Here is a 144,179-nt window from a genome sequence, read left to right on the forward strand (position 1 = left end):
AGTGCAAGACACTGTGATGAGCGGTGAATGTCGCCGTTCCTGTTTCCAGAGAGTTTCCAACCTAAATGGAGAGAGAGACCCTAATACTATGAAGTAGACTGGGTTCACTGTTAAAATCCCCATCTGAACTTGAGCTTTGTAAAGTCACTATCCAGGGCCCACTACGATGTCTGACATATACTGATATGAAATAAACATGTACTGAGTTAATGGAGGTGAGACGAATTCCACCTGGGTGCATTAGGGAAGGCCTCAAAGTCTTGAGTGGCAACTTAGGTAGGTAGGATTTCAACAGGGAAAAACGTTGGGTGAAAGGTAAAATGGCATTTCAGGCAGAGAACAGGAAGCTTCAAAGCATAATGGTAGCAAAACATAACAAATATAAGAGAACGATGATTGGGGGTGCCTGGGTGGCTTAGTCAGTTGGACGTTTCCCTTTGGCTTGGGTCTGATCCCAGGGTCCTTGGATCAAGCCCCGCATCAGACTCCTTGCTCAGCAGGGAGCCTGCTTCTCCCTCTCCCTGCTGCTCCCCCTGCTTGTGTTCTCTCTCTGTCAAATAAATAAATAAAATCTTAAAAAAAAAGAAAAAAAGAATGATGATTGGCCATTTTGTCTAGGTAAAAAAAGTATGTGACCACTTCTAACTTAAGAAGGGGTGATAATTAAATATATATGCCTTCATAAGTTTTTTTTAAAAAATAACTCAAGCAGACATTCTTCAGAAATATGCGTTAGTGAAATCTATTTATTTTACAGATAAGGACAATGTTTCTGTTTACGCTGATGATGGATTCCTTGCAAATGGGAGGTACATAAATGTACAAATCTTTATCTGCAACCAAACATAATTTAAGAAAAGAAAACTGTTTTTTTTTGTTGAGTACAAAGTACTTTGTTGAGTACAACGCTCTTTGAAATTTTTAGAGTCTGTAAAATAAAAATAAAAATATTACCCAGAGTTCAAAAATGTGTTTTGTGATTGCAAAATAGCTCTGAATGGAAACTGAGTTTTCAAAGAAACTCAGAACTGTTTCTGAGTTTTATGAGGATGATAATGGGGGAAGGGATAGAGAGATGAGGTCTCTCCCAGAGCTTCGCCATATTTCCTGGGATGCGCAATCACCTTCATTTGAGGTATGCAGTATCACCTCAACCAATAGTTGTAAGCAACTGAAGATCAAGGTAAGATGGCCTTAGGGCTTTACTTGGTCTTATTGGAAGTCCAATGTTCTGTCCCAAACTTCCATTTCTTGAGGCACACACATTTCAAAGTAATCTTTCACTCATCCTCCACTGAAGTCTTTTACTGTGTTGCATGTCCTGAAATTTTCCCTCATGCCTTCCGTGGTCGATATTCACATGGTAGAGCCTTGGAAATTTGATACTCAATTTAATTCACACACACCTAGACCTAAGACTTTGCACTGGTTCCTACTGCCCTTACCCCACCCAGTCATGGCACTGGTTGGAATGACCTGTACAGTGAGTGCAGAGAATCAATGTTATAAGTTAGGCAGAAGAGAAATCAACCAAGGATACTGAGAAAAGGTAAGAAGCAAGGTAAGAGATAAGCAAGGAAACCGTGGGATCTTGGAAGTCATGGAGGGAAGTGCTCCCAGCAAGGATCTCTGTTGAATCCAACATTCAAGGATGCTGAGTTCTGCTGAGAGTTCAGGGAAGTCGAAAGTAGAAAAGTGACCAGTGAAGGCTGTGACTTGACAACATCTTGGTCAAGGGATGGAAACAGAAGCCCAGCTGGGATGGCTTGAAGTAGAGGAAATGAAGAAAACACGTATGGACAGATGTCTCAGAAAGTTTTGCTAAGAATGGGGGAGATGGAAGGAACATTTTTTGAAAAGTATATTTATATTTGGTTGTGATTCAAAAGTGAGGGAAAATAGACAAAGCAAGAGAGAGAAAGGGAGAAGAGACAAAGCATAATTACAAAGGCTAAACTGTTGAAAAGGAAGAACAATTTTAAAAATTGTTGAAAATTGTTGAAAAGTTGCCTTTTGTAGGAACAAATTTACCTCAAAATAGCAGTAATGAAGGCAAGGGAGCAGATGCTAGCAAGGTGGATGATTTTGAGGGGGGGTGGAGATGGTGAGGAAATTCCCACCTCAGTTCCATCTTAATTCTCCCAAACACAAACTCTGTGACAGACAAGCTCTCTTCTGAGCTATTGCTCAAAATATTTTCCCTTTGAGTACGTTTCTTCCCCTCCTCTTGTCAAAGATAAAAACCAGGGAAGTGAAAAATTACAAAGGGTTATTCAGTGTAGACGCTGTATCTGTACCTTCTAGCTGGCAATTATCTTTGGGGACTGGGAGATGGAAGCCGATCCTTCCTGATGACTACATTTCAAAGGAATGGCTTTCAAGTCCTTGAGAAAGGCACTCCTGAGTTGTAGAAGGTACACATATGTCTACCTCAAAGGTACAGAGAAAGAATTCACAATTGTAAGCCCTTCTTAATAAATGTTCTAAGAAACAGCAGTCCAGGGCTTATGTGAAGTGTTACAAACAGTAAATACTTTTGACAGCCTTGAGCTTTCTCAGACAGGGACCTTACAGGAGGCTAGGCTCATCCCAGGAATGAGGCCTTGAGCTGTTAGAAACTATGTTAGTGTTGGTTTAAGTATTTTAATGTGGGGGGGGGGGTGTGTGGACAAAATCATTTGTGCTGGGAATCTGTAGTTTTTATAGAACACAGTTGAGGCCCAGCTGAGAAGGCTCAAAGAGGCCTGGCTCAAGGTTTGGTCAAGAAGAAATTGTCACTCTCCACCTACCAGAATCACATTACCCTTTATTGTTTAAAGGGAGAAAAGCTTGGGCTGCCTGGGTGGCTCAGTCAATGAAGCATCTGCCTTTGGTTCAGGCCATGATCCCAGGGTCCTGGGATCATGGCCTGTGTCAGGCTCCCTGTTCAACAGGGAACCTACTTCTCCCTTTCCCTCACCCCCTCCACCGTTTATGCTATCCCTCTCAAATAAATAAATAAAATCTTTTAAAATGACAAGAGGAGAAAACCTGCATGCTGTTTTCTTGCCTTATTCCAGCCAAAGTGATAGCCCTCTTCTGAATTCATACTTACTATAGTACTTCTCATATAGAAAGACATCATGTTGTGCCTCTGTGCAACTTTTATTATCCTGTTTCATTGTTTATTTGTTCATGTATTTTTCTGGATTCCCCAATTAGCCACAATTTCCAATCAGTGCACTGGGCTAATATCTCTGACATGTTTTTACAGTTACAGGTTCTGCACAGCACCTGGTCACATGGAAAGGACTCAATCCAACTTACAGGGCATCCATTCACCTTCACTCATGGCAGAATGGTTGTAGTGGGTGCCTACTTTGTGCATCTCATTTTCCCAATGCTGCTGGGATGAAGCTCAGTCAGATCCATCCCTGGCTTTTAGTTATGGTTCTCCCTCTTCTCTTCAGAGTCCTGCCATGTTCATGTATACACATTTACTTGAAGCTTTTAAAAATCAAATTCTGGGGCTGGCTGGGTGGCTCAGTGGGTTAAAGCCCCTGCCTTCAGCTCAGGTCATGATCGGGGGTCCTGGGATCGAGCCCTGCATTGTGCTCTCTGCTCAGCAGGAAGCCTGTCCCCGAGCGGCCCAACCCCCTCCGCCTGCCTCTCTGCCTACTTGTGATCTCTGTCTGTCAAATAAATAAATAAAATCTTTTTTAAAAAGTCGAATTCTGCAGAACCTGATCTGTAAGACAATATTAGATGGGTCAGCATATATACAATTTAGAAGTCTGTTATTCAAGAATCCCTTTACGGGGCGCCTGGGTGGCTCAGTGGGTTAAGCCTCTGCCTTCGGCTCAGGTCATGATTCCAGGGTCCTGGGATCGAGCCCCACATCGGGCTCTCTGCTCAGCGGGGAGCCTGCTTCCTCCTCTCTCTCTGCCTGCCTCTCTGCCTGCTTGTGATCTCTCTCTGTCAACTAAATAAATAAAATCTTTAAAAAAAAAAAAAAAAGAATCCCTTTACAATCACAGGCTTGGACTCAGGATATATGAAAGTCATAACCACAGTGAGATACCACTCATGCCCACTAGGATAGCTATAATGGAGAAATCAAAAAATAACAAGTGTTGGCAACTGGAGAAATTGGGAACCCTTAAACACTGCTGGTGGAAATGTAAAATTGTGCAGTCACTTTGGGAAACAGTTTGGCAGTTTCCCAAACATTTCAATACAGAGTTACCACATGACTCTCCTAGGTATGTAGTCAGTAGACATGAAAACATCTGTCCATGCAAAAACATGTACAATTTTCTTTGCAGCATCATTCATAATAGCCAAATGATGAATGAGTTAACAACATGTGGTATATCCACATACTAGACTACTCTCCAGCAATAAGAATGAAGTACAGATACATGAATGAACCTGAAAAAGTTAAGCTAAATGAAAGAAGCCAGACACAAAAGGCTACATAACGTATGATTGCATTTGCGTGATATGTCAGGAATAGGCAAATTCATAGACACAGAAAAGTTCATCAGTGCTTGCTAGGAGCGTGGAGCTAGGAGGGTGATAACTGAAGGGTATTGGGGGAGCTAATGACTAAAGGCTACAGTGAGGGGTACCTGTGACTATACTAAAAGCCACTGAATGGTACACTGTAATGAGTGAATTGCTTGGCATATGAGTTCTATCTCAATAAAGCTATTAGAAAAAGCGAAAAAAGTCATGCGACCGAGTATTTCAGCTACCAAGAGATCGAGAGCCCAAACAGTTCCTTCGAGTCCCCGCGGCCAACAGAGCAGGGTAGTTCACCGGCAAGCATCTGTCTCCGTGCGTACAACAGTACAAACGCCGCGGTGCCGCGGTGGCGAAACCGGGAACGTTCGCGGTGCAAGGACAGACCGCAGCCTGGCCCCGGTCCTTCCCGGGCCCCCGGGGGCCTGAGTACTTCGGGGTCAGCGAGCGCCCCTCCTCCGGCCTGAGTCACGGCGCCGCCGGAGTCCCCACGCGAACATGCTCCGCTGAGCGCGGCCGGGACGCCGCGGGCCCTGGGGCGCAGCGTCAGGCGGTGGGGCTGTGGGGCGCCCTGCGCCGCCACTGCACGCGAAGCCAGGCCCCGGCCCGCGCTCCCCTCCCGGCCGGGACCTTGCAGGCCGGTTCACCGGACCCGCCTCCCAGCCGCGTCCCTGACTCCTCGCGGACGACAGCGGCGCCCGAGCCGTGCGTCCCCGCGCGCCCGCGCGCTGCCCTCCCTCCATGGCGTTTATCCGGAAGAAGCGGCGGGAGCAGCAGCTGCAGCTCTACTCCAAAGAGCGGTGAGCGCCTGCCAGGGACCCCCAGGCGGAGGCGGGGAGGGCGGGAGCCGGGGTCGGGGCCCGGGACGTGCTCGGGGGCGGGAGCGGGGTTGCCGGCGGGCGTCCGAGAGCCCGGTCCCGGTGTGGGGGCCCCGGCACAAAGGCCGAGGCCCGGGGCGTGCTGGGCGCCCGGGCGGGGGTCGCGGCCGGAGCCCGGGAGCCGGGTCAGGGTCGGGGCCGGGTCCGGGCCGGGTCCGACGGCAAGCGGAGCCCAGGCGGAGCTACGCTGGTCCCGGCTCCTGCGGCCCGGCTTACCCGGAAGAGGCCGCGCGGGTCCCGGCGTGGACTCCCTCGCGGGCGTCCGGCCCCGAGCGCGAGCCCCGGCGTTACTCTAGAGGGGAGCGGCTGGGGGTGCGCGGGCCGGCGGCCTCCCTTGGACCCCGGGTCACCGGCGCTGGGTCCCCGCACTGCGTGGGAGCCACAGCGTTGTTCCGCCCGGGCCGCACTGTGCGGGCACCGGGGAAGACGCGGATGCTTCGCTTCCCTGCGCCTTTTTCTGCCAACTTCTTCGGACGGAAGGGTAAGGCCTGCCCAGCTCCCTGCCCGGCTGGGCCGCGAGGTGGGCCACAAGAAAGGCCTTCCCCTGAGAAAAGCCAAGCGCCACCGCACAAACATGTTCTGCCGAGCAATGAGCCTCATTGTACTTAAGTGTATTTGAAGGCTTTGCATTCGAACGCTCGGTGAGGCACAACAGTCATTATCCCCAGATCCCAGTAAGGGGGACCAGTAAGAATTTGGGGTCCCAGGGCGAGCCCAAGCTCAGATGATCTCAGAGCAGCGCCGTTTTAGTTTCTGATCCTCAGCCTCCAAAGGAAATCGTTTGTAAAAACAAAACAGAACAACACACACAAAAAAACTCACTTCTGCTCTAAGTGTATTTCTGGTGAATGAAATAACTTGCTGATTTTCTGGTCTGTGGTCCCAGGTGCCAAAAGGAACTGGGAATGAATCATTTTACAGTTATTTTGATTGTGAGAGCAAGTTACCCAGGAGTGCTGCTAGCCAGTCACCTTGTTGTGTGATGGATGGTGTAGGGAAGAAAAAAAATCTTTACCCTTGAAGGTCTTCCAGCTGGACTAAATGAAATATACATAAAACAGAATAACAGGAGAAGAAAGCCAAAGTTTTATCACATGTATGCAGAGGCCCAATATTAAAATAGAGGCCTAAAGAAATGACCAAGGCAAGTAGTTTTTATATATTTTAGACAAAGAGACAATACATTTGTGAGGCATTGACAGGGTAGAGAAAACAGATGTTTGGGAGCTTTAATTAGGAATTCTAAGCAGAATTTAGGCTGAGGTAGTAGATTAGAAAAAAAAATAGTAACAAGGTTTGTTTTTGCAGCTTTCTTCGCTTCTAAGTCCCTATCTCTGGTGTAAAGATGTCTTTTTACTTTTTAGTACAGGGAGATTTGTTTCCTGCTTTTAAGGGGACAGAGGAGGGTCTGAGTGACCTTGCACTGGCTATTTCTTAGGTAACTTTTATTTCAAAAAATATGCTAGAGGGGCACGTTTTGGGGCAGCCTGCCCTTGGCCCCTGCAGTGGACACCAACAAAGCAGATTATATGTGGAAATACAGGTGTAGGCTCTAAGGTCTGTGTGATCTTGCAGCATCCACGCTTATTTTATAGGTATTGACTTGACCCGTTTCATCCAAACATTCATATCCTTTTCTAATCCCTAATACTGGCCTGCCCAGGATATCCATAGTTTAAGATTTTATTCTTCACTGTAGAGAAGAAGATAAGATGTATCAAAAAAGCATATCTTGGATATGGCTTCTGAGAACGTTTTGATTTTATGATTTGGTTTTATCCACAGAAAGACTTACTTTTAATGCTAAATAATAACTAGACCCTAAATAAAGTAACTCACACTCGTAGAGGCTCTTCCGACTTCATTTATAATGCCTGTTTCATGTGGAAGGACCTCGAGGAGAGTTTCTTTGTTCTGTACCAACAACATTAAGAATTGGGGGTATTCTGTATTAAGTAGATGGATGTGCAAATTTGCATCGTAAGAACTTAGGAACACTTGAATTGCCATCGTGTTCTGTGATCAAAGAGTCGTTTGTACCCATTCTTGGCCCCTTTGGTATAGAGAGAAACCTGTTTTCTTTAGATCTGCCAGTTAATTCCATAGCTGTCATTTTTGTTTAATTTGGTTGGTTTATACAGCTCAGCAATGTCACACAAATCTTAAAGTCTGCTCTTGGGTTTCAGTGTATAATCTGCTTTGTGTGTATCTATTGGTCAGACAGTGTGACAGGCTAGCAGCGCACGGAGATAACTGTAGCTCTCAAAACCAAAACATTTATTCATCCGTCAGCAGGGAGCCAATATTCCTGAGCATCAGGAATCTGAAGAAGTTGGTGTCGCAGAGCTTTGATATATTTGGATCCTCTTTGCTGACTGCTCCAATTTTTTAACTCTTGGCTCCCTAGCTTTGCAACCTTGGGCTGAGAAGCAGATTTCTACCCAGAAGGTTTCTACAGAATACTAGTTGGATGAAAGGACTCTGTCTCACAATTAGGTGTGGGTTGGAACCATGCTGTCCCTATAAACCTCAGAATGCACTCTGAAAGAGAGAAATATTTTAAACCGACTTTGTTTCCACACAGATTTTTCCTGGGTCATCCCTTTGTGGCAATAAACACCAATTAGCACAAGAATTGATAAAGCTCATTGGCTGAGGCATACCCATGAGAATTGTTACTTTCCTTGGGACTGCTTCAGGGCTGACCCAGCAAAAGGCCTCACGTCTTCAGAGTTGTGAGTTCATTGGTCCCCCTCTCATGCTGCTTGTGAGATTTTAGAGTTCTACCACTACCAGATGACCCCAGGAAATGAGAAACCTGAGGTTAGCTTTTATTTCTTTTAGTATTAAACTGATGCTACTGCATTTAGGGTAAGCAGTATTTCTACAAAGGTAGAAGCAGAGAGACCGGTTGGGAGTTTCCTGGATTGGTGGCTTAGACCAAGATCGGGGCAGAAGAAATGAAGAGAAGTGGATGGGTTTTAGATTTTTGGGGGAGGTAGAGTGGACAGGTCTTGGAGTGATACATTTCATGTAAAAGGTAACAGAGAAAGAATCCCAGCTAGAGCTGTCAGGTAAAATACAGAATGCCCAGTTAAATTTGAATTTCAGATGAATAGTGAAAAATCTTTTCGTGTAAGTATGTACCATGCAATATTTGGTACACTTATATTAAATTTTTTGTAGCTTATCTGAAATTCAGATTTCACTAGGCATCCTGTATTTTCATTTGCTCAACACGGCAGTCCTCTCAGGTTTCTGGCTTAAACAACTGTACAGTGGTGCCACTTACTGGTAATGTTTATAAAGAAATGCTTTGGTAATGTTTGGTATTAGAAAACAAAAGAGATACTTGGTCATTCAGGTCAAGTACACTAGTATCCTGGTTAAGATATAGATGCCAGAAACTATATTAATTTTACTGGTTTTTAAAAATTCCTTGTGTAGGTGTTAATGGAAAAAATTTCAAAAGACAATTCACATATCTTTCTTTTGAATTGTTGGAAATAACAAACATGTAGATAAGGAAATAAATGTTAGCAGGTAAGGATATTTTACAAACGGCTGCTATTTAAGATATTTCTATTTTAAGATTTAGAAGTAGGCTGATTGTTAAATATTTTTTATCTTTACATTTAGAAGTGGTGTGATGGAAGAATAGCTGTTTTTTCTTGGATGACTAGAAATTTAGAGAGTTGAGGCATGCTCCTACTGGGGGAGAGTCAAATTTTTCTCTTTATAATGTTGTACAACAAATTACTTAGGTGTAGCTTGTAAGCTGTCATCCCAGGATAAAACATTAGTAATCATGAATTATATATTGAGCACACATATTTCCTTAATAGTTTTACAGGCACTTGATAGAATTCAACTTTGTTTTCAAACATTCCATGTGTATGTATTCTCTTGGTTATGCTTATATTAAGTTTCTTGGCTGATATTAAATATCTTCAGCTTAATATGTTATTTTTTATTTATTGTACCATAAGTACTGGTTGAGAGGGAAAAGTGTTTGCTATCCTCCTGTTTATTCTCTTATTTCTAAGACTGGCCATCCTGTTCTTGTACTATCTCATTGAGATATGCCAGGTGTTGAAAATGGAAATAAACTGTAGAGCCACAGTTAGTCAGGAATGCTGAAGGGTTGAAGGAAATCTACCAAACTATGACTCAGAAGTAGGGTTTATTTTTCTCACATAAAAAACAAAAAAACAAAAAAAAAATTGTGGGAGGAGATATAAATGTTGCAGATATTTTGATTAACTTAGAATTTACACTGTATTTACCCAAACTGCATTACTAGTCCTTCACCTTATGCCCTTATGGCTGCCTAAAAATAGCTTCTTCCAAAATGGTTACCATTTAAGGAGATACAAGAAGGGGTGCCTGGGTGGCTCAGTGGGTTAAAGCCTCTGCCTTCGGCTCAGGTCATGATCCCAGGGTCCTGGGATCGGGCCCCGCATCAGGCTCTCTGCTCAGCAGGGAGCATGCTTCCCTCTCTCTCTCTGCCTCTCTCTCTGCCTACTTATGATCTCTGTCAAATAAATAAATAAAAAATCTTAAAAAAAAAAAAAGAAGAAGAAGAAGAAGAAGACACAAGAAAACAACCATAAATTTTGAATGGGTTTGCTCTATGATTTTCATTAAAAAAATTTTTAATGTGATATAAAGTTGGGTATGGTCACTTAATGAATTCATTGCTTGTTTTTTTCTTTTTTTTTTAAAGATTTTATTTGTTTATTTGACAGACAGAGATGACAAGCAGGCAGAGAGGCAGGCAGAGAGAGAGGGGGAAGCAGGCTCCCCGCTGAGCAGAGAGCCGGATTCGGGGCTCGATCCTAGGACCCTGGGATCATGACCTGAGCTAAAGGCAGAGGCTTTACCACACTGAGCCACCCAGGCGCCCCATTGCTTGTTTTTTTTCTAAATAGCATTGCAATTTCATCTTTCCCCATCAGACATGTACAGTTGTAACTTAACATTTATAACTCAAAGATTTTGAAAATTATCTCTGCCTTTTTTATTTCATTAAGTAGCTCCACACACAGCATGGGGCTTGAACTCAGGACCCTGAGATCAAGATCTGAGCTGAGATCAAGAGTCAGATGCTTAACTGACTGAGCCACCCAGGTGCCCCGTTTTTTATATTTTAATTTATGTGTAATGAATAAGCTCTGCTTAATACTAATTCTTTGAACGTATTATGATTTAGATTGTAGTCATTTTTCACAATTGATGTGAGATTACAAATAGATGTATATTAATATTGGTATAATATCTATATATCTGTTACATTAAGCTTGTTAGTTGGGTTTAGATCTTTCATTTTTAATGAATTTTTTTCTGATTGACTTCTCAGTTTGGGAGTTTCTTCATGATGCAAACTTTGACTTATATTTCTATCAATTTTTGCTATACATATTTTCAGAGGATGTTATTAAGTCTATGTAAGTTTAAAATTGCTATCTTCTTAAAAAATTGAATCTTTTGTTGATATACAATGACCTCTTCTAGTAATGATTTTTTTTTTTCTGTTTTGTCTGATTTTAATATAACTATATCAGTTTTCTTTGGGGTATTTGCATTATATGGAATTTTCATTTTTCTGCTTTCCAATTTTTCTGTATCCTTAAGTTTTAGGTATATTTCTTATTAATAGATTAATATAATAGTGGGATATTTTAATAATTCATTTCCAATAATTTTTGTCTTGACAGATTAATTTTAGTCCATTTACATTTATTATATTACAGATATATTTGGATTTTTAAATTTTGTTCTTTAAGTTTGTCTTATTTTTTTTTAATTTTAGATTAAGACCCCCTTGCTCCCTTTCATTTTACCTGAAGATTATGGTACCTGTGTGTTTTGTTTCTGTTTTTCTAGAGCTTACCTGGAAATTTTAACATTATATTTAGCTTAAGATCTGAAACTAATCATTCTCATAGCCCTCCTCCATAACAATATAAGGACCTCGGAGTAATTCCTGTTGTCCCATCCTAAATTATAGTCTCTGTTGTCTAGTATTTTCAATGTAGATTTAAAATCTAGATTTTAAACCTACAAATTAAACATAGCAATTATCTAGTTAATATATTTTTACATGCATATTTACCATTATCTTAGTTCAGCATTCCTTCTTGACAATCATATGTTCTCTGTGGAATTATTTTCTCTTTCCTGAAGAATATCCTTTAGAGGTTCCCTTAATGGTAATAAACTATTTTTGTCTGTTTGAACATGTGCTTATGTTCTTGTTTTGGTGATCAGTTTTCCTAGATATATATTTTTGGCCCTTGAACAACATGGGGGTTAGGGGAGCCAATCCCTGTGCAGCCAGAAATCTGTATAAATTTTGACTTCTCCAAAACTTAACTACTCGTAGCCTGCTGTTTACTGGAAGCCTTCCAATAACAAACAACCAATTAACATATATTTTGTATGCTATGTGTATTATATACTGTATTTTTAAAGTAAGCTGGAGGAAAGAAAATGTTATTAAGAAAATCATAAGGAAGACAAAATACATTTACAGTACTGTAGTGTATTTATTGGGAAAAAAATCCACATATAAGTGGATCAGCACAGTTCAAACCCATGTTGTTCAAACCCATGTTGTTCAAAATGCTGTAATTTTCTCAGCATTTTGAAGATTGTGCAAATGAAGACAGTTAGCCAGGGAATATGCACCCAACTTGCTGGAGCAGTTGTTGGTGGGAGAAAACCCAACTCGCAAACTCCGAGAAAAGGTCAATAACAGGTGTGCTCTGCCCCCCGTGGTGCAGCTCTTAGCTACCTGACAGGGTCATGCTTCAGGCTCCAGGAGAATCCTGTATCTCATGGAGTGCTCAGGAGCCAAGATGCCTAGAGCTATGCTGTGATGGAACCTTAGCTCACCATGTCCAGCTCGGCATCTGTGGCTGAGCATTGGCCTTGTCTCTTCTCTGGCCTGAGTGGGACTGTCAAGCCTTGAACTTGAGTCTGTATGATGTGGCAGGATTGGGGCAAAACTTGGTTTATCTGTGTTCATGTTTAGGGAGCCACCAGCATGTTCTCTGGCGTAATTAAGATACTGGGGTCCAAGCCTTGCATTTGACTGGGACTGTTTGCCCTTGACCTGGGAGCATAGCAGATTTCTGTGGAGCTTTGTAGAAAGCCACTTTCCATTCTGGGGGAGACCAGCCTGCATTTAAGTCTTAACAGTTCTTTGTAAAGACTCTGTCTTTTAAAAGCAGGACTCTGGCTGCTTTTAAGATCTCCTCTTTTTGTGCTCGCTTCGGCAGCACATATACTAAGATCTCCTCTTTTTAGTGCTTTGCTGTTTGTCTCTCTAGAAATTTCTTTTTATTCACCTGTCCTGATTGGTATTCCTAAAGCTGAAACAGTTTCAGAAAATCTGGAGCTGAGCCTTCAGCTCTTAGAATATTGCTTTTATGTCTCATAAAGACTCTTTAACATTTATCTGTACTTTTCTATGCTGCATTCTGCATTATTTAAATCCATCTTACAACTTAAAATTTTTTTTCTCTAGTGGCCTAATTTGCTGTCTATATCACTCATTTGCTTTAATTTCAATTATTTTTAAATTTCTAATTCTATTTGGGTCATTTATAACTGCCTGATCCATTTTGATAAGAGTCTCTTTGCTATATTTTCATGTCCTTCTATTTCTTTAAATTTATCTCTTGAAGTGATCAGATACAGAAAATAAATTATCTGTAACTTTTACAGATCCAGCTGAACAGTTTGTTGCTTATATTGACCCTCATTCGGTAATTTTGTTAAATGTTTGTTTTAGGATTTTTGATTTTGGCTTCTTGTTCTTTGGAAGCTTATCCTTGGGGATTCTTGCGGGCCTGGGTTTCAGCTGGATTTTTCCAGAAAGTGTTTGCATTCATTTCTGCCTGGGGTGCTGGGAGAAAACACTCTGGTTTGTCTTGAGTTTTACTGGGCTACGTTAGTAGTGTGAGTTCTAGCCTCTAGCCCCAAATGTGTGTCAAAGCAGGCTGGTGGTTTCATATTCTCAAGGGAGACTGACTTTGCCCCCAGCCCAGAGCCCAGGGCCTACCATCTCCCTCTAGGGAAGGGAGGGTAGGTGGTTTTATTTCCAGACTCCAAGGGTGTTAACTCTAGGGATTCTAGCTTTTTCTGGCTCTGCTTCCTGCACCCCTTTCCTCTCCCCCCCCCCCCGCCCCCGCCATCCTCTCAGGGCACATGACTCTATGAATGCAGGCTCTCTAGTACTCAGAGTTGGGCAAAGCCCCGAGGGGAAAACTGCTCCAGTACCTGCTAACGTCTCTCTTCTGTGACTTTCCCTCACTTTCCCCATGTCCTCAGCCAAGCATTTGAAAAAAAGATTGTAGTAATTTATCTAGCAATTTTAGAGGCTCTGTATCTGCAGTGAGATTGTTGTTCTGGACATGTAATCTGCCATTAACGTCTGAAATGGGATTCCTGCTGATTTGTGGAAGCCTGGATTTATTTAGTGTATCTATAAATCCACTGGTTAATAAGAGACTTTCAAGTTCATCTAATTTGTCTCTCTCGCTTCAATTTTATAGTTGAGGCCTAAATAGATGAAGTGATTGGATTAAAAGTCTAATAGCCAAGTCACAGGTGAACTAAGACCAGAACAGATGTTATCTGATCCATGGCCATCCCCAGTGCCACCAAATGTGTGGCTTCTTTTTTAGATATTAGGACAATGCTTATTTTTATGGTATCTCAGAAATTTAGAATGATTGAGGAATGATGGAAGCCTGGTTTACATGGATATGAGTTAGAACCTTGTTATTCTCACCATGGGCCTGCAGCCTCACCATTGCCTTGGAGCGTGTTAGAAAATGCACAGTGTGGGTGTCTGGGTGGCTCAGTCGGTTAAGCTTCTGCCTTTGGCTCAGGTCATGATCTCAGGGTCCTGGGATCAAGCCCTGCATAGGGCTCCCTGCCCAGCGGGGATCTTGCCACTCCCCCTGCTTGTGCACTTTCTCTCTGACAAATCAATAAAATCTTTTTTAAAAGGAGAGAAAATGCACAATCTCGGGCTGCACCCTAGGTGTGCTGCATCAGAATCTGCATTTTGATGTGATCCTCGCATGTCATACACACATTCACATCTGAGAAGCACTTTCCGGGTAACAGTAATTAAGCATTTCTCTCTCTCTCTCTCTCTCTCTTTTTTTTTTTTTTTTTGGCTCCTTTGAACTACGCTTCCATGTTTTCTCCATTGTTTAGAGAAGGCTCATGGTGCATGCTCCCTCGGGCTATGACCCTTGATGAGTAAATTGAAAGATTTTGAAAGCATACATGATCTTTTTGTCATTTGTTCTCATAGATAGTTGAGACTTAAAAGTAGAGATGACTGGCCTTATGGATGGTGTCAATGAAAGGGATTTCGATATCTGAACCATCTTGTCCAGGAAGTAACTACAGTTTACATAGTCAGAGGAGAATGTAATTTCCTAGAGTCTGGCCAAGTGGTAGAGTTTTAAACTTAGCCCCAAAGGAGAGGATCACAAGGCCAGAGGAAATGGTGACATTGGTTACACTGGAGGACAACAGGTAGAAGATGAGATACGACTCCTGCGGAAAGAGGAGGCAGTAATTTACATGAGAAAACAATCAGTTCCGGACCTAGAAATAACATTCAGTCACTCAGATGTCTCTATGTGAGTATGTATAACATGAATAATAAAATGAGTTAAATTTTATTACAGAAGAGAATTAGTGTGTGTCTTAGATGTTACTGAAGCTTATTAGGATGGGGACTCAAGATTGGAATCTAGGGACGCCTGGGTGGCTCAGAAGGTTAAGCGTCTGCCTTTGGCTGAGGTCATGATCCCAGGATCTGTACACTGAGTCCTGTATCCCACTCCCTGCTCAATGGGGAGTCTGCTTCTCCCTCGGCCTCTCTCCCATGCTCATGCACACATGCCCTCACTCTCTTTGTCTCTCAAAAATAAATAAATAAAATCTTAAGAAAAAAGGGGGGGGATTGGAATCTAATGCTGAAAAGATACAAACCTGCTCAAAAGGAATGACATGACAGGAGGTGAGGCCCTGAATGTCAAGGAGTACAATTGCCAGGGAATCTGTGAATAGAGGGGGGAAACCTAGGGAACTTTCTAGAAAGAGGATCGGAGATAATTGCATTCCTTTGTTACAGGCCACCTAAGTGAGTAGAAAAAATGGCAGGTATGTACCTGATGTAGATTGAAAACAGGAAATAGCAGCACAGAAAGTGACGAGAGACCTTACTTAGTCAATGCCTAGTGAGATATAATTACAGTTTCTTGAGTTCCCTTGTTGAAATTTTGATCTATTTTAAGGCAGAGAACTTGAGAACTTTGCAAAATTCTGAATATTAAAAAGAAACTAATTAAGTAGTAGTGCTGGTAACCTTCAGGAAAAGTTGTCCAAACTAAAGTTGTTTGTCACTGAAGCCCCGGGAGGGGGATCAAGCTGGATTCTGTCTTAACACAGAAGTGGATTTTTTAGAAGGCAGATAATGGAAGTTACAAGGGAAAAAAAGAGATAGCTATTACTACGGGGCAGTTCTGGAATGGATATTGATCCCGTAAGTTTTGAAACTCTGAAAATTCAGAACGTCCAAGCCAAATGGTCTTTGGCAAAGAGTCATAGAAAATGAGACAAGCAGTTAAACCTAGGATTTTCATATAGGTAGTGTTCCTCTGAGCTTATAATTTTTTTTTAAAGTGTAAAGCTGGAAGGACAACAGCCACGGACAGCTGAAGAGGATGCACAGACCTGCACAATTAGCATCAAGAAAGTTGAAGCCCCAATGAGTGGTGGCTTTAAAAACTGCTAGAGATTAAAAAAAAAGTTTTGTGTGTTTTTTTTTTTTTTTAAGTTTCCTAAAGTTGAATTTAAAAGCAGCTTTTGCTGCCTCGGGCCCAGGTCGGTGGTGGAAAGTTGATGTATAACAGAGGAAGTGTGTTTTGTATGCTGTTAATGATACTGACCTTCAGACTGGAAATGACAGGATCAGCGGTCCCAAGATGTGTGCTACCTCCAAGCTGCTGGGAGAATTTGAGTTTGGGACCACAGAATCGTTCAGTGATCCAAGAGCTTGGAAAGGTGCAGAAAGAATATATGTGCCTAAGTCAGTTCAGTGCTAACTCTAGCTCAGACAGATTATTTATAAACCACTAGAAGAGGAAGTTGTTGCCACAAGGCTCCAGCGTGAATCCACTATAAAGTCATGTCATACTAATCTCTTGACAGAATTCTGGCTGGTAAGTCAGGAAAACACAGCAGCTTAATTCATCGCAACTTTGTCAGAGAATAAGGGTGGGTTGTTATTGTTGTTGTTTATGTCTTAATAGTGGAATTGAGAAAGGAGAAATTAATGTTAACGTAGATAGACGGGATGCTATGTGTCTGAATGACTGTATTCAGAGGTTCTTGTCAAATGTATTATGAGGGGAACATTTTCATGTTGAGTCACAGCACTGTGTTCTCGTCCTTGTCCGTTCAGCATTTCCTTAATGTCTTTATTTCAGAGCCATTTTAAGAAGCTCACAAAAAATGCCCAATTTGGTTACACCAATTCTCTAAGTGGTGGGGGCCCTAGAGTTTAGTATGACCTGAGGATAGTGGTAGGGGATCCAGAGTAGAGATGGCAAATGCTGGGCTCTCAGGCTTTTCCCGTGCCCGTCCCTGTGCACATTACCATGGCATCGGGCCACTTTCTCCCACTGAGCACGTAACAGTTCTCCTCAACACAGCGCCACCTCTCCAATCCAGAGAAATGATGGACTAGCCGAGTCTTCTGGATCCATTATACTTTTCATCAGTAGAGTGTTGGGTGGTGAGTGAGTGTGGGCACAGACGCAGGGTTACTCTGAGGGCCACCTTGAGTGAACTTGTTTCTGTATTTTGGTGGAGTGCTGAATAATACACTTCAAACTTTAGGTGACATGAGGATGTGGCAGCATCTTTTCAGGAAAGTTAAGCTGCTGAGTGAATAAATTTATCAAAGAGGAATCCGAAGAGCCCACCACAGCTCTGTAAAGACAAGACAGATTAAGCTAAGGAGTTCCCAGGGACAGGGCCAAGAGTCTCCTAAGGAAAACATTTAAAAAGTGATTTCTCAGGTGCCTGGGTGGCTCAGTGGGTTAAGCCTCTGCCTTCGGCTCAGGTCATGGTTCTGGGGTCCTGGGATAGAGCCCTGCATCTGGCTCTCTGCTCAGCGGGGAGTCTGCTTCCTCTTCTATTCTCTACCTGTCTCTCTGCCTACTTGTGATCTCTGTCAAACAAATAAATAAAATCTTAAAAAAAAAAAAAGTGATTTCTCAGAACCTTTTCCTCCTGAGGATATGGTTTGAAAATCATCGTGCAAAATGCCATGAAACTTTATTGTAAGAATTTGTGTATATAAAAATCTTAAAGCAGGTGTAACACTTCAGTAGAAAGAAAATGCACACTCTGAAAAATTCCTTAATCCTTTAACTTCAAATAATATGATTTGGTTCTGTCTGTTTACCTTGTATTTTACATTTCTTACAAAATATGTGTCTTGGTAAATTAAGGAGGACATAAGTTACTTGCCAAGTTCATTATCCAGTTCTACAGTAGTTGATACTAATTTTTTTAATTGTGGTAAAAATAAAAAATAACGAAGGCTTACCATTGTAGCCTCTTTTAAGTGTGTAGTACAGTAATGTTATGGATGTTCACTCACACTGTCGTGCAACAGATCTCTAGAGCTTTCTCACCTTGCAAAACGAGCTCTCCCCCCACTGAAAGCAACTCCCTGAAAAGCAGCTCTGCTCTCCCCGTACGACCAGCTCCTAGCAGCCACCATTCTGTTTTCTCTTGGTAAGAGTTTGATGACTTTAGATACTTTATGGGAGTAGAATTATGTAGTATTTGTTTCAGTGAGACCAGTGTAGTAGCATGAGATAGGACTTCCTTCTTTTTTAAAGCTGAATAATATTCCACCATATGACTATATGACTATAGTCATATATGACTATTCCACATAAGACTATACCACATTTTCTTTAGCCATTCATTGGTGATGGATGTTTAGGTTGCTTCCCCCTCCTGGCTATCGTAAATAATGCTCCCCTGAGCATGGTGATGCAAATATCTCTTTTGAGATCCTGTTTTCACTTCTTTTGGATGAATACCCAGAAGTGGGCCTGTGGCTTGTGTGTTAGTTGTATTTTTAATTTTTGAAAGAACCTCTGTACTGTTTTGCATAGCAGTTGCACCATTTTACAGTCCTACCAACAGTGGGCAAGGGTCCCAGTTTCTCCACATCCTCACCAACATTTGTTATTTTCAGGTTTGTTTTGTTTTGTTTAATAAGGTCTGAGGCAATCGCCCGCTTGTAGTTTTGGTTTGAGTTTTCCTGGTGATAAGTGATATTGAGTATCTTTTCATATACTTTTTGGCCACTTATATATCTTCTTTGGAGAAGTATCAATTCAAGTCTTAGGTCCATTTTTTAATTGGGTTACATTTTGTTTCTGTTGAGCTGTAGGAGTTTTTTTAAATATATATTCTGGGTAGTAACTCCTCATCAGATATGTGGTCTGCTCATATTCTTTCCCATTATTTAGGGTGTCTTCTCATTCTGTTGATTGTTTTCTTTGCCACACAGAAGTTTTTAAGTTTGATGTGGTCACATTTATTTTTGCTTTTGTTGCCTGTGTTTTAGTGTCCTGTCCAAGAAATCATTGCCAAACACAGTGTCGTGAAGCTTTCCATCAAGTCTTCTTCTGGAGTTTCATACTTTCAAGTCTTGCATTTAAGTCTTTAATCCATTTTGAGTTAATTTTTGTATGTGGTGTTAAAGTAAGGGCCCAACTTCATTCTTTTGCATGTGGAAATCCAGTTTTCCCAGCACCATTTTTTGAAGAGATTGTCCTTTCTTATTGTGTGGCCTTGGAGCTCCTATTTGAGCATATGTGAGGTTATTTCTGACCTCTCTTCTGTTCCATTGGTGTATATGTTTGTCTTTTTGCTGATTTTGATTTTGTGTCGATTACTGTAGCTTTGAAATATGTTTTGAAATCAGGAACTGTGAGGCTGCCAGCTTTGTTTTTCTTTCTTGATTGTTTTGGCTATTCAATTCCATATGAATTTTAGGATTTTTTTTTCTATTTCTATATTAAATGCCATTGAGATTTTGAGAGGGATTCCATTGAATCTGCAGATCACTTTGGGTAGTATGGACACTTAATATATTGTAATGTTATATATGTAATATATAATGTATAATAATAGGAATATATTTTTATTTTTTAAATATATAATTGATATGTATAAATAAAATTATTAATATACTATTCTATATAATAGGGTTGCATATTTTTATTTTTATTTTTAAAAAACTTATTTTTAATTCAAGTATCATTAACATCGAGCATTATATTAGTTTCAGTGTATAAAATAATGATTCAACAATCCTGTACATTACTCAATGCTCATCCCAAGTGTACTCTTAAACCCTTCACCTGTTTCAGCCATCTCCCCACCCACCTGTCTTCTGGCAACCACCAGTTTTCTGTAGATGAATCTTTTTTTTTTTTTTTTTGGTCTCTTTTTTTCTTTATTCATTTGTTTCTTAAATTCCACATATGAATTAAATCATATGGTATTTGTCTTTCTCTGATTTATTTAACTTAGCTTAATGCCCTCTAGATCCACTCATGCTATTGCAAGGAATAGGACTATATTTTATTAATTATGTGGAAGAGCTGGTTGTCTATGAAGGCTACCTGTGCTTTACAGAAATAAAATTATGCCATTGTCTTATTAAAGATACTTATTTTATTTTACCTTCTCTCTAAGAGGAGGAGTGGGAAGATGAATCGTGGGAAGATAGGGTTAAATAGTTCCAGCTCAAGCAGAGGGTTTCAGGTCATTAAGGCATGACCTAAAAATAAGGGGCAAGGTAACTGAAAAGGATCTCTCTGAGTTAAACCTTCATGGAAATTATCCGATGCATCAAAGGATTGTTCTAGCAATCCTAACTCGTGTGATTGTATTGAAATTCAGAATAAGTATTAATAGTGAGTGTTTACCTTTGAGCTCTGGCATTTTAGCCAGTGATTAATTCTTGTTCATGGACTTAAAGACATAAATAGGCTAATAAAAAGTTACCTATTAGGATGGTAAAGCTGGTTCCTGCTGTCATTAGTCTTTATGAGTTATTTTTCTTTTGGCTCAGTTTTCTTGGTAATGAGCAATGTCTTCTTATTCCATGAATATAGATTCTTCTTTGTAAGGATATTTATTATAGGCTTTTGACCTCATGTTCTCTAGAGAGAAATTCTCGAGAACTTCAAGTTGTGTCCTGCTTGTTTTGGTCTAGTTCTTTCATATTAGAGGCTGGTGATCTTGGGTTATCCATTCTTCTTTAAGTGTGAAATATGTAATTCTGCGTTACTGTGGGCAGGCCTTTTCTGTTGGGCTTCAGTATGGGGTAATGCTGTAAAGACCCGACTCTTTCAAATATTCCTATCCATGGGTCTTTACAGCTATTTTGTGTTTTCTAAAAATAATCTATCAAACTGTTACTTGGAATGGTTATGTCTTCCTACTTTTTACTCCTAGCCCTGCTCTCCATGGGGCTTCTTTGTACCTAATATCTGCGATCTGGGGACTTTTTGGAAGTCCTGTGATTTAAGTTGGTTTTCTCCTGATAGGTACCTTCCACTGGAGGTGTGTGCCGTTCTGATTTCTGATTGCTGCTGATTCCTCCCATCTGTTTTCCATTTCTTACAAATTTGTTGCTCTCATCTTCCTCTGTGACTCTTCAATTTTCTTTAGTCTGTGGTTTTTTAAAAAATATTTTCATTTACTCAAATTTTAGTGGTTCTTCTGGAGGTAACAGAAATAGACACACGCGCTCAATCTGCTATGTTTATTGGAGACCCTGTCCCTAACACAGCAGAATTCCAGTCCCACACTCCCACTGAGAGCTTTTCCTGGAACTCTGGATGCCACTGATTTCCTGAATGAAAACACTTGTTTCCAGTTATTTGCCACATACTTGTTTCTGTGGCCATAAAACTGAATTAATACCTTTTCTTATTACCTTATTTTGGTTGTGTGTGTGGTTTTTTTTTTTTTAAGATTTTATTTATTTATTTGACAGACGGAGATCACAAGTAGGCAGAGAGGTAGGCAGAGAGAGAAAAGGAAGCAGGCTCCCTGCTGAGCAGAGATTCCGATGCGATGTGGGGCTGATCCCAGAACCCTGGGATCATGACCTGAGCCGAAGGCAGAGGCTTTAACCCACTGAGCCACCCAGGCACCCCTACCTTATTTTGTTTTTAAAAGTTTAAGACACTTGGGTGGCTCAGTCTGTTGAGCGTCTACCTTCAGCTCATGTCATGATCCCAGGGTCCTATGATAGAGCCCCTTATTAGTGGTTGGGCTCCCAGCTCAGCAGGGAGCCTGCTTCTCCCTCTCCCTCTGCGTGCTGCTTCCTCTGCTTGTGCTCTCTCTCTGTCAAATAAATAACATCTTTAAATAGAAAAGAAAGTTTAAAACACATTAAATTTTAAAAGGAACTGTATTTTAATCCTATTCTGTTCAATTTACTTATTTGTCCAATACCAAAGCATTAGACTTGTTAATACAGGGAAATATCCAGAGATCTACCTCTCAGAGGCATATGATCTTGTGGAGGTAGCAGGATAAGTGCAACTAACCATGAGGCAGAACACTAGACCAGGAGGGGTGTACAACCTGGAAGGGGAGGTAGGGAAGTCTAGTGGTCAGCCAGCAGAAACAAAGGATGAAAACTCCAAAGGTGGGAAAGCCCCAAGGTTGGATCAGACAAGAATAAGTTTTATTTCATAAAATCTGGGGTTTCTCTTAAGGGAATTTAAAAAATCCATCTGTAAGTAATTTTATTTATTGTATCTTTTGCTCAGCTAGGCAAATCTGTCTGTTGCTTTCTCCCACTGAATCGAGGACAGCATCTAATATATAATACACACCTATAGGTATTTGATGATTAAATGAACAATCACTTCGGGAACAGATGCTTTAAATATTCTGCTTTCTTATGCTTAAAAAATAAACATGAGGTTTTATTTTGTTCTGGTTTTTCCAAATTTAGATTTTCCTTGCTTCTACTTAACTTGGAGGAATACTACTTTGAACAACACACAGCTAATCATATTCAGAACAAAGGCGGTCAGTATGAAAGGTAAGGAAGATTTTTGGATCTCTGTGAACTAACAGACCTTTCCCTTGTCTGATATTTTTAAAATGAAATGTATGGTCATATAGATTTGTCCCCCTTTTATACTGGGAGAGTAACGAGAAAGGAGGAAGGACTTCGAAGTTGTTGCTTAACTTCAGATATTTTCTAAAGCTGAGAAGCAGTGTGTACAAATTCCTCTAATGTGAGTGTCTAACTCAGCTGGACAGGACTGATTCATTCCAGCTCTTTTTTCTTGTATCACTTTTATACTTACACTCTCAATTATTTGGGTTATGGTGTTATAAAGTCATAATCATAAAACACCAGAGTGGCATAAAAATCAGTACTTTCAAAATGAATAATTTGATTTGACCTGGAAGCAAAGTCAATTTTCTCTATATCATATTCATTACTGTGTATTGCTATAGAAACACATTTGGTTTCTTTCGCCGTACTTTTTGAAAGCTGTGTACAATAACGTGTAATGAAGTATTTTGTTTAAAATGCCAACCTGGAATTAACTAAGATCAGAATTGTTCCCACAAGATTGTATCTGCCGATGATTTCCTTTGGGGATGTCCCTTAACTGTAGGTCATAACTTGATCACACTTTGATATTAGATAAACTCTATAATTTTTAGTGTTCCTCAGCTTTTATCTTGAAAGGACCACCACAGCCATGTGGTATTTGTTTAAATACAACCTAAAGTGAGAATTACTTAGCTTTTTGTTAGGGAGCTTATGGCATGTCTGTTTCCTTAGCAGTCAGAGTAGACAATTCTTGTTCCTTGAGATCAGCGCCTTGCTTTCTTCTGGAATTTTGCTCATATTCTTCTCCCTAATTCCATACCTCTGTTTTTCCTCCCAGTACTCCTCTGCTGTATACCGTAAAACATCTTGCTTAAAATTAAGTGCATTTGTTTATTATTAAAACACAAATATAAGCTAGCCACCCGAAACCTGTTTTTATAATTTTTAAGTTATTAATGGAGTTCAGTGGTATGACCCATGGAAGTGAATTCGGTGATATCTAGCAACATTGCATGTGCATTTACGTATTGATTTAGCAAGTCTACTTGTAGGGAACTATCTCACTATCTTACCATGGGAAATATAGAAATAGAAATATGTACAGGGTTATTTATTATAACACTACTTATAATTGCAAAATACTGAAAACAATCAAATAGGGGGCTGATTGAATAAACAATGGAATGTCCTCGTAATGGAGTACTATGCAGCTGTAACAAAGGAATGAAGCAGGTCTGTGTAGTGCTGTGGAGTGATCTCCAGCATATATTCAGTGTGAAAAATAAGGGGCAGAGTACTGTGAATTGCATGCTATCTTTCACATAATTATGAAGGGAGAAGAATAATTTTTTGGTTATATTTTTAAAAATTAAAAACATTTTAAATTACATATTTAAAAAAACATAAACTAAAAGCTAATGAAAGTGATTATCTACACAGAAGGATCGATGGGGAAATAATATAAAATGACAACTAGACATCTCTGACTGTTCCTTATTTTATAATTTTGCCTTTGGAACTGTAGAAATATTTTACATATATTTTAATATAGACTTAACATTTCAGAAGAAATAATAAATCTTAAAAATCAAAGAGAAAATGAAACAAGTGAACTTAACTATATGTATGTTGGAAGGTTAACCACAGACAATTTTTGTAATCAGCTTCACAACATAGTAATTTGTGTCTCTGGTGAGATATGGCCTAAGTTGAAAAAGAATTGCAAAAAGAGGTTGTAAATGTTTTAGTTGTAATATCATTGTTAGTAATTTGGGTATTATTATTTTGAAAATGGTTTATTCACATGTGCACATAGATTTATATAGTTAAATGAAGCAAATAAGTAATATGTCTATGCAAAGACAAGACTTTCAGGATGAAAGACCTACAAATCTAATAGTAAAGGAGTTAAATTAAAAACCTAATGTTTGGGACACCTGGGTGGCTCAGTTGGTTGGACGACTGCCTTCGGCTCAGGTCATGATCCTGGAGTCTCGGGATCGAGTCCCGCATCGGGCTCCCAGCTCCACGGGGAGTCTGCTTCTCTCTCTGACCTTCTCCTAGCTCATGCTCTCTCTCACTGTCTCTCTCTCAAATAAATAATAAATAAAATCTTTAAAAAAAAAAAAAACAAACCTAATGTTACATTTGAATTGGAAATGTTTATATGGGTTCATATATTTTTCTTTTAAAAGAAAGTATTTTCGGGGCACCTGGGTGGCTCAGTGGGTTAAAGCCTTTGCCTTCAGCTCGGGTCATGATCCCAGGGTCCTGGGATCGAGCCCCAACATTAAGCTCTCTGCTCAGCAGGGAGCCTCCTTCCCCTTCTCGCTCTGCCTGCCTCTCTGCCTACTTGTGATCTCTGTCTGTCAAATAAATAAATAAACTCTTTTAAAAAAATAAAAATTAAAAAAATTTAAAAAAGATAGACAAACCATAAGTGACTCTTAATCTCACAAAACAAACTGAGGGTTGATGGGGGGAGGGGGTTGGGAGAGGGGATGGGGTTATGGATATTGGGGAGGGTATGTGCTATGGTGAGTGTTGTGAAGTGTGTAAACCTGGCGATTCGCAGACCTGTACCCCTGGGGATAAAAATATATGTTTATAAAGCTGTAAAAAAAAAAAAAAAGAGAAAGAAAGGATGAATACCCAAGTTTTGTAGCAACATGGACGGGACTGGAAGAGATGATGCTGAGTGAAATAAGTCAAGCAGAGAGAGTCAATTATCATATGGTTTCACTTATTTGTGGAGCATAACAAATAGCATGGAGGACAAGGGGAGATGGAGAGGAGAAGGGAGTTGAGGGAAATTGGAAGGGGAGGTGAACCATGAGAGACTATGGACTCTGAAAAACGATCTGAGAATTTTGAAGGGGTGGGGGGTGGGAGGTTGGGGGCACCAGGTGGTGGGTATTGTAGAGGGCACAGATTGCATGGAGCACTGGGTGTGGTGCAAAAATAATGAATACTGTTATGCTGAAAAAATAAAAAAATTAAAAAAAAAAAATTTAAAAAAGAAAGTATTTTCTAGCTCTCCCCTCTGGAAAGGCCTAGAAACAACCCGGTAGCCATGAGCACTGAGACTGTGCTGTCAATACCACTTCCCACAGGGGCACCTGGGTGGCTCAGTGGGTTAAAGCCTCTGCCTTCAGCTCAGGTCATGATCCCAGGGTCCTGGGATCGAGCCCCCCATCTGGCTCTCTGCTCAGCAGGGAGCCTGCTTCCCTCCCCCCGCCCCCACCACCTGCCTCTCTGCCTACTTGTGATCTCTGTCTGTCAAATAAATAGATAAAAAAATCTTAAAAAAAAAAAATTTAAAAAAATACCACTTCCCACAAAGAAAGAATGAGGGCTCTTTGAGAAGTTGCTGAGTCTAAGTCTGGGGCAGGAAAGGTGCAAGGGGAGCCTGGCACGTCTTGTCCTACTGGCAAGTAAGGGAGGTGTCAGAAACTACTGCACATTGAATGAAAAGGGCACAAGGGCCCACTGGAAGAATTAGGCAATAAGTGGGACAAACTGAACACCAAAAAAGAGCAATGCCTGCAGTGGTGGAAATGTATCAGAATCATTAGAATCCACAAGTTCATGAGATGTTTATATCACCTGGCAGGGATCCTAGGACACCAACTCATTATTCTAAAAACTTGATGAATAGGAGATAAAGAATCAAGCTATTTTTTCTGCTTTCTTTGTACAAATTGTACTTTAAATCATAGATAAATACTGTACTCCAGATCATATATATATGTATATATATGTATATACTGTAAAGTTCTTTGTTGATGAATTCTGGATAATAAACAGAAGGAGTGATAAAAATTTCAGTTCCTAATGAATAATAGGATTGGGTTGGCAAACTATTGGCCTGGGGTCAATGTAATTAAAATAATTATATTGTTGTTCTTTCAGTTAATGCTTTAGTTATCTACTTTCTAGTTAAAATATATTATGATTCTTTTTTGACTTTCATTGTGTTCACTAATAATAATCCTTTGTACTTTGATCCCTAGGAAAATCAGAGGCTCCTTAAAAATATGTTCAAAATCAGTTATTTTTGAACCAGATGTAATATCCCAGCCCATCATTAAGGTAAATGCATTTTAAATTTGAATAGAGACATTCCTACTTTTTGTGTATATTTTATCCTTGCTTATTTTTGTAATATTTCTCTCAATTTTATCCAGATTCCTTTGAGAGATTGCATAAAAATAGGAAAACATGGAGAAAATGGATCCAATAGACACTTTGCAAAGTATGTCATTGTCACTAACTGTTTAATTTTACTTCTACCAAAATAAGTTTATATATTTAATGACTTTTATCTGCATTGTAGGGCAAAATCCGGGGAGATTTCACTCATTTTCAGTCAGGTAAGAAACACATAGTAAATATTTTTTCCTAACCTGAGTGAATGCAAGCACACAGACACAGACACACACATACTTTTTTTTTTTTTCTTTAGCACTGACATTATTTGTAGAAATCTCAGATGAAGACTGTTGGCATAGATGTTTACATGTTTTTAAGATTGAACCACTGAGAACTATATTTTTTTAAAAAGCTGTGATCCATCATGAGACCCTTAATGTTTGGGTTTGGGGTTTTTTTTTTAAGATTTTATTTATTTGAGAGAGTTAGAGTAGCACAAGCAGAGGGAGCAGCAGACAGAGGTAGAAGCAGGCTTCCCACTGAGCAGGGAGCCCAATGTAGGACTTGGTCCCAGGATCCTGGGATCATGACCTGAGCTGAAGGCAGACACTTAACTGACTGAGCCACCAGGTGCCCCAAGATCTTTAATGTTCATAAAGTTGTGTGATGCCTACAGGTTTATGGCTTTATCCTCAGGAGTCCTGGCAGAGTGTGGGGGTTGAGTTGGAAGCACTGCGGTCTCTCCTGCAACCTCTGAGCCATTCAGAGGGAAGCCAGCAGCACAGCCCTGAGGGGGATCTCAGGGTGACTTCTGGTGACAACTACGACCCCAACTCAGGATGTGCCATCTCGTACAAGTTAGGAGGCTTGGGGTCCTGACCTTTTCTCATCCCAAATTTATTCGGCATACATATATATTCCCAGTATCATGCTTAATACCAGCAACACGGAGAAAAAACACGGTTTTTCTCCTGTCATACACATAGTTCATCTATTTTAGTTTAGTTTTGTATTTTTCTTAACTTATAAATAAGACGGGAGTGGAGGGACTCTCTCTCGTGCTTTTTGCTCTGGATTTTTACCTTGTTCATCTCTAAGATGAGAGGGTTAGAAATCATGTTGCCCCAACTATGTCCAGAGCCCTAGTTCCATGAAGTGTTCAAAGGAACATCCTTCCGCACTCAGGTTAGTGTAGGAGAAGCTGTGGGAAGCAAAGATATGGCTTTCTCTACTTCGGGACCTGACTCAGTGCCTCAGCAAATAGAGAGAGGGTCTCAGGGAGGCAGAGGGCTGGGAGCAGAGGTGCTTCCAGTAGTTTTTGGACCACTTACCTCTTCTTTTCATGGAGCACTTTTTAACGTATATTGAAAAATATTTTTAGAAAGTTGGGAGATACCACATTAGGTAGTTTTCTAGGTCTGCCTTCCACAGGTCAATGAATCTTAAGGAAGAAAGCATTTCACAGCCTATCTTTAACTTCACTTGAAGTTAATCCAGATTAACTTCATGTTGTTTTAACCGGCATAGAGGCAAATGGTTGTAGCCATCTACTACTCTGGGTCATGGGGGGAGAGCAGAACACCATTATTAATAATTCAGGCCTGTACCTGTGCTCTTGTTGTTTCTGAAGTATCCTTCTGCTTCATGGCCTTTTGTTAGAAAGTCCATATGTGGAAAGGAAGAAGTAGTTTTTCAGTCAGAAGTATGGTTTCCATTATAAAAATTATCCATTGTACTTTATTTACAAACTTACTGGAAGAGGTCTCATGTCAGGCAAACTCAAAACCAGCTTCACATCCAGGGGTGACCAGTCATTAGTTGCTCTTTCTAGAATTATTTCAAGCTTCCTGGATTGAGTATACAATAATAATAAAAAAAAAAAACCCAAAACTCAACTTTTGTGGGTTTTGATTACCTTAAGTGGTCACACTGTTTCAGAAATAATGTTATGGTCCTTTAGCCTTTTAGAGAGTTTTGCTTCTTTTGCTTTCAAATTTTCTTTCCAAATTTTAGAAAGTTTTAGAAAGTTTTCCAAATATTAGAGAGTTTTGCTTCCAGATTTGCTTTCCAAATTTTAGAATAAAGAAGGGTGTATGTGGGGCGCCTGGGTGGCTCAGTGGGTTAAGCCGCTGCCTTCGGCTCAGGTCATGATCCCAGGTCCTGGGTTCGAGCCCCACATCGGGCTTTCTGCTCAGCGGGGAGCCTGCTTCCTCCTCTCTCTCTGCCTGCCTCTCTGCCTACTTGTGATTTCTCTCTGTCAAATAAATAAAATCTTTAAAAAAAAAAAAAAAAGAAGGGTGTGTGTGTGTAAATAATAGTTTTTGTCATGCATTTTTATATCCAGGAAATATATTTAAGGTTATGAAGCTATGGGAAAAAACAAAATACCAAAATCCCCTCTCCCCAAGGACTTTTCCTTGAGATGGGGGAAGAGACAGTAAGCAGACATCTTCTATAATGAAGACAATGCCAACAGGACAGAAGGCTAGAGAAGGATGAGGAGCACGTGTGCTGCTGTGGATAGAACCGCTGGGGCTGCGTGTGAAGGCACACCGCTTGGGAGGCCTGAGCGAATGAGCCAGGCAGTGCCCTGAGCTGCGGAGGCCCTGAGAGGGAGCATCCTGGTGGGCGGCAGGCGCGGTGAGGAGGAGGGTGCCGGGGGCAAGGCACAAAGGGCAGCTGGGCGAAGGGTCTGAGCGGTGGCAGGGTCCATGTCATAGAGAGCCTGCGGGCCACAGTTAAGAGTCCGAATACAGCACAAAAGCAAAACCCTCCTGGAAAGCTGAGAGGAGGAAGGGCCTCCCCTGCTTTGTATGTATTTGCACAAATCTTGGAGGCCAGGTAGAGAATATGCTAGGGGCAGGGGGCATGAGCAGAAGCAGGAGGGCCTTTTGGGGTGCTGAAAACTCAGGGGTTTTAGACCAGGATGGTAGTGATAGCAGGGTGAGAGGTGGTCAGCGTCTAGATGTATTCTGAAGGAAAACCCCACAGATGCGCGGATGGCTTAGTTGCAAGGTACAAGGGGAAACCATCAGGAATGATCCCAGCAGGGTGGATAGCCATGCCTTTATTGCTGTGAAGAAGCCTGGAGAAGAGCAGGCTTTGTTTAGAATGTGGCCTCTGAGAGGAAAAGCCCAATGGGCATTTGGAAGCATTGGTGTGGTTCTCATGGAGGAGACGGAGATGAGAAAGAGAATGGGTTACCGTGGGTAAGACCCTGGGGGCTGGATGAGGCCTCCCAGGGGCTGAGTGTGCACATAGGGTCTAAGACAAAGGCCCAGCAGCTCTGCCAGCGGTGGTTGGGAAGACAGAGGGTCACAGGGGAGACAGTAGGAGCAGCGGGTGAGGTCGTGGAGGGCCAGGAGCCAGTGGCTGGAAACCAACTGGGAAACTGCTTCAGAAGAAACGTGAGCTCTCTCGCATGCTCTGAGAAACAGAATTGAGGAAGTCCTTAGAACAAACTCTTGGGTTTGGTGACATGGAGATCCTCTGCACCTTTTATGACCTTCTCAGGACAGGATTTCCATAACGTGGTGCAGCTGAAAACCTGTCCTAAGCCCAGGAGAGACTACAGTCAGCTCTTGTAAAGGGTTTTGCCACGAAGAGGAACAGAAATGGCAAAAGGAGGATATAAGACCAAGGGAGTGTTTGCATCAATGGTTTGTTTCAAACGGGAGAAAGTGCAGCGAGCATATTACACAGAACCAAAGTTTTTGAACAGCTGACAGGTAGAGGGAGTTCTGCATTCTGTGGCCTAGTCGAGTGACTGGCTTCGAGGGCCCAGGCACACCCTTCACCAAAACAGGAGGGAAGGCAGGGCTAACGGCACCAGCTCCATGTTGATGGCTCTGGGGGTGACATTGCTTGTTGGACATGGCTACTGACCTACAGTGGAAGTAGCTGGCTGTGTGTATGAGGCATTGTGTGCCCAGATCACCTCTAGAGAAATTTCTTGATTTTAATAAGTGTATTTCATACCATAGTGACTCTGTTTCACCCATTTCTTAGAAAATAGGCACTTAGATTAGTTTCTTTCACCCATCTACTTGGTTACTTGGGACAAGTACAGAATTCATAAAACATCTTAAATATTTTATTTATTCAATAATCGTTGCTACCTTGTTGCCTTAATGAATCTCTTTAATATTTGTTATTCTTACATCAGACTAAGATCAATGCAAGTTCTTTTGGAAACTGAGATTATGTGACAATGATTTAAATTCCCTTCATAATACCCTAATTTATGGTAACTCATTATTATGAAAATTTTTAGTTATTTTACAAGTATTGATTTTTCTTTCTCAGGTGTATTTCATTAAAGAACACAACATTGTTGCCCCATATAAAATAGAAAGGGTAAGTAAAGCTTTTCATTTATTCCTAGCAATTTGCATAGTGATTTTAAGCAATAAGATTTTGTGACTTTATTAACATCTTTAATCAAATATAATAATTATGTGTATTTAGAAGCTTCTTACCAGCAGTTATAACAAAATTACCCAAGGGAGCCACAGACTTTAGTCCAAGAGCTTTCAATTAACTCTTTAACTTAAAAACAAATGTGTCTAATAAGGGAGAAAAGAAAGCTTAAATTATTAGATTAGAAATTGAAATCAGAATATGTATCATTTATAAGATTATTTACTGGATATTACTGAGAATGTATTTTTTTTTAATGCTTGAGAAATACTGATAAGTTATAAAATACCCTTATTTGGGAGCTCAGTCATAATTTATAAATTCTCTTAATTGGGAGAAACTATGAGTAGACTTGAATTCAATGTCTGGTTTTCCAGGACTTGTCAAGGAAGCATAGATGTTACATTTAACCATTTTGTGCTTTATTTAATTCTTTTGCTTCAGCTTAATATATAGTAAAGGGTAACTTTGACCGAGAGAGAGTCTTTATAGGACTGACATCAGGCTAGTGCTCTGCATAGCTCCACCTCTGTGAAGAGGAAAAGCCACCCTCTCTGAGCAAAGAGCCCCGCAGGCTGAATGTCTGTCTCTGCAGTGCTTAGTCAGTGCCCATGGGACATGTGGACCACACACTGCGGCCTTGGGGCTTTATGCACAAGAAACACTTGCATGTGCCAGTTAGTCAGAAACCACAAATACGAGATTAACTTACTCTCTGGTGGGGCTGTTGGCATTGGGGAAGGTTAGTTCTTAATTGAAGGGGAGGGCATCCCTTTCATTGCAGCCTGCTCCCAGGCTAAACCAGACACCCCTACTATACCTTCACCCCTGCTGATTGACACAAGCCTCATGGAGGTGGGGATGCCTCTCCCCCAAGCTGAGAACCACTGCCTGGAGGGCTCTCCCTCCTAAGGCTCTCCTTAGGGCAAAGCTGTTCTTGGCCCACTGAAAAGTTATATAAAGAGAGAGGAGGGAGGTTGTCTGAAGCAAAGAAAAGCACTTTTGTTCCAGTGTGAATTAGAACACCCGAGGATTTCCAGATTTTAAAAAGAGGGGAATAGTGACACTGATGGTGACCATGAGAGATGACAGAATAGAAAGTGCTTGTTCCTCTCATGGTGACCCTCATTCAGTCAACAATACATGGACTGGTCCCTTTTGTGACAAACCTGGAAACCAGTTAAGAGGCTCTGCACCCCAGGTTAGCATGAAATGAGCCTCATTGAGGCTGATGGGGATGTTGGTAACATCCTTTCAGTGTGGGCCCTCTGGGCAAAATACCACGTGATGGGAGGGAACTCCCAGCCCCCAACTTCTGTTGGGGAGGGAGAGACAAGACTGGACTGTGTGCCTAGTGTTCTGACTGTTGGGGTGGCTGCCCAAGGGACTGGCTTCTATCTTGCCTGTCTTGGAGCAGCGACAGGAGCTGGCATATGCCCTAGATGCATGGGGCCATTGAAAACAAGGGGGAGCTAGACATCTGGCTGCTGCTCCAGGGGACCCATAGATCAGCAGACAGAGGACAGAGCAGCCCAGCAGGCTCTCCCTCGGGGCAAGAAGAAGAAGACAACGTGTGACACATCACATTAATCTTCACAGTATATAGCCCCCCGCCATCCTCCAAGCACCTAAGTATTTGAAGCAAACGTTGACAGAATTGAAGCGAGAAATTGTCAGTAACCCGGTAATAGTAGAAGACCTCAGTGCCCCACTTAGTAACGGGTAGAACATCCAGACAGAAGGTCATTTAGGAAACAGCAGGTCTGAACAACACTGTAGACCAGATGGACCTAAGGGACACAAAGAACACTCGACCCAACGGCAGCAGAGTCCACATTCTTCTCAAAGGCACACAGAACATTCTCTTGGCTACATCACATTAGGTCACGAAATGAATAAAAATAAATTCAAGATTAAAATCATATCAAGTATTCCTTTTGCCCACCGTGGAATAAAACTAGAAATACATAGAAGGAACATTCACAAGTGTGTGGAAGTTGAACAACACCCTTGAACCACCAGTGGGTCAAAGAAGAAATGAAAAGGGAAATTAAAAAATATCTTGGGACAAACAAAATTGAAACCAGAACATGCCTAAACTTAGAGGATGCAGCTAAAGCAGCACTAAGGGGAAAGTTTGTAGTGATACCTGCCTACATTAAGGAAAATAAACATCTCAGATTTAAAAACCCAACTGTGCACCTTGAGAAACTAGCACAAGAACCACAAACTAAGCCTGAAGTTAGCAGAAGGGATGAAATAATCCATGTAGCAGGAAGTCCGACAGAATCTACTCTCCCCTTCCAGGGTGGGGTGCGGGCAGATATGCACACAGGTTAGCAGGGGTTGCAGATGTTCTTAAAGGAATATGGTTTGACTTGCTTCTTCCCCGTCCTTTGATTTGATTTGATTTCCTTTTTTTTGTTAGGGTAAGATGGAGTATGTCTTCGAACTGGATGTTTCAGGGAAAGTGGAAGACGTGGTGGAGACCTTGCTTCAAGTAAGCCAGCGCCTCAGTCAGGCATTCATGGGGCAGAGAATTCAAAGCAAACTTAGGCAGAAACTCAAAAAAAAAAAAAGAAAAGAAATCATATTCATACATCTCACTAAAAACAATTTCTTTTATAAATATGAAGCAGATTTACTTGAATATGTGGAATTTGAAAACTGTGTATTAGGAAGAAGTCATAGATATAGCAGAAGTGATCTTAACCGTTACTAAGTAACAGAATGATTGCTGTTTTTCATTGCTTCTAAGGAAATACCTTTCTACAGTTTTAGCAAAAAAAACAAATTCTTGTTTATTTTTCATATTGTAGCTTCACAGAGCATCCTGCCTTGACAAACTAGGGGACCAAACTGCCATGGTAAGAGTTTCTAAAGTAAGTTGTCTTTACTGTGAATTAAATTGTATTGATATTTTACTCATAAATGCTTATTTTTAAATGGTTTTGTTTTCATAGATAACAGCTATTTTGCAGTCACGTTTGGCTAGGACGTCATTTGACAAGAACAGGTAAGTTAATGATTTCATTCCCTGATTCTTTTCCTTTTTCTTTCTTTCGTCTTTTTTTTTTTTTTTTTTTTTTAAGATTTATTCATGTGAGAGAGAGTGCATGTGCGTGTGAGTGAGGGGGGCAGAGAGAATTTCAGGCAGACTCCCTGCTGATCACGGAGCCTGATGGAGGGCTCGATCCAGCACCTTGAGATCACGACCTGAGCCAAAATCAAGAGTTGGGTGCTTAACCGACTGAGCCAGCCAGGTGCCCCTCTCTCCCTGATTCTAAAAGACGTCTTACACCTGTATGCCTGCTTCAGCTTGTCCCAAACCGCCCATGTGACCACCTGCAGCATCCAGACCCACTCGTGGTCAGGAATGGCGCTGGCCTTCGCTTCTCCATCCTGACGTTGGCCAGTCAACCAGGCTGACTGACTGATGCTCCCTAAGATCTTTCTAGTCTGTCACCATCTTTTCCCACTGTTGTTGCCTGAGTTCTGGCCACCATCACCTTCAGTCAGAACATCATAACAGCTGTTCGCTTATCCGCCTGACCCGGGTCTTCCCTTCTCCTGTCCTCTCTTCCCTCCTGCACCGAGTGTACTTTGAAAATGTGGTTTTTCTAAAGAACTTAATTATATCACTTGTCTGTTTAAAACTCCTCAGGATTTTCCATTGCCTTCAGGGTGAAATCTTCACCTTCCATGGCTTAAGATCTAGTCCTTGCACACTACTCTAGTCGCTGGTGGCTTGTCTCGAATTCTATGTGCTAGCTCTTTGCGTCTGTGCAGACCCCAAGCATGCCCATGGCCTCTTCCCTCGGAGCCTTTGGAAGTGTTGCCTGTGCTTACCCAGCTCGGGCTCCTTCCTCTTTTGCACCTGGCTGACTCTTACTTACTCATCTGATTTCAGCTTAGCTGTTGGTAGTTCTGCAAAGTCTTTCCTGACCCTTCAGGCTGTGATCAGTATCTTACTAAGGCATCCTGCAGGGACCAGGAGACTACATTCCTACTGTTTTTTTTTTCATTAATTTTCTTGGTTTTTCTAAATATACAATATATTTCCTGCAAATAATTATTTTTTTAATAATTACGTTTTTATATGAACCTGTTCTCTTATTTCTCTCTTGCTTTATACTAAGTAGCTTTGCATCATCTATAGTACCACTGTATCAATCATGTAGCTTTGTTACAACTCTTGGCATCTGCAGGTTCTGGGCCTCACCCCTTGTTTTCCTTTTTTTTTTTTTTTTTTAAGATTTTTTTTATTTATTTATTTGACAGACAGAGATCACAAGCAGGCAGAGAGGCAGGCAGAGAGAGAGGAGGAAGCAGGCTCCTTGCCGAGCAGAGAGCCCGATGCGGGGCTCGATCCCAGGACCCTGAGATCATGACCTGAGCCGAAGGCAGCGGCTTAACCCACTGAGCCACCCAGGCGCCCCCCTTGTTTTCCTTTTTAATCTGTGTCTTCACTATTCTCAGCCTTATGCTGCACTTCTGTATATTTAGAAACAGCTTGTCGAGTTCCATTAAAGAGAGCTCTCTGAGATTTTGACTGTGATCGCAATGAATCTCTCATTTCTTTAGGCCTTCTTTCATGTCTTCCTTGTGGTTTTTTCCATAAAGGTCTTTCCTCTGTTGTGCTGGATTTGGTACACATTCCTGATGGTATTGTAAATGATGTCCTAAAATGCTCATTTTCCGCTTATTGTTGATTTATAGAATGCAGGGGATGTTTGTGTACTCATATTGTTTTCAGCAACCCTGATAAACTTTGTGATCAGTTCCATTAACTTTATATGTAAACTCTTTAATATGTACAAAATCTTAAGTACAAATTGTTGCAGGCCCTGTTCACTAAATATTATTTTAGATTCTCATCTTCGAGTTCTGCTAAACCTATAGGTCACTACAGCTTAGGACAATGTAGACTGTATTGGTTGAATTGATTCATTTATGGATTATGATACTTGGCTTTGGTTAGACGCTTATGTTTTATAAATAAGGTCAGTTTGTGATATTCTGTTTTATTGCTATCTTTGTGAGACTTGTGACCCTCCCCTACATTTTAAAGTGTTGAAGAACTTGCCAGTAAAGCCATCTGGCCAATAATGTATTTGTGTTTATATTTGTTCCTTTTTCTGTTTCACCTACATAGCATTAATTTTCTTTCTATTTTAATACTGGCAGGATATATTAGGTAAGTGGATTGCCAGGGGGAAGAAAAGCTTCCATTTTAGGAAGGAAAAGGAGTAAGAGGAATTAACTTCTTTTGACCTACTTAGAATGCATAATTCTTCTGAGTTGAGATTTTTTCAATCCTGGGCTTCAGCATGACATTAATTTAGAAAATGGCTCACTCTGGAAGTTGTAATTAAATCCAGTCCCTAAAATGTTAGGCTGAAGAATTTGGAGAAGAAACTTTTGCCGTATAAAATAAGATGTTCCAGTGCTATATACTTCCTCTCAAAGAAAAAAATAAACTTTTGCCAAAATAAGATTTCATCATAGTTCTGAGGAAATAACTTTCTTATTGAAGAAATGAAGGGTAACTATATTTATTTTTCCCTACTGTTCATTCTGAAAATTTTCAAATCCCCACAATTTGAAAGAGAAACCTAATGAACACAGATACCCTACGGGTCACCCGGTGTTGGTTTGTTAACATTTTGTCAGATTTGCTTTAGTTCGTGCATGGTCTGTGAGAGGGTGCGTGTGCCTGTCTATGCGTTATATGCGCGTATATGTGTAGGTAATGTGTGCATGTATGTGTGTGTTTGTATTGTGTGTAAAATACGCTCCTTCAGAATCACTCGAGTTACAAGACGTCATGATACTTCACCCATAACTATTTCAACATGCGTCTCGTCGAAGGGTGTTCTCTGGCGCTCCTCTGTACTCTTACAATACTCGGGTACCGATGATTCTCTAACACCGTGTGATTTCTAGTTTCAGAGTCAAGTTTCTCCCTTTTGTACCCCAAAACATCCCCTTTAAATTACTTTATTTGGGGCGAATTTTTCATCTGGACAGAAGGTGTAAGGATAGCCCACTTTCCCCCACTCTTACATGTTTAGTCTGTCAACGTGGCCGCATTTGGTTGAACGGATTCCTAGACCGGTGATTTTTTGGATATTTTTAAATTTGATTTTCCCAGTTATTTGTTACTGGCATATAGAATTACAGTGTTTGTTGTTGTTGTAGTTGTTTTTAAACGTTCACCTTGTATTCTGTGACATTTCCAGATTTACTCATTGGTCCTGTTGCATAGAGTTTTCTATAGACCTGCTTGTTTAATCGGTGGATAATGACCTTTCCACAGAAATCCTTATGGCTTTTACTTCTGTCTTGCTTCATTTTACTGTTTAATTAATAGATGTGGTGGGAGTACATCCTTGTTCTGTTCTTGATCTTACAGGAGGAGGGTTTATTTCACAACTAAAGAATGAGGCTGCCGAGGTTTTTCATGAATCAGAATGAAGAAGCTCCCTTTTATTCCTGCTTTGCTGAGAGTATTTTCAATAATAGTTTTAGAGGGGCGCCCGGGTGGCTCAGTGGGTTAAAGCCGCTGCCTTCGGCTCAGGTCATGATCCCAGGGTTCTGGGATCGAGCCCCACACCGGGCTCTCTGCTGAGCGGGGAGCCTGCTTCCCCCCCCCCCCTCTCTTTGCCTGCCTCTCTGCCTACTTGTGATCTCTGTCTGTCAAATAAATAAATAAAATCTTTAAAAAATAAATAAATAAATAATAGTTTTAAAGTTTTGTTAAATATTTTTTTTCTGCACTTACTGAAATGACCATTTTTTTTCTACTTTATGCTGTTAATGTTGTGAATTACACTGATTGATTTTTTCAGTATTAACCAACCTCGTTCATGGGCTAAATGCAATTTGATCATGATATATTCTTTTTACATGATTTGATATTACTGGACTTGCTTTGCTAGTGTTTTGTAAAGGGTTTTTGCATCTGTGCTCATGAGGTACATTGCTGTGTAAATCTTTAATGTATTTGTCAGGATTTGCTATCAGGATTAGGTCAGCCTCATCAGATGAGTGTAGCAATGTTCTTTCATCCATGTTTTCTGAAAGCGTGTTGGATTGTATCTCTTCCTAAAAATTTTAACATAATTTATTGGCGAAGTATACAGCCAGAGTGTTCTTACTTATTTAATTTATTTACTAGCATGAGACTGTGTAGGTTGTTTATGTCTTCTTGTGCCTGTTCGGTAAGTTGTGGTTTTCAAAAAATGTTTCCTCTTCCTACCAGGTTTATTGGTATGAAGCTGTTAAGGTCCTTTTGATGTAAGTAGGATCTGTAGCGCTGGTCCCTCTTTCATTCCTTATACCAAGGCTTTGTCTTTTCTCTTTCTTTATCAGTTTTGCCAGGTGGTTGCCAATTTTATTAACCTCTCAAAGACCCCACTTTTGACTTTCCTGAATTTTCTCTACTTCCCCATTTTATGTAAAATTGATTTCCACTCTTACGATTTCCTTCCTTTGGTTTACTTTGGGGGTTAACTTTTCTTTTTCTAGTGTCTTACAAAGATGAGACCGCCCGTTTTAGACCTTCTTGTAATATAACTAGTACTTCTCTGTAACTTGACCTCTAAACTGCTTCAGAGACATCCCACACGTTTTGATATGCTGTGTCAGTGCCGTTACTGTAAAAACATTTTGTAATTTCTTGTATCATTTCTTCCTTGATCCGTGGGTTAATTAAGAAGTATGTCGTTTACCTTCCGCATATTTGGGAATTTTGTTATTATTTTATAGTTACTGACTTTCAGTTGACTACCATCTCAGTTCAGAGAGTATATGCTCTGTGATTTCAGTCTGCTGCTGCTGAGAGTTGTTCTGGAGGCCCTGTGCATGGTCTTTCATGCTGAAAGCTTCCCAAGTCCCAGAGGGGAATGTGTACCCTGCAGTTGTTGAATATCGTGTTCAGATCATCTCTACTTTGTTGATGTTTTGTGGATTCGTTCCATCAGTAACTGGGAGAAAAGTGTTAGAATTGCTAATAATGATAGTGGAATTATTCCCCCCATTTCTGTTAAATTTATGCCTTATATATTGTGAAGCTATATTGTTAGGTTCGTGTACATTTAAATGTAATGTCTTCTCAATGCATTGAGTCCTTCATCATAGGAAGTATCCCTCCTTAGCCATTTGTCTTGAAGTCTGCTTTGCCTTCTTTTAATCTAGTCATACCAGTATTTTCATGTGGTATGTTTGCACATTAATATCTTTTTCTGTCCCTTTATTTTGTACCTGTGTCCTTATTCTTTTTTTTTTTTTTAAGATTTTATTTATTTATTTGACAGAGATTGCAAGTAGGCAGAGAGGCAGGCAGAGAGAGAGGAGGAAGCAGGCTCCCCGCTCAGCAGAGAGCCCGATGTGGGGCTCGATCTCAGGACCCTGGGATCATGACCCGAGCCAAAGGCAGAGGCTTTAACCCACTGAGCCACCCAGGTGCCCCCTGTGTCCTTATTCTGTTTCTGAAAACCACATGCTTTATATAGTTGAGTCTTGCTTTTTATAGTCTGACAAGCTCTCCTTTTAAATGGGGATGTTTAATTCATTTTTTTTTTTTATTTATTTTTTAGAGAGAGAGAGACCAAGTACAGCAGGGGATAGGGCAGAGGGAGAGAGAGAATCTGAAACAGACTCCATGCTCAGTGCAGAACCTGATGCAGAGCTCGATCTCACAACCCTGAGATCGTGATCTGAGCGGAAACCCTAGGAGCTGGATGCTTAACAGTTGAGCCCCCTAGGTGTCCTTAATTCATTTATGATGATGTAGCTATGGTTGATTTTAAACCCAATGTCATAACACTATGTTAGCATTCCATTTGTTCTTTGTTTTTCTGACCCTCTTTTCTTGCCATCTTTTGGGTCAGTCTGATATTTTTAAGTATTCCATTTTATCAGCTCTCTTGACTTTTTAAGCTGTGCCACTCTGGGTCATTTTAGTGGTTCCTCCAGAGATCACAGTACACACCTTGTACCATCGTGTGTGTCCAGTGACATGACACAACTGTACAGCAGTGTGAGAACCTTACACCAGTGGACTTCCTTAGAGCTCTCCCACCCACTCTCATCTTGTGGTCTTATATTAAATTTCTCCATGTTGCATAAAACCCACAACACAGTGTTCTTTTTCTTCAAACAGTCATTAGCTTTTTCAAGAATTTAGACACATACATATGTGTCTATGTCAATTAAAAATACTGAAAGATTAATTTTCTTCTGTTTACTGAGATATTTAACCATGTGCTGTTTCTGGTACTCTTCTTCCCTTTCTGCAGCCCCCGTGTGTTTAATCTGGCATCCTTTCTCCTCAGCTTGAAGAGCTTTCTGTAACATTTCCTATAATGCAGATCTGTTCAAGATGATTTCCTCAGCTTCCTGGGGGAATAGAGCTGTTTCCCCTTCGTCTTTGCTGCCTTTGGGATTCTAGGTTGGCTGGTGCTCCTTTCTCTACTGTGGAGATTCTCCTTCCATTATCTGTTGGTGTCCGTGTTGGTTCTGAGGCCACAGCATGTGTCTCACTGTTGCCTCCATGTCGCTGCCGATTTCTCTGTGCTTATCCTGCTTGGGGACCTCTGGGTTTCGGGCTAACAGGCATCTAGGAATTGGCGTCCCCTCCCTCCCCATTTCCTCTGTCCTGTTTTCTGTCTCTTCCCCCACAACTGGAGTCATGCCTATGTTAGTGTGTTTTATATATTCCCTCAGGTCTCACATACCCTGTTCTGTATTTTTTGCTTTTATTCTTTTATCTTTGGTTTAGTTTCAGTTAGGCCACTTCGTTGTGACCTGTTTTCAGCCTGACTGGACGTCTCTGCTATGTCCAGTCTGTTGTTCCGCTTGCTTAAGTAATTCTTCATTTCTCTTCTCTGGACATGGAGACGCAACTAAATGCTGTTTACCTCCAGAAGTGGTCGCGCGCTCACCCCTTCTTGTGCCCCCTTTCTTGTGCTGGGCGCTCTGAGCGGCCGAAGCCTTCCTGGCATCCATAGTTACAGTCCCCGTCTCTGCTGCCTGCAGTTCTTTTGGGGAGCGATGGAGATTTTCTTCCAGAGGGGCTCAGGACCTAAGCGCTTGAAGGACCTTGGAGACACCTTCGTGCCTTGCAGCTGAGCCACAAGCCTTCTGAACCCTGGGCCATTCCCCCCTGCTCTCCACCTAGTGGCGGCATTTTTGTGCCTCTACCCTACTTCCCTCTAGACCTCTCTCCATCCTCAGCCCTTCCCCTTCTGTCTGCCACAGGCGGTGCCTCTTGCCATCACCCAGCAGCTGCTCTCTTCATTCTGGTTTCTTTGCATCTTAAGCTTCCTGACGGCTTTTAAAAAGGTTTGTGAAGCTCTTCTAGCCAGTGTGTGTCGTTAGGGTGACAGCTGGGAGGTCCCCTTCACTCCCTAAGGAGGTAGAAGTCTGTCCTGTGGGCTGTCATCCCATTGTTACTGCTAACAATGCGGGGATTTATTTTTTAACCAGTTGATGACTTTTTTTTTAACTAATTAGTAAAGCAAAAAGACAATGGACTTTTTTGACTAGTTAAATAATTTAGGAGGGGTAGTGGAAAAATCACATTTGACTGGTTTTACCACAGTAAAGCCACAAAAGAACATACCTTGGAACTGACATTCAAGTAATTGTAATTATGGACTCAAGGCCTTACTAATGCTGTGCGAAGTAAATGGCACCTGTGACTCAAAAATTAGGACTTAGAGACACAACAGTAGAAAAATATGTTAATATAAGAATAGTTTCAAGGTCAGTTTATTTTGGGAGGAAAAATAGTTAAGCTGTAAGGGGTTGTTTGGTATTACTTATTTGTGTCTTCTCTTCTGTGATAAACTCTTCTGTTGTTGTTTGAGTTCTTACTCTGCCACTTAAACGAATGTCGGGTTTTTTGTTTTGTTGTTTTTGTTTGAAGAATGTCAGTTTTATTTAAGCAACCAGTTTATAACGCCATTTTTCTTGTATTAAGTGTAGTGTTCAGACAGATCCCGTGCATAGTCATACTGTAGCTCCCTTCGAGAAAGTGAGACCTAGGAAGTATTGATTTATGATTCTTCTTCCTTTTGCTGAAAACCGTATGGTCAGATTCCAGAGTGTTTCTGAGAAGCTGCACATGGAATGCAAAGCAGAAATGGTGACACCGCTGGTGACGAATCCTGGACACGTGTGCATCACCGACACAAACTTGTATTTTCAGCCTCTCAATGGGTACCCGGTAAGGAGGGCCACAGGGTCAGATGGGGAGCTGCTCCAGCACTGGAGTACTCCTTTTTCCTGGGAACTTGACCTCACAGTTACAGTGTTCTCATAGTTTGGCAAGGATCGAAACCCCACCCCTTCTCCTCCAGCAGCTGTGTGTTCAGCAGGCCTCCCTATGTCATCCTACTGCCCCCTTATCCAGACTCGAGCTCTTCTGATCTCTTTCCAGTAATTCTGGGGTTACTTGCTCTCACTGTAAAAAGAAACCCTTCCCCTGCCCCCAGTTTTAGTAAAGGGTTGTTAGAGGTTTATACCTTTCTCCTTGGAAGCCATTCTGGAAGAGACCAATGAAATGTACTAAAATTAAAGAGAAATGGGTATTTTCTGTATAGCTGAGTTTGCATCCATATATGTGGTATTTCTTGTTTCTCTTTATTGAGGAGCAAAATCAGTAGATCCAAGTCTGTCACAAGCAGTGTGACAGTGTCCCCTGCCAGCCAGCACCAACACACCTCTGGAAAAGGTGTGGTGCTTCTACCATGATGGTGGAAACAGTCTTCTCTTCCACAGTGACTTTAGATTTACTCGCCCAGATAGTTTAAGATAAACTCGGATTGCCACACTAAAATTTGTAAAGATTTGTTGCTGTATCTAGAGCTGAACACTTTTTGGAATGGTTCATTAGAAGAACAGAAATGCTAATACACTCTGACAGTGCATTGGACCATTTGGCAGGGCAGCCCGAAGAACATGTTTTCTGTCATAGGAGGCTATGTCCCTGAAATTCTCCGCCTGGTGGGGTCATTCTGTCACTAAAACACCTGATTCTTTTGTGTGTGAAAAATGGTGCTATGACAATTTTGTCCACCAGGTGGCGGAACACCCTCACCCAGCCCTCCCACAGACACTACACCTGTACTGGTGTAATAGTTGGCTTGACCACTACTGTTACTATGGCTTGGGTCAAAACCTTTGGGATGATACTGGAGTATGTGCTAGAGCTTCAGGATCCATAGTGTGAGCATGTATCCTCTCCCAAATCTCTGGGCTCGGATCCTTGACCAGCCGTTGGGCAATTTCCACAGTTCCACATGTGGGCTTTTCCTCTCTCTCACGTGGGGCAAGGTGGATGTGTCACCATGTAGCCAGTCTCAGTGGCTTTTCTAACCTCATTCTCCTCTTACTAGTGCTTTAAGCCTCTTGAGAAGCGAGAACATTTTTCTCCTCATGAAGAAAAATTTAGAGGCCCTGCTTAATATCTTAGTTGTTTATGAGTCTTAGTACAATGTAGTCATTACAGAGATAAGGGACAGAATTCTAAAAAAATATATCCTGTGTCAGTTCTAAGAAAACCTTTGATCGGTAAAAAGATAGCAAAATTCCTGAGAGGTTATCTGTACCAGCACTTTAATATCCCCTTTCTCTCTGCAACCTTGCAGGAGTCTGAATGATAGATCAGTGCATTAGCATTGTTGGGGTCCTGAGTGACGATAGGGAGACTCGTCCAAAGTCATAAAGTTAGTGGAAAAGGGTAGGCAAGGACATAAAACCAGAAATGTCTTGTTCTAAGAGCTGCCTTTCCAATTGTTCACATGTAACATGTCGGGAAGTCAAGACTTGGCCACTTTTTCACCTTTCTCATAGGGCAGGTTCTAATTGTGTCCAAATGTTGATGTTTGAGATTGTCTATCTACTTTTAAAGAAACCTGTGGTCCAGATAACACTCCAGGATGTCCGCCGCATTTACAAAAGGAGGCATGGCCTCATGCCTTTGGTGAGTTCTTGTGGGATGTCACTTCTCGGTGGATGATTCTCATATCCTCAGTTTAGCCAGTGGTGCTGACTTGTAAACACTCATGGCATGTCTGAAAAGTACAAGTTTGTTGTACTGTAAGCACGTCGTCTGCAAGTCTTTCTTTTGGGTGAACTGTGTACACGCATATACACACTGCACATAGTCAAACACACACATATATGTGCATTGCTGAATCAAATCTGTATGTGGAGAATGTGAATAAGTAAGACCTGCATATAAAAAGTAGACATCTTTAATTGAAAAGCTTTTGTACTTACATAGCTTGTTTTGAGATTGCAAGGTAAATACAGTGCTATTTATTTTACTGTTTTCTTACTGAATTTCTAGGGCTTGGAAGTGTTTTGCACAGAAGACGACCTCTGTTCTGACATCTACCTAAAGTTCTATGAACCTCAAGATAGAGATGACCTCTATTTTTATATTGCCACGTATCTAGGTATGGTGCTCACCCTTCATTGTATCTATTCATATGACGGTAGTTCAGCTCCTGAGTACCTGGGGTAGGAAATAGAAGAGAAATGCTATCTAGAATCACCTTCCTGGGTCTCCTTATTTCTTCACATCAGGAACTAAGGTGGGCAAATGGCATTCTAAAAATAAAACCATGAGTTCATATAAGTGAAATTTGGCAGTAGTCCGTTCCAAGTGTGTGTTTGAAAAACTCTTGATAAATATATTTGAATATTTTTTATATTGTAACACCCCCAAGTTGAATGGATTATAAAGAATCCACCTAATTATTTTTCTGTTCTGTCATGTCTAGATTCATTTATGGAAACCAAGAATTGGTTTCTTAATGTGATGCAGCGAGTTGTCCAGTCATGTGTTTGTGATCATTAACTGTCATCTTAATCATAAAGCTGGAAAACAGCACAAAAGGAACACATGAGCCTTCTGTACTCAGAGGACTCCATGGGACTTGATTTGCTTTAAATTAATAGTTCCTCAGCCTTCCATAAAAATGTGAATTTTCCCACCTTTATCAGAAAGAACACCTGATTTTTCTTTTTAGACATGAACATATGAAATTATATGCTTGAATTATTCTTGTTTACAGAGTTGCTAGATAACTAAAATGGGTTGATTTTCAAAAGCAGATGTTGGGATTTTATTAATGCCATCTTAACTTTGTTTGCTGTTCTTACTCCCTTAGAAATGGAATTTTTCTCTCAGAAGAATAGTCTATTTTCAATGAGGAATATGTTTTATTTTACAATAGGCTTAGAATTCAATTTTTTTCTTCTCACAATAAACTGTTACATTTAATTTAATGCCTAAGTATAGCTCTGATACACATAGATTGTTATTTCCTGCCGCCTGATTAAATTTTTTTTCATTTTATTCCTCTAACTATATAACAAGATTACAACAAAAAATTCACCTTTCATGGTGAGTCCTAAAATTTCAAGTCAAAACACTTGCCATGACCTAAAAACTTGTTTCTTAAAGCTTCCTTATTCCCGCTGATCTTATTCCTCAGGTATTGTGAGTGTAGGAAATGAGAACAAGCATTTTGAGTATTTAAGCTCTTTCCTTATAACTGGTGAGAGAAGAAACTTGGTAAAAATAAGTAAGGATAAATACTGAATCAACAGATGAGTTAGATAAATTGCCTGGCGGAGCCAACCAAATGTTGAAAGCAGAATCTTCTGAACAAAATAAAATAGTTGAGTCACTTTATGCCCTCCAGGAGGAAAGCTGTCCTTGGTGCCACATACTCTACGGTTGCATGTTTCCTGAGGGTATTCTCGGGGGCGGGGGGGAGACTTCCTGGTTCTCCTTTGAGATACTGTGTTTTCCTGCCAGAGACCTTCTTCTCCTTCAGCGGGTTCTTTTCTTTGTCTTGCTCCTCATGTGCCTGCCTAATACATAGGCATTGGCAAATCTGTGTGGTAGACCTTTTCCTGATCTAAAAGAAAACTGTTTTTGTCTTGATTTCATAAAAAGTGGAGGAAATAAGCTTTTGCCAATGGTCATGGCTTCTGAAAGGCGTTAAAATTCAAGCATTTTGTGTACTTGCAGGCTATATAGAATATAGTAAATATTTTGTGTTACCATGTAATGTGTACATATTGCCCCATACCTTCATATATGTTTTATGAGACTGACGTGCTACCTACTGCCCTAATGAGGCACCTCATATATGTTTTATATCGTGTATTTAATTATGTAATGTTTCCTCCTGGTGAATGTCCTTGGAGATATTCATACTTAATGCAACAGCTACTTGGTGAAAACCAACCACAGCCTACTTTTCATTTTCTTAAAACGTATTTTTCAAAAATGCACTGACGGTCTACATTTATCTAGTTTGGGGGGCACCTGGGTGGCTCAGTCGTTAAGCATCTGCCTGCCCCTCAGGTCATGATCCCAGGGTCCTGGGAAAGTCCCACAACAGGCTCCCTGCTCCCTCTCCCTCTGCTGCTCCCCCTGCTTGTGCTCGCTGTCTCTCTCTGTCAGATCAGTAAATAAAATCTTTTCAAAATTGTTCAAAAAAACCCCAAAACATGTAGTTTTTACACACTCAGTACAACTTAGCCCATGTTTGCCAAGTTCAGTGGTGACCCGTGGGCCTTGTCCTCCTCAGAGCACCACGTCGCAGAGCGCACGGCCGAGAGCTACACGCTGCAGTGGCAGCGCGGGCACCTCTCCAACTACCAGTACCTCCTGCACCTCAACAACCTGGCAGACCGCAGCTGCAATGACCTCTCGCAGTACCCTGTGTTCCCGTGGATAATCAACGATTACTGCAGCACCGAACTGGGTAAGTGCCCCGAGGCCCAGTGTGAGAGGAAAGCAGGTGCTGCGATCGTGAGGTGTCAACAGATTCCAGCCCATCTGGATCTCTGTACTAAGGGTTGCTAGTTTCCATCTCGCAGTACCAAGTCAGTGTTCTCCACGTTGTGTGGGGTTTGTAGGTGTTTTCTCCACTAGCTCTTAACTTCTTTTAATCCCAAAAGAAGGACTCACAGACTTCTTGAAAGGCATGTGCAGAAAGTATGCATATGTTTTTAAGCCATATCATTACTTGTAATGACCGCATTTCAAATATTTAATTTTTTCACTTTGAAAAGTGGTTTTGGGTTGTCATATTATTTTAAAGTTCACAATCAAAAATGTGATGACCGAAAGTAATAATCATTCATTCTAGAACATTTAAAAAGTACTGAAATATTTAAAGAAGGAAAGAAAAATCATCAATGATTACATTAATGAGAATCATTTTAACCTTGTGGTAATGTATTTCTCTCATTATTTCAACAAAAATGTGACTATATTGTAATCTGATTTTGTAATATTCTAAATTACATATTGTGAACAATAAATTCCTCTTGACAGTTCACTAATTGAACCCTTACACTTGAGAGAAATAACAGACTTTCTGGGAGTTTGAGAATTTATTTCTCTGTTAACATTCAGTCTCCAATTCTCAGATTATGTTATTATCACACAATAATAATATTCACTATAATTCAAACTTCAGAAAATCTTGGTAGAAGAATACTGACTTTTCAAATGTGCTTAATTTTTGTTGTTGTTTTCCTTGAAATACAGTTTTTTTTAAACCAATCATCTTTTTTTTTTATAATTTTTTTTGATTTTGCTATTTTGTCACCATACAGGACATCATTAGTTTTTGACGTAGTGTTCTGTGATTTATCATTTGCATATAACACCCAGTTCTCCATGCAGTACGTGCACTCTTTGATACAATAATCAGGGTATTTTCAAATTAGAGATGCTACTCTTTAGTGACTTACTGACTTAAAACTCAAGCCCTAACATTTACAGTTATGTAAGTGACTATCAGAAATACTATAATTCTAATGGGTCTGTCTCCATTTATTAAAATTATTTGTGGAAATAAATCTGTGCATGTGTATCCATGGGGGGTAATGTTATTATGTTTGTTGGCTTTATTTTAATTCATTTCTTAAAAATGTATTTATTTCTACAGATTTGTCAAATCCAGGAACTTTCCGGGATCTTAGCAGGCCGGTAGGGGCCCTAAACAAGGAACGGCTGGAGAGACTCCTGGTACGTGGATCTGGGGATGCCTGGTTTCTAAGTAGCTCCCTGAGCCATGGTGGCCTGTTTTTATAGTAAGGGAAACTCATTTCTCCCAAAAATTAGGGGAGTTCTATGCCAAGTGACTAGAGGACCTATTTTTTTCCTTACTCCCCTCTCTGCCCTCTGCCCTCTCCCTTGAGGTCAGCTCCTCACCCACCCACTTCTGAATTTTCTGCCTGAAATTCAGGAAGCAGGAGGCTGACCGGATCACAAGTTGACTGATTTAGTTGCACAGAGGGAGTCCCTGGTAAATTTTAGAAGAGATGTATAACATAACATCCATTCTGTTCAATCCAGCCCAACGCTGTTCCCACAGAACCCAGAAAAGCAAAATACTTGTCACAGGAATACTGTGTGTTCACAGTTTTCCCCCCGCCCCCCTTCTCCTTTTTCTACTTAAAGAGAGAAACTAAGGGATGTAATGTACCCGTGCCACGATTTGGGGTTTGGCTACTTGCGGCGGTTACTGTTTTCCCGGCCGACACCGAGCACGGTCTTTCCCCATCTGTTGCAGACCCGCTACGAGGAGATGCCAGAGCCAAAGTTCGTGTACGGCAGTCACTACTCTTCCCCCGGCTATGTGCTCTTTTATCTTGTGAGGATTGGTAAGATTCTGAATTGGTGCTCCCAGTTCAGTGGGGCTTCTCGTTGATTCGCCAGGGATTCTGTTATCTCACCCAACTCTGATTTCCCCTCTAGCGCCCGAGTACATGCTGTGTCTGCAGAATGGCAGATTTGATAACGCGGACAGAATGTTCAACAGGTTTGACCCCATGCTTCATCTACCAGTTCTTAAGCTCTCTAATTATAAACGTACCCTATGTGTGCTTCGAAAAACAAAGCGGATTCAAAAATGTCAAGAAATGTAAAGAATCACTGACTGGTACATCTGTTCCTTTCAGGCTCTTTCTCGTCGTGTGTGTGTGTGTGTGTGTGTGTGTGTAAGAACATGTTTCAATTACAGCTTTTGTCCTGCCTAGTGTAGCCCCGTCATATTAGATGTTGAAGTTTTCCCCATATATCAGATGTTCAAAACAGTGACTTTTAAATTATTGTATCACATCCTAATGTATGCCATAACTTAAGTATTTTAACTATTTTTCTGTTGTTGGACATTTAGACTGTTTCCAACACCTCCTTATTCTAAATAATTCTGCTGCGAATTGAATACAATTTCCTGTGATTGTTTAAATGACTTTTTTTTAATTATAAAGGTAGTATTCCTTGCAAAAAAAAAAAAAGTCAGAAAATAGGAAGAAAATTAACTTGGCCTCCCACCACGCTGAGATAATATTCATTGTTAATCTTTTGGTCTGTGTCTCTTCAGTCTTTTTCTAAGCTGTGTGCAACTTAATCACTTTCTAAAGTGACCTGTTAAAACAGCCATGCTAGGTTTGCCATGTTTAAGCAGTAGCCTGTGTTGTCCCTTCGATGAGGCAGTGTGTGGCTGGAGGTTCACAGTGTGGGCATGGAGACAGGGTCTTTGTCCTCACCCCATGTCACTCCCTGCATGAGCTCAGAGAAGGCTTCTCTTCTGTCAAAGGGGGGATCCTCATACAGATGTTGAGAATTATGAGTTAATGAGAGAAATGAGTTAACACAGGTGAAGTGTAGGACAACACCTAGGTGCATAGAGAGCACTTTGGTTGCTATTTCCAGACCCAAGACTTCACATCAGTTGATTTTTTTTTCTTTGTATCTAGTATTGCAGAAACTTGGAAAAACTGTTTGGATGGTGCAACAGATTTTAAAGAGGTAGGCAGTTAATAAAGCTAATAGTTCACTGGGCTTGTGGTTTCTAACTGCTTTAAAAAATGTTCGTTGTTATTCTTTCCCACCCACCACCCCAAAAAAACTTTCAGTTGATTCCAGAATTCTATGGGGATGATGTCAGCTTTTTAGTCAATAGTCTGAAGTTGGATCTGGGAAAGAGACAAGGAGGGCAAATGGTCGATGATGTGGAACTCCCACCCTGGGCACGGAGTGAGTACCACCTTGGAAGTACCAAGTTTCAGCACTTCTTCACCTGGGGGAGGGGGGGCCTTCAGTATTGTGATTTAGTAGCCTCGATTTTTTTAAATAGCAGTAGAATTCTCTATGTAAATGAGGCGCTATCAGTTCTGTTCCAAATCAGAACTAGTCTGTGAGTCTATACGTAAAAACATCGATACGCATTTGAAAGATCTAAATGTTGTGAGAGTGATCTTCACCACTCCTCTTCCCCCGCCAGAATATATATTTTATCTGATGGGGCCCAAAAAGCCTCATTAAGAAATATGTGCCTCTTGCCTCTCCTAGAAGAAGCTTTTTCTGCATGTGGATAGACAAAAGAGATGGGAGAGAGTAAAGGAAGACAGTGACGTTCTGACGGAGTCTCATCTAACAGGTCCCGAGGACTTCCTTCAGAAGAGCAAGGATGCGCTGGAGAGCAATTACGTGTCAGAGCACCTCCACGAGTGGATCGATCTAATATTCGGCTACAAGCAGAAAGGAAGTGATGCCGTTGAGGCCCATAATGGTAAGTGAGGGCCTCAGAAATGTCATATAGCGTTTGATGAAAACACAAGCAAAAAGAGAAAAAAAAACACGGCCAGAGCAGCCCAAGCTCGTGCTTGGCAGAAGCATCTTCTGTCAGCAGAGGGCGGCCCCCAGCTCTATGGCCCCGGGTCAGGTACTGAGTAACAGAGGAGGAAGGACTTCTGCTAAAGAACCCCAACTTCGCCCCGATCCCCAGAGGTGTTTTTCTAAAGTCTTCCAATGTTAACATGTACTCTCCTCCCCACTCATCTATTTCAATTCAAACTCAATCAGAATATGGTAGAAGAGTGCCCCCCACCCCTCCTTCTTCTAAAGGGCCCCAGGGCTTCCTATTAATGGAGCAGAAAGAAACCAGCAGCAGCATGCCCTCCTCGGGCTCCTACTTACCTGCCGCCGGGCTGCCAGTGGTGTCAGCTGCTGAAGAGGAGCCAGCAGGTCAGGGCGGACAGGTGCAGGGCAATGGGGGTTGACTGGCGCTTCCCCTGGGGTTAGAGGTGCTCACCAGCAAACACCTGGAGATAAGAGGCTGTCTCACCTGCCAATTGGATTTCTGCTCAGCGAAAGATAACTTGGGTTGATATTTATTGCCGTTGGTTTTTATTAGTCTTTTCTTGCAAAGTGACCATGAGTTTCTTTGAAACCATGAGTTCAAAGTTGTTGAGCTTTATATAAGAGTCTGTGTGAAATGTCTATTATAACCAAACAGTACTACCCCTTTCAAGAGAGTTTTTCATCTTTTTTTCAGTATTTCATCCCCTGACCTATGAAGGAGGCGTAGACTTGAACAGGTACCTATACGTCTAGAAGGAGTTTCTACTTGAGTTACGAAAAACCTCTTTGTCTAAATGATGAATGCAGCTCTTTGATCATATGAAGGTGTGGAAGTTTTACAGTGAATTATATCTTGCTTTCCCCGTTAGGTAAGTCACCGAGCCTCAGAAAACTCTCTAAAGATCTGTGATGAGGCTTGGACTGTCCTGGCACAGAGTCGCTGTTCCTGTATGAGGATTAAATCTCTCTTCCGTTGAGCCGCATTGTTTGACATTTGTGCTCTTGGGGGACTCGAACCTCATGGTTCACTGCATTACTTGTGTTCTGTCCCAAAGCATCGAGGACCCTGACGAGAAAGTGGCCATGCTCACCCAAATCCTGGAGTTTGGCCAGACACCAAAACAGCTCTTTGTGACCCCACATCCTCGACGGATCACCCCAAAGTTGAAAACTGTCACCCAGACCTGCAGTCCTGATGATCCCACAGCAGATTCTCCAGGTGAGTGTGGAAGGAGAATAAACGGGAGCACCCGTGGCTTCTTTTTTCTGAGTCAGTTGTTCCTGAAGGTTCTGAAGAACAGGAGAGCCACGAACAGCTGCGTGGCCCAGGGGTGGTTGTGGTGGGACACCAGACGGCCGTCCTCCCATTCTCCTGAAAAACAGCTCCGACAAGCCTGTTTTTGTTATTGTTTCGTCTGTGTTTTAACTGCTGATTCTAAAGAAAATCAGGTTACTTTTCTTTCCCGGTGGTATTACTCTCATTCCATGAGACGTGGCAGTATTTTGTTGTTGCTGTTGTTTTTCTCCTTCACCTTTTCTGTGGTCTTCCAAGCCAGTGTTTGATGCTTAGCCCTTCACTTTCACACTGGCCGTCCCCGCCGTGCCGCTCCCAAGTCACCCTGGCTTCGCTCTCCCCTGCTCTCTCCCAGAAACAACTTCGCCATCCCTCACTCTCCTCCTCCTCCCTCACATACAGATCTTGAATTCAGGGTGCTTGGTTTCCTTCATTTGATTCATTTTCTTAGTCATTTGATGAACACACACAGAGTCTGTTGTGTGCCTGGCATGTGCTGGGTGCTAAAATGAACTTGACCCCATTGTGACATCTAGTATTTGGGGAAGGAGGAAAGAGTACTCCCCTTCAGCCAGTTACCTGTGTTTCACATTTCATATAGGATGGCCTCAGGCCCACAGGCTCCCAGGAGGAATCTGACACTATGTGGAACCCTGGGAGCAAAGTCCCTTGATTTCTTATCATCTACCCTCCTGTCTGTTCCAGGCACCCGGGGACCTCATAGGTGCCGAGAGTGGAGTGTACTCTCGGGCCGGAGGAACAGCTCGCAGGGGCCCGGGACCCCGTTTAGCTGGCCTTTCTTCTCTAAGAGATAATGGCCCACGGGGTTCAGTCATAAAGACCATGAGATTATCTTGTGATGCCTCTTAAACCCGTGCCCCGCTTAGTCACCAGGCTCATACCACTGTCTTGTGATCATACTAGGGAGCAATTGCCCGGCCCTTCAGATGACAGGAGGGATCGCTTCCCTCATCCTGGCCAGGACACTTGTAGCTTGGAATGCAAGTCTGCTTTCTCCCCCTTGTAACCAAAAAGAAACCGCAGCATTTCTAGGGAACAGTCAGGCTCTTGCAATGATTACTGACAAGGAAATAGTTACTCGGTCTTGTGTTTCCTGAAGTTCCTAAGGCCGGGGCTGAGTGAAAACTTCAAGAACGCTGGTAAGAGTATAAAAAGACTTCAGTCTTCAAAGATACTTTTCAGTCTTTCTCCCAAGGATTTTTATGTTATTTAGATTATACATTTTGTCATATTCCCTTGACAAACGTGGAGCTCCCTAGCACATTTCAGGGTAGTTATGTTTCAGTGGGGCACTGTGTTTCCTTGGTCATTTGGTTCTAATAGAAAATGTTGTGGCCCTCATGCTTGTTCTCTCCGGTGCTTGTTAACAATTCGGCTGACTCACCGGGCAGCAACTCAATGTAGTCTCTCCAGGTGAAGAGTCTTTTGAAGACCTGACCGAAGAAAGTAAAAGCCTGGCCTGGAATAACATCACCAAACTGCAGTTACAGGAGCAATATAAAATCCACAAAGAGTAAGAGCGCTCCTCTGCCGTCCTTGCCAAACCCGGGGTCTTGACCTGGAGTGACACTGTTTTAAGTGGAGTTAAGGGGGTGGGAACTCTCTTTCCGTGTTGTCTTGATGGGTTTTTCTCCCCGCACAATGTCTGTGGTGATCAGCCAGGTGAAGTCAACATGGCAAGGGGAAATTCGGCACAGAATGGATTTATGTCAGCCTTCCATGCTGTCATGTCTCCTGCTGGTCCTTCTGGAGCCCAGGAGGGGGTCTGCGGCCAGCAGGTAGTTCTGTGCCTCTCAAACTGGGGTACACAGCCCCTCAAGTCTTTGATGGGAGAAACATGGTAGATCTTCTCCAAGTGTTGAACTCACAGATATTGTAGGGGAAGATGTGTCCTTTTAAAAATTTACAACAAGTATGTGGAGAGGGAGAGAGATCAAAGGGCAAAGTTCACAGGAGTTTTAAAAATAATACCCATATTTTCAAAGAAAGGGCTTGCTGTCAGGCCCAGAGGGATTATGAGTGTTTAGACTTCCGCCGTTAAGGATATTCACACATTTTGGTAGGAAGGCTTGAGAAGCACAGAGCTCCCCTGAGCCTTCCTGTTATGGATGAGAAAACCCAGGCTCAGAGATGGGCCTTGGGGTCTGCTCGATGGCACAGATACCCTGACATATTGATACCACAGACACCATGGGTCACTGGTGGATCTGAATGTCCCAGTCCACTTCAGAGCCAAGGCTAGGGACCAGAGCACACCCTCCTTCCACGAAATACATAGTTCCACCTCATTCATTCTAACAGTGGCTTTCCTTTTCTCAGCGTCTCTAAGTGACCCACAGAAAGAGGCCCTATCCTCCCAGGCAGTGTAGACAGGAAGGAACCCGTAAAAGGAAATGGTAGCACCAGACAGAGTATCCTCACTGAACTGAGGCTCGGTAAATTCGATTCAGCAGCAAAGCAAGTGAAGTGCTTGTAAATAAAGGAGAGTTTCAGCAATTTGGGGGACAGTCAGATAAGGTAGAATTGAGGAGATGCCAATTCACGGCATCGGGAAGATGTTCGACTTTGCGGCAGCTAGGGAAGCCGAGAGGGGGAATGGTTTCCGGACACAGGTCTCACCGGAAACAAAATTTGAAGCTCCCAACTGATGATTTGGTTGTGGCAGGTGTAATGTGTGCAGGACAGATCCAGCAGACAGGCTGTGACAGAAATAAATACAGACACTTGGTAAAATGAAATCCAGGACTTGAAAGAGACGAGTGTCCCAGCTCATGGATGTTGGTAACTTATAAACCTCTGTCTTTAAACAGGGCAGTTACCGGAATAGCTGTCTCTTGTAACGGGTCTTCCGTGTTTACAACCTCACAAGGTGAGTTTTCCTGCCTGAACAGTGGTTTACGTGGAACCGCGAAGAAACCAGGTTTCTTGGCACTGAGTCAAGGATTGCACTTGGGTGTGCTGTCTCCACAGAAAGTGACTTTTGAGCAGTTTGTGGCATTTAGCAGAAAACATCACCGTAGTTTGCCAGAAACAATCATGAGATTCCATTGCCGACGAGGTTTTCAGAAATTTCAGGGACAGGGCGGGCACAAAGAGCTCACTCCCGGCTCCTTGCTAGGAGGGAGGCCTCAGAACAGCCGGGCAGCTGCAGGGTGTAGCCAGGGCGTCCCAGGGCACCATGCATGGGAGCATGGACAAGTGCACCTTTGCTGTTGGTGTTTCATTTGTGTCACGGGCTATGCATTTCAGGGCATTTGTTGTGGAATTTCACTGGAAATCCAAGGCACACATTGTTAATGTTCTACCTTATCAGATTTCTTAGTCATCCTGCTTAGGTTTTAAGACAATTTGCTCTGACAGTTAGTAGCTGGCTGTTTTGGAGGGGAATTTCCTTTAGCCTTATCGGAGGAAATTATGTGTTTCATTGATTAAGTCTGGAAATGGTGCCGTCCAACCAAACCCTCCCGGAGAAGTCAGGCTTACGGCTCTCAGGGTTGCTCACGGTGGTTCATTATCTGTAGCACGTCTTTCCTCACTCTCTCAGGGACGACCTCAGGATGCAAACAACAGAATTTTGCATAAAGCACAGATAATGGTTTTGCTGTCGGCCAAAGGAAGTGACATGCAGGACACACGCGGGGCCCCACTGGGGTCTCAGGTGCCCTGACAGAGGGAAGCACTCCGCCTTCTCCCAGGATCCTGTCCCCCAAGTGTGCCAGCACCGTCACACGAGACCGAATGCTGTATCATGAAAGCATTTTCTCACTAAAGCTTTATCGGCAAGCAGAGCCTGTGTTCGTAGCTGGATTTGTCCACCAGGGTTTAAGTCCCTCAGCCTCCTGTACTTGTATGACCTTGTAAACCATGAGTGGGGACGTTGGGGAGCATCGAGGCTTGAAACCCTGGATGCTCATTAAGCATGATATCCCTTCTTTGTAAATTTACCAAGTGAAGGGGAAAGAGGGTGTTTTTTTTTTTTTTTTTTTAAGTGAGAAGCCTTTGTTTTTTTCTCTTTGTTTCTTCTGTTAATAACATGTAGTACCTATGCATATCCTGATTATCACCCCCAAGGGACCTTCCTTGCTCATATACACGCGGTCTACGTTTGGCTGCGTGGGCACTCGGAGGGCTCATCAGCTGCGAGCCAGGCTCCAGCAGGCTCCCCTCTAGCATAGGCACAGAGTCATCTGTTTTGAGAACAGCATCCTCACATCCTAGGCTGACTTATGGCTTCCCGTAGGATCCCCCAAATTCATAAGCTGCAGTAAACTTTGTGGTGATGACTCAGAAATGCCTGCTAGAAAAGGCATTCTTCAGAGTCAGCAGCACGGTCAGGAAGAGACTCAGAGTTGAGTGTCACCCAGAGGGTAAAGTTCAGGTAATGCTGTGTTCACTCGCTGGATTTTGTTTCCAAGCTGAATGCTAGAGAGTGTTTCGGCTTGATGAAGTCTCAGGACCTGTGTATGTTGGTGTTGCAAAAATGAGGTCAAAATGTTAAATTTTACTATACCGAAGAAATTATTTCAAGCTCATTTTGACCATTCCATCATCATGTTGTGAGTTTACAAATTAGGAAATGTGTTACTTGTTTCAAATATGGGATGTTCAGAGTTCATTATCATTTTTGCAAGTCTTGGTTCCTAAGAGATTGCTTTTGTACACTTTTTCAAGCTTCTGTTAGGCAAGGACATTTTAATCCCTGCTTTATTATTCTTTAGGAAGTCAGTGGTTGCTTCATAAATGCTAATTCAGTTCAGGGGTAGCATACCATAACTGGGCAATTGGTTAAAAAAAATTTAAAAAATATATATATATATCTCCATGATTTTTGTTGTCTTTAAAATTGCTATTTTACTCCCCTTTAACTTTTTTTTTTTTTAAGATTTTCTTTATTTATTTGCAAGAGAGAGCATGAGCTGGGGGAGGGAGAGGGGGAGACAGAGAAGCAGGCTCCCCACTGAGCAGGGAGCCTAATGCGGGACTCAATCCCAGGACCCTGAGATCATGACCCGAGCCAAAGGTAGACGCTTAATTGACTGAGCCACCCAGGCGCTCCTTCTCTTTAACTTTGAGCTTCTATCAGTGACTAGGCCTGTTCTGGGTTCAGTCATGCTGAAATGTGAGCAGTGTGCTGGGCCTGGACTGGGTATGCGTTGGTTTCCTTGTCATGAGGTGACAGGTCACCAGATGGGGCCCCAGATCCTCTGGCCTCACCTCCTGCCCTGCTCCTGCTGCTTCTACTGTTGTTTATCCTCTGTAAGGGTCAGGAAATCTTTCTCATATGTCTGCCTTCTCATCATTAAACCAGATTCCACCTTGAAGATGTTCTCCAAGGAATCCAAAATGCTACAAAGAAGTATATCGTTTTCAAATATGGTGAGTTCGTTTTAATTTTAAACCAGTGATATGATGGAAATTCATGTAGCACTTTGTTTTATACACACATAATGGAATTTCGTTTCTCCCCAAGCAGTTGGGTTTTTCCTGTGTGATGTCTACAAGGTACCTCAGTGACATTACTTCTAAATTCAATTTAAACATTTTTCAGGGTGCTTCTTTTTCAGAATACAGTGATTTTGCTTATAGCCTAGAAAACTAGAAGTGCCAACCAGTAGAATTCCCCTTAGTAATTCTTTCCTTTTCTGGAACTGTCAAACTAAACATGTCTGTGTTTTTTAAATAATGTGTGCATTTCTGAGTGGATAGGACCCTGAATTCTAGAAAGCCAATTCTTCTGAAAAAACACATTTTATTGTTAATGTAAACCATCCGAATGGTTTTGAAAGTCCCTAAAGAATTTTGGAAGTTCTCCCTACCTGTGGAAGCCTGTAATCCAGAGAGGCTCCTTGAGAATAACATGCAGCCCACCCTCCCCTCACGATTTACCTGCATGAGGAGTTCGTCCATCCCAGGGCTGTGGGGGCCCTCCAAAACCCCCTGAACACCCACGGGCTAGATCCATGTGCCCTGGACACACTTACTTGTTTACATTTGGGAAGGAACCTAGCATCTGGAATTAGCCAGTTGAAAAAAAACACTTCCCAAATAACGAGGAAGGCCAGAATAAACAGAATTTAAGCATTAATTTTGGGGGGGAGCTTATGAGATAGTTTTAACATGTTAGGGATTTACTAATTATTGTATATAATTATGTCAAACCATTTGTATTTCAGGCTTTATCATCTTGTTTACTTTTGCCAGGAGATGCCACTGTCATAAGTTCTTCGTGGGATAATAACGTGTATGTATCTGAGTGTGCTCCTTGTGTAATTCCACACACGGCATGGCTGTCTTTGTGGACAGAAGGCAGGAAAAGACAGGTCTTCCATTGATGGGACACTGCATTGTTTTCGAAAAGGAACAGATATTAGATAAGGCTAGTACTGGCGGCTTTGACTGTGATTGTTTGAATCTAGTAATTTCTCCCACTGGACTCTGTTTTTCTGTTTTAACCTGAGGTGAAAACACAAATGAGCCAGACCTGGAGATTTCTAGTTTCAAAGTCAGATATTGAGTATTTTGGTGTAATAGCATTAGAATAGTATTTTGTAATTCTAGTGAGTCTTAGTGTAGAATTAAACAACATAATATTCCTTGAATATGTGTTTAGGAGTCTCCAAATTGAGCTGGAATGCTTTTTAATAGTTCTCCTTCTCGTTTCTGTTAGCTATTTTTACTCTATAGCATTTGCAAGACGCCAGGACACGTTAATGGGACATGACGATGCCGTTAGTAAGATCTGTTGGCATGACAACCGACTGTATTCAGCATCGTGGGACTCCACCGTGAAGGTCTGTATAGATTTTATAACTTAAAATGTTTGGATACTGCAAGTGTTTTAAACCGTTGTACACCTGTTTTTAGTGTGCTCCCTCACTTCACTCCTTTTCACAGAGCGTCAGTGATCTGTAAAGATACTGAATGTTATCGCCTCTGTTTTCCCAACATGTGTACTTCTCAATAGGAAGTTTTCCCGATTTCTGTACTGTGCGCTCAACTGGGGGTTGGAATGATGCAGAATTCACAAAACAGAGTTACAGAGAAATAAAGGTGACTTGTGAACAACACAGGTTTGAACTGCACAGTCTGCTTAGACATGGAGTTTTGCTGATAAACACATACAATACTGTAAATTTATGATTTTCTTAACTTTTTTTTCTCTAACTTACTTTACTATAAGACTACAGTATACAGTGCATGTAACACAAAATACATTGGTCAACTGTTTATGTTATTGTAAGACTCCCGGTCAACAGTGACATTTGCGGGGAGTCGAAGTTACATGTAGATTTTCAACTGCATCGAGTAGCGGGTAGGAGATCTTCCCCCCCACATATTGTTCAAGGGCCATCTGTATACAGTAACAGCCCCTCTTAAATCACACAGCCGGAACTAGCAGTTAATCTGTCAATCAGAAAATGTCAAGTTTAAGTGAGGACTCATGAAAAGGGAATGCATTTTATTTCAAGTCAAAACATATAAATGCGTCCATTCATCATTCTGATGATATGGGGCCATCCTTGCCCTCTTCTTTGGGACCTTACACAACTATCTTGCAAAGACCACACCAGTACTCATCATCCTCAGCTTCCAGTTTGCATTTATGTAAAACGAAATCAAGAACCTAAAACTTGTTAGAATTCCTTCAAGAGTTTTTCAGGATTTCCCCCATTCTTATCAGTTTTCTTGCCTACACCAAATTTTATTAAGTTTTTTTTTATTTTTAAATTTTTTTTTTTAATTTTAGTAAGTTTTTTGGTGACTTGCCTTTTTGGGTCTTCTCAAACCCTCAGTAGACACAACACTTTTACACTCATGTTTCCTCAGTTTGCACAAAAACCACAGAATACAACAGCAAGTACAGAGAGTAGAAACACACACAGGTGCAGCGGACACTCAGTGAGTGCTGTAATGGGAATAAAAACACGAGCGCTGCAGGAAAGGAACTGGAAGCATTTCACAGCTTTATTTTGTTGACGAGTACGTTAACTGGCAATTGGTTGGTCAAGAGTGCTTTTCTTGAATGTGTTAGACATGCTTTCGTTCTAAATGTTTGCAAATACCTTCTGCAATATATTCCACCTTAGGTGTGGTCTGGTGTTCCTGCAGAAATGACATGCACCAGGAGACAGCAGTTTGACATGCTGGCCGAGCTGGAGCACGACGTCAGCGTGAGTACCAGCCACAGCACTGCTCAAAAGCTGAGCCTGAGTCCCGGGGAGGGTGGCGGCAGTTGGTTTTACCTGTGTTTTTTTGGTTTTGTTTTTGTTTTTTCTTTTTCATTTTATTTTGCTTACTGGAGGAGAGCATGGGCTCTCCGTTCTTTTGACTTGACTCTTTGGGTTCCCAAGTCTGCTTTCTTTTTCCCCTCCAATTTGCCGTTTCCCTGAGAATTAACTACCGTCCCATCCGATTTCCAAAATCCCAATTTCTGAGCATGACACTGAATATTTGGATACCCTCAAACTATCTGGGGCATAGATTTTCGTGTTTTCTGATACAGACAGTAGACAGGGCCGTCTGTCCAGCATGATGGCCTCTGAGAGTCTTGGGGGGCACACACAGGCACACATGAGCCGGGAGAGCAACGCTCGTGCCGGCTGCACTGGGTCGGGTCCCCCTGCTGCATCTCCCACTAGAGCTGACAGTACTGCCCTTTCTCCGAGGTGCAAACTGATGCCTGACTTGCATGGTCGGCAGATGAGCTGAGGTTGAGAGATATTTATGTAGTCTGTAACTCCAGGTGGACATGCAAATACAACCTTGAAATCCACCCCCCCTTTTCCCAAATCCCTCACATAAGCATGGGTCCGCTGTGCTTCAGACCGCCTGGCATCATGGTACAGTTTATAACTCATGGAGGCATCATCCCGAAACGTGTCAATTTTAGACTACGTTCAAACAGCAAATGGGGCGCCTGGGTGGCTGCGTCAGTGAAGCATCTGACTCCTGATTCAGGTCCTGGCTCAGGTCATGATCTCATGGTTTGTGGGCTCAAGCCCCGTGCCCAGCTCCACAGTCAGTGGGGAGTTTACCTGAAAATTCTCTCCCTCTGCCGCTCCCCCCATGCACTCTTGCACCTGCTCTAAAATTAAAAAAATCTTAAAATCCAGCATTGCAGTTACCCTACCAATATTTCCTCTTATTCACTAGCATATGAAGAATTTCATTTTTAAATAATTCAATGGGCAATGTTGAAACACATCTGCAGTAGTCACATCAGTAACACCGTACAGTGGAGTTGAACCTTTATCGTGTCCCGATAGTGGAGTCAGCCTAGGGAAACCACTAATGACTGTGATTCTAAATGGAATACTTTGTGTTTTCTTCCTTAGGTAGATACAATTAGTCTAAATGCTGCAAGTACACTGTTGGTTTCAGGCACCAAAGAAGGCACAGTGAATATTTGGGACCTCACTACAGCCACCATATTGCATCAGATCCCGTGCCATTCAGGGACTGTATGTGATACTGCTTTTAGCCCAGGTAGTATGATCCTTTTTACTACGGATGATAACTGGGGGAATCAGAATTATTACTTTAAAATAGAGAAGAATGTAAAAAGAAAAACAGTCTGCCGATAAGTGTCGCCTGTATCTGAGGCTGTTTAAGGCACAGTAACATCTACTCGTGCCATGTGCACCCACAGAAAACCTGTAGTGGACATTGTTCTTAATTCGTCAGCTCCCCAGAGAAATTAAATTTATGCAAATGAACTCACACCAAAGGGTCATCAGCCCAGTGTCTTAGAAGCATTTCAAGGAGAGGAGAGTCATTGGTTAAGTACAGTTCGCTCAAGGAGCCCAAAAGTGAACGTTATGTCAGAGATAAAATGTCAGAATAATCTTCAACACACTTCTGAAGCCATTTTACCTTGTGTTACAGACAGTCGCCATGTCCTCAGCACAGGGGAAGATGGCTGTCTAAATGTCATAGATGTGCAGACAGGAATGCTCATCTCTTCTCTGACTTCGGACGAGACCCAGAGGTACATTTCCTGAGTTACTAGTGGAGGAAGACATGTACAAACAAGTTCATGATCCTGTCATGTGGGCTTGCTTTGGCAGGGTAATAGAGCCCCTCCTTCATTAGGACTGATCAGATAATCATTTTTAAATCATGCTTGCAGATGCTTTATCTGGGATGGAAATTCTGTTTTATCTGGAAGTCAGTCTGGTGAACTGCTTGTTTGGGACCTGCTCGGAGGAAAAATCAGTGAGAGAATACAGGGCCATGCAGGTAAGCAGTTAAGGAGCTGATTTCACCTTTCTTCCTAAAATGCTGAACTCAAACTGCTTTTCCCATCAGGAAGCATACTCTTCCCAGGCAGAAAACACACCATTTCCCTCCACACTGTCAGTGTTCCCCTCCAGCACCTTGGTTGGCCAGGTGGAGTCCTTTGGGACTGAGATTTATGTTGACGAGACATTAGATTCCAAAAGGGAAGTTTTTATGTTAACTTCCACATGGAGAATTAAAAACCACAGTAAAAGCTGGAATCATTGTTTTAAAAATACAGGCACAAAGTTTTAATGAAACCCCAAACAACACAAAAATTACAATGAGAACGATTTTCCTCCCACTACTGACCCCACCCCAACCCCACTGTTCTCCTCCCTGAATGATACGTGTCCTGGAGTTGTGCCCTCTTATTATTGAGAGGGTAGGTTATAGGCATATTAACTATTCTGCCCGTTTTTTTTTCCCACGTAGTATCTTGTAGAGATTCACTGCATTTGCTTACATTTGCATAGTTGCCTCCTGATCATCTGGAAGATTTTGTGGTTTTTAATTCTTTTAATAACTACAGTTCTATGTATCTATTTACTTTCTACTGTGACCAGTAACTGCCCCCCACCATTCAGTCCTTTGCCTCTGTCACTAAGTTATGTGGTTATTTCCTAACATTATAAAGTGATCTGTTTAGGTCATCCTCAACTTACTGGCTTTAAGCAACATTTATTTGACTCCTTCCTACAGAAATGGAATTAGCCAACTTCCACCAGCTCCTGCCTTCTCCTCTCATCCATGTCCTAACCACTGCAGTAGGAGTATGTTTGCATCCGTTATTTTAGCTTTATGTTTAAGTGGTTTTATTGCTCACAAGTTCCCTATACCAAGCAGTTATTTTTAATTTACATACCAATTACAGGATGAGAGATGACATAGTACTGGAGAGAACATTCTGGGGGGCGCCTGGGTCAACTTACCACCTAACCACAAGGTCTCTTTCTCTTAGGTGCTGTGACATGTATATGGATGAATGAACAGTGTAGCAGTGTCATCACGGGAGGGGAAGACAGACAAATTATGTTCTGGAAATTGCAGTATTAAGTGCCTTTCCTCTCTTGAATGTTAAGTTGAACTCTATTTAATGTATTTTTAAACCAGACTTTTAAATGAACTGGTGAATGTGCAATGATAGTAATTAGAAGTTTTACCACATGAGACATTTGTGGTTTTAAACTTCCTAAATCATGGCAACTTCATTGAAAGCCATTAGTTGCCATCCTCTAAGGCAGACAAAGATATGACAGTGTTCGGGAGAAAACATTACATTTAAAAGGTGGATGGTCATCCTAGTATGCTGATGGTCAGAAGGCAGGTTTGGATGGCAAAGAGAAGTAGCTAAGAGATACTAAACTAAAATGGGAAAACTTTCAGGAAACACTGAACAATTCTGAATTTTCCAAGAAAACGTGCAGTATTCTCTACTACTTCTGAATCACTCTATTTTGTCTTCCTAATCTAAGAATTGCTGCCCACTGGGTTTTTGGGTATGTGTTTTCTTGGAGTGGTTACTTTGTATAACCTACTGTCCTCAGATTCTAAGAACCTGGGGAATGATTAGCAATTAAGTTTACTGTGTATAGGAATGGTTTATTTCATTATAGCTATTAAATGCTCATCTTTTCTACATTAAAATATTTTTCTGTAATGAAAGCAGTTTTCATTTTCTTATTTAAATGATTACCAAGACTAGTAGTACCTTTTAAGAACTTCAAGTATTGTCCCTTCTAGAAAACCATAAAATGACATGAATGTCATTCATTCTTACATTTTTGGAACCATCCTCAGACTCAAATCTAGGTAATTAGGTAGGTAAACCGGGAACCCCTGTTTGGGATGCTTTTCGAAATTTCAACAAGGTAAGCTCTAAAGCCACACTACTGACCTCCTTTTATATTAGGACAATGTTTTTATTTTTTATTTATTTATTTATTTTTAAAGATTTTATTTATTTGATAGAGAGAGATCACAAGCAGGCAGAGAGGCAGGCAGAGAGAGAGGAGGAAGCAGGCTCCCTGCCGAGCAGAGAGCCCGATGCGGGGCTCGATCCCAGGACCCTGAGATCATGACCTGAGCCGAAGGCAGCGGCTTAACCCACTGAGCCACCCAGGCGCCCCTAGGACAATGTTTTTAAAGGCTGTAGGAGAGTTTTATCTAGTAGGCTGTATGATATGGGGGGAAATGACCCAGGGTAACAGTCTGCAAAGTCAGTTTTAAGTGTCATGGGATTCCTGACACACCTACTCTCTCGGCACAGACGGCTTTTCTCAGGGCCTCTGGATGCTCACTACTGCAGGAGACGATTCCCACAGGCCCAAGTTGTGAACTTCATGCGCCCGTTCTCTAAGTCATGCAAAAGTTTGGTGAAGGGCACTGACAGCTTTCAAATGATGCAACAGACTCAAAGCCCACTTTATTTATACATATTTAATTAAGATGAAATAGGCATAAACCATAAAGAAAAAAATCAGGATAAAGTGTCACTTCCATTTTGTAGGGAGGGGTCAGGAAATGGAACAGATTACCTGGGAAACATCCTAAGACCACCCCAAAGCAGTGAGGTTACAGAATGTTAAAGACAAAATTAGGTATTATTCCACTTAATCTACAAATGAATAAAGGGAGTCAAAACTTTATCCTATTTGGTATAAGAATTTTTACATTTAATATACAGTGAATCATTTCTCAGAAAGTAATATCAGTAAGTTTTAGAAGAAAGAAATTTCCATTACACAATTGACTAGAAAATCTCAAATGCAACTAAGCAGCTATGCTATAGCTCAGTATGTACCAATACATTGTTCTGGGCTAGTGTACATTTCAGTTTAACACAGAACTGCATTTTGGGTTTTAGAAAGGCAGCAATAGTTATATTTTGGCTTTTATTCTAGATGCTTAACACGGTTAAGGCGACAGTTGAAGCATATTAAGTAAAGGTAGTTACAATTAAATGATGATCAACACAATCTCTAGCAACCTACATACACTGTATAATGCTTACATGGAATGAAACCAGTGTACTTAATTGGTATTTTACACACACACACAGAACTAAAAAAACATCAAAAGCAGTCATTCTACATGTACTATGGTTACACATTAAAAATGCAATTATACCATAGAACTAAAGTAATATGAACAGCACTACTTGATATGTAAGATAAAGGTGATTGGTTCTAACACAGAGCTAAGCCTGTATCAGTCATTCTAATGATAATGGCTTGTAAAAGCATCGGGTTTCCAGAAGAGAAACTACTCAATGAAAATCAGTTAAAATCTGTCCAAAGTTTCACATCAGTAAAACCAGGATAAGGCTACAACAATCTTGAAGTGTGAATAAGATATCCAATCAAGACAGTAAGATTCCCAGCCATAATGTAAGATAGAAAGGTCTTCATGCAGCATATGCTCTCTGGCTCCTAGAAAGCTTCATGTGCATAATATAAAGTTAAGTTGCCCAAGAAGTAAACTGGAGTTCAGTGAAGTTTCCATTGTGCCATGACTTTTAAACCTCAGGAATGGTATGATCCATCAGGCTTTTCATAATGCTTGGTGCCATCCTATGAGAGAGTCACTTTATTAAACAGTGTGGTTTGGGTTTCTTTTTTCAAAAAGGCTATGCTAATCCAAAAAAATGCCCATTCAAATTCAGCACTTGCTAGCATCAAGTGGGACTGTGGGGAAAGGGAAGGGTTTTTGTTTTTGTTTTACATGAGTTCAGACCTAGGAGTGTCAGGGGAAATCTAGTCTCAGGGGAAATCCATCTGTTTGCAAATATAGCCAGTGTGAAACACCATCTGCACCTTCGCTAGAAAAGTAAGATAAGATACAAGTAAGACCTCCTATATTAAAGCTGATGACTAAAAACAAGGAAAATGACAACAATGTTATGAACTGGGAGGGACATGGTAAGGGGGAACCTGTCACTGTTTTAAGAGAACTTGAGAACAAGTAGTCTTGACTGTAACACTTCCCTTTTCTTTCTACCCAGAAACTGAAAAATTTTATTAAGGTATTATGTTTTTAATCTTTTAAATCTTATTTCCACAGGCAATATAGATTCTGAAAGAAGGATCTAAGTTGGCTTGGCAAAAACAGCTATGATAGAAGCCAGGATTTTAAAAGTTCTAGGGAAGGTAACAATACTTGCTGCCCCTCTCCTATTCCCCCACTCAGAGGTGTCCAAACCTCCTTTCCTGAGGCCCATCATAGCACCACACCCACATCCCTGCATGCCTCTACTTACCTCCTCAGATGCTTTCGGAATAAAAGCATTACTCCTAACATCCCACAGACAAGAATTCTCCAACATGAATCACCAGAATAGATTTCTACTGAGCAAAGAAGCTGTAGGCAGAGTGCAACTGCAGTCCCATTTTGCTGAACGCTAAAATGAAAGCCTGCCCACTTTTACTCATATACCTCTTTTCAACTAGAAAATGTCAACATTTCGGAAGTGTACGGTGAATTTTATTCAGTACTTGCAAAGTTGTGAGAGATCGTCCTTACCTACCAATTCCTCTGATTTAAATAAGTAACTTCAGATTTCTAGGTAAATACCATGTCATCCCTTAAGTAAAAGAACCCAAAGATTTGAGACTTAATATAAGCACTGTACCTTAACTCGGAAAACCGTAAGAATCTAACTGAAGTACTGTCTACTTACCGTTTAATAATATGTTCAAAGATAAAAGCAGGCATGATTGTAATAGTAACTACAGTCTCAGATGTTGACAGTATGTCTGCAATTTGAGAATCCTGTTGGAAACATGTAATAAAAATTATTAAGGCTTTATTTCAAAATATGAAAGAGTATGTTATTCTTGGTAAATATGTATGTCCTCTTACATCTTGCTAAGATCTCTAAAATCTGACCCTTGATATTTGTCATTTTTTCCAGTTTCTTTTACCAAGTTTAATTCTAGAGAATAACAATTTTATAGATGGAAACAAAATTGCTATGTGAACTGAGTAAATATTTTAGCTTAAAGAATCATCTTTTCATTACTTAAGATGAAATAATTTTCTGTACAATACTACCCCTCAATTAAATGGTGCAGTGTTAATCAAGTTTATGAAATGAACACATCTTAATGAAAACCTTTATACCTTAAAATAGGAATCTATAGAGGGAAAAAAAAAGGTACTAATACAAACAGAAACTACTACTCATTTTCTACCATTCCTGGGTTGAAAAAGCTGAGCAATCATTCATTCAGAATGTCACCAAAATCTTCAATGCCTACGTCTCTACAGAATTCTAGTTCAAGGGACTGCTAAGATCAGAGTCAAGCCCTTTGCTACAGGAATGTTAATTCCAAAGAGCCTTAAGTAATTCCTTTGGCCTGAGAGCACAGCCAGAGCCCCAGGTTCCCATCACCCATCTCCCCACTGAGTTTCTATTTTGGGGGTCAAGATGAAAATACCATTGAAACAGACAAATGGAAAAGACAGTTGCTAAAATAAAACTTCAGCACAAGACACCAGTTCTATTCCTTACCTTCAGCCCAATGACATTCTGCCCATTGACTTCACAGATGTTATGTTCTGTGAGAAGACCATTTCTGGCTGCAGAACTATCTTTCACTATGGATGTTATCTTTCCATTTTTAAAGATAAAGCCAACATGTCCAATACTATCCTTATGCATGGTAACTGTCCGTTCAAAGGGCCTGTAAACATAATGGATTAAATTAAAAATGTCCTTCTTCCTATTGGTCCAAGTTACTCTTTTAAAGTTTCCTTAGATATAAGGTAAATTCGGTGTTCATCTACAAAATGTTTACTAAAAATACCTACCATGTGTGAGGAACTGGAAACAAGGTTATATAAAACCAAATTTAACTGAGAAGAATAAAAATCCAAAAGCTAACTGTAACTTAACACTTATTACGGTGCAAGAAAATAAAGGCCCTTATTTCATGCACCTAAATGTTTAGGTTATAAACTAACTGCTAAATAAAATATTCTATCTTCCCACTTTGACAACTGGAGAGTCTATAGCCACCCAAAAAAGCCAGATTTGGTTTTTAGAACTCCTACACCACTTGGGAGTTGTGCAGGAACCCTGGCACTGTCTGTGTCCATCCTATGCCAGATGTTTAAGCAACAAACTGGGAAACAAGGCCAGAGATACCATCCTGTTAACTTTTCCAAGATTGGTTTTTTATGATCTAGAGAGACAGAAAGTAATGTCTTAGAGGATGAATTTCGTAAGCTCTGAAATAAGATCTATACAAAACCAGAATGCTATCCAAAAAAAAAAAAAAAAACAAAACAAACAAACAAAAAAAAACACCCACAAAAACTATGGGGTGCCTGGGTGGCTCAGTGGCTTAAAGCCTCTGCCTTCAGCTCAGGTCATGATCCTGGGGTCCTTGGATCAAGCCCCACATCGGGCTTTCTGCTCCACAGGGAGCCTGCTTCCTCCTCCTCCTCCTCTCTCTCTCCCTGCCTCTCTGCCTACTTGTGATCTCTGTCAAATAAATAAATAAAATCTTTAAAAAGAAAACTATGTAAGAAGAATCTGCAACACACAAATTGACATAAGACTGATCAGTAAGGTGATAATCTTCTGCATCAAAGTATTATATCCACAGAATCTTAAAAGCCCAAGAAAATGGAAAACTAGTCTTGAATCTCCATTTGAACTGTCTCGTCAACTTACCTGTCACGAACAGTCATAGTAATCTTCTCTCCAAAAGCCTGTTTGAGTACCTTGTGTGCTTTATCAGAGCTCCAGCCTGCACAGTTTTCCCCATTGATCTGGAGTACTTGGTCCCCAAATCTCAGACCAACCAATGAGGCTGGAGAATTTGCCTGGACCAGCTGAACAAATATGCCCTAGAGAATAATAAAATAACTTTGGTCACTTACCACTGTTATGATATGGTTTAAAAATGCTGGAAAGTTAGGAATCTACTCTAGTAAAGAGAGAGAGAAACTACATGAATATATGTTGTTACTCCCAAAAAGGAAACTGAAAATTTATCAAGACAGTGACCCCAAGAAATAAGGCAAAAATGTAGTATCTCACTAGTAATTCCAACCTCAAATCATGACCCACCACCCACCTGACCAACCTTAATCATCTCCTTCGTCTTGGAATAAAATGTCTAAGGAAAATAAAGTAGGACTGCCATAATAAATGTAAGCTTCTATGAGTCTGGTAGAATACAAAAGAGGTACTGGCACGTGGTTTTTGTTTAGGGGGAAAGTGAGTCTACGGTTAGAAATTTCATGAATTCTTTTAGTTTAAAAAATGATAATTTAGTGTAAGGTCATAACTCTCCTTACAACTGAAGGACTCCTTAACCCATTTGCTAATTAGATAAATAAGATTAGAGTTTATTTAACAGCCTAAAAAGGTGGGTACATTCAATACCACTTTTTCTTAGAAGGAATCCACTATGAAATATAGAAAACTCAAGTTTAGTCAATGAAGAACTATATCCACGTGGATATTTATCCTTCTATAAACTCCCAATCTCAGATGTTGAAGAAAATGTAAAAGTATAAAAGAAGAGTAAAGTTGGTAAAAAAAGAAAGCATCTACAAAGTTGGACCCTTTCTATCCTCCTAGGGTCAGACGTCCTATGTCTTATAGTTTACTTCAGAGTAGTACTGAAAACCAGAAGGCACCATGTAAAATGGTCAGAGCAATTGAGTTTTGGCCAAATGGAGAAATCCACTGCAGGGGTAACTGCATTGGAGCTAGGGGCCCATGAAGAGTGTCTTGTCTTTTAAGACAAAGGAAGGAACAGAGGAGAAATCCTGGCAGATGGGCAGCATATATTATTCACTGAAAAGGAAGGGAGAGCAGTAAAGTCAGGGCCATTGATGCCCTCAGCTCTCTGGGTAGGCAGTCTGGGTTGGGGCTTCCTGCTAAGATCAGCCTCAGCCATTTACCAGTGTGGGATACTCACTGTCATTTTCTGTGTGAAAAAGCTGGACGCACTGAGCTAACAAGACTTAAGATTAATAAGGAATCCATGAAGTAATACCTAAAACCACAAATCAGGATAAAGACTCAGCACATCCCTAACAATCCTAAATGCCTCCTAGGAGAATAACCCTATTTAATTTCTTCAGTATGGTGAGGTTAAGAGGGAGAGTAATTACAAAGGTAAAGGAACAGCTGCCCTAATTAGAAAATCACTTTTACTCAAAAAAAATGACCTATTAAATCAAAATGAAGGATGGAAATAATAAACCTGCAAACCCACTTCACAAGTTAAATGATCATTATTTAATTTAAAAATACACACCATTAATGGACACCAATTCTCACTGGTCAGTCTCTTAACATCATATACGATGCCCTATTTGGATACCATAATTGTAGAAACTGTGTTATAATACATGAAGACCAGTGAACTTCATTCCGGAAGACTCAAAAAAAATTCATTAAAGGTAATGAAGTACCAACCTGCCTCTTCACAATAAGGCATCTCCAAGTAGAAAATTTTAAGTTAGCAGATTTAAAATGATCTTGATTATAAGTTCAGTATTATAATTCATGAAAACATTCTCACTGTAAATTATTCTAACAGTGATCACTTAATATCTCAAGCTATTTGGACAAACTAAAATAGAATGAAAAATACTTACATTATCTATTGATTTAAGCCTGAGCCCAATTTTTCCATCTTGATCCTTACACAAAATGACTTCACGAATCCCTTGCTTAATTTCTGCTCTACGAATTCCAACATCATTACCAGTTACAGGAGCCACCATATAGTTCATACTGGAAGGTCTTGCTACCAACTGCTAATAAAAACACACACAATGTGTCAATACTTAGAAACATTTTAATTAACTCATACTCAGTTGTGGTTTCCCAAAAAGTAATCTGCATACTGTTACCCTCAGATAAAGTCTGATTTACCCAAAAAGGACCCTAGTTTTTATTTATTTTTTTTTAAAGATTTTATTTATTCATTTGAGAGAAAGAGAGCATGAGCAGGGGAGAGAGGCAGCAGCAGGGGAAAGCAGACTCCCTGCTGAGCAGAGAGCAGGTTGCAGGTGCTCAACCGTCTAAGCTACCCAGATAGATGCCCCTTATTTACTAATTCTTTTTTTTTTTTTTTAAAGATTTTATTTAGTTATTTGACAGATCACAAGTAGGCAGAGAGGCAGGCTGGAAGAGAGAAGAGGAAGCAGGCTCTCCGCGTAGCAGAGAGCCAGATGCGGGGCTCGATCCCAGGACCCTGGGATCATGACCTGAGCCGAAGGCAGAGGCTTTAACCCACTGAGCCACCCAGGTGCCCCCCTTATTTACTAATTCTTAAGGAAATTTATCACCTCCAATAGATTCAATGACTTACCTTTTGAATTCACTAGTATTTGCTTCATGTATACTTTGGCTTATCTCCACTCAAATGTATTATCCTCGAGCTTAAAGGCCTTATCATACTTCTGAAACTCACACATTTTCCAGAGGGTTCTTTTATATGTGGTCTGATCTTTATTAGCCATCTACTGACTTTCAGCATTTCTTTAAGAGGAGGAACCTTCTTACCTCACAGTGCCACTGTGAGAATTAAAACTGCATGTTTACAGGAGTGCTGACACACACAAGACAGGATAATACATTTCTCGTTCTCTGTAATGAACATTTATGGATTAACCAATTATATGCACAAACCAGAATGACCAAGAACAGCTATACAAGGGAAGCATGGCAGGTACCATACTGCCAATTTTTCAATTTTCTCAACTTTCTTGACCAAAACTGCTTTTTTAAGTGAACCCCTTTTCTCAACCAAAAAGATAGTGAGGGAAGAGCTAATCAAAGACTTCTTCACTGGAATCTGTCAAAAAAACCTCTGACCTACCTAAGAGCTGTGATGCTCAGAGCAGCAATAATAGGGAAAGAGGAACCTCAACTATATAATCACTACAGATGGCAAATTTTTGTTCAGAACTCATGGTAATTATGATAGCATATTCTAAAGCTGATAGTCTAACAGGAATAATGTACACACACAATTACTAGAAATCAGAACGCAATGACAGAAAGTATTACTTGTGAGATTACAAAGTTCAAAATAGAAATGACTACAGCTATCAGAAACAGAGGAAAAACAGGTAATGGGATAGAAACAGAAAAACTTTATTTAGCAAATGAATTATTTAGTTTAGGTGGAATACAGAACAAAGGGTTGAGGGGGCTTTGGAGTGGGTTTTACTTTTGGAAAATATTTTTTCCAGCAGTATTTTTTTTTTTAAGATTTTATTTATTTATTCGACAGACAGAGATCACAAGTAGGCAGAGAGGCAGGTGGAGAGAGAGGAGGAAGCAGGCTCCTTGCTGAGCAGAGAGCCCGATGCGGGGCTCGATCCCAGGACCCTGAGATCATGACCTGAGCCGAAGGCAGAGGCTTTAACCCACTGAGCCACCCAGGCGCCCCTCCAGCAGTATTTTTAAGTACCTGGCTTACTAGGTGTTCTTCCTTATTATGACCAACACCACATTACCACTGTCCCCTTTCCCCATGCAACTATTTCTGGTAAAGGCTACTAAAATAACCTAGATCATCTTCCTGATTCTCCACAGAGCAAGCACAGAAATCTTTAAAAAAGAAAAGAAAAAAGAAAAATCATTATGATCAGACCACTCTATCCCAATTCCTTACACCATGGTTTACAAGGCCAGAGAGCACCTGGTCCCCACTACCACTCCAATGCCATCTACTGCCATGTCCTGCCTTGTTTACTCTGCTAGTCACACACATCTAGTCTCCAGTCCACTAAGTTCATTTCTGCCTGAAAACCTTCAGGTTCTGTCTATACTGTACAGAATGTTTTCCCACCGGACATTCACATGCCTCATTCCCTCATTTCACTCAGTTCTCTATTCATATGTCAACCCCTCAGGGAGAACATATATGCTCCCTATATCGAAATATAACTCTAGCATTTTATTCACTTACTCTTCTTCCACTTGGTTCATGTCATAAGCACTGGTTTATTATTTGTCTACAATATGACTTTCACTAGTGTGTGTCCTGGGGAAGGGGGCACTGCTGTGGTTCACTACAGTATCTACCGCAACTGGCACAGTGCCGGGAATGTGTCGGTTCTTAAGCTACTGATTGTCATCTCTACTCATTTACAGTGCCGTGGGAGACAACACACTGAAAGGGGTTTTACCTTAAAGGATAAAAATAAATGCTTTGAATGAGCAACCAAATACATGATGCAGTTTCTTCCAAGGCCCAAATAAAAGGTATCAACCAAGGTGTGGCCATGGGAATGGTTCCTCTCACTGTTATATCTAAACACACACAAAACTTTTGCATCCTGTCCCGACAGGAGTGTGAAGGTCTTATTTAAGAGGGAGGAAGGCCTCCACTGGGGAACACGCTTCCCCTGAATTAGAAGAACATCACCTGAATGTTTTGGATTTTATATGCCACTGAAAAGGCAAGAGGAGCTTACTGAACGGGCTAGTGTGATTAATTCTAGTAACCAAGAAGAAACTGGGTCGCTACTAGATAATGGATTCTAGACTATATTTGGAATCCTGGAGGTTCTCTGAGGTGCCTTTTAGGTCTTCCATGTTCAACAGTAAAATTAATTAAAAACAGTAACAGACTTCTGCTTATAGTCGTAATGGAGCCAGGCTTACCCTCCTGCTATAAATAAAAATCTGGAAAAATAAAAGGCAAAAATTTTTGACCACTGGGTATTAGGCAAGGTAGGGCAGTAATCCCTGACAGAAAAGAAACGTGAGGTGAGCCCTTTCATCGCCTAGCCTTCTACCCAGACCACTATCTGGACTGGAACACAGAAGTACAAATCTCAAGCAGAGCATTATGCTCTTCTAAGCTGAAGAGACAAAAATCAAGAAGGATGAAGCAGCTAGTAAAACAGCAAGAATTTTCAGGGATGAGTCCCATAAAGGAGAGCGCTAAGCTATACAGAGAAAAAGCTCCAGAAATCTGTATACAGGTCTCCTGGAACCCTCTGCTAAATACTAATCTCTGTATCTATGAGGTAAAGCTCCAGAGGCCAGGCAAAGTACATGCAGGAAGCCATAAGCTGAACCTTCCTTGCAGATCACACAGGGTTGGGAGACATCCAAGGTCCTATCAGCAAAAGCGGTGTGCTCACTGAACACCCAGGGCCTTCAGCAGAGAACCCAAGGGGACACCCATCTTGAGTAATGGGGGTACGATAACCCTACAATAAAGGCAGCTTCAGACCTACCCTAACAACGTGTAAAATCAAGCCTCAGAAGGACCAAGATGATGTACATGTAACTTAACTGCTTGCCAGAACAAGTGCTGACACTCTTTAAAGACATAATCCAGCACCTAAAAATGTAAAATTCAGTGTCCTATTCTGATTTAAAAAGAATTGGTGGCATGTGAACAAACAGGAAAATGTAATCTACAATAAAGAGAAAAATCAGTTAACAAAATTCCGAAATAACAAATCAGAAAATTAGCAAACTGGGATTTTAAAACAGTTACTATAAATTTGCGCAGTATGCTCAAGGACTTAAAGCCAGATGAAACATCTAGGGAAGAAAAATACAGTAGGTGAAACGAAAAATTCACTATATAGAAACAGTTAATAGAACCAGCAACAAAATAAAAACTAAAGAAAAAGCAAGATGCTTAAGAAGGAGATTCTGACACTTTAAAATGGTTTAGGTCACCCCACGAGGTATTAAGAAAAGACCAGCTCGGGGCGGGGGGAGGAGTCAAGATGGCGGAGAAGTAGCAGGCTGAGACTACTTCAGGTAGCAGGAGATCAGCTAGATAGCTTATCTAAAGATTGCAAACCCCTACAAATCCAACGGGAGATCGAAGAGAAGAAGAACAGCAACTCTAGAAACAGAAAATCAACCACTTTCTGCAAGGTAGGACTGGCGGAGAAGTGAATCCAAAGCGACGGGAAGATAGACCGCGGGGGGAGGGGCCGGCTCCCGGCGAGCGGCGGAGCAACGGAGCAAAATCAGGACTTTTAAAAGTCTGTTCCGCGGAGGGACATCGCTCCAGAGGCTTAGCTGGGGTGAAGCCTACGTGGGGTCAGCGTAGCCTCAGGTCCCGCAGGGTCACAGAAGGATCGGGGGTGTCTGAGTGTCACAGAGCTTGCAGGTATTAGAACGGGGAAGGCGGCTACAGAGACAGAGCCGAGGAGTGAGCTCTAAGCTCGGGGTTACCTTGAACCGGTCGCAGGCTCGGTCAGCTCGGAGCACGGCCGGAGGCCAGGGTGACGGGAGTAATTGGGCGCTGTTCTCTGAGGACGCACTGAGGAGTGGGGCCCCGGGCTCTCGGCTCTACCAGGCCAGAGACTGGGAGGCCGCCATCTTCATCCCCACCCTCTGGAACTCTACGGAAAGCGCTCAGGGAACAAAAGCTCCCGAAAGGAAACCCGAGCGGATTACTCAGCCCGGCCCCGGGTAAGGGCAGTGCAACTCCGCCTGGGGCAAAGACACTTGAGAATCACTACAACGGGCCCCTCCCCCAGAAGATCAACAAGAAACCCAGCCAGGACCAAGTTCACCTACGAAGGAGTACAGTTTCAATACCAAGGAGAGCGGCGGAATTCCAGAGGAAGAGAAAGCAAAGCACGGAACTCATGGCTTTCTCCCCATGATTCTTTAGCCTTGCAGTTAATTTTTTTTTCTTTTTCAATTTTTTTCTCTTCTTCTGCTAAATTTTTTTACTTTTACCCTTTGCTTTTTTAACGTTTTTTAACTAGTTTATCTTATATATATATTTTTTCCTTTTTATATTTTTTCTTTATTGGTTTTCTTTATTTCTTCTTTTTTTTTTTCTTTCTGAACCTTTTTATCCCCTTTCTCCCCCCCCCACCACGATTTGGGATCTCTTCTGATTTGGCTAAAACATATTTTGCTGGGGCTGTTGCCACCCTTTTAGTATTTTACTTGCTCCTTCATATACTCTTATCTGGACAAAATGACAAGGCGGAAAAATTCACCGCAAAAAAAAGAACAAGAGGCAGTACCAAAGGCTAGGGACCTAATCAATACAGACATTGGTAATATGTCAGATCCAGAGTTCCGAATGACGATTCTCAAGGTTCTAGCCAGGCTCGAAAAAAGCATGGAAGATATTAGAGAAACCCTCTCGGGAGAGATAAAAGCCCTTTCTGGAGAAATAAAAGAACTAAAATTTAACCAAGTTGAAATCAAAAAAGCTATTAATGAGGTGCAATAAAAAATGGAAGCTCTGACTGCTAGGATAAATGAGGCAGAAGAAAGAATTAGCGATATAGAAGACCCAATGACACAGAATAAAGAAGCTGAGCAAAAGAGGGACAAACAGCTACTGGACCATGAGGGGAGAATTCGAGAGATAAGTGACACATAAGACGAAACAACATTATAATAATTGGGATGCCAGAAGAAGAGGAAACAGAGAGGGGAGCAGAAAGTATATTGGAGAGAATTATTGGAGAGAATTGCCCCAATATGGCAAAGGGAACAAGCATCAAAATCCAGGAGGTTCAGAGAACCCCCCTCAAAATCAATAAGAATAGGTCCACACCCCATCACCTAATAGTAAAATTTACAAGTCTTAGTGACAAAGAGAAAATCCTGAAAGCAGCCCAGGAAAAGAAGTCTGTAACATACAATGGTAAAAATATTAGATTGGCAGCAGACTTATCCACAGAGACCTGGCAGGCCAGAAAGAGCTGGCATGATATATTCAGAGCACTAAACGAGAAAAACATGCAGCCAAGAATACTATATCCAGCTAGGCTATCACTGAAAATAAAAGGAAGATTAAAAGCTTCCAGGACAAACAAAAACTGAAAGAATTTGCAAACACCATACCAGCTCTACAGGAAATATTGAAAGGGGTCCTCTAAGCAAAGAGAGACCCTAAAAGTAGTAGATCAGAAAGGAACAGAGACAATATACAATAACAGTCACCTGACAGGCAATACAATGGCACTAAATTCATATCTCTCAATAGTTACCCTGAATGTTAATGGGCTGAATGCCCCAATCAAAAGACACAAGGTATCAGAATGGATAAAAAAACGAAACCCATCTATATGTTGCCTACAAGAAACTCATTTTTTTTTTTTTTTAAGATTTTTATTTATTTGACAGAACACAAGCAGGCAGAGAGGCAGGCAGAGAGAGAGAGGGGAGGAAGCAGGCTGCTGCTGAGCAGAGAGCCCGATGCGGGGCTCAATCCCAGGACCTGGGATCATGACCTGAGCTGAAGGCAGAGGCTTTAACCCACTGAGCCACCCAGGCGCCCCAAGAAACTCATTTTAAACCCGAAGACACCTCCAGATTTAAAGTGAGGGGATGGAAAACAATTTACCATGCTAACAGACATCAAAAGAGAGCTGGGGTGGCAATCCTTATATCAGATCAATTAGATTTTAAGCCAAAGACTATAATAAGAGATGAGGAAGGACACTATACCATACTCAAAGGATCTGTCCAACAAGAAGATCTAACAATTTTAAATATCTATACCCCTAACATGGGAGCAGCCAACTATATAAATCAACTAAACAAAATCAAAGAAACACATCCACAATAATAATAGTAGGGGACTTTTACACTCCCCTCTCTGAAATGGACAGATCATCCAAGCAAAAGATCAACAAGGAAATAAAGGCCTTAAATGACACACTGGACCAGATGGACATCACAGATATATTCAGAACATGCCATCCCAAAGCAACAGAATACACATTCTTCTCTAGTGCACATGGAACATTCTCCAGAATAGATCACATCCTCGGTCCTAAATCAGGTCTCAACCGGTATCAAAAGATTGGGATCATTCCCTGCATATTTTCAGACCACAATGCTCTGAAGCTAGAACTCAATCACAAGAGGAAATTTGGAAAGAACCCAAATACATGGAGACTAAACAGCATCCTTCTAAAGAATGAATGGGTCAACCAGGAAATTAAAGAAGAATTGAAAAAATTCATGGAAACAAATGATAGTGAAAACACAACGGTTCAAAATCTGTGGGACACAACAAAGGCAGTCCTAAGAGGAAAATATATAGCAGTACAAGCCTTTCTCAAGAAACAAGAAAGGTCTCAGGTACACAACCTAACCCTACACCTAAAGGAGCTGGAGAAAGAACAAGAAAGAAACCCTAAATCCAGCAGGAGAAGAGAAATCATAAAGATCAGAACAGAAATCAATGAAATAGAAACCAAAAAAAACAATAGAACAAATCAACGAAACTAGGAGCTGGTTCTTTGAAAGAATTAATAAGATTGATGAACCCCTGGCCAGACTTATCAAAAAGAAAAGAAAAAGGACCCAAATAAATAAAATCATGAATTAAAGAGGAGAGATCACAACGAACACCAAAGAAATACAGACAATTATAAGAACATACTATGAGCAACTCTACGCCAACAAATTGGACAATCGGGAAGAAATGGATGCATTCCTAGAGACATATAAACTACCACCACTGAACCAGGAAGAAATAGAAAGCCTGAACAGACCCATAACCAGTAAGGAGATTCAAACAGTCATCAAAAATCTCCAAACAAACAAAAGCCCAGGGCCAGATGGCTTCCCGGGGGAATTCTACCAAACATTTAAAGAAGAACTAATTCCTATTCTCCTGAAACTCTTCCAAAAAATAGAAATGGAAGGAAAACTTCCAAACTCATTTTATGAGGCCAGCATCACCCTGATCCCAAAACCAGACAAGGATCCCATCAAGAAAGAAAACTACAGACCAATATCCTTGATGAACACGGATGCAAAAATTCTCACCAAAATACTAGCCAATAGGATTCAACAGTACATTAAAAGGATTATTCACCACGACCAAGTGGGATTTATTCCAAGGCTGCAAGTTTGGTTCAACATCCGCAAATCAATCAATGTGATACAACACATTAATAAAAGAAAGAACATGAACCATATGATACTCTCAATAGATGCTGAAAAAGCATTTGACAAAGTACAGCATCCCTTCCTGATCAAAACTCTTCAAAGTGTAGGGATAGAGGGCACATACCTCAATATTATCAAAGCCATCTATGAAAAACCCACCGCAAATATCATTCTCAATGGAGAAAAACTGAAAGCTTTTCCGCTAAGGTCAGGAACACGGCAGGGATGTCCGTTATCACCACTGCTATTCAACATAGTACTAGAAGTCCTAGCCTCAGCAGTCAGACAACAAAAGGAAATTAAAGGCATCCAAATCAGCAAAGAAGTAGTCAAACTATCACTCTTTGCAGATGATATGATACTCTATGTGGAAAACCCAAAAGACTCCACTCCAAAACTGCTAGAACTTGTACAGGAATTTAGTCAAGTGTCAGTATATAAAATCAATGCACAGAAATCAGCTGCATTTCTCTACACCAACAAGAAGACAGAACAAAGAGAAATTAAGGAGTCAATCCCATTTACAATTGCATCCAAAACTATAAGATACCTAGGAATAAACCTAACCAAAGAGACTAAAAATCTATACTCAGAAAACTATAAAGTACTCATGAAAGAAATTGAGGAAGACACAAAGAAATGGAAAAATGTTCCATGCTCCTGGACTGGAAGAATAAATATTCTGAAAATGTCTATGCTACCTAAAGCAATCTACACATTTAATGCAATTCCTATCAAAGTACCATCCATTTTTTCAAAGAAATGGAACAAATAATCCTAAAATTTATATTTATATAAATAGACTCAAAATGGATAAAGGACCTCAATGTGAGAAAGGAATCCATCAAAATCCTTGAGGAGAACACAGGCAGCAACCTCTTCGACCTCAGCCGTAGCAACATCTTCCTAGGAACATTGCCAAAGGCAAGGGAAGCAAGGGCAAAAATGAACTATTGGCATTTTATCAAGATCAAAAGCTTTTGCACAGCAAAGGAAACAGTTAACAAAACCAAAAGACAACTGACAGAATGGGAGAAGATATTTGCAAATGACATATCAGATAAAGGGCTAGTGTCCAAAATCTATAAAGAACTTAGCAAACTCAACACCCAAAGAACAAATAATCCAATCAAGAAATGGGCAGAAGACATGAACAGACATTTCTGCAAAGAAGACATCCAGATGGCCAACAGACACATGAAAAAGTGCTCCATATCACTCGGCATCAGGGAAATACAAATCAAAACCACCATGAGATATCACCTCACACCAGTCAGAATGGGTAAAATTAACAAGTCAGGAAATGACAGATGCTGGCGAGGATGAGGAGAAAGGGGAACCCTCCTACACTGTTGGTGGGAATGCAAGCTGGTGCAACCACTCTGGAAAACAGCATGGAGGTTCCTCAAAATGTTGAAAATAGAACTACCCTATGACCCAGCAATTGCACTGCTGGGTATTTACCCTAAAGATACAAACGTAGTGATCCGAAGGGGCATGTGCACCCGAATGTTTATAGCAGCAATGTCTACAATAGCCAAACTATGGAAAGAACCTAGATGTCCATCAACAGACGAATGGATAAAGAAGATGTGGTATATATACACAATGGAATACTATGCAGCCATCAAAAGAAATGAAATCTTGCCATTTGCGACGACGTGGATGGAACCAGAGGGTATCATGCTTAGCGAAATCAGTCAATCGGAGAAAGACAACTATCATATGATCTCCCTGATATGAGGGAAAGGAGATGCAACATGGGGGGTTAAGGGGGTAGGAGAAGAGTAAATGAAACAAGATGGGATCGGGAGGGAGACAAACCATAAGTGACTCTTAATCTCACAAAACAAACTGAGGGTTGATGGGGGGAGGGGGGTTGGGAGAGGGGAGGTGGGGTTATGGACATTGGGGAGGGTATGTGCTATGGTGAGTGCTGTGAAGTGTGTAAATCTGGTGATTCACAGACCTGTACCCCTGGGGATAAAAATACATTATATGTTTAGGAAAAAAAAAAAAAAAAAAAGAATGTATAATAGACAAAGGGAGTCATAATACTAACTACAGCCTCATGAACAGTTACCAAAATAAGAATCCCGGTAGCCATGACTACTTCTTTGATTGTACCTGTATATTTTCTGTAAGTAACAATATTTTTGTTCCTCCATACCTCCTTTGCTGTAAATACATGAATTTTTTATAGCAGTGAACTTTATACTTTGTCTTTACATCAAAAATATTCAGCTGAGGGGTGCCTGGGTGGCTCAGTGGTTAAAGCCTCTGCCTTCGGCTCAGGTCATGGTCCCGGGGTCCTGGGATCGAGCCTCACGTCGGGCTCTCTGCTCAGCAGGGAGCCTGCCTCCTCCTCTCTCTCTCTCTGCCTGCCTCTCTGCCTGCTTGTGTTCTGTCAAATAAATAAAAATCTTTAAAAAAAAAAAAATTCAGTTGAGAATGTGAATACTAAGGGGTAATTAATATTGCACAGTTACTGATACTACAGGCCACTGCCCAGAGATGGCTATGATAACTGGCACTGCCCCATCTTGGCATAAGGGTAGGAGTACTTCATTATAGCAGAGGTAATTGGCTTGGTTTTGTATACCCCTAGGTTAAAAATTACTTTTGTATTTCTAAGACATTATAAGCAAACAAAAGAAACAAAAACAAGAATACGCAACAGAAACCATGTGTGACCAACAAAGCTTAAAATGGTTACCATAAGGTCCCCCTTAACAGACAGTGGGCTGAAACCTCAATTTTACGAAGAACTGCATCTTTTAAAGGGAAACTATGCAGTTATTGCTGTCATTTGAACTTAAAAACTGTGTGGATACAGAGAGTAGTCAAAAGAATAGGCAGTGCTGTGTATTAAGCTACTTTTTGTCAGCTCCAAACCCACCTAGACTGTTGGGTGATGATGGGGCTTGTGCAAAAGATATGTGCAAATTACGTAATCCTTTGTCAGCAGATTTCTGGTTAGCATCCAGCACAGGAGGCTGGAAGGCTGGAGGAGGACAACTACCTTGTTCTTTCCTCTTTGTTTCCAGCCTATCAGCTCTGCCTGGGCCTCACCCTTAACCCTGATGGAAGCAGTTGATTCCATTCTCCAGCTTTTACTGGCACACTTCCAGAACCAACCTTGCTTGCAACCTCTCAGAGGTACCAGTACTGACAGCAGTGTCTACTCCTCCAAGGTGTGATGAGGCCCAGCTCCTAGGCCCTCCCCCCTTCCCCCAAGCTTTTAGGTTCTAAAAACTCCCAATTCTTCCCTGTGTCACTCCAGTCCTAGAAGGAGCAGCAACTTTTCTGCAATTACATCTGTCTTCCATGCCCGTGTTTTTTAATTCTTCAACCTTTTTGCCTAATTTCTTAAATTATTTCTGTTGACATACCTACTATCTACCAAATGGGCCCTGACTAATAAAGCAAGTTTTCAATAATATTTGGTAAGTAATACTAGGTACTGTATTAAGCACTGGGGTTATGGCAATGAGATAGCTATTGACCCTGACCTTCATGTTTTCATTATATTTATAATAAGTACTATAAAATGTCATGGCCTTCCAACAAGGAGGTTGTTAAAGAGATACATTATATTTTAAAGCCTAGAATTTGGGGGTCTTTTATAGGGAGCTTTAGACTTTGAAATGTTAAAAGATTATGAGCAAAAAAAAAAAGATATGACAGACCTATACTTCAGAAAGATTAACCTAGCAGCAGCTTAGTACTGTTTGCTGTAAGAAGTTACTAGAGAAAATTTAAGAGATGACTGTGATAATCTAGGTTAGAAGTATAGAAACCCAGAAGAGGGTTACAGTAGGACTGGAATGGATAAAGTGAATACAAGAAACATGGGGAGGACAGAATCACTAGGTCTTAGTAACTGACTAAATGCAGAAGACTAAGGAGAATGGACTAGTCCTAATAAATCTTTAACTCCTAATAAATTAGAAGAGTAGTAAAAGGTTAAAAGAAAGTAAATCATTAACAAGTGATATCCAGAAGGCAGTCTAAAATTAGAAAAGAGAGAGCAATGCTAAAGTTATAAATTTGTGAGTTAGTCATGAAGAGGAAAGCTTTTGTCTATGTCTAAAATATGATTTTATACAATTCAAAATTAAGTACAGTATACATACCCCCTGAGCTGGTGCTCCAGGGACCACGGCCATATTTGCACGGATTTCTTCTTCATTTAAACTCAGGCCCATGTACTGGGAGAGCTCCGGATACAATTTAGGATAGAGATCTAATATGAATGAATTAAAAATTAGAATATTTAAAATGAACACTGTTGTTATTATGGGCTTCTATTTGTGTTAAAAAATTACATTTATTTTATAAAAGCTAGAATGAATCTAAATAAGCAATTTGGAAAATCGTCTCCTTATCTCAGTAATGGTAATTAGAAATATGAAATACAGAAAGTTTAGTCAAGATGGAAGTAATTCTTCCAAATAAATTATCTTGCCTTTCTTTTTTCCTAAAATAAACCTATTTTGATTAGGAATTTCATAAGCATACCACTGATTCTCCACCTCAGATCTGACTAAAATGTTTATTGTCAAGTCAGCAACTTTACAACTCATTTAATAAATGCTGCTATGAAAGGATTCCTCTGAACTACAATAAAAAAAAAAATCAAGGCTTGTAAAAGTGTTTATATTTAGTATCTTACCATTTAAAAAAAAGTTAACCACATTCCAATGAAATCTTAGAAACAGTATATTTAAATATTAACAGTACTTAACTTAGTAGCACAGTTATGTACTATTTCCAAATGTTCTTTTTTACATGATTTGTGACTTAAAATGAATTTTCTAAAAGAATGTTATCAATAGTTATATCTGGCTACAAAATCCTATTTAATACTCTTTTTATATTAAGTCATATTATTTAGGGGCTCTGTCCTAAATCCCTATAAACTTAGAAGGAAAAGGAACCAACGAGAAGTATATGGAGACCTAATAAAGATTCCAGAATTTGGGAAGCTCCCCCAGAGGAGGTGATTGCAAACTTCAAAACCCACCCTCACCCCACAATGCTGGAGGACAGTTCAGAAGTTCAAGAGCAGTAGCATGGGGCACAGTTCACATTCACGGTTTCTTCATAAATCAATCAGTCTAAGTTAGGGACTTATGAGGGTTGGTATTTAACTGAATTCACTTAATTCTGATTAAGTTATAAAAACCTATCTTCATATTCATAGTTCACTTTCTTGATTAAAGGGTTTTTTTTTAAGTAAACATTTTTTTCTATTACTAGAACTTTTAACCACATATTTTATGCTGCAGGTTAAAAAAACCTTGGATTCCCTATTTCAGTAAAAGAAGACTTAAATATTTTCAGTTCAAGAATGAACCCAAAATATAAACCTACTTCCATCTTGAGAGATGGGAGCAGAAGCTTCAGACAAAATTGCTGGGTTGCCAGGATTTGCGGAAAAGGCAGTTTGAGCCTGAAAAAGAAAAGAAGAAAATTCTAACAATGCTATATATATATATATATATATATATACTTACTTAAAAGTCTTATATAATTTGTAAGTTAAGTTTAGTACTTTTTTTTTTAAAGATTTTATTTATTTATCTGACAGCCAGAGATCACAAGTGGACAGAGAGGCAAGCAGGGAGAGAGAGAAAGGGAAGCAGGCTCCCCGCTGAGCAGAGAGCCCAATGTAGGGCTACATCCTAGGACCCTGAGATCATGACCCGAGCTGAAGGCAGAGACCCAATCCACTGAGCCACCCAGGCGCCCCAAGTTTAGTACTTCTAAAAAGAAACTTAAACACTGAAGTCTTATTCAATTACGCTTAATTCCGGGGCGTTAGGGTGGCTCAGTCAGTTGAGCAACTGACTCCTGATTTCAGCTGAGGTCCTATCTCAGGGTCTAAGATCCAGTCCTGTATCTGTTCCCGCTCAGGGCAGAGTCTGCCTGAAGTCTTCTTTCTCCCTCTCCCTCTGCTCCTTCCCCCCAACTGCTTGAACTTGCTCTTTCTCTAAAATAAAGAAGTAAATTTTTTTTAAAAATTTAAACTATAGTTTAATTTTAAACACTTCAATATGTTTTTCAAAGAAAATCTGCAAATCTAAAGTACATTTCATATTCTAAATATTTTTAACACTATGGACATAAAATGTGACTAAGTCCCATATAGCCAATATTTCATAGTGCTGTTACAAATTAATAAATTAGTATTTTCAAAATGCACTGTGAAATATATAACTGTACATTTTATATTTTTCATTATTTTTTATTAACTAGTCTAATAATATTTTATTTGCATAAGGAAAAAGCTCTACCATATTCATACAAGTCACCTAAAATACATAAAAACACTAAAATTTAAGTACCTGCTAAGCTGCTAATATTTTGCCATTCTAGCATATCCTACTGAAATAATATTCATCTTCATTTTAGCAAAGAAGGGAATACACTATACTAAGTAAAAAAAAGTACGAAGTAGGGAAAATACCTTATTACTGACATAAAAGAATGATTAAAATAATGTAATTTGTAACTTTTAAACAAATTTCTCAAAATCGTCTTGCAATGTATATATTTATCAAAATGCTACTCATGAGGCGCCTGGGTGGCTCAGTGGGTAAAGCCTCTGCCTTCAGCCCGGGTCGTGGTCTCAGGGTCCTGGGATCGAGACCCTCATAAGGCTCTCAGCTCAGCAGGGAGCCTGCTTTTCCCTCTCTCTGCCTGCCTCTCTGGCTACTTGTGATCTCTCTCTGTCAAATAAATAAATAAAATCTTTAAAAATTTTTATTTATTTATTTGACAGAGAGATCACAAGTAGAGAGGCAGGCAGAGAGAAGGAAGAAGCAGGCCCCCTGCTGAGCAGAAAGCCCGATGTGGGGCTCGAGTCCAGGACCCTAAGATCATGACCCGAGCTGAAGGCAGAGGCTTAACCCACTGAGCCACCCAGGCACCCCAAATAAAATCTTTAAAAAAAAAAAAAAATGCTACTCATGCTCAAGTATGCCAGGAACTCCCCTCAGGCTGCCTTCATAGCCTATGTCACAGTAAGTATTCCAGGACAAAATCCTTTTTCCTATATGGATAGGTCTGACTTTCTAAAACAGCCATGTATCATTTAGAGACAAGATTGGTTGTATGGCCAATCTCCATTATCACTTTTTACTTAATAGGAAATATGTGGATCACATAATGAAGTTTATACTTACACCTTAGCCTAGCCCTGAAATTAATGACAAGAGTAGTCCCAAAGATGCCTGGAGTGATGTATGCTTAATTTAAGTAAGTACAGCCTATAAAAGCATTGGATTCTACTTCCCTCATTGGATTTTAAATGTTCTGATATGCTTGGTATTACATCATACTTAAGTATTTATTGTTTTACAATTTGTCACATTCTAAATTGAAATAAAATGCAATGAAAATCTCTGTAATTTTAAATAATAGTTTACAAACTCAAAGTACACTTTCACCAAATATCAACTAAAAGGAGCTAGGAGCCAGTAGATTACTTCTTGGATAATCTCTAAGGGAAAAAAAAAATAAAACAAAAAAACAAAAAAAACACTGTTCACTCAAAGGAAATAACTATCAAGCCATGAAAAAGACATGGAGGAAACTTCAATGCATATTATTAAGTGAAAGAAACCAATCTGAAAAGCCTGAATATAGTGTGATTCCAAATGTATGACATTTTGGAAAAGGCAAACTACAGAGAGAGTAAAAAGATCAGCAGTTGCCAGAGAGGAGTAAAGAGGGAGGGAAAAATAGACAAGAAATTTTAGGGCAGTATTCTCTCATAGACTTCTATATGAAACTACATTCTATACAGTACTACAAGTGTCTATATGTCATTACACATTTGTCAAAACACCACCAAGTATATAACACCAAGAGTGAACCCTAATGTCAACTATCGACTTTGAGTGGTAATAACATGTTAATGTATGTTAATCAACAGTAACAAATGCACCACTCAGGTGAGACTACTAAGAGTGGAGGAGGATGTACTGTGTGTGTATGTTGGGGGAGGGGCAATTAAGATGTAAAGTCTTTGTGCCTTCCATTCAATTGTGCTATGAACCTAAAACTGCTTTAAAAAATAGAATGTAGGGTGCCTGGTGGCTCAGTCATTAAGCATCTGCCTTTGGCTCAGGTCATGATCCTAGGGTCCTGTGATCGAGCCCCACCAGGCTCCCTGCTCAGCGGGAAGCCTGCTTCTCTCCCTCCCACTCCCCTTGCTTGTGTTCCCTCCCTTGCTGTGTGTCTCTGTCAAATAAATACATAAAATCTTTAAAAAAAAAAAATAAACAAATAAATAAATAACAATGTAGTGAGGCACCTGGATAATGCAGTGGGTTAAGTGCCTGACTCACTTTCATCTCAGGTTATACATGACCTCAGGGTTGTGAAATCGAGCCCTGAGTCCGGCTCTGCACTCAGTGTATAGTCTGCTTAAGATTCTCTCTCCCTCTACTTCTGCCTCTCCCCTGCTCACTCTCCTCTCTAGAATAAAAAAAACAATAAAATGTATTAATTTTTTGCGTGTCATCCTTGCGCAGGGGCCATGCTAATCTTCTCTGTATCGTTCCAATTTTAGTATATGTGCTGCCGAAGCGAGCACAAATGTATTAATTTTTTAAATTGTTCCTTTTTACATTGGTTATTTTCTATTCTTTCACTCGTTGCTTTTATTCTTGTACAACAATACTGAAATAAGAATACTATATACAGAAAGCTCTGTAATAGTCATATATTTATTATGTAATCTGTAGTAAAACAGAAAAGAAGATGGTACATCAAGGAATTAAAGACTATATGTCATTAAATGTAGCATATTATTTCAGACCTACATGGAATCTCAAAGTACTTAAAAAAAAAAAAAAAGGTAATGAGGTCCCCCAAGAAGCACACAGTTACTGCCAGAGCATGTGTGTGGAGCCATGCTCATGGTCTTAGGAGACTAGTAAAGACTGGGTCTCTGTTACATCACTGTTTCTTTTTAAGATTTTATTATTTAGTTGACAGAGAGAGAGAGACAGAGAGCAAGAGCGAGCACAAGCAGGGAGAGTGGCGGACAAAGGAAGAGGAAGAAGGAGGCTCCTCAGGGAGCCAGGAGCCCAATGCAGGGCTCAATCCCAGGAATCATAACCTGAGCTTAAGTCAGACGCTTAACAGACTGAGCCACCCAGGTGACACTACATCACTGTTTCTTAAAAGCTTATTTTATGGGCGCCTGGGTGGCTCAGTGGGTTAAGCCACTGCCTTTGGCTCAGGTCATGATCTCAAGATCCTGGGATCGAGTCCCGCATCAGGCTCTCTGCTCAGCAGGGAGCCTGCTTCCCCCTCTCTCTCTGCCTGACTCTGCCTACTTGTGATCTCTCTGTCAAATAAATAAATAAAATCTTTAAAAAAAAAAAAAAAAAAGCTTATTTTATACAGGTGTAACTACCACAGACTTCTGTTAAGGATTCATAACGGATAGAGATTCAGGGATTTTATGATGCTAAAAGCAACAGCCTAATGCCTTTGTAAAATAATTTACAAAATAGGCGAACTGCCAGTTCACTGCTGCAACTTTGCTGTGGTGTAACTGGGGCTCAATCCCAGGACCCTGAGATCACAACCTGAGCTGAAGGCAGATGCTTAATAGTTCAATTCTATAAAAACTAACAAAAAAGAATGAAAACAGATTAGTCATTTAGTCATTCATTCACATCTGTCTGCAAATCCTTATTTATTGCTCTGATGTCATACTGATAGCTTGTTATTCATGAAGGCAACATATTTTAGATAAAAGCTTTTTAAAAACAAAGTATGTGTGTTCAGATGAACTTTGTAGAAATAAAAACCCCATGAGAAAAATACTGACAAAATACTGAAGAAAGAATAGAGCATTTAAGGTAACTGAACAAACCCCTTAACACTGAAGCATCAAAGCCTTTACCAGAGGAACAGATTTCAGAGATTTTACAAACCACATTTTAATATCATCAGTGGATTTATGATGTAGAATATGTGTCCACCATGATCTCCCCCCATATTTACCCAATCACTGCTATATGTAACAATTCCACTATTATTGCTGGGGGTTTTCACCCTAGAAAGGCCAACATTTTGCCTGAAAGACACTTTTATACTTGACATTGCTTAAGACTTATCACAAGTTTGTAATAAATTTTTTATGCCCATTAAATAATTATTAAGAAGTAAATCTTTACTTAGAGTACACTAGGGCCAAGGCCCCAAGTAAAAGGATTCTCAGTGTAAACAGCTTTGAAGTATTACAAATTATCCCCAGCTAAACAGAATAAAAACTTACAAAACAGCCAGACTTGACCCCTATTCCTAAACTTTCTTAAGCAGAAGCACCTATTTTCAAAGCTAATACTTACTCTAAGGACTACAAAAAAATTTTTGACTTCATTAAATTAGAAATACTGTAATACTTAACATTTAGACATTAAGAGGATAAATACATGAACTGTCTGTTACTTACACCTAAAAAAATAAATTACTTCGTTTTCATTGTGCATTTATACTTCAAAGAGCATTTCTGTAATTTTTAACTTCAAAATAAAGGCAAAGAATTATTTTTAAAGATAGGTCCTATCTGAAAGAACAATGTACTAATTTTAAACAAAACTATCACCATCTAGAGAGTTGAAGTGTATTTTACCAACTCAAATATATGGTATTTAATTTAAATTTTAGTCTTAAAATCAATCTTTGTTGAAAGAGGTTAAGTACAGTTTTAAAGAAATAATATCCCAAGTCCATTAATTCAGTGACAAAAAAATATTAGTAACTTTTCTGTAATTTTAGTCTGCAATCAATGAACTGAAAAATGTATAAATGTAAAAATGGATACATCTGCTATTTAAGTTCTTTGCTTCACTTCATCTATAAGCACAATGTAGGACCCTGTATATTGAAGAAAAGTACATAAACAACTTGAACATACCTGAATAACTTTGTCTACCTTCAGGTCTTCAAGAGATGGGTACAGAGACATTTTTGCAGGATTTTTCTAAAGAAAAAAAAAAAAAAATCCTGTAATTCTAATTTCATTGAAAAAAAAGATTTTGTTTTTAAGATTTTATTTGTCAGAGAGCGCATGCACACAAACAGGGAGAGCTGCAGGCAGAGGGAGAAGCAGGCTCCCTGCTGAACAAGGAGCAAGATGTGGAAATGAATCCCAGGACCTTGGGTTCATGACCTGAACCCAAGACAGACGCTTAACCAACTGAGCCACCAAGGCATCCCTGAAATTTAAGGAATATGTGTAAAACAGCAAAACATATAAACATCTATAAATTTTTAACACAATAAGAAACACTTAATTGCAAAACACGGAAAAATATGAACATCTAGCCTATACTAAAAACTGATTACTGGTTACCAAACTACATCCCCCTTCCTTACTACTACTATCAAACTATATTCACTGAAGATCTTAAATTTCCTTCAAGGAAAAGTCCCTTAATTTCAAAAGTTTAAAAAATCAAATAGAACAGTTATGTGACTTGCCTAGCTTACACAAGTGCTTGGTAAATGAGAAAGCATTATATCCAAACAAAAACCTATAAGGGCTCCTAGACCATATCTATGAAATAAATACACACACACACACACACACACAGATATATTCTTATATATGTATTTAGAAAAAACAATATACACTAATCACTAACAGTAATTTTATCTTTAGGACACATTAATGATACAGATAATAAAGGACTGAGGAATAAGATGGAAATTATTACATTTTAAACATTTCTATACTGTTCAGTGTTTTCTAATGACCACTGGCTTTTGTAATAATGTAAGAATTTAAAACAAAGTTCTCTAAAAGTATCACAAGGATATGTATTTGAAAATTTTGAGATGAGTATCTGGTACTTTCTTTAAACCCAACAAAACAATATATACCAAAACTGGCATAGCATAGGTGTATCAGAGGTTCTTGAGCTGGCTATCAATTTATTACCTATCATCTCCAAATCCACGCATTACTGGGGCCTCTGCAAATGGAACAGGGCGTTTTAAATAATGCTCTGTCGCCAGCTAGCGGAGGCTGAACTTCGTCAGGGTAGGGAGCTGGAGATACACTGGAGGAGAAAAGGTTTTTCATTACAGTTTCCAGTATACCACTCCAGCCAGCCTCTTGAAGAACCTGCTTCTCTAGCACCTTGCTCCTGGCAGGAAGCAGCTTCTTAAGAACCCAACTCCTTCAGTCCACAAAACCAACACCAACCCCAGCACTGTTCAGCAGCTTCTCAGCATGCAAGGCATCTCCCCATGTGTAGCTTTCCCTAACACTCCCCTCATGTGCAGCAAGTTCCAAGGTGCAGCACCTTCCTGTAACTTCCACAAGCACTCCACAGGGAGATTTCCAGTAAATTTGGTTTTGAGAAACCAACTTCACTATCCACTGAGCAACAGCTGCACTCACCAACAAGGCCTGTGCTGTCAGGCATGGGAAGAGGGCAGCCTCTTCTTGGGGCACTCTAACTCACCCCTGAGGTTAGTAGATACTTATTAAATCTGCTCTTTCTGTATTCATTAAAGTTCTTTTTACCTACTTTACTTTCTACAATTCTTATTCCTTTAATCTTATTATAGTTAATAATACCATAAATTTTTTCACTGTTTAAATTACTATATGGCTTCTGTCTCTTGGCTGAATGCTGAGTAACAATACTTTTTAAAAAGTTTATGTACTTTGGGGCACCTGGGTGGCACAGTCAGTTAAGCATCCAACTCTTGGTTTTGGCTCAGGTCATGATCTCAGGGGTCTAGACATCAAGCCCCACATCAGCTCAGAGCTCAGTGCAGGATGCTTGAGATTCTCTCTGCCTCTCCCTCTGCCCCACCCCACCCCACACCCATGAGCCTGCTCACTCTCTTTAATAAATAAATCTTTAAGAACTCTTAAGAAATCTTAAGAAAAAAATCTTAAGGAAAAATGTATATACTTTGCACACCAAAAATTCACTTTTTTAAAGTATACAATTCTACAGTTTTAATAGATCTGCAGTTGTACAGCCATCCCTACCATCTAATATTAGAACATTTCTATTACCCTTCCCCCCAAAACTCCATGCCTATCCATTCTCCCCTCCCTCCAGCTCCAGACAACTAAAAATCTATTTTCTGCTTCTTGATTGCCTATTCTGGATATTTAATCAAGAATCACAGAATACGGGGCGCCTGGGTGGCTCAGTGGGTTAAAGCCTCTGCCTTCGGCTCAGGTCGTGATCCCAGGGTCCTGGGATCGAGCCCCACGTCGGGCTCCCTGCTCTGCAGGAAGCCTGCTTCCTCCCACCTCTCTCTCTGCCTGCCTCTCTGCCTACTTGTGATGTCTCTCTCTCTCTGTGTGTCAAATGAATAAAATCTTAAAAAGAAAAAAAAAGAATCACAGAATATGAGGACTTTCCTGTTTCTTTTTCACTTAACGTTAACACCTTCAAAGTTCATCCATGCTATAGCATGTACCAGTACTCCATTCCTTTTTATGACTGACAAACATTCCACACTATGGACATGCTACATTTTGGGTATCCATTTATCAGTCACTAACATTTTGGGTTTTCACACTTTTTGACTATTAAGGATAATGCTACTAATGATGCTAATGAGCATTTACATCCAAGTGTTTATGTAAACACATATATGTTTAATTCTCTTGGTATTCAGCTAAGAGTAGAGTTGCTGGGTCACATGGTAACTCTGTTTCACTTTTTGAGGAACTGCCAAACTGGGTTCCAAAGTAACTGTTCCACTTTACATTCCCACCAGCAGCATGTAAGGGAGAGTTCCAATTTCTCCGTATCTTTGCCAATACTTGCTATTATCTTTTTTATTACAGCCACCTTCCTGTGAAGCAGCATCCCACTGCAGTTTTGATTTGTATTTCTCTAATAGCCAATGATGTTCAGCACCTTTTCATCTGCTTATTGGCCATCTGTAGATCTTTGGAAAAATGTCAATTCAAATTAATTGTCTGAGTTACTAATTTTTCTTTTCTTTCTCTTCTTTTTCTTTCTTTCTTTCTTTTTTTTTTTTTTTTAATTTTCCTGGGCTAGACACTTGAATAAAAATGGCCCGATAAAGGGGTGCTTGGGTGTCTCAGTCAGTTAAGTGTCTGCTTTCCACTCAGGTCATGATCTCAGGGTCCTGGGTTAATTTCTCCCTCTCCCTGCCCACCCTACTCATGTTCTCACCCTGCCTTTCTCTCTCAAAGAAATAAAATAAACCTTTAAAAAAAAATGGCCTGATACAGTTTTTAAGGAGAACATAGGGCTTGTATCTGTGAATAAAATGCAAATTCATGAGAAAGCACAATAAGAAATTGTTTAATTCTATTAATCCAGGGAAACAAAATAAACTACCTTTTCTGTGTCTCAAAAAAATCATTAAGCTTCCTTCTTAAACATGTTTTATTTACATTTCCAATCATTTTATCGACATCATAAAATCATTTTAAATTCACTGGAATAAATGTTGACTTTTAATCTAGTACTATCACTATTTTTGGTTTCTACTTCTAGTTCTGCCACTGGCCACCTATAAGATCCCCTTTTCCTTATGAAAAAGGAACTGGATGAGTGGTAAATTTCAAAACTCAGAGAGCAGTTTTCTCAAACATTTTCCTCATAGAAGCTTTCCCTTAAACAAATATTAACCAAAATTGTCTGAACAACTCTTAGCTCACTCATTTCCCAGAAGTTACTTCATACTCACAAATACTCAAACTTAATCCCAGGAAAGAAATAGGCTTTTCAGACATTCTTTAAATAACAAATATAACCCCACCTTATGATAAGGATTCAGTTTCAGGTTTGCTCTAAGTATGTGACCTTAATTAACTCATCATTCTTCTAAAATATAAAGGATTTCTCAATGATTTTACTTCACAAACTATTTTTATGGCTTCATTTCACATCATTTCTTTCTAAGCATTACAATATTCTAGCCACAAACTACTTGCTATTTCCCACACTGGTTGAGTTCTTCTTTGCCCTGCATCTGCAAAAACTTGCTTTCTCTTCCTGGAATGTACTTCGAAGACTTCTCTCAAAATCTCAGTCAAGAGCCACTTCTGTAAGGATACCTCTAATGACCTCAGTCTAACATTGTTTCTCTCACTTCAGAAGTTTTACTCTGCCTTTTATTATATAGTGAGTTTCTCTGCTCTTGAGATCAAGGCCTTAATTTCTTATTTATCTAGCATGATTCCTTATTGTAAAAGAAGTCAAACGTTTGTTAAATTTTGACCAATATTATCAAAATAGCCGTAAACAAGATATATTCAAACATTCATTGAAAAGTTCAAATTTTTAAAATCTTTCATGTCTATATCTTTGAACACAAACTGTTCAAAGCTTTCAGGGAAAATAATAAATTTCTTGTATTATTTTTCTGAAGGGGTCCATTAACTTATATGAGTTAATCTTTAATCTAATGTCAAAAATAATTAGCCCTTTTTGAAGAACTACCAAACTACCTTTGAAAAATCCTTTCAAGTATGACTGGAATTTCAGAATGACCATTAATGAGACTTAAGGGGATTGTGAAAATAATTCTGTTACATCAGTATGTGAATTTCTCATTTTACTTTCACTTGAAACTCCTTTCCCATGCTATTGTTGTGCTGACTATAGAATTTTGTTTCTAGGCCTCTCCTTCAGCTAAGAACCAATAACAAGGTATAGATCCTACTGACCCTGAGATTAGTAGGCAAAATGTCTTGCCATCTACTCTACCAGCGTTTAGCACAACATTCCTAATAGCTTTGTTTCACTTGTTTAATTCCTGGAAAGAACTGGTATCTCTACTTACTCCTAGCCCAGGTTTGGCCCACTCTAAACTCTTTGCAACCTCACAGACTCTCAACTCTCTCCATGCATAATGAAAGGTCTCTGCACCCAATGCATCCCTAGGCCTTAGAAAATAGCCCCCAAGTTAGTTTCTACTAAGAGGTTTCTCAGGGCTTGGAATATTTACAGGGTTTCTTTAGAACATCTAAAAATAAAAAATACCTGACTATTTTCTGCCTCAGTATCAACTTTCCCATTTGAATCTCCATCTCCTCAAGGTAATGTCAGGGCAGCTTCTTTGGAGTCTTTATGTACATACAGACTAAAGGTTTCTGTAACTCAAATACCATATGTAATATTTTGGAACATCTAGTTAATTTGCTTTCCAGCTGCAACACTCTGGTTAATGAAGTAGGAAACATTAGGAAACATACTAGTAAAGTTTTCCAGATAATATCACCTAGAACGGCAATACATATAATTTTCTGAGTTGTTGATCTCACTCCCTCAATCAAACCAACTGCTACAACTAGTCTCCATTTTTTTTTTAATGACGAGTGATTAAGTTAAAATGGTATTTGTTTATTTATCCCAGCTGTTAAAAAAAAATCATAGGACGATGAAAACTCGGGACTGTAGAATCCGTGATCTTAAACTGTAGTTACAACACTCCTGGTACTCTAGCTTTTGTAGCTGCTGCCCAGAAGACAATCCTTGTTTGCCTGATTCTGGTGGCCAGCTTGGCTTAAATTCATCAATCCCATAACACTCTAACAAACAGAACAGCTGTTAATAGGCTATCTTCCCCACGGCACAAAGCAGACACAGCAGAATGAAATAAATTCCACCCCCCCCCCCAAGTCTTTCTATGAAAGAAGTTGATTAGCTTATCTTCCTTCAGAGCTGTAGCCTGAATATAGCCTTCTAATTAAACACACATCCAAGGGCTGACTACAATTGTCTCCAGAAACGGGGAGGCCAGTGGATGCCATCTAGGCATTCTCCTTTTGCCCCATATCAGGTCACTGGTGTCTCCAAGAAAGAAGCTGAAGTACAAGCTGCCCATAAGGCACATCCCCAGATAAACAGGCTTTAGTAGCCAGGAAGCCTGTATTCACAGGTTCAACACTTGACTATAAAACAACAACAACAACAAAAGTGAACTGGCTATCACCCTAGGGCACAAAACAGAATGAGCAGACAGAAATCTTCCCCTGAAAGAGGTATTCTGCATACTTTAAAAGTTGCTGCCTGGGCGCCTGGGTGGCTCGGTGGGTTAAGCCGCTGCCTTCGGCTCAGGTCATGATCTCGGGGTCCTGGGATCGAGTCCCGCATCGGGCTCTCTGCTCAGCGGAGAGCCTGCTTCCTCCTCTCTCTCTCTCTCTTTCTCTCTCTCTCTGCCTGCCTCTCTGCCTACTTGTGATCTCTCTCTGTGAAATAAATAAATAAATAAATAAAAAATAATAAAAAAAAAAAAATAAAAGTTGCTGCCTGAAGGTCTAGCTTCCAATCAGTCTGAATCTAGGACCTGAGATTCTCCCTTTTGGAACTTGGTTGGATCTCAGCATACCATCAACTACCAGGAGCAACTAAGAATAAAATAGGCTGCTTGGACAATTAAAAAAGTTTTGAGATACAACCAAGAACTGAGTTAAATGATGAGATCCATCTCTTCTATGGTCTGTGTCACTCAAGAGTAAGAAAGATGGTTTTTTAATCTAATCATTGAAATCAACAGAAAGTCAAGGAAAATGGAGAAACAAAGGAATATTCCAAGAGAACAAGATATAACTTCAGTAAAAGACCTTAATGAAATGAAGATAAACAATACACCTGACAACTCAAAATAACAGATATAGAGATGCTCACCTAGCTCAGGAGAACAATGGGTGAAAAAAGTGAAAATTTCAAGAGTACATATGAAAGTACCAAGTAGAAGTCAAAGAGCTAAAAAATACAATAACATAACTGAAAATACAACAGAAGGATTCAACAACAGGTTAAATTAAGTAGAACACAGAATTCATGAACTCAAAAACTGAGTAGTACAACTAATCCAATCAGAGCAGCAGCAACAACAATAACAACAACAACAAAGGATGGGTGAGGGAGTAAAGATAGCTTAAGAGACTAACAGGACATCAACAAAACCAACATTCCCATTATAAGGGTCCCAGAAGAAGGCAGAAAGGGGCAGAAGAACACTTACTTGAAAAAATAAATGGCTAAAACTTCCCTATCCTGAGAAAGGAAACAGATACAGAGATCCAGGAAGTCCAAAAAGTTCCAAATAAGATGAACCCAAAGAAACCCACATCAAAACACATTATAATGTCAAGTGTTTAAAAAGAGAGAGAGAATCTTAAAAGCAGAAGGAGAAAAAAAACAGGTTATGTACAAAGGAACCGCCATAAGACACTAAGCACACTTTTCAGCTGAAACTCTGCAGGCCAGAAGACGTGCCATGATATAAAGAAAAAAACTGCCACCAAGAATACTCTACTCGGTAAAACTCTCCTTAAGAACTGAAGGACTGGATACCTGGGTGGCTAAGTTGGTTAAGCAACTGCCTTCAGCTCAGGTCAAGATCCTGGAGTCCCATGATCGAGTCCGCCCGCAGTGGGGAGTCTGCTTCTCTCTCTGACCCTCTCCCCTTTCATGCACTCTCTCTCTCATTATCTCTTAAATAAATAAATAAAATCTTTAAAAAAAAAAAAATTTTTGAAGGAGAGATAAGTTTTCCAGACAAGCAAAAGCTAATGGGATTCATCACCACTAAATGTGTCTTACAAGGAACCGAAGGGTGCCAATTACAGGAAAATATAAGAAAGTATGAATCTCACTAGCAAAAATAAATATATTGTAAAATTCAGAATTATCTAGTACCATAAAGACGCAATCACTTACAAAGCTAGTTATGAATGCTAAAAAAAAAAAAGTAAAAATAACTAAGTATAATAATTTGCTAAGGAATATACAAAAGAAAAATAAGTGTGACATCAAAAATAAAATGTAGAGATGAGGATGCTCACTCTTGCCACTTTTACTCAATACAGTATTGGAAGTCCTAGCCAGAGCAATTAGGTAAGGAAAAAAAGGCATCAAAACTGGAAAGGAAGAAGTTGAAACTGTCTGTATTGTGGGGGATATATTACGTTTGGAAAGCCTAAAGACTCTATCAAAAAACTGAGCTAATATACAAGTTCAGTAGAATTATAGGATTAAAAAAAAACAATATATAAAAATCACCTTTTTCTACACACTAATAAGCTAAAAGAGAAATTAAGAAAAAAAATTCCATTTATAAATGCATCCAAAAAATAAGATATTTAGAATAAATAATCAAAGAGATGAAAGACCTGTAAACTAAAACCATAAAACAAGGATGAAAAAAACTGAAGACAATACAAATAAAAAGATATTCTATGCTCATGGATTGGAAGACTTAATATTGTTAAAAAGTACATGCTTCCCCAAGCAATCTATAGATTTAATACAATCTCTTTGTACAAAAATTCCAATAGCATTTTCAAAGGACTAAAATTTAAAAAATCCTAAAATTTTATCTTGAAAGAACAGGCTAGAAGCAGCACACTTCCAGATTTCAAATTACCTTATAAAGCTATAGTAATCAAAAGGGTGAGCTATTGGCATAAAAACAGACATACAGATCAATGGAACAAAAAAGCCAGAAATAAACCCACACATGTGTGGTCAATTAACTTATGACAAAGAAGCCAGGAATAATACAATGAAGAAAGTTGCTGGAAAAGCTGGGACAAACACATGCAAAACAATTAAACCGGACCAGTATCTTATACCATACACAAAAATCAACTCAAAATGGATTAAGGATTAGAACTTAGGCCTAAAAACCCCTAGGAAAAAAATACAGATGACAAGCTCCTTGACATTGGTCTTGGTGACGATTTTTTTTGGATGTAACACCAAAAGTAAATGCAGCAAAAGAAAAATAAACAAGTGGGGACTATGTCAAACTAAAAAAACCCTGCAGAGCAAAGAAAACAGTCAATAAACTAAAAGGCAACTTACAAAACAAGAAAAAATATTTCCAAATCATATATTTGATAAGGAGTTAATATCCAAAATAACTCAAGACAAAAAAAAAAACAAAAAATAAATGATTCAAAATTGGACAGAGGAGCCAAATAGACATTTTTCCAAACACCTACAGATGGCAAACGTGTATATGAAAAGATGCTCAACTCAACATCATTAATCATTAGGGAAATGTAAATCAAAATGAGAATGAGGGGGGCACCTGAGTGGCTCAGTGGGTTAAAGCCTCTGCCTTCGGCTCAGGTCATGATCCCAGGGTTCTGGGATCGAGCCCCGCATCAGGCTCTCTGCTCGGCGGGGAGCCTGCTTCCTCCTCTCTCTCTGCCTGCCTCTCTGCCCACTTGTGATCTCTGTCAAATAAATAAATAATTTTTTTTTAAATTAAAAAAAAAAAAAGATGGTCTTTAAAAAAAAAAAGAGAGAGAGAATGAGGTACACCAGCTATTAGAATGGCTATTATCAAAATGACAAGAAATAAGTGTTAGTGAAGATACGGAGAAAAAGGAACCCTTTTACACCACTGGTGGGAATGTAAATTGGTACAGCCACTGTGGAAAACAGCACAGAGGTTCCTCAAAAATTAAACAGAACCACGATATGATCCAGCAATTCCACTCTGAGGTATTTATCTGAAGGAAAAAAACACCAACTTAAAGATACCTGCATCTCCATGGTCCAGGCAGCACCATTTAAAATAGCCAAGCTGGAAGCAAGCTGTGTCCACAAATGGATGAATAGGTTAAAAAAAAAAAAAATAGTAGTATATATACACAACAGAATATTTTTCAGCCATAACAAAAGAAGAAATCTTACCATTCATCTATGGATGAATGGATAAAGAAAACCTGAGACTACACAAACACACACAATGGAATTTTAAGCCATTAAAAAAAAGGGGGGGTATCTTGCTATTTGTGACAATATGGGCAGACCTTAAAGGCATTATGCTATGTGAAATAAGTCAAAACAGTAACCATAAGACCTCATTTACATGTGAAATCTAAACAACAAAAAAACTCAATGACACTGGAGAATAGATTAGTGATTCCCAGAGATGGGAAGGAGGTGGGAAAGGAAAAAGATGGGCAAAACGGAGGAAGGGAGTCAAAAGGCACAAAACTTCCACTTATAAAATAAGTCAGTCTCGGAGATGTAATGTACAGGATGATGACTGGAGTTAATAGTGCTGTCCTATATATTTGAAAGTTGTTAAGAGAGTAAATCTTAGAAGTTTTCACCACAAGGAAAAAAACCGTGTGGTGACAGATGTTAACTAGACTTACTGTGATCATTTCACATTATGTACAAATATAGAATCACTATGTTGTATGCCTAAAACTAATATAATGGTTATAGCTCTATTACACCCGAATTTTAAAAATTTAAAAATATACTGGGGGGAGAAAAAAAAAAAAGCCAAGTCTTAGTCTCAGCTCTGCCACAACTACGTTTCTTTCTATCAACTTCACGGATGCTACAGTAAATCAACAAAGTACCTATTCTCTAAGTCAAAAAATTTAGAACACATTCTTCTTTAAATATCTGCCACTAGTGCTATGTTCCTGGAACTCTTCAATAGCAAAGGGTTTGAACGTTCTAGTCCCGTAAGTTACTTTCATAGGAAAGCAGCATATCAAATTATTCCCTTATTTAAACATAGCAGCAGCCTAATTAGCTTCAATACAGTACAAACATTTTTAATTATCACAAGAAACAACAAATGAACATCAGGAAAGTAACCTAAAGTACCTCCTTAATCCAAAAGGGACACATTCCAAGACTTAGCGGATATCTGAATTAGGGATAGTCCCGAAACTATATATACCAGGCTTTTTCCTACACATATACAACTATGATAAAGTTTAAATTACAACTAGGCACAGTAAGAAATTAGTAACAATAAAACATGCTACAAAAGTTCTATGAATGTGCTCCAATGTGTTCTCTCTCTCTCTCTAAAGATATTACTGTACTGTACCTGCCCTTCCTGTGATGATGTTAGATGATAAAATGGTGAGATGAAGTAAGGTGAATGACATAGGCATTGTGACCTAGTGTAGGCTACTACTGACCTTCTGATGATAGATCAGAAGGGAGGATCATCTGCATTCAGACAACTGGTGACTATGCAGATAAGGGGTGATACTATATTACTATATGATAGCAAATTAAAAATCATCTTAAGGCCCTAAAACAGCATTTCTTCAAATTTCAAGTCCATAAGGATAAACCAGAAATGCTAATAAAGATTATACAGTCCTAGCCCAAAAACTGAAACAGTTAAATCTAGACTAGGGTTCAGAAATCTGCCCTCAACCCTTTATATTTCATCAGGGTCCCCTGGATTCAATTTTAATTTCTAAGTTCCTTTTCTCAGAAGTTCTATTTAGTGACTTTTAGTCTTTTTTTTTAAAGATTTTATTTATTTATTTGACATAGAGAGAGAGATCACAAGTAGGCAGAGGCAGGCAGAGAGAGAGGGGGAAGCAGGCTCCCCGCCTAGCAGAGAGCATGATGTGGGGCTCGATCCCAGGACACTGGGATCACGACCCGAGCCAAAGGCAGAGGCTTTAACCCACTGAGCCACCCAGGCACCCCAGGTGACTTTTAGTCTTTCTTGGAGATCTTACAAAGAAAGAAAAGAAAGAAAAATCTTTAAATGTAGTAAAATCATTCCCTTTTAAATATCTTAAGGGTTCAACTGAACTTTTTTATAAATCTAAAATGTACTATGGGATTTTAGTGAAGTTGTATTCCTCTATGTTGAAACACCCTTCTATTTCAACAATCCATAAGTTATTATATCAGAATTCATCAGTTATTGCCAACTCGTCTAAAAAACTAAAAATAACAAAAAAAATAAGATCAGAGAATGATGCAATACAGAAATAATCACATTCTTTCATCCTTCAGTTTGTATTGCCCAAAGTACTGCATCCTCTTTCAAGAACATATAAACTCTGAAGACACTACATCCATGCTTGTTCTCTACAGAAGTGTTCCTTGAACACTTGGAATTTTTCACTTTCACCCATGATGGCAGAGAAAAGGAAACTGGAGGAAAACATTTATTGGACAAATCAGAAGACATGTAGCTATACCCTAGACTCTTATGATAATGACAGAATCAATTATATAAGCAATTCACAGGCCATGAATTTTCAGATCATGATGATATCCTAACTGAAATTTTTCCAAATTAAAAAATAAGTAAACAATACACTTGCAATTAATAAAAGACATAAAACTTTTCACTCAGTCATTCAAAAGGAAGAATTTTATGATACAGTATTTTGAAACAAGTCCCTTGATCCTGTTTTACTAATATATTACCTTCTTTTATTCTTTTATATTTGTAGACCAAAATTTACTTGATATGGCTTTTTTTTTTTTTAAGATTTTATTTATTTATTTGACAGAGAGAGAGATCACAAGTAGGCAGAGAGGCAGGCAGAGAGAGGGAAACAGGCTCCCTTGATATGGCTTTTAAGTGACCAAATGAAAGTTGGCCTTTAAGTAAGTATGACTGGAAAGAAACAGTAATATAGTGAAGTTTTTAAAACTCATCACATTGATTATTCTAATTGGTATTTACAATATAAAGTATAAATGAAAATACTCTGCAAATACAGAACAAAGAAGATGGTCATCCTCTCAATAAAATCATTAGCCATTAAAATTTGTAAAAGTGCTGCATTTTGACAATACAAGTACAAAAATCACCAGATGGTAACAGTAGAACTAGAGATGTATTTGAAATCTAGAATCAATATTGTATTTTGACAACCAAGTTCATGAAGGAGAACCATAAATAATGATTAGCTATAACAGAGACATATTTGAAACCTGGGAACAGTATCAGATGGACATGTGCTAATTTCCTGCATGACAACTGATGAACAATTAGTTGTACTCAAAAAGATGCTGCCCATTTCAGCCATATATACTTTCAAATCCAAGAAAATTTAGAATAAAAACATGGGTTTCTTGGCACACCAGAGTGGCTCAGTCTGTTAAACATCCAACTCTTGGGGCGCCTCAGTGGCTCAGTGGGTTAAAGCCTCTGCCTTCAGCCCAGGTCATGATCCCAGGGTCCTGGGATCAAGCCCCACATCGGGCTGTCTGCTCCTCAGGGAGCCTGCTTCATCTTCTCTCTCTCTCTCTGCCTGCCTCTCTGCCTACTTGTGATCTCTGTCTGTCAAATAAATAAATAAAAATCTTTAAAAAGAAAAAAAAAAAACATCCAACTCTTAATTTCAGCTCAGGTCATGACCTCAGGGTCATAATATCCACCCCTCATCAGGTTCCATGCTCAGCTCAGCATCTGCTTGAGATATTCGTTCTCCCTCTCCCTCTGCCCCCACCACCTGCTCATGCTCTCTAATAAAAACAAAAAAACAACAAAAACTCATGGGATTCTTGTGTTCCACAGTTATTAAAACTGTATTTCTTATAAAACTGTGCTTCAACTATCCCTTTACCCTCACTTCTGCAAATTTTTCTGAAGATAAAACTAAAATATAAAAAAGGAAGTGTCCACTGGGCTCAGATGGTAAATGGTGATGACCAAGTCTGAAAGTACACAGAGGATTAATTAAGCATCCTAAACGGTTCATAAATGATGTCAATAAACTCACTTTGATAAAGTCCTAACAGCCATCTACAATGACGATTCTCAAACTTGGCTAATCATCAGATCAGAATTACCTGGGCACTACTTAAAAATAGCTTCCCAGGCTGACACAGATTTCATCAAAGGACTTAAGAAATCTTTTAATAATTATCCAGGGAGATTCTCAAAAGCCATCGTGAAATGTGGCCATAGAAATCTACTGTTAAGTCGAATACTTTCTTCTTACCCATAAGGTTCCATTTCTGACCTACTGGACTGGCAAAAATCCAAAGTTTGACAAGACTCTCTACCAGTAAGGTTTTGAGAAACACTCATACATTACCCATGGAAGTGTACAATTTCCATATAGAGTAAGTTTGCAGTATCTATCAAAATTATAAGTACAGATACCCTCCAACCCTGCAATCCAGGTCTTCAGTCCATAAATATATATGCACATAAAAAGTGACGTATAGGGGCACCTGGGTGGCTCAGTGGGTTAAAGCCTCTGCCTTTGGCCCAGAGCATGATCCCAGGGTCCTGGGATCGAGCCCCACGTCTGGCTCTCTGTTCAGCGGGGAGCCTGCTTCTCTTCCTCTCTCTCTGCCTGCCTCTCTGCCTACTTGTGATTTCTGTCTGTCAAATAAATGAATAAAATCTTAAAAAAAAAAAAAAGTGACATATATAAAAGCTTATTCACTGAAGCATCAACTACAATAGCAAAAGACTTCAAACAAAGGAGGAAGTTCTACATACAATATTGAAAGGGATTTAACATATCATTACATGAAAAAACATAGCATGCTTTAGAGCAATATATAAACATGCTAACATTTGTGTTACAAGGAAGAGGGAGCTTAAAGATCTAGAAAAGAAAGTACAAACTAAACCTAAAGCTAGCAGAAGGAAATCATAAAGATCAGAATAGAGAAATGAACTAGAAAATGGGGGGGAGGGGATCAATGAATCCAAAAGTTGTTTCTTTGAAAAAAAAATCAACAAAATTGAGCTAGACCAAGACATAAAAAAGAAAACTCAAAATACTAAAGTTAGAAAATGGAAATATTCACAGATTCTACAAAAATAAACTAAAAGTACTCTGAATAATTTTACACCAAAATACTGGATAACTTAGATGAAATGGACAAATTCCAAGAAACATAAAACCTACCAAAACTAAATCACAAATAAATTAAGAATCTGAACATAGTGAGAAGACTGAATCAGTAATCAAAAATCTCCCAAATAAAAACCCTAAACCTTAAGCTTCATTGGTGAATTCTATTAAACATTAAAAAAAAAAAAATACCAATCCTTCTCAAAATTTGAGATAAAGTTGAAGGGAACACTTCCTAACTTATTCTATGAAGACAGCATTAACCTGGTATCAAAGACAGTCACTCCAAGAAAGAAAACTACAAACCAACATCCCTTATGAACACTGCAAAAATCCTCAAAATACTAGAAATCGAATTTGACAGCACACTGAAGTATTACACACATTTTAACAAGTGGGATTTGATCCTGGAATACAAGGATGGTTCAACATACAAAAAATTAATCAATGTGGGACACCTGGGTGGCTCAGTGGGCTAAGCTGCTGCCTTCGGCTCAGGTCATGATCCCAGGGTCCTGGGATCAAGTCCCACATCGGGATCCTTGCTCGGCAGGGACCCTGCTTCTCTCTCCGCCTCTGCCTGCCTCTCTGCCTGCTTGTGAGCTTGCTCGCGCGCGCGCTCTCTCTCTCTCTCTCTCTCTCTCTGACAAATAAATAAATAAATAAATAAAATCTTTAAAAAAAAAATTAATCAATGTAACAGACCACATCAACAAAACGAAGGGTAATAGAAAAACATATGATCATCTCAACTGATACAGAAAAAATATTTCATAAAATTCAGTAGTCTTTTACAATTAAAAAAAAAAAAGAAATTCAACAAAATAGGAATAGAAGAAAATTACATCTACATAATTTAGAGCCACATATGAAAAACTCACACCAAACATCATACTCAGTGGTAAGTGACTGTTTTTCCTCTAAGATCAGGAACAAGGCAAGGAAACCCACTTTCACCATTTCTATTCAACATAGTACTAGAAGTTCTAGCCAGAACTACTAGGCAAAAATAAGAAATAACAAGCATCCACACTGAAAATTAAGTAAAATGATCTGTGCAGATCATTTAATTTATATATCTAAGGTTTAGAAAGCTGTAAAGACTCCACAAAAAAAGCTGTTAGAACTAATAAATCCAGCAACGCTGCAGGGTACAGTCAATGAACAAAATCAGTTGATTTCTATATATGAAAAATAATCTGAAAATTGTTATTGTCTTACAACAGCATAAAAATAATACTTAAGAATTAACGCATTTGTTAATTTAATCAAGGAGGTAAAAGGCTTGTATAATGCAAACTGCAGAGGTACCTGTGTGGCTCAGTCAGTTAAGCATCCAATCTTGATTTTGGCTCAGGTCAGGATCTCAGGATCACAAGACTGAGCCCCAAGTCAGGCTCTGCACTCAGCAGGGAGTCTGCATGAGATTCTCTCCCTCTCCTTCTAACCCTTATCCTATTTGTGCTCACACTTGCTCTCTAAATAAATCTTAAAAAAAAAAAAAAAAAAGAAAGCTACAAAACACCGTTGAAAGAAATCAAAGAGGATATAAATAAAATGAAGCACACCCCACATTCATGGACTGGTAGACTTAATACTGTTAAAATGTCGGTATTATCCAAAGTGATCTCAAGATTCAATGGAATCCTTATGAAAATAACAATGACTTTTTTTCAGGAACAGAAAAACTCATCCTAAAATCCATATGAAATCTCTAAGAACTCAAATATCCAAAACAATCTTGAAAAAAACAAAAGTGGAAGGCTCATACTTTCTCATTTCAAAACTTACTATAAAACTACACTAATCAAAACAGTAGGATATTAGCATACTGCCATACAGATCAATGGAGAAGAATAGTAAGCCTAGAAATAAACCCTCACACACATGGTTAAATGATTTTTAACAAGAGTGACAAGACCATTCAATAAGTAAAAGCCTTTTCAACAAATGGCGCTGAGCAAACTGGACATCCATGTGCAAAAGCGTGAAAGTGGACCTTTACCTAACACTACAAAAATTAACTCAAAATGGTAAACGACCTAAACTTAAGACCCAAAACAATAAAAACTCTTAGAAGAAAACATAGGACAGAAGATTCATGACTTTGGATTTACCAGTGATTTCTCTGGACAGGATACCAAAGGTAAAGGTAACAAAAGAAAATCTAGACACAACGGACTTCATGAAAATTTTAAATTTTTGTACATGAAAAGACAGCATCAACAAAGCAAAAAAAGCAACCCACAGAATGGGAGAAAATATTTGCAAATCATATATCCAATAAGAGATTAATCCCTTAATATCTAGAGTAGTTAGAGAACTACTAAAACTCAACAAGAAAAAAATAATACTGGCAAAAAAAAACTGAATAGAAATTTCTCCAAAAAAGATACAAGAATGGCCATGAACACATGAAAATAGGCTCAAAATCATGAATCATTACAAAAATGCAAATCAAAACTAGGAGATACCACCTCACACCCCTCAGAATGGCTACTATCAAAAAAACAAAAACCAAGTATTGAAGGAAAATTAGTCAGATATATGCAAAAGAATGAAACTGGACCACTCTCTCACACCATACACAAAAAATAAATTCAAAATGAATTAAAGACCAAAATGTGAAACCTGAAACCATAAAAATCCTAGAAGAGAGCACAGGCAGTAATGACTCTTAACATGGGCTATAGCAACATTTTTCTAGGTAAGTCTCCTGAGACAAGAAAACCAAAAGCAAAATTAACTATTGGGACTCCATCAAAATAAAGTTTCTGCAAAGCAAAAGAAACTATTATCAAAACTAAAAGGCAACCTACTGAATGGGAAAAGAGATTTGCAAATGACATACCTGATAATGGGTTAGTATACAAAATACATAAAGAACTTAACTCAAAGCCCAAAGAACAAATAATCCAACTTTAAAATGGGCAAAAACAGACATTTCCACAAAAAACACATCCAGATGGTCAACAGACACATAAAAAAATGTTCAGCATCACTCTTCATCATGAAAATGCAAATCAAAACCACAATGAGATATCACTTCACAACTATCAGAATGGCTAAAATAAAAAACAGAAAAAAAAAAAAAAACAAGTGTTGGTCATGATGTGAGAAAAAGGAACCCTCTGCACTGCTGGCAGGAATGCGAACTGCTACAGCCACTTTGGAAAACAAAATGGAAGTTCCTAAAAAAATTAAAAATAGAACTACCCTATAATCCGGTAATTGCACTACTGGGTATTTACCCCCAAAGTACAAAACAATGAATTCAAAGAGATACATGCACCCCTGTGTTTATTGCAGCATTATTTACAATGGCCAAACTATGGAAGCAATCCATGTCTATCAATAGATTAATGAAGATACGGGATATACACACACAGAGGAATATCCAGCCATAAAAAGGAATGACCTCTTGCCATTTGCAACAACATGGATAAAGCTAGAGAGCAGGCTAAGCAAAATAAGTTAGAGAAAGACAAATACCACGATTTCACTCATATGTGGAATGTGGGATTTAAGAAACAAATGAGCAAAGGTGAGAAAAAGAGGTAAACCAAAAAACAGACTCTTTACTATAGAGAACAAACTGATGGTAACCAGAAGGGAAGTGGCTGGGCAATCAGTGAAACTGGTGATGGGGATTAAGGAATATATTTGTCCTAATGAGCAATGGGTGATATTCAGTATTGTTTATTCACTATAATGTACACCTGAAACTAATATGACACTATATGTTGACTATATTGGAATTTTTTTAAAAAGTATCAATTAGCAGGAATGTGAATAAATTGAAACCCTTGTGCACTGTTTATGGGAATATAAAATGGTACAGCCACTATAGAAAAGAGAATGGTGGATCCACCAAAAAAACCCAAAAACAAAAAAAAAAATTAATTATATGATCCATCATTCCACTTCTGGGTATACATCCAAAAGAATTAAGATCTATGTCTAAAGAGATATTTGGACACCCATGTTCATAGCAGCAATATACACAAAAGCTCCAACATGGAAGTAATGCAAGTGTCAATCTATAAATGAATGGACAAGCAAAATGTGGTATATACATACAATGGAACATTATTCAGCTTTAAAATGGAAGGAATTTCTGCAACATGCTGGGTGAATCTTGAAGACATTATGTTAAGTGAAATACACCAATCACAAAAAGACAAATACTGTATGATCCCACTTATATGAGGTACTTAGTCAAAATCATAAACATATAATGGTGATTACCAAGGGCTGGGGGAAGGAGAGAACAGGGAGTTCTTGTTTAATGGGTATAGAGCTTCCACTTTACAAAATGAAGAGGTTTTTAAGGACGGATGGTGGTAATGGTTGTACAACACCGTCAATGTATTTAAACTTCTGAACTGCATACTTAAAAATGGTTGAGATGATAAATTTTGCTATGTGTATTTTACCACAGTAAAAAAGAAAAGAGGAAGGGGGAGAATATATGTTTGCATAGGTATCAAATATCCCTGGATGGATACCTAAAAAACATAAAAGGGTTGACTCCTATAAGAAGGAACTGTGGTTGGCTGGAGGACCTTTAAAAGGAAGGAGACTACACGGCACACCTTTTTTATTGCTTACATTCCAAGCCGTGTTACTGTTTACTGCCTCAAAAATCAAATAAATGTACAAATTATGTTGGCAGCACTTGGAAAAAAAAAACTAATAAATGCTAATATAACTATTACTAGATGCAGGACATATTTTAAAGTTGTTCAGAGGAATTTTTTTTTTTTTTTTTTTTTTTTTTTTTTAAGAAAATCTTGCCATGGGGCGCCTGGGTGGCTCAGTGGGTTAGGCCGCTGCCTTCGGCTCAGTTCATGATCTCAGGGTCCTGGGATCGAACCCCGCGTCGGGCTCTCTGCTCAGCAGGGAGCCTGCTTCCTCCTCTCTCTCTCTGCCTGCCTCTCTGCCTACTTGTGATTTCTCTCTGTCAGATAAGTAAATAAAATCTTTAAAAAAAAAAAAAAAGAAAAGAAAATCTTGCCATTTACTACCTTAAAAAATACCTAAATCTGGCAAAGACAGGAAAAAAAAATAGCTGACTCATGTTTAATTTAAGGAATGGTTTTATTGAAGAGTACATTCAACTGCCAACTATTTGTAAATTCATCCTCTTCTGGTAAAGATTTTTGTATCCTTATAATGCTCAAAATAACTAAAACTTAATGCTGTCGAAATTAAATCTGGATTATAATGGACTATTTCCTGAACATTTTAAAGGACATTCCACTTAATTATTTTCATTCTATAGCACAAACCACTTGATCCGTAATATTTCTGTACCATTTAAAGGACAAAAATTTACAGAACTGAAGTGGAACAAAAAACTTTTTTCCTTTTCTTTCCTTCTTTATTATTATTATTATTTTTTTTACCATTTCCCTCAACCTCAAATAGAAAAAGTAAAGAATGGAAAATCTGTATTTTAATCACATACACTGAAGGTAAAGCTAACAGCCTGCAGCTGTTTTCAATGTAATTTTCCTTTTTAATCAATTGGTTTTTTTCTTTCAAACACGTAGATATTAAGAGTTTGGTAAACCAAGTACTTCTCAAGAAATGTAGTACATAAAGAAAAAAAAAATCACAATGTATGTGCTGCCGAAGCAAGCACAAGAAAAAAAAAATCACAATAAATACGTATGCAGATAATATATACAGACCAGATAACCTAGAAATTCCTTTCAAAACCTGGCACACTGGAAGGCTCCATAATTAAATAATTCCACTTCGGTGAAAAGGACAACTTTCCACATCCATATGCCTTCACTTTCCCATTATTACAAGGAAATCCTGAAATGAAAACTCTGAGTCATTACATCTCAAGGGATACTTCCTTCTGCACACACCCTGCTGGAACGTTTCTCCCGCTTCTCCAACTTCTCCAAGAATAGGCGCGCAGCGAACGACCTCTCCCAACCCCCTTCCAGAAAGTCAAGGCTTGGCCCACTCAACAGACACCTCCTTCCCCCCTCCAAATCCAGGGCGGTCCGACTAAGCCACCCAGGAAGGTGACTGGGTACAGTCCAAGGAACGCAGAGCACCGTGACGAGCCACAGCCAGCCGCTCTTCCTCCACCGGTCCCCAGCGATCCCAGCCGAGAGGAACAAAAACGCTCGAGACCGACCAGAACGAGGAGCCCGAGCTGAGGCGGCAGCTGACGGCGTCGCCGCGGGCCGGGCCGCAGCGCTGTCCCTTACCCCGCCAACCCCCCGCCGTCCCTCTCACCGCCCCCTCACCCTTCGCCCCAGTCCCGGGCGGGACCACGAAACGCAAGGGTCGCAAGCGGAGCTAGCGGCTCGCGCAAACTTTCGCCCCGGGCTCCGGAGGGCGCAAGGACGGGCGCGGAGACCACTGAGGAGCCGACGTCGCCGCCGCTTCCCGAAAACCGCTGAGACCCAGACGCTCTCCGCTAGGTGATCCGGGGATCCCTCGCCTCCGTCCCTAGTCCCCGCACCCGGGACATGGCCGGAACACCCCTCTCTCCCCACACCGTTGCTCACCTAGGCCACAAGGACCCGCTCACCGCCGTCGCCGCCCCGCCGCCTCCGGTAACTGGCACAGACTTCCGAGACCCGAAGAGAGAAGAGCAGCGCGCGCCCGAGGACCGCCCGCGAGGCGCGTCACGGTGCCGCCCCCGCCTTCCGCCCGCGCAGGCGCGCGGCTCCAGGTCAGGTGACCCAGTCCCTATGGTAACAGGCCGGAGGTACTGGGGGACGGGGGAAGGGCGTGGGCTGCTCCTGCTAGTGCTAGGGTTGGGGAAGGTAAAGTCGCCCACACGCTGCCCGAGGTTATGCTCCCCACCTTCTCCACCCTCCCCAGGGGTGGTATGGGAGGGCCGGTGCTACCTGCCCTCTGCTGTGTTCCCTGTGTGCTCAGGGTCGTTTGGTTCACATCACCTACAATACAAAGAAGAGTCCAGAGAACCTATCCTTTGGAGATTTCCTTCACACAGCCTTGGACTTCCACCACTTTACTCCTACTTATCTGGACCCTCTCACTTTACTTCTCCGCTCACAGGCTCAGAAACATTGCTTCCCCTAAACCTTCTCAACTCCTCCCCTCTTTGTTACAACTTTATTCTTCGGCTTTTATTACTCTTTGTCCAACTGAGCTAAAGTTCATTGGCTGTTCAAGGTTATGTATGGTGCTGCGCAAAAGCAGTAACCCATATCCTAAAGCAAACACTAAAAAGACAGATACAACATCCCTGTTAGCAACAGAGAAACTGAGGCACTAAATTACCCAAGCATTAACTTAGAAGCATTTTATTTCTATTTAGTGCCGTAACAATTTAATGTGGCAAAACTAATAAAAATCTGAGAATAAAAGAGATGACAAGTATGCAAGATGAAAACTCGCCCTCAGCGAGTTTATGGTCTAGCTGATAAAGTAGACATTTAAAAATAGACAGTAGATTGGTAAGGAAGAAATATGCCTGTTTTTTAAAAACAAACATGTGACATGATTATTTAGAAAATCCCAAAAGATTAACCAAAAAAACCCCTAAAACTAATAAACAATTATAGCAAAGTTGTAAGATAAGCTACTTGCTTATATTTTTCAGCAATGTACAATTGGAATTTGAAATTAAAGACACAATAATACTTATATTAGCACAAAAAAATGAAATACTTATGTATAAATCTAACACATGTACAAAATCTATATGGGAGAACTATAAAGTTTGGATGAAAGGAATCAGATACAAGTAAGTGGAAAGATATTCCATGTTTAAGAGTAGGAAGATTGAATATTGTCAGGCTGTCAGTTCTGGGTGCCTGGGTGGCTCAGTTGGTTAAGCGACTGCCTTCTGCTCAGGTCATGATTCTGGAGCCCAGAGATCAATTCCTGCATTGGGCTCCCTGCTCTGAGGGAATCTGTGTCTTTCTCTGACCCTCCCTGTATTGTGCTCTCTCTTTCAAATAATTAAATAAAAATCTTTAAAAAAAAAAAGAAAGAAAGAAAGAAAAAGGATGTCACTTCTTTCCAACTTGATAGATTTGACATAATCTCAATTAAAATCCCAGAAAGTTATTTTTTGGACATCAACAAGCTAATCCTACAGTCTTTATGGAAAGACAAAAGTCCCAGGAGAGCCAACCAATACTGAAGAAGGTAAACAAAGTCACAGGCCTGACAGTGCCCAATGTTAAAACTTACTGTAAAACTACAGTATTTGAAACAGTGTGGTATTATCAAAAGACTAGAAAAATAGATCATTGAAACAGAATACAGAGCCTAGAAATAGACTCACACAAATGTATTCAATGTTTGACAAACATGCTAGCAAAAAAAAAAAAGGTCTAAACATGGACTCTACACCTTTTGCAAAACTTAATTTGAAATGGGTCACTTAGGTGCCTGGGTGGTTCACTCAGCCAAGTGTTTGCCTTCAGCTCAGGTCATGAACCCAGAGTCCTTGGATTGAGCCCCACATTGGGCTCTCTGCTCTGTAGGGAGTCTCATTCTTCCTCATCCTCTGCCCCTCCTTCCGGCTTGTGTTCTCTCTCTCTGAAATAAATAAATACTGTCTTAAAAAAAAATGAAATGGCTCATTGACCTAAATTTAAAATGCAAAACTAAACTTCTGAAAGATAACATTGGAGAAAATCTAGGTGGCCTTGGGTTTAGTCATAGTTTTTAGATACAACAAAAACACAATCCATGAAAGAAAAAATTTGTAAGTTAGACTTCACTAAAATTTACAACCTCTGCTCTGTGAAAGACACTGTTTAGAAAAGGAAAAGACAAGCCACAAACTAGGAGAAAATATTTGCAAAATTCATATTTGATAAAGGGCTTGTATTCAAAATATTCAAAGAACACCAAAACCTCAACAATAGGAAAACTACCCAATTTAAAACTAGGCAAAAGAGGGTGCCTGGATGGCTCAGTGGGTTAAGCCTCTGCCTTCAGCTCAGGTCATGATCTTAGGGTCCTGGAATGGAGTCCCGCATCGGGCTCTCTGCTCAGTGGGGAGACTGCTTCCCCCTCTCTCTCTGCCTGCCTCTCTGCCTACTTGTGATTTCTCTCTCTGTGTGTCAAATAAATAAACAAAATCTTAAAAAACAAAACTGGGCAAAAGATCTGAAAAGACACCTCACTAAATAAGATACACAAATGACAAGTAAGTATATGAAAGGAGACTGAACAGCATAGGACATTAGAGAAATACAAATTAAAACAACAATGAAATACCACTACACACCTGGGAACAAGGCTAAAATCCAAAATACTGACAACACCAAATGCCATTGAGGATATGGAGCAACCAGAAAGCTTATTCATTGCCGGTAGGAATGTAAATGGTACAGCCATCTTAGAAGGTAATTTGGAAGTTCTTACACAGATCAACATAGTCTTGCCATATGAACCAGTTATCACGCTCATGGATATTTACTCAAATGAGTGGAAAACTTATGTCCATGCAAAACTCTGCACATAGCAGGGGTCCCTAGGTGACACAGTTGTTTAAGCTTCCGAATTGGTTTCTGCTCAGGTGGTAATCTCTGGATTGTGAAATCATGCCCCGAGGCGGGCCCCACACTGCGTGGAGTCTGCTTGGTATTCTCTCTCCCCCTCCCTCTGCCTCTCCTGCTCATGCTCTTTCTCAAGTAAATAGATAAATCTTTAAAAATAAACAAAAATCTGTACATGAATATTTATAGCTGCTTTATTCATAATTGCCCCAAACTGGAAGCAAACATATCATTCAATACGTGAATGGATAAGCAGTGGTACATCCATACTATGGAATAATATTCAGCAATAAAAAGAAACGAGCTATCAAGTCATGGAAGGACATGGAGGAAACTTAAATGCACATTGCTATGTGAAAGCAGTCTAAAAAAGCTACATATTATATGATTCTAACTATATGACATTATGGAAAAAGTAAAACTATAGAGGCAGTAAAAGATAGTTGCCAGACGTTCGGGGAATAAAGAGAAGGATAAGCAGGTGAAACACAGGGTGGTGAAGATATTTTGCATGATATCATAATGGTAGTCAATGATGTTAGCATTTGTCAAAAGCCATAACAGTATGTGGTGTGTGTACAGATAGTCTTTGTCCCCAGTTCCTGGATCAGAACTTCAGAAACCCTTTGATGCGGAGAGTATGTGTTGTGGTGGGCACTGTGTATTGTGTGAGACTGATGAATCACGACCTGTACCCCTGAAATAAATAATACATTATGTGTTAATAATTAAAAAAAAAGAGAGAAAGAGAGAAAGAAAGAAAGAAACCCTTTGAGTTTCAGGAGTGATAGGTGTTTCCTTGTTATGCTAATAAGGTGACTAATAGCTGGAGGGGAAAGAAGCCCTAGATAGCTTCATGATGGAGGCTGGTTGTCAGGAAGACCAAGCATTTGATCAGAGATGGGGTGCCTCGGTGGCTCAGTTGGTTAGGTGTCTGCTTTAGGCTCAGGTCATGATCCCGGGGTCCTAAGATCGAGTCCCATCCTGGGCTTCCTGCTCAACCAGGAGCTTACTGCTCCCCTTTCTTGTGTACTCTGTCTCTTTCTGTCAAATAAAAATCCTTAAAAAAAATTGATTAGAGAGTTGGTACTTTCAGCCTCGGTTCTTCCCCACTTTTAAGCAGGAGAGGGCACTGGAGACGGAGTTCATGCACAGGGTCCCAGGTAAAAGAAACAGGTCCTGTGCTCATGACTGAGAATCAGAATGGATTGGACTTCTCAACAGAAATGCCTGAAGCTGATGAACAGTGAAGCAATGCCTTCAAAGTTATAAGAGAAAGTGATTTCTAACGTGGAGGTCTACATCTGAGGTAGATGAGATCATTCAAATTGGACACAGGAAGACATTTTTATAAATACTGCAAAGAACCATAAAGGTTCTCTCTCATGCTCTTCCAGAAAATAAATGACAACCTAAATGTGCATTTGCTGCACAAAAATAAGAATACAACAAGGAAAAGAAAAAAATTTCCACAACACAGAGGCTTCAGCCTCAGAAAGGTGAAGATTGTTGAAGAACGTTGTTGAAGGGAATGTTGTTGTTGTTAAATGACAGCTAGGCAAGAGGCCCAGAAAGGAGCAATCCCACTTACAACTGGATAATAGAGGGCTCTAGGGGGACTGTCTCCAAGAAAAGTAGCATATTTGAACATAGGAAGAGATTCCTATTTCTCGGAGAGGGGAGGTGAATTTAATAAGGAATTAGAGTACAAAGCCGTGGGAAAAAATGAGGCAAATTGACCAAGAAAAGAAATGTAATCATATCACTTTACTTGACTCATCTTTGAATAATATTTATGTAGGCAGAGTAAGATCAACATATTATTTATTAGTTTAGACCCAAACCATGATCACAGGTTAGCCACAGATGCTAGCTAATGTTATTTTCCAGAACATGTCACTTTCTTTGGACTTTGAGTAGTCTGACACAAAAACAGACCCACAAATATGAATACACTCTAACAATTACCAAGGGAGAATATGCCTAACCAAAGATATTACTACATATTAAAATCTCTTTATATTCCATGCTATGCCTAAAGTACAGTATTCTTATTTTTTTTTAAATGCCTCTTAGGTCTCTTCCTGGTTTATAATGTTGTTTATAGTGAGGAGTAAAGATAAGAATGATTAAGATACATTTTTATTCAATTTTTAGAACGGACAACTTTGTTTTTTTAAGGCCCTTGAAATACTAATAATGCATAGTACTACCATAATTAACATTGTTGCTATTTCTAAAGATTTAATTTTACCATAAAGACCAAAAATAGCCAATCACTTGCCCGTCACTTGCTCTACCGAATTATGCAATTTCCTCTTCCTTTTTGAAATCCCAGCCACATGACAAACCACACTGCCCTAAACTCTTTGTAATGCTTGCTTCCATTCCGGAACACATTTCCTTCCTCAGGGTTTTACATCAACAAAATTACAAACAATGTTTTATTGAACAGTAAAACCACCACTTAAAACACACCTCAGCTGACTTTCCTGGAACAAATTTGTTTATGTACATTCTAGAAAATCTCACTTAAAAGAGAATATTTTCCTGAAAAACAAATATGTAAATTATATTTTGTTGATTCAGTCACTGTTTAAATGCACAAGGGATTCTCCCTATTTCAAAAGAACATTGAAAGTAAAGACACTTGTGGAAAAGTGAGTAATTATTTCTTAGTAAACTGTACTTTAAAAGTTTGGATTTAGTGTAACTGGTTGTTTTATAATAGAACATTCATGTGTAAATCTGAAGTCTCTGTTGTTAAATTACCATTTTCCCAAGTATTCACAATTTTACAAAGTTACTTTTCTTTAGGTTTTTAATTTTAATTCCAGTTAGTTAACATACAGTGTTATATCAGTTTCTGGTGAACAATACAGTGATTCAACACTTCTGTATATCACCCTGTGTTCATCTCAACAAGTACACTTCTTCATCCCCTTCGCCTAATTTACCCATCTCCGCAACTATTAGTTTGTTCTGTATAATAAACGTCTGTTTCTTGATTTGTCTCTCTCTCTTATTTTTTCCCTTTGCTCATTTGCTTTCTTTTGTTTCTTAAATTCCACATATGTGTGAAAACCTGTTATTTCTCTTTCTCTGACCGACTTACTTCACTAAGCATTATACTCTAGTTCCATCCATGTCTTTGCAAATGGCAAGATTTCATTCTTTTTTATGGCTGAATAATATTCCGTTGTATATATGCACCATATCTTCTTTATCCATTCATCAATCAACGGACACTTGGACTGCTTCCATATCTTAACTATTGTATATAATGCTGCTATAAACGTAGGGGTGCATGTATCCCTTTGAATTAGTGCTCTTGTGTTCTTTTACAAAGCTGTTTTTAAAGTTCCTTCATCATAGATTATTTTGCCATAGTGAAGTGATCATCAGTACTAAAAATTCTATCACAGTCATGATACACACCTTTCACAGGTAAAAAAAATATGGTTGGATGACATACCAATAAGTTAAACGTAACTTATAAATATACTGAAGTTAACTTAAAATTAACTTAAAGTATGGTATTTGACTTCCCTTTCAAAAATGTCTGTTGCATTCTGCTTCACTAAAAAATTTAAATTTTACCACATTAAGAGAGTCCTCCCCCCCACAAAATAAAATATTTTAGGGGGTTGCTGAAAATTTTCAAGCAAAACAAAAGTGAAATGTGACTTATAAAAGAAAGAGTTTCGGTTGTCATTTGGGTCCCTTGCATGTTTCAAGATTCTATTTTCTATATTCTTTCACTGACCATGATGAATAAGTCTTACAAGGAGTGAAATTTAAATATATTTTAATGCACTTGATACATAATTCTTATATAGAAAATATAAAGAACAGATCAATACTATACAATAATTTATGAGAGCACATTTGAAATAGCCATGTTGGTAAAAGGACAAAGCTCTTTTTCTACATCAGTGTCCGAAACAATCATTAAGGAACACTATAGTATTTTGAGTCCACTTCTATTTGAGTTAATTTTTAATAATATCTGGAATATTTAAGAGCATCTGGGTTCTATTAAGAACGCAAAATCATTGAAGTCACTAAGTGCATCCACATTCCACAGGAGATGGGCCACATTGACATTTGGGTTAGCCTGAGTTCCATCATTTATTAGTTGAGTGTTCTTCTATCACTCAGGACAGTACTCGTTCAGCATATTAAAAATTGTATTTGCTTTTAATGTAGAATAATGTGGAATTCTATCAGGGATTCCTCCCTACATTGTGAAAGCGCACACCCTTTAAAGGATGCCAGATGCTTTGTTCCAAGTTTGACGTGACCAAAATGTTCCAGATGTTCAGAATCAACCATATTAGTTGCATTTACATGGCCAGGAAAATGCATAATTTCTGAACTGTATTCATAAGGAAAATTACTATAGTTTCATTTAGTCTCTTGTGTGTGGATAATGAGGCAATTGTATTAATTTGACTTTTGGATGGCACCCTTATCCCTCAGCTCTTGTCATAGTCCTTACCATGTAATTTTACATGTAATCAGAAGTGATCTTGTCTTTGCTTTTCTTCCCAGTTGTTTCTTCTGTGTAATCATTACTTCATCTTATAGAAACTTCCTGAGGGCTGGGGCAATGCTTGAAATGGTCTTCGATGCTTGGGGAACAGAAGTTTTCCTATAATTCTAGAATTACTGTAGTTTTCTCTTCCTAGGATCCATATTGGTTTTCAGATTTTAACAACTCAGAGCTTAAGATTTCTGTAATAATTGGTGTCAATAGAATTTCAGCTGCCAGGCCAAAGAGTAAATTGAGACATTTTCTTGGCCTCCTTATGTAGGCATGTCCAGAAGTACCCCTGAACAATTTGTCACCTGGTTGCATTATTTACATTCTTACCACTCCAGCTGTTAAATTTTTAACATAAGTCTGGATTCCTTGTCACCAAAAATGCCTTCAACAAGGTTACACAGTGAAGTAACTAAAATCTACAAGATAAGGAGCAGATTGCCTGGACAATTAAAGGCAACTTGGGGCACATGGGTGGCTCAGTCAGTTCAAGGTCTGACTCAATTTCCACTTAGGTCGTGATCTCAGGATCATGGGATGGAGCCCCAAGACCAGTTCCACACTGAGCATGGAGTCTGCTTTAGATTCTCTCTCTCCTTACCCCTCTATGCCTCCACATCTCCATCCTTGCTTGTGCTTGTGTGCATGCATTCTCCCTCTCTCTCTCTAAAAAATTAAATAAATAAATAAATAAATAAAAGCAACAAAACAAGGCCAGAAACAGTATTTCATTATCTCACCTACATGTATATTTTTAATTATTTTATTTTGTTCATTCATGATAAGTGTACCCTTTAATCCCCATCATCTATTTCACCCATCTTCCCACCCCCCTCCCCTCTGGTAACCATTAGTCTGTTCTCTGTAGTTGAGAGTCTGTTTCTTGGTTTCTCTTTCTCTTTTTTTTGTCCCCTTTGTTTTTTTTTTGTTTTCTTTCTTAAATTCCACATGAGCGAAATCATATCGTATTTGTCTTTTTCAGTTGACTTATTTTATCAGCATTATGCTCTCTAGTTCTAGCCATGTCATTGCAAATGACAAGATTACATTTTTACAGTATTTATAAATATTTATAATATTCATATATATATATATATATGCATATATATATATATATCTCACATCTTCTTCATCCATTCCTCAATTGATGGACACTTGGGCTGCTTCCATAGTTTGGCTATTGTAAATAATGCTGCAATAAACATAGGGGTTGCATGTATCTCTTTGAATTCATGGTTTTGTATTTTTTTGGTAAATGCTTAGTAGAGCAGTTACTGGATCATAGGGTAGTTTTATTTTTAATTTTTTGAGGAATTACCATACTGTTCACCAGAGTGGTTGCACCAGTTTGCATTCCCACCAACAGTGCATTAGAGTTCCTATCTCTTCACATCCTCACTACACTTGTTTCTTGTAGTTTTGATTTAAGCCATTCTGATAGGTTTAAATGGTATCTCACTGTGATTTTCATTTTCTTTGCCCTGATGATGAGTGATTTTGAACATCTTTCTATGTGTCTGTTGGCCATCTGGAAGTCTTTGGAGAAATGTCTGTTCATGTCTTCTGCCCATTTTTAATTGGATTGCTTGTTTTTTGTATCTGAGTTGTATAAGTTCTTTATATATTTGGATACTAATCCTTTATTGCATTTGGATACTAATCCTTTATTGCATAAGTTATTTGCAAATATCTTCTTCCATTCAGTAGGTTGCCTTTAAGTTTTGTTGATTGTTTCTTTTGCTGTGCAGAAACCTTTTATTTTGATGTGGTCCCAATAGTTTACTCTTGCTTTCATTTCCTTTGCCTCAGAAGCATACCTAGAAAAATGTTGCTGTGGCCAATGTCAGAGCCATTACTGCTTGTGCTATCTTCTAGGATTTTTATGGTTTCAGGTCTCACGTATAAGTTTTTAATCCATTTTGAATTTATTTTTGTGTATGGTGTAAGAAAGTGGTCCAGTTTCATTCTTTTCCATGTAGCTGTCCAGTTTTCCCAACACCATATATTGAAGAGATTTCTTTACTCTTTGTATACTCATTCCTCCTTTGTAGAAGATTAACTGACAATATAATCGTGGTTTTATTTCTGGGTTTTCCTTTCTCTTCTATTGGCCTCTGTGTCTATTTTATGCCAGTGCCATATTGTTTTAATGTATATTTTTGTATTTGTATTATACCACTTGGTATTATAACTTGAAGACTGAAATTATAATGCCTCTAGCTCTGTTTTTCTTTTTCAAGATTGCTTTGGCTATTTAGGGTCTTTTGTGGTTCCATATAAATTTTAGGATTTTTCTAGTTCTGTGAAAATGCTGGTGGTATTTGATAGAGATTGCATTAAATGTGTAGATTGCTTTGGATAGTATAGCTATTTTAACCATATTTGTTCTTCTAGTCCACGAGCATGAAATGTCTTTCCATTTCATTGTAGCATCTTGAATTTCTTTCAAGATGTGTTTTATAGTTTTCAGAATACAAGTCTTTTGTGTCTTGGTTAAGTTTATATCTAGATATGGTATTATATTAGTATAATTATAAATAGGATTGTTTTCTTACTTTCACTTTCTTCTGGTTTATTATTAATATATAGGAATGCAACAGATTTCTGTACAATGACTGACAATTTACTGAATTCATTTATTAATTCTAATAGTTTTTTGGTGGAGTCTTTAGAGTTTTATGTACATAGTATCATGTCATCTGCAAATAATGAGAATTTTACTTCCTCCTTATCAATTTGCATGCCTTTTCTTTATGTTATGTAATTGCTATGGCTAGAACTTCAATACCCTGTTGAATAAAAGTGGTAAGAGTTTGAAGACTGAAACAATCCATTTTTATAGGAGGCCTTCAATTTTCCACTTTTCTTTCCCGTGTTCCATATAAATAGGGTATCAAAAGTCAGTTTCAACCCCTTCAGCCAACTTATTCTCCAAAGAGATTTCTGCTCCAAGATTATTGTCTGTATTCCATTTCTGGGTGAAGGTAAGCCCATAATTATAGATTTTATATTTGGTCTCTATGTTGCCTGACACTTTCCCTGTATTAGCATAAGCATGACCAGAAGTAGAAAATTCCACTCCACTACAAAAACTTGGTTCTCAGATCTATTTTGACCATTCTGATTCCATATCCTTTATTGAAGACATCCTTGGTGGCCTTTCCTAGATCACAGTAAGCTGGTGTATTACACATATCTTCAACCAGAGGGTCTGTCTCTGCTCCACCAGGGCAATGCTGAAGGTCTTCTTCAGTGATGTTGATATAGATTATTCTAGACCAACCATCTATGGCTGGGCTCTGTTAGCCTTTGAAGGTTAGCTTACTGGCTATCAGGTGAGTTTTGACATAGCCAAATCCAAACTATTACAGAATAATTTTGCCCTGGGTTACAAGGCTGCAGACTTCCAGCTGCACACTCATGTGAATGACGACGCTGAATCTGGAGGGTCTACCTAGCAGAAGATTAATGAGAAGATTGAAAGGTCAATAAAAATTGCTTGGACAGCCAGCAATAACAATACCCATTTTGACATTGCTGCTAAATTCAAGCTGGGCTGTAAAACTTCTCTGCTAGAGTAAATAATGCCAGCCTGATTGGACCGGATTATACTCAGGCCCTTCGACCAGGCGTCAGACTGATCCTATCAGCTTTAATCAAAGGAAAGAATTTCAGTGCAGGAGGTCACAAGTTTGGGTTGGGATTTGAACTAGAAGCTTAATGTGGTTTTGGGTAAGCATCTTATTCGTCCCTGGAGGTGAGGGGAACCCACCATGTTTGATCTTAAAATTCTTATGTGAAATTTCTAAAGTGTGAAATTTTTATTCTTCTAAAGAATTGTAATCCTCCCCACACTGAAGTCTACAGATCACAGATCCATCCTGAGTGAGGTACTTGAAGGCATGCCTAGAAGTTGTCATGTTTGTGCCACATTTCAGCTGAGTTCCACAGTGATACTTGAACCGTGTGCCTTAAGCAACAATGAAGTGTCATGTTACAAAGAAAAAGACCTGATCCTTCAGCAGGTCCACAGTACTTTCTCACGACCTTTCAATACATTGGTCTCTGTGCTGTAGTAGAATCTTTGGTTTCGCATCAGAGTGAAATAAGATAAACCAATCACATTTGGAACATTAAAAAAAAAAAGTGTTGAGAGTGGACATCCTTGTCTTGTTCCTGACCTTAGGGGAAATCTCTGTTATTCATCATTGAGTATGATGTTGGCTGTAGGGTTTTCATATAAGGCCTTTATTATATTGAGGTATGTTCCCTCTAGACCTACTTTGCAGAGGGTTTTTAATCATGAATATATATTGTACTTTATCATGCTTTTTCTACATCTACTGAACTGATCATACAATTTTTATCCTTTTTCTTGTTGACCGTGCTATATCATGTCAATTGATCTATAAGTATTGAACAACCTTGCATCCCTTAATTGTGGTATATGATTTTTTAAATGTATTGTTGGTTCCAGCTTGCTAATATTTTGTTCAGAATTTTTATGCCTGTATTCATGAGATACATTGACTTATAGTTCTCCCTTTTTTGTGTTATCTTTATCTGTTTTTGGTATCTGGGTGACACTGGCCTCATAGAATGAATTTGCGAGTTTTCCTTCCTCTTATATTTTTTGGAACAGTTTGAGAAGAATAGGTATTCACCTGCATGTATTTTAAAAGGTTGTTTCCCTATGAAGGCCCACCCTTTCGAGGGAGGCCTACATCACAATAAGCCTAATATCTGTCAAGAGGTATATAAGATAACCAAGGTATTTTTCAGGAGCAAGATCTGGGCTGGGCCTAGGAAATTGGGACAAGTAGGTATATATACTGTTGCTATTTGAAGCCAAAGGTCTGGATAAGGATACTCAGAAAGAGAAAGTGGATATCAGAACTTTACATCTCTGGAGAAGTGCAGGTATGGCACTTCCTGACCAGGGTTTTGAGAGGTAGAGAAGCCCTCTGAGCTATGCCACAGGCACAAAAGTATGAAGTATTCCATGTGCTTTGGACAAGTAAATCTCCTATTAAAAGTACAGGGTTGTTACTGGAACTCTGGAAATGTAACAGGATGACATCCATTTTTTTATTCTTCAGTCCTGATGGCCAGTGTAGGATGTGTGGTCAACACTGTACAATGGGAGCTGCAGGTACAGTCCTATCTCTTGTTTTTCAAATCAAGTTAGAACTCTCTGTCTATGGTCTTACAGCTAATTCTTCCCAGTGTCCTCAGTAGAGCTGCAAGACACCCTTAAGTGTTAGTTTTCCATATGCCCAAGCATATCCCCTCATTTGCATTTTCCAGGAACCCCATCTGAGCAATTTGTCTTCTGTCAGTTCCGGGGAGATTTTCTGGGAACCTTTCATCACTATTGCCCAAGACCTTTTCCCACTGCTCTCCTGTCCTGAGCCCCTGACTCCTGCATCCCACCACTCATGCTCTCATTCTGGAAGAGTATATCTCCTCATAGCCTCCTGAGAATAGGAGTAAAATGTTTAAGGCTTGACATTTTTCAAGACTTTTTTTCTAGATGATTCTAGAAAATGAAATTATAGAAGGTAGCAGGTGGGAAAGCCAACTGTGACCAAAGAATTGGCACTGAGATGCGAAAGAGAAATGTTGTATCAGTTATACTTTGTTCTAGAGTTATTCATACTGTTTTCCTAGCACAGCTAGTTTTTTTGTTAATAAAATCATGTATGCATTCCTTTAAAGCTTTGCATTCTACAAAAGCATGTGCTTAACAAAGGGCATATGGGATAAGTAAGGTTAGAGGCAGAACGCACTAACTGTCTAACAGGAGCGCTAACAAACACCATAAACATGTATTTGTTTAAAAAACATTTTATTCAACTATTTAGAGAAAGAGAGAGTCTGTGCATGTAAACATGGGGTGTGGCAGAGGGAGAGAGAGAGAGAGAGAATCTTAAGCCAACTCTGTGCTGAGCACAGAGCCCTGTGCTGGACTTGATCGCAAAACCCTGAGACCATTACCTGAGCTGAAACCAAGAGTCAGATGCTTAACAAGCTGAGCCACCTAGGTGCTCCTGGTTTTTTTTTGTTTTGTTTTGTGTTTTGTTTTGTTTTGTTTTGTTTTTAATGGTTTAGTTTGTCTCCACTAGCAGCTTGCCCTGTATAGACTTTAAATTTGGGTACTTACACTTTCTTCCTTGAAATATAGGAGCATTTGCTTCCAAGAAAGCAAATTTATCAAAATTAAAAATCTGATTTAGGACGATCCATCATTAAAAAAAAAATACAGAAGGAAGGCTCCTGGGTGGCTAACTCTGCTAAGCATCTGGCTTCTGCGGGGGTCATGATCTCGGGGTCCTGGGATCAAGCCCCACATCAGGTTCCCTGCTCAGCAGGGAGTCTGCTTCTTACTCTCCCTCTGCCTCTGTGCCCCACCCATGTTCTCTTGCTCTCTCTCTCTCTCTAATAAATAAATAAATAGTCTTTAAATTTTTTTTAAATATTTTATTTATTTGACAGAGATCACAAGTAGGCAGAGAGGCAGGCAGAGAGAGAGGAGGAAGCAGGCTCCCCTCAGAGAAGAGAGCCCAATGTGGGGCTTGATCCCAGGATCCTGGGATCATGACTTGAGCTGAAGGCAGAGGCTTTAACCCACTGAGCCACCCAGACACCCCCAAAATTTTAAAATACCGAAGGAAATATTGTTGCAAGTTCCTTACCTGTCTTCATAGCTTCAGGCAAATAGTTTCATGTAGGGAAATGTGTAGCAGTTATTGAAACCACTAGCCCTGTCCTTGCTTTCACTAAAGGAAGGTACCTCTGTAGATTTCTTTCTTAAGGCATTCATATATTGTCGCTGAAGCTTGCTCTTTAATTGTGGAGGAAGTTTGCTCCTGATTTCTTGGAAATCACATGCTGAGTAAAATTGTTTATGAACCAAAATGACGAGCATTATTACACTGACATCATTTCCCTACTTACCGACTGTCAGTGAGCTCATTTGTGTCGCCAAAACACGTGCGATGGCAAAATAGATTGGATGTTTTGTTCTTTGAAAGACTTGAGGGAATACACCACCCCTAGAATCTTAACACTGTTTTGTTTTGTTTTGTCTCTTCCCTATTTCCTCAATCTTCTCTCCATGTTTCTTTTCTTCTGTTCTCTACAAACTAGGAAAAACAGGCTTGCTTTAGTTGGGATTATGTCTGGTTGCATACAGAAAGCTAAAATAAAATGTCTTAAACCATATGGACATTTGTTTTTTCCTACATAAAAATAATCCAGAGGAAAATGATGCCAAATTCCTGCTCTGCTCTAGCTGTCACATTTACATTCCAAACACAGGAAAGAGGAAGAGCAGATGGACCAAAGGGCACAGTCCCCCTCCTTTTGTGGAGCCTTCTTAGAAACCTCAGAGAATACTTACATTATATCTCACTGGCCACATCTAATTGCAACAGAGTCTAAGAAATATCTTACAGCCAAGCTTACTTCCCAGGGTTCTGTTACTAAAGAAGAAGAGAGAAGGGATATTATAAGGCAATAAGCATTCTTTGCCACAGCATTACTTCAAAATAATTCATGTGTATGGAGTGTTTTCAATATGCCAGACACTGTGTCACTTGATTTCTACCATTAAAGATACACAACAGTCTGATGGGCAGAGTTAGTCATAAAAGTTCAAGGTAAGTCTGAGAACAAGGATCCAAGCACAATCAGGGGAGGAGGGTACCTTACCAAAGAGTACACACCTCAAACTTACTTAAACTTATATTTGTTTAACTTTTCTCTTTGTAATTGCCACTTGCTTCACAGTCAGCCCAGGACAGAAAAATCAGCTTGAAGCACATTTCTCTGATGTGGGGAGGGGCAAGAAGAGGTTAAGGAATTCAGAAACTTTTTGGAGGAAAGGAAGCTGTATTCTTTTCTTTTCTTTCCTTTTCTTTTCTTTTCCTTTCTTTTTTAAGATTTATTTATTTTTGAGAGGACAGAGAGCGGGGCTGCGTTGGGGAGGAGGTGGAGAGGCAGAGGAGAGGGAGAGAAGTCTTCAAGCAGACTCCCTGCTGAGTGCAGAGCCCTACATAAGGCCTGATTCCAGACCCTCAAGATCATGACCTCAGCCGAAATCAAGAGTTGGACGCTTAACTGACTAAACCACCCAAGCACCCCAAGGAAGCTCTATTCTAGTTTTTGCTCCCTCAGGTTTGAAGTTATTGGCATCTTCCAGAATCAACCAAGCTAGGTATGGGGAATGGGGCCCCTGAAATAGAATTACTGTAAAGGTGAGAGTGAGCCAGCTCTGACATTGAAGCAGAGAGAGAAGTGAAGAGATGGCCCATCTGGGTCTTGGTAGGCTGGATCGGGGAACCGGACCTGATCCAGCATCCAGAAGTCACCTGGTGCTTATCAAACACCTACACATCTGTCAGAGCATATTCCTTCTATATGTAAGCATTGGGTGCAGAAATGTCCGCACATAATCTGGAGATTTCCTTCCGCTGTGGACTCACAGCCAGGAGCTCCTGGTGGAGCAATGAGAGCAGAGAACCTAGCCAGTAGGTTCATGCTTTCTACCCAGCTCTCAGGAGGATTCATCCGGGCAGAGGGCCTTTCTTCTGCTTGCTTCTTCCTCCCTGCATCCCTGAACAGATTTCATCTTTCACCCAGTCCCAGTGACATTCCTGGGCTCTTTTGCCATTATGGTACCCAACACAGTCTTATAGCATAATTCCACTAAAGTGCAAGCTTCCACGGGTTCCCATTGTGAGGTAACTGGCCCCTGTCCATGGATTTGACTCCAGGGCAGGGAAGAAGAAACAGGTTTCTCTGGAGAGCTTTGGCTGGTTTGGCTGGGGCCACCCTACATTGGAGATAGCGTGGGGAAATAGGAAGCCCACACCTCCCCCACTCCAAAATTGCTGTTGCTGGGGAAAGATGCCAACTGTATTAGTTTCCTATTGCTGCTATGTAACAAAGTATAACAAACTTAGTGCCTAAAGACAGCACAAACATCTTACCTCACAGCTCTGGAAGTCAGAAGTCAAAAATGGGTTTTATGGGCTCAACTCAAGGTTTTGGCAGAGTTGTGTCCCTTCTGGAGGGTCACATGTAGAGTGCATTTCTTTGCTTTTTAGAAGCTGCCTGCATTCCTTGGCTCAAGTCCCTTCTTCCATCTTCAAACTTGGCTTCTTTATCACATCTACTTTTCTGACTGTAACCCTTTCCTATCTCATGATTACATTGGGCCCCTCCTGTTAATACTGTACGAATATTCCTCCCAATGTCATGTGATTCTTAGTCACAACTGCAGAGTCCTTTTTGCCATGTACGTGAACACTTCGCAAGTTCTGGGCATGAGTACAAAGACATCACAAGAAGGTCATCACTCTGTCTCCTGTAACACCCTTGCACGTATGGCTTCTATGAAAAGAGACTTCTTAGCTTTTCTGCTTTGGACACAGCTCACCAGAGCTTTATCTTTCTCAATGGGCAGGCCACGCTGCTGCTGTGAGCACAGAGAGGCAGGCCCTAGTTACACAGATTCTTCCCCTGGGACACTCAGAAACATCTAAGTAATGGATAGAGGTGCTGAGGTGGCTTCTTCCCTCACCGGAAAATAATACTGAAGAAAATTGTAGCACAAGAGACATGCAGAAGAGCTCTGGTTTTGAAGGCATGGACATTTCACAGCAACTCCAAGCTCAAGTAAGTAAACACAAGAAGTAAGAAAGTTGTTAGAATAGTTAGCAGAATTATCCATGGGTAGCTGGGTACAGAGCAGGTACACTTATTCTTCTCCCTGTCCTTCTTCCCATGTGGACAAAGGGCAGTTGTGGTCACCTCAACTGGTAGAATACTGAGTGTGGAAACTGGAGCGGATAAGCCAGACATCACTTCAGATAAGTGATTCCAGGAAAACCTGGAGAGCCCTCATAGATAAGCAAGCTAAGGGCATAGCCATACATTTTTCCTGAAGAATTGTTTGAGGATATATTCTAGTAAATTAAACAGTGACTCTAAAAATGAAGGATAGGAAGGGAGGAGATTGGAGGAATAGGGTAACTGGGTGATGAACATTAAGGAGGGCATGTGATGTAATGAGCACTGGGTATTACATAAGACTGGTGAATCAAGGACTTGTACCTCTGAAACCAATAATACATTATATGTTAATTTTTAAAAAAGGGGAAAAAAAGCCTCTCTGAGAGGCACCTGGCTGGTTCAGTCTGTAAAGCACATGACTCTTGATCTTCAGGTCATGAATTCAAGCCTCATGTTGGACCTACAGCTTACTTAAAATAAATAAATAAACAAATTTTTAAAAAAGAATAAAACTGCTATGCAGTTTAAAGTACAAAAATAAAATAAAATAAAAATGAGGTATATATATATGTGGGATGTGAAAAATAGTAATACTAGCAAAACATATAAAGTCTAATTATTGGTGTATAATGAATGGGAAAAGAGCCAAAACTTTAAAACAACAAATTGAAAATTATCTCCACATAGGAGATTCTGGGACATTAGAAGGAGAGAAATCAAATCATGTTCAATTTTTCTTACGTTTGAGAACATAAAAAGACACTAGATTCTACTAGAAGAATACAAATTAAATACATATATTAAAATGGGTATAAGCACTATTAATATTGAAATTATTTATGTATATATATTAGGTATTAGGAAGATATATGATATGTATCTATATCTCTTAGTAGATAGATGTAGCTATCAGTCTCTATATGTGTCACAAGACAGAATCAAAATTAAGTATAGAGAGGAAAGAAACTTTAATCCAACAAAGGTAAGAAGGGGAGAGGAAATAAGAAAGAGTGATAATTGGCAAATAAAGAGTAAGATAGGAATATAGGAGAAGGAAAAATAAACATGAAATAGTTTTATCCTATGAAAAGGTAGAAGCTCTCAAGGGTGCCTAGCTGGTTTAGTCCACAGAGCATATGACCCTTGATCTCAGGATTGTGAGTTTGAGGCCCATGTTGGGCATGGTGTCTACTTAGAAAAACAAAAAGGCAGAAGCTCTTATACTGTGGGAGATAAAAACAAATTCTGACTCTTTGATATTAAAGAAATCATACATTAAAAAGTGATTAGAAAGAATGGGAAAGATTTACAAGGTAAACATTAATATAAAGAAGATAAATGTAGCAATATAAAAACAAAAATAATTAGACTATATGGCAAAAGTCTTCATTGGTGAGAAAATCACAAACCTCTAATGTAGCTATCGATATGCCTTCAAATATATAGCAAGCAAAACTTGACAAAATGACAAGGAGAAAAATGAGAAATCCCCAACGAGAGTAGGAAAGTCAACTATAAGTCAGAAATAAAAATATCAAAATGGGAATAGTAAAAACTTAAAAATTTTAATGGAATATAAAAATTCTTAATAATAAAAGGATAAAGAGCCCTATACTTAACACATAAAAATATACACTTAATTATGAAATCCACAAGCAAAACTTACCAAAACTGATGATACATTAAGCCACGCTGAAAAATTTGAGTTCCCAAATCAGAATTCACGTAAGACCACATTCTCAACCATAATGCAGAAAATGTGGAAATGCACAACAAAAAAATAAAAAATAAAAAAAAAAATATATTCCTTCATTGGAAATTTTTAATCACCCCTTTAAATTACTTTTGGGCAGGGATGCCTGGGTGGCTCAGTGGATTAAATATCTGACTCTTGATTTCAGCTCAAGTAATGATCTTAGGGCTGTGAGATTGAGTCCCACTTCAGGCTCCACGCTGAGTATGGAGTTTGCTTGAGATTCTCTCTCTCTTTCTTCCCCTGTGTCTCTCCCACTGCTCGTGCTCTCTCTGAATGAATGAATGAACGAATGAATGAATAAGTAAAATCTATAAATTATTCTGGGACAAAGAAGTAATGGAAACAAGGGTTCTGAATTAGCTATCTTAGGGTATTATTTTTCCTCTATCAATTAATTGTTAAAAGTGAAACACATACCAGTATTGACAGTTACTAATCATTTTAAACAACATTGATAGGCTTGATTTAATCATTTATATGTGCATTGGAATCAAACTTTACTTGTTTTCTTAGTCTTTATAATTCTTATTTATATAAATTGGGGAAATAATTTGATAGCAGTCTACTGAACAAACCAGAATAAGGATTCACAACTCTTTATTGATGTAACAAAGATCTAGGTAAAAAAGGAGTATAATGTTGTCCAAATTAAGCCATAAAGTAGAGAGCTAATGGTCAAGTAATGTTGACAAAAGGGTATGCAGTAAATACAATGTAACCTAAGGTCCATCCATCTTTGAAGTTGATCCTTTAATTTTATTCTCCCTTTTCAGTACATTTTCCCTAATCCTGTTGCTCTTGATGAGAGCAGTTACTCTTCAGAGCTGGCATTCCTTGCACATATAGTATCCAAAATAAGTGACTTTTCCCTCTACTGACAAGTGGCATGACTTAAAACTGTCTGATATACACATATTTAGGGAAGACTGAATACATACCAGTGTCCTCTTGCAGAGTGGTCTCTATTCCAAGAACCAACCAAGGACTTCAATGATTAAAAATGCCTCGCAATACCTTTGGGTGGTAAATTGGGAAGATGCTGAGCTATATGGGAGCAAACCAAACTATAGAAAAGAGATCAAGCTCCTCTGTATAGTAACTGATGAGAGTAATCAATGTATTGAAACAAACAATAATTGGTGTCTATACAAAAGACTTTAAAGATTTTATTTGTGAATTTTTCTTGAGGGAGGGAGAGAGAGAGAGAGAGCGTGCACACAGGAGTGGTGGGAGGGACAGAGGAAGAAGATTCCTCGCAGAGCAAAGAACCTGGCAAGGGGCTTGATCCCAGAATCCTGGGATCATGACCCCAGCCGAAGGCAGATGCTCAACCAACTGAGCCACCCAGGTCCCCTACACATCAGGCTTTAAACAATCCCTAGAAAACTGCTGGGTAAATGGAGTGAGAAAGTATACTAGTATACTAGTATACTAGTATACTAGTATACTAGAATATACCCAACAATATTCAAGTATAAGTTCAATATTTCTATCTACAAGGCAAAATCTTCACTAGGTGCTCAAGTGATAAGATCTGTACAGAAATTATGACTTTTTGTGCCTTATATTTGTGTGACATAAAAGAAATACCATGTGGAGAGATTTCATTGCCTCCAAGTTAAAAGCCCTGTGGACTAGAGAAACATGCAGACTGGCATAAGAAAGCTTAGACAACCAGGAGCTCTGATCTGGCTGTAGGACTGGATGCAGGGTAGGAGAGGGGCAGGGATCCAGGTAGAGTCGGGGAGGAGATGTGGGCAGGGCCAGTGGGGGTCCCGTAGGGACTGTGGGAATTTGGGGGGCAGGGTTGTGGCTCACAATGCATGTGTTGGAGCCCTCAGTATTTAGCTATCCTTAGGGGTTATCTGACATAACACTTGGGCTCAACCAAAAGACATTGCAAACCAGGTACAGACAACCAGTGACATGATGAAACGCATTCAGATAAACTGGGAAGTAACGTTTTATAATGAGTCATGATATGCTAAATATGTATGTCATACAGGAAGCAGAGTTGGTAAAAGCAAGATAATTAATAAGAGATTTAAAAAAAAGTATGCTTCAGTTCTCAGGTATGACATCAGAGACCCATGGTATACAAAGATGTAAGTTCTGCCCAGAAGTTTTACATTCACAGAAGTACCAGTTTTCTATTTTTCTTCTAGCCAGATGTCAATCTTTAACTTATGCCAGTGATTCACATCATCCTTCTCTACGGTGCTAATCCTACAGGAGATTTCACTGGCTTGGTTTGGGAAGCCTAGTTGCTGTCACTGCAGCTTCTGAAAAATCTCTGCCTTGGTCTTTAGCCTAAGGGGCTATGGGTGCCATGTAGTACAACTACTCTTTGGGACAATACGAGACAGTTCTTACATTGGTTCCAAGAACAATGAATGTGGATTTAATGAAAGCAATTGATGTCATGATCAATACCACTTTGAAGGCCAGAGCCTGTGAGGCTATGGAAAGTATCTCCTTATTAGCCGAAGGAAAACAGAGTACCTCAAGAGGAGAATTTGATGTTTGGATTAAAACTTATGAGAGGGGCGCCTGGGAGGCTGAGTGGGTTAAAGCCTCTGCCTTTGGCTCGGGTCATGATCCCAGGGTCTTGGGATCAAGCCCCATATCGGGGGTCTCTGCTCAGCAGGGAGACTGCTTCCTCCTCTCTCTCTGCCTGCTTCTCTGCTTACTTGTGATCTCTGTCAAACAAATAAAATCTTTAAAAAATAAAAAATAAATAAAACTTATGAGAGCCAGAAATAACATCATTGGGTCCACTAGTTTAAATTTTGGATTATCTTTATCAGTTCAAAATAAAACAGTGTTATCTAATGCTGTATAATAAGTAAATGCAATATAAAGAAGCCATAAAGGTATTCATTAAACATGCCTAACAACATGGTAAACACATTGTCCAATTAGGAACCAGTTTAGAACTCATAATTGGTGATGTCTAAACAGCTGGGTGAAGGCACTCATACGTGACAGCCCCACCTCTGTATGCCATTATTTCCTGGTTTGATCTTGCAGCTGAGTCAGACAACTATCTCCACTTTGTCTTGGGTAATGGCCAGATACAAGGATTTATCATGCCCTAAATAGGCACCCATTGATTTCCAATCAGGAAGTATGGAAAGGTATGACACAAGGCAGTGCTCTCTACCTTGCACTAATTAAAGAAATTTCATTTCCCTCTCACCATTTTGATTTTCCATTCTTACTTTGTTTTCCCCTGAACATTTCCTCTCCTTTCACTTTTTTTTATTTTTATTTATTTATTTATTATTATTTTTTTAAATAAAGATTTTATTTATTTATTTGTCAGGGACAGAGGGAGAGAGAGCAAGCGAGCACAGGCGGACAGAGAGGCAGGCAGAGGCAGAGGGAGAAGCAGGTTCCCTGCTGAGCAAGGAGCCCGATGTGGGACTCGATCCCAGGACACTGGGATCATGACCTGAGCCGAAGGCAGCCACTTAAACAACTGAGCCACCCAGGCGTCCCCACTCTTTTTTTTTAAAGAGTTTATTTATTTATTTGAAGAGAGTGCAAGAGTAGGGGCAGAGAGAAGCAGACTCTCTGCTGAGCAGGGAGCCTGATGCAGACCCTGGATGGTGACATGAGCCTGAGGCAGATGCTTAACAGACTGAGACACCCAGGTACCCCTCCTTTCACTCTTTTAACAAATGTTGCCTGCCTTTTTTTGTGCCAACACTCTTAGACATTGGACTATAGTAGTAATTAAAGCACACAGAAATCATTGCCCAAAATATTAAAACTTTTTGAAGAAAATATAAAGGATATGTTATCTATATCTATAGATAGAGATATACCTTTATGACATTGGGATAGGATAGATTTATTTAATCAAGAGGCAAATAGCACAACATATTTTTTAAAAGCCTGAAAACTTTGGCCACATTAAAATAAAAGTAAAATATATTAAATAGTCTATTAGTTCTGTTTCTTTAGAGAACCCTAATATAGATGTTATAGGATTTCTTTTCGTTCAGTGCCCACAGTTCTTGATCACGCTGCTTTGGAGAATGAAGAGATAGACCAAACAGAGTGGGCAGCAAAGAAAGGTTTGAGTGATAATGAAGTGATAGTAGAAATCTCCCGAAGAGGGAGGGAACAAGAGTGGGTTGCCACCAGAGTTTCTAAGTCTAGGGATTGTTATGGGCTTGGCATGCTGTTTTAATCTGATTAACTTGTGTCTGTCATCCAATTGGGTTTTTGTCATCTGTCTGTTATGTGGGAAAGAGTGGGGGGGGTCTCCTTCCAGGGTCGTATAAAATCCTTTTAAGGGTGGTTTCTTTAGAACAGGGCGACCCTTGTCCCTACCTGCCTTTCTTCCCACTATCCTTCATCACAGATGTACCACAGTTTGTTTATTCATTCGCTCATTGAAGTATATTTTGATTGTTTGCAGTTTTTTACAATTATGAATAAAGCTTCTATAAACATTTGTTTGTAGGTTTCTGTGTATACATAAATTTTTAGCTTATTTGGGAAAACACCTGGGAGCATGGCTATTGGATTGTGTGGTAGCTTATATGTTGTAATCAATTGCCAAATGGTCTTCCAGAATGACTATACCATGTTGCATTCCCACCAGCAATTATTGAGGGTTCCTATTACTCTACATCACTGTCAGTATTTGGTGTTGTCAGTAGGAGCCAGTTTTTAATAGTGCCATAATGTGTGACAACAATATTTAAAAACTAGAATCTACTGGGGAACAGATGGGATTTCGTATTTGTCTCTTTGTGGTGTTTGGGAACAAGACTGATCCTTTTGGATTAAGTGGGTCCTTTGGGTTCTTCTGTCTTCTTGATGAGAAGAGCTTACAAGAAGGTATTAGATGTCCTAATTTAGACAGGTGGGTACTTAAGCGATTAGTTGGAGACAGAAAAGTGCCATTGGCATAATTGTACCTCAAGCAAGGGAAAGCAGTGGCATGTACTTGGAAAGATACTGTATCTAATCTCCGTAAAGTCTTCTTTAAGAGTCTAACTAAAACCTGAAGGCTTAGTCAGCTGACTGCCAAGTGAAACCATGGTTATCTTTCTTTTGCCTTCTGGCTCTCCACTTCCCACCTTTCTCTACCACTGTGAGACAGAAAGAAGTATAAATGTTTTATGTGACTCCAATTCTTAGCCGCTTATGACTATTTATACATACAGTTTCATCTGAGACCTTGGTGCTTTTGCTTAATGTTTTACAAGAATTTTAAACTGGGATTTTAAACTCCCTTTTCCACTTATTCAAAAGAACAACAGGAGGAAATTACTTTAGCAATGCTCTGTACTTTCAGATAAATAACATTTCCAACAAATTGAGTAAATTAATGATGACATTTAAATTTCAAGCTAAGATGGGGCGCCTGGGTGGCTCAGTGGGTTAAAGCCTCTGCTTTCGGCTCAGGTCATGATCCCAGGGTCCTGGGATCGAGCCCCACATCTGGCTCTCTGCTCAGCAGGGAGCCTGCTTCCTCCTCTCTCTCTCTGCCTGCCTCTCTGCCTACTGGTGATCTCTCTCTGTCAAATAAATAAATAAAATATTTTAAAAAAATTTCAAGCTAAGAATAGTCAGATTTGGGTGGTGGGGTAATGGGTATGCGGTGTTTCTTCATTGTTCTTGACATTTCTGCATATAAACTGTGTCTCTCCATGTACACTTGCCTAGGGATTCAGTAGGCCAGCAATAATAATAATAAAACAGTGTGTTCCTGGTTCACATTTCACCCTGTGATTATGGGTTTTCCTGTTCCATTCTGCAACACCATGAACCTCAGCTCCACACACACACACCTCAGATTCCTCCCATGTCTACCAATTCCATGTTCTAGGCACTAAATGGAACCTTTGGAAGAAACATTAATTATGTATCTGGAAATGAAAATAGAACATGTCCCAGGCAATGATTTACAAAAGTCCCAAGAGAGAGGGGCACTGTTGTCATTTGCCTTTAGCTTTTGTCCTGCTCCCATTTGGTCTTGCAAATATTTGGTTTCCATTTTGTCCCCTATGGAGGAGTATAAATTAGTCTGGTTCTCTGCCTGGGACCAAAAAGTCCGAAGATCTGTAGTCCCAAATTCTAAGGAGAGTTGATGATTTAAATTCCAGTCTGGGTCCTAAGGCAAGAAAAGTCTGATGTTCCAGCTTGAAGACCTCAGACAAAGTGAGTGAGTTCTCTGTGGCTCAGTCTTCTGTTCTATTCTGGCATCAGTGGATTAGATGAGGCCTGCCCACATTGGAAAAGGCCATCTGCTTTCTCAGTCTGTTGATTCAAATGTTATTCTTATCCAGAAACACTCTTACTGACATACCTAGAATAATATTTAATCTAACATCTGCCTACTATCCCTTCCCCAGCCTCCCTCCATGGCCCAGTCAAATTGACACAAAAAATTAACCATCACAACATCCATACAATGGAATATCATTCATGAGCTATTAGGTCATGCAAAGACACAGAGGAATCTTAAACATATATCGTAAGTGAAAGAAGCCAATCTTAAAAGGCTACATGCCTTTTAAGCTATTATTCCAACTCGATGACATTCTGGAAAAGGCAAAGATGTAGCGACAATAAAAAGGTCATGGTTGGAAGAGATTTGTCAGGGAGGAAGCAAAGAATGAATTGGTGGAGCCATGAAATTATTCTGTATGATGTTGTAATGGTGACTATATGACATTATACATTCATCAAAACTCATAGAACTATACACACAAGGGGTGAATCCCAATGTAAACCAAGGACTTTAGCTAATAATAATGTACCAATATTGGTTTATCAATTATAACAAATATACCACATCAATGCAAAATAATAATAGGGGAAACTCAGAGGGCATATAGGTGAACTCTTTGCTTTCTGTGCATTTTTTGGGTAAATCTGAAACTGTCTTAAAAATTGAAATCTATTAGTTAAAAAACAAACAAACAAGCAAACAAACTTTGTTGCATAGAGCCAGATGGATCCCCACTATGATATTGCTACTTGTCTGAATCCCTGTGCAGGGTGCAAGGTGTCTTAGACTTAATATTTTATTTCATGGCTTTAAAATTTTTTATATTCACACACTTAGTTATTTTTGCCAAAGCCTGGCTGCCTTATGTGGAGGCCTGGTTTCAGAGGACCTTTCTGCCTCAGTCAATATATTCTACCAGACTCAGCTCTTGACCCAAAATATCCAATTGAATCAGAGTTCCCAGTATGGAGTGTCCCATCTCTCATGGTGAGTTTTTATTTCTCATTAGCTGACATAGATGAATTTAAATCTCATCACAGTAGCTTCTACAAAAATAAGAAAAATCAATCCATCTTCAAGGAATAAAGAATTCAACAGATCTAGACTCAGAGATGATCAAGATGTTGGAACTGACAAGGAATCCAAAAGAATTATGATTAAAATGTTAAAATATTTAATGGAACAAATAGACAATGGGCATTAACAGATGGTTCTTATATTAGAAAGACAAAAACTATAAGACAGTCAAATGGAAATGCTAGAAATTAAAAAAAAAACCCATGAGATCAGAGATCAAGAATTTCTTCAATAAGCTTATTAACAGCTTAGAAACTGCAGAAGAAAGAATCCGTGTAGTTGAAAATAAGTCAGCTGAAATCATACAACTGAAACACAAAGAGGAAGAAGAAGGAGAAACAGGAAAAGGAGGAGGAGAGGAAGGGAACAACTTTGGGTTAATGAACTAATACACATGTAATTCGAGTCCCAGAAGAAAAGAGTGAAAGAGAGGTAAAAGAATATTTGAAGAGACAATGCTCGAAAATTTTCCAAAGTCTGAAAGAATACAAGCCACAATTTGTTAAAGAAAAAACAAACAAATGAACAAACAAACAAAAAAAAAACACCTTAAGAACATCATTGTCAAACTCCTAAGAACCAAAGTTAAGGAAATCGTTTTTTTTTAATTTCTTTTTTTATTTTATTTTTTAAAAAGATTTTCTTTATTTATTTGAGAGAGAGAGAGTGAGAAAGCATGAGAGGGAAGAAGGTCAGAGGGAGAAGCAGACTCCCCATGGAGCTGGGAGCCTGATGCAGGACTCCATCCTGGGCCTCTGGGATCATGACCTGAACTGAAGGCAATTGCTTAACCAGCTGAGCCATCCAGGGGCCCTCTATTTTTTTTTTTAATTAACATATAATGTGTTATTTGTCTCAGAGGAAAGTTAAAGAAATCTTAAAAACAATCAAGGGAAGGGGGCGCCTGGGTGGCTCAGTGGGTTAAGCCTTTGCCTTTGGCTCAGGTCATGATCTCAGGGTTCTGGAATCAAGCCCCACATTGGGCTTTCTCCTCAGTGGCGAGCCTGGTCCCCCCTCTCTCTCTGCCTGCTGCTCTGCCTACTTGTGATCTCTCTCTGTCAAATAAATAAATAAATAAAATCTTAAAAAAAAAAAACAAAAAACACAACCAATCAGGGGAGGAAAAGCATTATATATAGACCCAGTACCATAGCCTGGCAAAACACCCATTTGGTCAGTATGAGTCAACCGGAAGTTGTGACTGGCTACCTGACCCACTGCTGGGTTTCTCTTCTTTGTCCACATGCTTGAAAACAGGAAAACTCAAATGGATTTATCCTAGGATCCCTGGGTTTCGAGCTTCTCCAGAGTCCTGCTGTCACCAGCTAGACCCCAAGACCCGACCTTTACTGTCCACTTGCTTGTACTCACTAACCTTTGTCCCACGCTTTTTCTTAAGCTCTTCTTTCCAGCTTATCTCTAACACCACCCCTCAGGTGATAGCAACTGCCCTAACAAGACCTCCAGCAAGCCTAGACCACCCAGACCAGTTTGAGCTAAATTCCTGACTTGTGCCTCCACAGAGAGGCCCTGGAGTGATCTTTGGAATGATTGACAATTACCTTTACCTCATGATAATACTAAAATCTCCACCCAAGGAGGAGCACCAGGCCTCATTTGCATAATATAATGTATATGCAGGCATATTTCCTTGAAGGCACATGCATGACTTCTGCTCACCTCTACATATGATGACAGGACTTCTCTATCTAAATATGCATCCTAGGGGAGCCTGGGTGGCTCAGTCTGTTAAGCCGCTACCTTCGGCTCAGGTCATGATCTCAGAGTCCTGCTCAGCAGGGAGCCTGCTTCCTCCTCTCTCTCTGCCTGCCTCTCTGCCTGCTTGTGATCTCTCTCTGTCAAATAAATAAAAAAAGTCTTTAAAAATAAATAAATAAATAAATAAATATGCATCCTAGGGGCCCCTGGGTGGCTCAGTCAGTTAAGCTTCTGATTCTTGGTTTCAGCTCAGGTCATGAACTTGGGATTATGGGATCAATTTCCACATGGGGCTTGTGCTGAGCATGGAAACTGCTTAGGATTCTCTCTCCCATTCCCTCTGCTCCTCTACCCCTGGCTGTTGCACACGCAGACTTGTATGTGCTCTCTCTCAAAAAAAAAAAAAAATTAATTAGTTAAACAAAAATAAATATTTATCCTAAACCTGAACAAAAGAAATCCATTTACCCTCGCTTGGAGAGTCACACCTTTGGACGTTATTCCCCGTGATCTGCTTACTCGTTGCAGATAACTTTTCCTTTGTGTGACAGCTCACCTGGTATAGTTTCTGTGACTCACCAAAAGACTGAACTCACCTTGCTTCGGTTACATTGCCCCTTTGTGGTCTTATTGTTTTCTTTTGTAAATCCCAGGGCCTTGGCTTTTAACATCAAAATGGAGGCTTCCTTAAGTCCAGGTTTTGTTGGCTCCCAAATGTGAGGTGGGAGACTGGCTCTATTTCTATGGGTTGGATTTATATAGTACTTTCTAAGACGCTAGTCCCTGGTTCCATCAGTGAGAGTTACGGGTGCTTCCTCAGGTTTTCTTCACTGCAGAGGAAGTGTCTGTGTACATGGTTGTCCACTAGAGAGCGATATGAGCATTAACTTCTTTAAACGTGACACTGGGCCAGATCTCTAGCATAAATGCATTTGTATGCTAGAGAAAAAAAATAATGAACTCTTAAATAGCCAATGTTTAAATTATTTTCATATTACTTTCTGATTTGTACAATGGTTGCAACATGTTTAATATTTTCTAAAAATGCACATTAGGAGGAGAAAAATCAAGCAAATGTAAAAGTATTGCTAGAGACATACTAGAATGATATGAGGGTCAAAATGAAGAAATTATAATAATTATAAATCTCTATGCACCTAACAATAGGGTTGTAAAATATATGAAGCGAAACTGACAGAATTTAAGGGAGAAATAGACAATTCAGCAGTAATAGAGACTTCAGTACTTAACTTCCAATAATAAATAGATAAGAGGCCAAAAGGGAACTAGAAGACATGAACATTATAGACAAACTAAAGTCAACAGATGTATAAAGAACACCCACACAACAATAGCAGACAAAATCTTAAATACATGTGGAAAATTGTCTAGACAGATATACGTCAGACCACAAAATAAGTCTTAATAAATTTAAAAGATTGTTATCATGCAACATATATTCTCTAATCATGATGGAATGAAATTAGAATTCAATAACTGAAAGAAATTTGGGGGCTTCGCGAATGTGTACAAATTTAATAATGCACTTTTAAATAACCAATGGATCAAAGAAAAAAACACAAAGGAAAGCAGAAAATACTTTGAGATGAATGAAATTAAAAAGCAATATGCCAAGGAGTGCCTGGGTGGCTCAGTGGTTTAAAGCCTCTGCCTTTGGCTCAGGTCATGAACCCAGGGTCCTGGGATCGAGCCCCGCATCGGGCTCTCTGCTTAGCCTGCTTCCTCCTCTTGCTCTCCTGCCTACTTGTGATCTCTGTCTGTCAAATAAATAAATAAAACCTTAAAAAAAATGCAAAAAATTAACACACTAAAAGTAGTGCTTAGAAACTTTTAACTTCCTATTTTTAAAAAAAGGAAGATCTCAGGGCGCCTGGGTGGCTTAGTGGGTTAAAGCCTCTGCTTTCCGCTCAGGTCACAGTCTCAGGGTCCTGGGATCCAGCCCCACATCGGGCTGTCTGCTCAGCAGGGAGCCTGTTTCCTCCTCTCTCTCTGCCTGCCTCTCTGCCTACTTGTGATCTCTCTGTCAAATAAATAAATAAAATCTTTTTTTAAAAAAAGGGAGATCTCAAATTAATAACCTAAACTTCCACCTTAAGAACATAGAAAGGAAAGAGCAATATAAACATAAAGCAAGCAGCAGGAAGGAAATAATAAAAATCAGAGCAGAAATACATCAAATGGAGAATGGAAAAATAATATATACAATCAACAAAACCAAAAATCAGTTCTTTGAAAAGATTAATGAAATTGACAAAAAGAAGGGAGACTCAAATCACTAAAATGAAGAATACACAAGGGGTATTACTACCAATATTACAGAAACAAAAAGGAGGAAAGAAATAAGGGCTTGCTAAGTAAGAGCAATTATACACAAACAAATTCGATAACCCAGATGAAATGGATGCATTCCAGAAAAACACAGATTATCAAAGGTAACTCAAGAAGGAATAAAAAATCTAAATAGATCCACAACAAGAAAAAAGACTAACATGAAAAATTTTTTGAATTCCTACAATGAAAATCCCAAAACCAAACATCTTCACTGGTAAATTCTACCAAACATTTGAAGAAGAAATAATACAAACTTTTCACAAATTCTCCAAAAATTAGAAGAGGAGGGTCATTTTCCCAATATTGGATTCATCCTAGAATCCAATATTGTCTGATCCCAACAACGTCTAAAGATATTACGGGTAAAATAAACTGCAGACCAGCATCCTTTAAATACATAGACACAAAAGTCCTTAACAAAATACTAGCAAACTGAATACAGCAACATATAAAAAAGAATATACACCATTAACAAATGTGATTTATCCTAGGAATGCAAGGATGGTTCAACATGAAAATTAATGAAATATAAAATATTAATGCAATAAGGACAAAAATGACATGACTGTCTCAATAGATGCAGAAAAAGTATTTAACAAAAGTCTAACACACTTTCATGATAAAATCATTTTAAAAACCCTAGAAATAAAAAAAAAAAAACCCTAGAAATAAGACACTGTCTCAGTACAATAAAAAGTATCTATGGAAAACCACACCTAATGTCATACTTAACGGTGAAAGGCTAAAAGCTTTTCCTCAAAGATAAAGAACAAGACAAAGACATCTGCTCTTGCCACTTCTATTCAATGCTGTATAGGAAATTGTATGCAAGGTACTCGGGCAAGAAAAAGAAATAAGAGACAGACATATGTGAAAAGAAAACTACCTCTATTTTTTAAGGACACGATATTCTATATTGAAAATCCTAAAAAATCCATAAAAAATTTCTTAAAGCTAATAATCTCAGCAAAGTTATAGAATGCAAAATCAACATCCTCAAATTACTTTATTTCTATACCCTAGCAATGAATAATCTGTAAATGAAATTAAGAAACAACCTCTTGTACAATAGCACCAATAAGAATAAAATAACAAGAATAAATTTAACAACAACAAAAACGTATGAGATTTGTATACTAAACTATAAAACATCATCAAAAGAAATTAAGGACCTAAGTAAATGGGAAGACATCCTGTGTTCATGGACCAAAAGACTTAATATTGTTAAGATGATAATACTCTCTAAATTGATCTACAGAGTGACTGCAATCCCTATCAAAATCCCAGCTACACTTTTTTGGGCAGAAATTTATAACCTGGTTCTAAAATTCATATGGAAATGTAAGAGATCCAAAATATCCAAAACAAATATGAACAAAGGATTTGAATTCTCCAAGGAAGATTTCTAAAGGCCAATAATCACATAAAAAGATGCTCAACATCATTCATTTCTAAGGAAATGCAAATCAAACCATATGAGGTATTACTTCACACCCAATAGGATGGCTATACTTAAAAAAGACAGACTAATAGTAAGTGCTGACCAGGACATGGAAAAATTGGAATTCTCAGACATTGCTGTTGGGAATGTAAAATGGTGCAGCCATTTTGGAAACCAGTTTGGTAGTTCAAAAAGTTAAATACGGAGGTATCATATGACCGAGCAAATCCAATCCTAGCTTTAAACACAGGAAATTTCAAACATAAGTTCGCACAAAAACTTGAATATGAATGTTCATAGTAGTACTATTCATAACAAGTAAAAAGTGGGGAAAAAAATGGAAAAAGTCTCAGCTCCTGTCTTCTCTACCTCTGTATCTTCAGTACTTAACTAGTGCCTTGCACAAAATAGGTGCTGAGTTACTATGAATGAATGCATGAAATAATATTTTGTAAATGATCTGTTCATCTCTCCCTTGTTACCTAATAGCATCTTCTACATACTGAGTGTTCGAAACATGTTTGATGAATTCATTTTACATCTGAATGGATAGGTGGCATGCTTACTCTTTCCTAAATGTGTACTCAGGCACGTTCTGGTTGCAATGAACTTCTTCTGAGGTTCTGAGCTGTAGGTAAAGAATGCTGAGCTTCAATTCAGAAGAATCTGGGGTTCTCCTGGATTTGCCACTTAATAATTACAACAAACATTTTGGAGCTCAGATTGTGCCAAGCCCTGGGCTAAACATTATATGTACATT

At 39.6% G+C, this 144,179-nt stretch overlaps 2 protein-coding genes, 1 non-coding gene and 1 pseudogene across 7 annotated transcripts; 2 read left to right on the forward strand and 2 right to left on the reverse strand.

Annotated features, from left to right (window-relative positions):
* Window positions 1–5,093: 5,093 nt before the first annotated feature.
* NSMAF (neutral sphingomyelinase activation associated factor) lies at window positions 5,094–64,124 on the forward strand. 2 transcript variants are annotated; one of them, XM_047724041.1, is made up of 31 exons: window positions 5,094–5,303; window positions 22,486–22,575; window positions 26,616–26,694; window positions 26,790–26,857; window positions 26,939–26,975; window positions 31,060–31,110; window positions 33,602–33,673; window positions 33,993–34,040; window positions 34,137–34,189; window positions 42,277–42,406; window positions 44,093–44,164; window positions 44,534–44,642; window positions 46,794–46,970; window positions 48,165–48,244; window positions 48,792–48,882; window positions 48,977–49,040; window positions 49,981–50,032; window positions 50,140–50,260; window positions 50,664–50,795; window positions 51,561–51,603; window positions 51,922–52,085; window positions 53,586–53,694; window positions 54,992–55,050; window positions 57,490–57,557; window positions 58,355–58,422; window positions 58,849–58,972; window positions 60,269–60,352; window positions 61,517–61,667; window positions 62,067–62,169; window positions 62,311–62,420; window positions 63,421–64,124. In XM_047724041.1, exons 1-31 carry the CDS (start codon window positions 5,245–5,247, stop codon window positions 63,513–63,515), a joined length of 2,763 nt encoding a protein of 920 aa, XP_047579997.1. In that variant the 5' UTR covers window positions 5,094–5,244; the 3' UTR covers window positions 63,516–64,124. The 2 variants fall into 2 exon arrangements, with proteins under 2 accessions (XP_047579997.1, XP_047579998.1); XM_047724042.1 differs by having other exon boundaries at window positions 53,595–53,694.
* Window positions 64,125–64,879: 755 nt separating this feature from the next.
* SDCBP (syndecan binding protein) lies at window positions 64,880–111,633 on the reverse strand. 4 transcript variants are annotated; one of them, XM_047724046.1, is made up of 9 exons: window positions 111,499–111,633; window positions 90,296–90,361; window positions 84,727–84,805; window positions 83,487–83,596; window positions 71,082–71,240; window positions 69,139–69,314; window positions 67,972–68,143; window positions 67,138–67,229; window positions 64,880–66,031 (listed from the first exon to the last, which is right to left on the reverse strand). In XM_047724046.1, the coding sequence occupies exons 2-9, from the start codon at window positions 90,344–90,346 to the stop codon at window positions 65,977–65,979; spliced, it is 894 nt and encodes a 297-aa protein (XP_047580002.1). In that variant the 5' UTR covers window positions 90,347–90,361; window positions 111,499–111,633; the 3' UTR covers window positions 64,880–65,976. The 4 variants fall into 4 exon arrangements, with proteins under 4 accessions (XP_047580002.1, XP_047579999.1, XP_047580001.1 ...); XM_047724043.1 differs by having other exon boundaries at window positions 71,082–71,243; XM_047724045.1 differs by lacking the exon at window positions 111,499–111,633 and adding an exon at window positions 110,659–110,679 and having other exon boundaries at window positions 71,082–71,243.
* Window positions 87,849–87,955, reverse strand: LOC125099439 (U6 spliceosomal RNA). Its single transcript, XR_007127168.1, has one exon. It is a non-coding gene; the product is annotated as a U6 spliceosomal RNA (small nuclear RNA).
* A 10,623-nt stretch (window positions 111,634–122,256) lies between the features above and the next one.
* On the forward strand, window positions 122,257–122,796 carry LOC125097280 (voltage-dependent anion-selective channel protein 3-like; annotated as a pseudogene).
* The last annotated feature ends 21,383 nt before the right edge of the window (window positions 122,797–144,179 follow it).

The sequence above is a fragment of the Lutra lutra genome, chromosome 4, assembly GCF_902655055.1.
Source record: "Lutra lutra chromosome 4, mLutLut1.2, whole genome shotgun sequence".
Classification (NCBI taxonomy): Eukaryota; Metazoa; Chordata; class Mammalia; order Carnivora; family Mustelidae; genus Lutra; species Lutra lutra.

Coding starts and splice junctions, on each gene's coding strand:
- NSMAF (XM_047724041.1), top strand. CDS start 5,245: ATGGCGTTTATCCGGAAGAAGCGGCGGGAGCAGCAGCTGCAGCTCTAC. Junction 22,576..26,615: donor AAAGGCGGTCAGTATGAAAG/GTAAGGAAGATT, acceptor TTTGATCCCTAG/GAAAATCAGAGGCTCCTTAA. Junction 61,668..62,066: donor TGATACTGCTTTTAGCCCAG/GTAGTATGATCC, acceptor CTTGTGTTACAG/ACAGTCGCCATGTCCTCAGC.
- SDCBP (XM_047724043.1), bottom strand. CDS start 90,346: ATGTCTCTGTACCCATCTCTTGAAGACCTGAAGGTAGACAAAGTTATT. Junction 84,806..90,295: donor AGGTAGACAAAGTTATTCAG/GTATGTTCAAGT, acceptor TTTCTTTTTCAG/GCTCAAACTGCCTTTTCCGC. Junction 66,032..67,137: donor TTTGAACATATTATTAAACG/GTAAGTAGACAG, acceptor ACTCTCTCATAG/GATGGCACCAAGCATTATGA.